Here is a 144179-nt window from a genome sequence, read left to right on the forward strand (position 1 = left end):
GTGGACTTGGCAGAAGCCGGGGAGGACTTCTGCTCCTGGGAACTGGCCACGGCCGGTGATCGTTTGCCTTTTCTGTATTTATTGGGCCGAAAGGACTGCATCTGATAGTGGTGTGCTTTCTTTTGTGGTGCAGGCACATAAGGTAAAAATTATGATTTACCCGCGGTAGCCGTAGATACCAAATCAGCGAAGCCGTCACCAAACAACACACCACCATTATACGGTGGAGACTCCATAGCTTTCTTAGAGTCAGCATCAGCATTCCATTGATGAATCCACAATGCTCTCCTAGCTGAGACTGCCATGGCATTGGCTCGTGATCCCAAGAGGCCAATATCTCTCGCAGCTTCTTTTAGGTAGACTGCAGCGTCCCTGATATGACCTAGTGTCAAAAGAATGCTATTCCTATCTAGGGTATCCAATTCAGACGACAGGTTATCTGCCCATTTTTCGATAGCACTGCTCACCCACGCAGATGCAATGGCTGGTCTGAGTAGCGTACCCGTGGTGACATAAATGGATTTCAATGTATTTTCCTGCCTACGATCCGCAGGATCCTTTAGGGCTGCCGTGTCAGGGGACGGGAGAGCCACCTTTTTGGACAGCCGTGACAGAGCTTTGTCCACAATGGGGGGTGACTCCCATTTTTCCCTATCCCCAGAGGGAAACGGATACGCCATTACAATCCTTTTGCGAATCTGAAACTTTCTGTCAGGACTTTTCCAAACCTTTTCACAAAGCGTGTTCAGTTCATGAGAGGAAATGTTACCTCAGGTTTCTTCCCTTTATACATACAGACCCTAGCATCAGGAACAGTAGGGTCCTCAGTGATATGTAACACGTCTTTTATTGCCACAATCATGTACTGAATGCTCTTTGCCAGTTTTGGTTCTAATCTGGCATCACTATAGTCGACACTTGAATCAGTGTCCGTGTCGGTATCCCTGTCTGTCAGCTGGGCAAATGAACGTTTTTGTGACCCCGAGGGGGTCTGGATTTGACACAACACATCCTCTACGGATTTCTTCCAAGCCTGGTTCTGGGACTCAGATTTATCCAATCTTTTATTTATCATTTAAAGCACTCAAAACATTCACCCAATCAGGTGTCGGCGGCGCCGATAGGGTCACTCCCACAGCCGTTTGTGTCCCTAACATAGTCTCCTCCTGGGAAGAGCACTCCGCCTCAGACATACCGACACACGTGCACCCACCACCCACAGACACACCGGGCATATAGGGGACAGACCCACAGTAAAGCCTGTCAGAGAGCCACAGAGGGAGATATTGGCAACTCACACCCGAGCGCCCAAACCCGGTCTGAAAATACTACAGAAAATGTCACAGGCCTGCAGCGCTTTTATAACTTACATACAATGCATCAAAATCACTGTGCCCCCCCCCCCCTCCCAGTTTTGAACCCTGTTACTTGTACAGCAGTGTGCGGAAGGACCAACGTCTCTGCAGCCTGTGTAGAGAAAATGGTGCTGGGCTGTGTGCTGTGAGGGCTAAGCCCCGCCCCCATAATGGCGCGCTTTAGACCCGCTCTTTTTTAAACTTTTTTATACTGGCCGGGGTCCGGACAGTGCCCTGGCACTATGTCCGCTCCTGCCAGTCAGTTATTTTGTGGTTAAATTGCTGCCTCCCCCCCCCCGCGTCCTGTAGCTTGCAGTGCCTCTGAGTGTGGGAGCATGGCGCGCAGCGCGGCCGCTGTGCGCTACCTCAAAGCCGTCACTGAAGTCTTCTGATCTTCTTCTACTCGCCTGTCTTCTGAATTCTGGCTCTGCAAGGGGGGTGACGGCAGGCTCTGGGAACGAGCATCTAGGCGTACCTAGCGATCAGACCCTCAGGAGCTAATGGTGTCCTGTAGCCAAAGAAGCAGAGCCTTTAAACTCACAGAAGTAGATCTGACTTCTCTCCCCTCAGTCCCACGAAGCAGGGAGACTGTTGCCAGCAGTGCTCCCTGAAAATAAACAACATAACATAAAGTATTTTCAGAAAAACTCAGTAGAGCTCCTCAGTGTGCATCCAGTCTGCCTGGGTACAGATTCTAAACTGGAGTCTGGAGGAGAGGCATAGAGGGAGGAGCCAGTTCACACACCTTTGAAAGTCTTAAAGTGCCCATGTTTCCTGTGGATCCCGTCTATACCCCAAGGTTCTTGATGTGACCCCAGCATCCTCTAGGACGTATGAGAAAATAATACAATGGCATTTGCATAGTGTTAGCTTAAACTAAGGGTGAAACAGTATAATATCAGTGTATAAAACACACAGCTGCTCTAAAGATCATATAGTGACAGTCACTTTGGTATATTGGGGAGACCCTAAATCCCACCTACCTGATCCTCCTGTGGGATCCTGTGATTCTCCTCTGTACAATCCTGGGAATACAGAGGACGGGGACATCTCTCTGGGGTATCTCTGTTACTGGGCACATCTGTAGGAGACACACAGTGACTGAGTACAGTATATATATGTGATTATCAGGTGATGTGTGTATATAGGGGCCCCCATACCTGCTCTCCCCTGTACAATACATGACAGTCTCCTCTTACCCAGTGATGTGAGGGGCCGGTGATTCTCCATCATCACGTCCTTGTACAGACCCCTGTGTTCCTCTATATACTCCCCCTCCTGCATGGAGACATAGACAGTGACATCCTGACACCTTATAGGAACCTGACACACACAGTGATACAGTCATCACCCAGACATATCCCCCGGTGTTACTGTATAATGTCCCATTCCCAGCAGTCACCTCTCCAGTCATCGCCCAGACACATCCCCCGGTGTTACTGTATAATGTCCCATTCCCAGCAGTCACCACCCAGACACATCCCCTGGTGTTACTATATAATGCCCCATTCCCAGCAGTCACCTTTCCAGTCATTACCCAGACACATCACCCGGTGTTACTGTATAATGTCCCATTCCCAGCAGTCACCTCTCCAGTCATCACCCAGACACATCCCCTGGTGTTACTGTATAATGCTCCATTCCCAGCAGTCACCTCTCCAGTCATCACCCAGACACGTCCCCTGGTGTTACTGTATAATGTCCCATTCCCAGCAGTCACCTTTCCAGTCATTACCCAGACACATCCCCCGGTGTTACTGTATAATGTCCCATTCCCAGCAGTCACCTCTCCAGTCATCACCCAGACACATCCCCTGGTGTTACTGTATAATGCCCCATTCCCAGCAGTCACCTTTCCAGTCATTACCCAGACACATCCCCTGGTGTTACTGTATAATGCCCCATTCCCAGCAGTCACCTCTCCAGTCATCACCCAGACACGTCCCCTGGTGTTACTGTATAATGTCCCATTCCCAGCAGTCACCTCTCCAGTCATCACCCAGACACATCCCCTGGTGTTACTGTATAATGTCCCATTCCCAGCAGTCACCTCTCCAGTCATCACCCAGACACATCCCCTGGTGTTACTGTATAATGTCCCATTCCCAGCAGTCACCTCTCTAGTCATCACCCAGACACATCCCCTGGTGTTACTGTATAATGTCCCATTCCCAGCAGTCACCTCTCTAGTCATCACCCAGACACATCCCCTGGTGTTACTGTATAATGTCCCATTCCCAGCAATCACCTCTCCAGTCATCACCCAGACACGTCCCTGGTGTTACTGTATAATGCCCCATTCCCGGCAGTCACATCTCCAGTCATCACCCAGACACATCCCCTGGTGTTACTGTATAATGCCCCATTCCCAGCAGTCACCTCTTCTGTCATCACCCAGACATGTTCCCTGGTGTTACTGTATAATGCCCCATTCCCAGCAGTCACCTCTCCAGTCATCACCCAGACACATCCCCTGATGTTACTGTATAATGCTCCATTCCCAGCAGTCACCTCTCCAGTCATCACCCAGACACATCCCCTGATGTTACTGTATAATGCTCCATTCCCAGCAGTCACCTCTCCAGTCATCACCCAGACACGTACCCTGGTGTTACTGTATAATGCCCCATTCCCAGCAGTCACCTCTCCAGTCATCACCCAGACACATCCCCTGATGTTACTGTATAGTGTCCCATTCCCAGCAGTCACCTCTCCAGTCATCACCCAGACACGACCCCGGTGTTACTGTATAATGCCCCATTCCCAGCAGTCATCTCTCCAGTCATCACCCAGACACATCCCCTGGTGTCACTGTGTAATGTCAAGGGGTCAGCTTTCTGGGGGTAGCTTGCGTGGAATTTAATAAGTGTGTTATCCGAACAGTTAAATAAACAGTTGAACAAACATTGAGCACCATCAAGGAAAGGTAATTTACTTAAAGAACTTTTATCTCACAAACGACCACAGCATGTTCATCAAACTACTGTTTCTTATTTCAATTCATGGAATTCTCACCAAATGTAACACATTCTACACTCACCCTAAAACTCACCCCTCTGTGCACATTACAGCTTCTATTCTCCACTCCCCTCTTCTAACCATTCATGAGCTTTGGCCCTCATTCTGAGTTGATCGCAGCAGCAAGAAAGTTAGCAATTGGGCAAAACCATGTGCACTGCAGGAGGGGTAGATATAACATGTGTAGTGAGAGTTAGATTTGGGTGGGGTGTGTTCAATCTGCAATCTAATTTGCAGTGTAAAAATAAAGCAGCCAGTATTTACCCTGCACAGAAACAAAATAACCCACCCAAATCTAACTCTCTCTGCACATGATATATCTGCTTCCCCTGCAGTGCACATGGTTTTGCCCAATTGCTAACTTTCTTGCTGCTGCGATCAACTCAGAATGAGGGCCTTTATACTTACTTCTCTGCAAGTACTTTGACAACCACAATTGGCCACCAGAATAAACACTCGCAAACATCCACCAATATTTATCTCACTCTTCTGCTTTTATTAGCTGGTGCCATATCACCAAATCCAGGCCCCAAACCACCTGTCCCTCTCACACTCAGCTATCTCAAAACAACATAGAAATCCATCTAACCTCATAAATATCACGTGTCTTCCATCCCCCTCCAAGTCACTAAAATGTGGCTTATGGAACGCAAGCTCTGTTTGTAACAAATTGCCATCCATCCATGACCTCTTTATCTCTCACAACTTTAATCTGCTGGCTATAACAGAAACATGGCTCACACAATCAGACACAGCCTCCCCTGCAGCACTGTCACACGGTGGTTTCCACTTCACACACACACCCCCAGGCCTGGTAATAGTAAAGGTGGAGGGGTTGGAATCTTACTGTTCCAATTTTTCACATACACTGTTCTACCTCAGGTTCCATCACTCGCACTCACATCATTTGAAGTTCACTCTATCAGGATTTTCACCTCTTTTCTCTGCATTTTGCAGCTATCTATCGCCCTCCTGGGCAACTCGAACAACAATTTCTAGAAGATTTTTCTGCCTGGCTTCTACGCATCTTATCCTCTGACATCTCCACCATCATTATGGGCGATTTCAATATAGCTCTTGACAGTCCACAATCTGTTCATGCCTCCAAACTCTTTTCTCTAACCTCCTCTCTTGGCCTCACCCAATGGTCTGACTCCTCTACTCACCAGGAGGGCCACTACCTTGATGTTGTGTTCACCAGGCACTGCTCAGTTTCTGAATTCATTAACACTCCTTTCCCTCTCTCTGATCACAACCTGATCACCTTCACAATCTCTTCTATTACTCTAACTTCTATGACACTAAAACCAAGCAAGCCTCCTCTAACCCGCAGAAATACTAACAATATACATTTTCAACAACTTTCCACTTCTCTGCAACAACTGCTCTCACCAATCCCTACATTTACCACACCTGACACTGCTGTATCCCACCTGCACAAGACCCTAGAGAGGCTCCAGCTACCCATCATACTCTTGATGAAGTGGCTCCAGCTACCCATCACACTATACGTAGGCTTAGATGCCAACCATGGAACTCTAAATCAACAAGACACCTACAAAAACTGTCATGTAAAGTAGAACGTCAGTGGCGTAAATCTCAGAATCCTCAGATATAAGACCACCTACCACTCCTATCATCAGGCCCTGGACACTGCCAAACATATTTCCAGTCTCTCATCTCTTCTCATGCCACCAACCCCAAGCAACTTTTTAATACATTTAAATCACTTCTTTACCCTCCCTCACCTCCCCCACTAGCTACTTTCAGTGCCTACAACAGCACAAACCAGTCCAGGTGGTTACTCCATATACCGGCCCTGTTTGAACATTACCGATCAATCCATCTCAAGCCCTGCACGGGAGTCGGGAAGCTAATCCCCCTCCAGCTTGAACAATTGACTGCAGCTTATATCATCCAGCACGGGACTCTCACCATACAACCTTATACAGCGGCCTTATCGATCTCGCCGTAACAGTGGTTCACATGCCGACAATACCAACAGCGCCCATATCCCAGGGCCAATCAGCCCAATGATAAAGCTGTAGCGGCAGCACAAACAAGGTACGAGTCACCTCAAGTCCCATATAAGAGACGGGAATCCAAACTGCCCCAGTCTGAAAAATTGACTGTGGTTTATATATCCACCACGGGATCTTCACTATTTAGCAGCAATACCATCCCCGCTGTGGACACGGTCCACACGCCGCTTCTATCAACAGTGTTAACATCTTGGGACCGTTACCCATACAATCCAGCTATAGTGGAAGAGGTGATGTAATCCTGGAGGAGAATATACATCAAGCGCATAACGGATTTTCCACCAATGGACTTGACGGTTCTCTTCTCATCAGTTCCGCGCCGGCACCCACCTGGCCTTGGCATATAAACGTTTTTTTTATCTTCCAGCAGTTGTTTTTAAGCCACAACCAATATTTTCTTTCCGGGGACGCCCGGTTGGATATATTGGTCATATTACCACTGAACAATTACATTAATATATGTATTTGGTTTCTAGCTGCTTTTTATATGAGTCTGTAACATAGAAACATAGAATTTGTCGGCAGATAAGAACCACTTGGCCCATCTAGTCTGCCCCTTTTTTTTTTTATATATTATTTTTTTTTTTATCACTAACCTTATTTGTTCCTTATTTCTTTGTAAGGATATCCTTATGTCTATCCCATGCATGTTTAAATTGCTCTACTGTCTTAGCCTCTACCACCTCTGATGGGAGGCTATTCCACTTGTCCACTACCCTTTCTGTGAAATAATTTTTCCGCAAATTTCCCCTGAACCTCCCCCCCTCCAGTCTCAGTGCATGTCCTCGTGTCCTATTGCTTCTCTTCATTTGGAGAATGTTTCCCTCCTGGACTTTGTTAAAACCCTTCATATATTTGAAAGTTTCTATCATGTCCCCCCTTTCTCTTCTCTGCTCCAAACTATACATATTGAGATTTCTTAGTCTTTCTGGGTATGTTTTGTGATGTAGGCCATGCACCATTTTAGTTGCCCTCCTTTGTACAGTTTCTAATGTATTAATGTCCTTTTGAAGATATGGCCTCCAGAACTGAATACAGTATTCTAGATGAGGCCGTACCAATGACCTATACAGTGGCATTATTACTTCTTTCTTTCTGCTGCTGATTCCTCTCCCAATGCAGCCAAGCATCTGACTAGCCTTCCTCATTGCCTTGTTACATTGCTTACCTGCCTTTAAGTCATCTGAAATAGTGACTCCTAGATCCCTTTCCTCCTCAGTAGTTTCCAGTATAGTGCCATTAATACTGTATTTAGCTTTAGGATTTTTGAGACCCAAGTGCATGATTTTGCATTTTTTGGCATTAAACTGTAATTGCCAGACTCTTGACCATTCCTCTAGTCTACCTAGATCCTCAATCATTTGTTTTACCCCACCTGGTGTGTCTACCCTGTTGCATACCTTTGTGTCATCTGCAAAAAGGCATACTTTCCCTTTAATCCCATTTGCAATGTCACCAATAAAGATATTGAAAAGCACTGGTCCAAGTACAGATCCCTGGGGTACTCCACTGGTAACATTTCCCTCCTGTGAATGCACTCCATTTACCACAACTCTCTGTTTTCTATCCTTCAACCAAGATCTTATCCATTCAATAATCCTAATATCCAATCCCAAACTTTCAAGTTTATTTAGCAGTCTGCGATGTGGAACTGTGTCAAAAGCCTTACTAAAGTCAAGATAAGCTATATCCATGGCTCCACCTTTATCGATCACTTTAGTCACACAATCAAAAAAGTCAATAAGATTTGTTTGACATGATCTTCCCCCAGTGAATCCATGCTGTTTGGGATCCAGTAAATTGCCGGATTTGAGATGATCTACAACTCTTTCTTTTAAGAGTGTTTCCATCAATTTCCCTACTACTGATGTAAGACTCACTGGTCTGTAGTTGTTTGCCTCTTCCTTGCTTCCACTTTTGTGCAGTGGGACTACGTTTGCTCTTTTCCAGTCCCCTGGAATTTCTCCTGTAGCTAATGACTGGTTGAATAATTCTGTCAATGGTGCTACCAGCACCTCTTTAAGTTCTTTTAGTATCCTTGGATGTATCCCATCTGGCCCCATAGATTTGTCCACTTTCAGCTTTGAGAGTTCTGTTAGGACCTTCTCCTCTGTAAATGTACTTGTTTCATTTTCCTGAATATCCCTGCAACTTAACTGTGGCCCCTTCCCCTCTCTTTCAGTAGTAAATACTGAGCAAAAATAATCATTAAGATGATCTGCTATTAAATTGTCTCCCTCAACAAGATTCCCAGTGTCCGTCTTTAGTTTTATAATTCCGCCTTTTGTTTTTCTTTTTTCGCTTATATACCTAAAAAAAGTTTTGCCTCCTTTACCCACTGACTGGGCCATTTTCTCCTCAGCTTGTGCCTTTGCACATCTGATTACCTTCTTTGTCTCCTTCTGTCTAACAAGATATATCTTTTTGTCTTCATTATTTTGTGTCTGCTTATATTTCCTAAAAGCCATCTTTTTTGCTCTCACAATATTTGCTACTTCTTTTGCAAACCACACTGGCTTCCTTTTCCTTGTGTTTTTCCTAACAGTTTTGATACAAAGGTCTGTTGCCTTCAATATTGCACATTTGAATGTTTTCCACCTCTCCTGCACTGTTTCCAAGTTCCTCCACTCTGCCAAAGAATCGCTTACACATTTTCCCATCCCTACAAAATCAGCCTTCCTAAAATCCAACACCTTTGTTTTTGTATGGGACGAGTCAGTCTCTGTCTTAATGCTGAACCATACTGCTTGATGATCACTGGATCCGAGGTTTTCACCCACTTTTACGTCTGATAATCTGTCTCCATTTGTAAGTATTAAGTCTAATATTGCGTCTTTCCGAGTGGGCTCCCTCACCAATTGGTGGAGGGATGCTCCCTGAAGGGAATTTAAAATGTTCCTACTTCTAGTGGAACTAGCAACAGACACCTCCCAGTTTACATCAGGAAGATTAAAGTCTCCCATGATTATTACCTCTCCTTTTAATGCCATTTTAGTTATGTCCTGCAATAGGTTCTTGTCAAGTTCCTCTTCCTGACCTGGTGGCCTGTATATCACGCCAATACGAATAATCAACTTTTCCCCTGTTTCTATGGTCACCCAAGGGGCCTCAGTTTTTTCTTCAATACTTTGTATTAATGTAGTCTTTATGGCATTTTTTACATACATTGCTACCCCTCCCCCGATTTTTCCAATTCTGTCCTTCCTAAACAAAGTATATCCCGGTATAGCTATGTCCCAGTCATGATTTTCATTGTACCATGACTCTGTAATTGCCACAATGTCTAGATCATCCCTTGTCATTATTGCAGTTAGTTCTGGGATTTTATTTCCTAAGCTCCTAGCATTTGCACACATAGCTTTTAGAGTTTTGTTTGTGCTTTTTCTGTTCCTAGCTATGTTCTTCTCTCTGCCTATTTTTATTTGGTTTTGATCTGAATTATCTTCTGTTGCTGTGGATATGCTTCCTATTCCCTTTGCCTGCAGAAACAATACCTCTGTGTTGGGGGAGCAGATTTCTTTATTCCTATTTGGTTCACTGCCCCCCTTTGTAAGTACTGTTAATTAATTATACAAGTGTTATGAAATTGCTACACAATTGTACAAGAATAGTTCATATTTAATAGCAATATATACAGATACAAAAGTATTTGTTATTTATAATAAAATAATTTTAACAACTATTGGGACTCCATGGCTGTTATCTTGTTGGGTGTTTTGATGGGTGGTCTTCTGTATACCGGCGGTCGGGCTCCCGGCGCTCAGTATACAGGCGCCGGAAGCCCGACCGCTGGCATACCGACACTTATTTTCCCTCGTGGGGGTCCACAACCCCCATAGAGGGAGAATAAAATAGTGTGGCGCGCGTAGCGCGCCACCGTGCCCGTAGCGTGGCGAGCGCAGCGAGCCCGCAAGGGGCTCATTTGCGCTCGCTACACTGTCGGTCAGCCGGCGGTCGGGCTCCCGGCGCCGGTATGCTGGGCCCCGGGAGCCCGACCGCCGGCCAGCCGTAGTGAACCTGTTTTGATATATGAGCGCCCCTATCATATTTCTTTTGTCTAGTTATTCCTAATAGGAGCAATACACAACTCCTATATATTGGTGAACGTATACCAAGCATTGTCCCCACCATTTCATTTTTTTTAAATATTTTTTCTGATTTTATTTAATTGATGCAGGCGCTGCAAATAATAGTGTTTTGTGTATCAGTGCCTCCTACTTCAAGGATAAGAGTGATAAAATCCGAGATGAAATGGTATGCTCTTCCTCAGCCAGTGACCTGCTCAATTCCCTACCTGAACCCTCTGGCACTTTCTCTTCATTTGATCCCACAAGTGAAGATGAAGTATCAACACTCTTTCCATCCTCCTACTCCACTACCTCTCCTCTTGATCCTATACCCTCACAGGTCAGTAAAACTTTGTCTCCTGTGCTTATCCCAACCTTAACTAACATCTGTAATCTCTCTCTCTACTGGTATCTTTCCTTCTCTGTATAAGCATGCAGTGATTACTCCCAGTCTAAACAAACACAACTCTGACCCAAACACACTCTCTAACTACCGTCCCATTTCTCAGCTACCATATCCCTCCAAGCTACTTGAGAGACTTGCCTACACTCGCCTCACACACTTTCTTAACTCCCACAACTTATTGGACCCACTTCAGTCAGGCTTTCATGCCCAACACTCCACAGACACTGCACTGACCAAAGTAGTGAATGATCTAGTCACTGCTAGATCTAAAGGCCATTACTCACTACTCATTCTTCTAGATCTCTCTGCTGCTTATGACATCATTGACCACTCTCTTCTCAAACAAATACTACAATCTCTAGGTCTTCAGGACACGGTCCTCTCCTGGTTCTCATCCTACCTATCTAATCGCTCTTTCAGTGTTCACTTCTCTGATTCTACCTCTTCTTCTCTACCTCTATCAGTTGGAGTACCGCAAGTCCTCTGCTGTTCTCAATCTATACCTCATCTCATCGCTGGGTGATCATATCATACAACCCATTAAGAACCTAGCAATCTGGTGGACCATTATGCAACAGGTAGCATCAATCCTTCTGTATCAATGCCTATTCCCCCATAGATTGTAACCTTGCGAGCAGGGCCTTCCTACCTCTATGTCTGTCTGTTTTTACCCTGTTTTGTTCTATTACTGTTGTTCTAATTGTAAAGCGCAACTGAATATGCTGCGCTATATAAGAAACTGCTAATAAATAATAAATACAACACAGGCCGCTCCCCCTGCATACTATGACAGCACAGAAAGCTACCCCTGTATATTATGACAACATATGCTGCTCCCCCTGTATACTATGACAGGACAGGAAGCTACCCCTGTATATTATGACAACACAGGCCACTGCCCCTGTATATTATGACAACACATGCTGCTCCCCCTGTATACTATGACAGCACAGGAAGCTACCCCTGTATATTATGACAACACAGGCCACGCCTTCTGTATAGAAAGAAAATACATTCCGCTCACCCTATATAATACAAGTAACAAGACACCACAGGTCCCTCCACTTGTATATTATGACAACACAGGCCGCTCCCCCTGTATACTATGACAGTACAGGATGCTACCCCTGTAATATGACAACACAGGCCACTCCTTCTGTATAGAAAGACAATACATGTCGCTCACCCTATATAATAAAAGTAACAAGACACCACAGGCCACTTACCCTGTATAAAAGGGCAACACAGGCTGCTCCCCCTGTATAGTAGGATGTCATAATCCACTACCCCTGTATAGGAGGATGCCCCAGGTCGCTCCCCCTGTACAGTAGGACAACACATGCCACTCCCCTGTATTTTAATACAGCTCCCCTGAATATTAATACAACATATGCCGCTCCACCTGTATAGTACAATGCCACAGGATACAACACCTGTAATGTCCCGTTTATAGAATTACAGTAACGGCAGGGGTCTGCGCCACCTGTATCACGGTAACGACGGGGTGTGCGCCCTCTGTATTATGGTAAGGGTGGGGACTGCGCCACCTGTATTACGGTAACGGCGGGGTCTGAGCCACCTGTATTACGGTAAGGGTGGGGACTGCGCCACCTGTATCACAGTAACGGCGGTGTCTGCGCCCTCTGTATTACGGTAACTGCGGGGTCTGCGCCACATGTACTACGGTAACGGCGGGATCTGCACCAGCTGTATTACGGTAACGGCGGGGTCTGCTCCACCTGTATTACAGTAATGGCGGGGTCTGCGCCACATGTATTACAGTAATAGGACACTAGAGTGTCAGCCACCTGCACAGGGATAATGCAGCACCAGAGGCTGCTCCAGCTGCACTATAACAAGGCACCAGAGGCTGCTCCCCCTGTAGTACAGAACCTGACACCAGAGCTACTCAGCCTATAGAATAATAATAATAATAATATCATTACCTGCTGCCAGACACAGCAATGGCTGCTCTCTGCTCCTGCTGCCTTGTGGGAATGATAGAAGGAAGGCGGAGCTCAGACCAGGAGAAAATGGCCGCCGCTCCTGACGTCACTACACGGCCAGGGAACCTATTGCTGCTGCCGGACTGGTCTACAAGAAAATGGCCGCCGGCCTCCTGCACTGAGGACATGTGTGGTAATAGTCATTACAGAGGGCGGGGTGTAGGAGGGGAGGAACCAGTCACTAGGAATCAGCTTGTGCCAATCACTCTTTACTTCCTGCCTGTGCGTTGCACCTTACTTCCGGACTGTGCGTTCCACATACAGGAAGTGAGTTTTCATCGACTGCTGCAGCCTCGCATTGTCCGTGGAGATCAGGTAATGGCGTCTGACTATACAGGGGGAGCAGCCTGTGGTGTCCTGTTATTATTACTATACAGGGGGAGCAGCCTGTGGTGTCCTGTTATTATTATACAGAGGGAGCAGCCTGTGGTGTCCTGTTATTATTATTATACAGGGGGAGCAGCCTGTGGTGTCCTGTTATTATTATTATACAGGGGGAGCAGCCTGTGGTGTCCTGATATTATTACTATACAGGGGGAGCAGCCTGTGGTGTCCTGTTATTATTACTATACATGGGGAGCAGCCTGTGGTGTCCTGTTGTTGTTGTTGTTGTTGTTATTATTATTATTTATTATTATTATTAATATTATTATTATTATGTCAGCTGCAGAGCATTACTACACCACTGGCAGTGTGACAGCTGCAGAGCATTACTACACCACTGGCAATGTGACAGCTGCAGAGCATTACTACACCACTGGCAGTGTGACTGCTGCAGGCTGAGCCCCTCATTGCCGTCCCGGGTGTGGTTCGTTTTATCGACAGTGCCTAGGTCGACAATGTTTAGGTCGACCACTATTGGTCGACAGTCACTAGGTCGACATGGATGGAAGGTCGACAGGGTTGCTAGGTCGACAGGTCTAAAGGTCGACATGAGTTTTTTTTTTTTTTGTGTCGTTTTCTTCGTAAAGTGACCGGGATCCCAAATTAGCGCACCGCGTCCCCTCGCATGGCTCGCTTCGCTCGCCATGCTTCGGGCATGGTGCCTTCGCTCCGCTACCGCTTCGCTCGGCACACTTTACCGTTCCAATCGTAGTCGACATGGATCGTTAAGTATGAAAAAATAAAAAAAATGAAAAAAAAATAAAAAACTCATGTCGACCTTTAGACCTGTCGACCTAGTACATGTCGACCTAGAAACCCTGTCGACCTTCCATCCATGTCGACCTAGTGACTGTCGACCAATAGTGGTCGACCTAAACATTGTCGATCTAGGCACTGTCGATCTTCAGACCGGATCCCTGCCGTCCCCCCCAGCAGTCACGTCACTATAATGGTGTAAAATGTGAAATGCCCGCTAGGAGGGCGCCACACGTATAACGACGGCCATCTGCTGTAGAGACACCGGGTTGTATTATATAATGCCAGTATCAGAAGAGACTGACGTCATGTATGTAACAAGAGTTTCTGCAGCAGCTATGCCTGGCGTTTACTATTATTCTATAGGCAACCTATTATTTTGTATACGTGCCGGCAGCCGGGCTGTTACTGTGCCCCGTGCTGTGTGCAAATGTGGGGAATACCAGGGAGGCGCTCTATCCAAATGATGCAACCAAAACATAAAAACAATATAAACAGTAATATAGAGCAAAACATATACTGATGGGTGTTACCCTGAGGTATATGATATCTCTGGTATATATAATATACACAATGAGTATACACAAAGGTATTACTGATAAAATCAATGTAAAAGGAAAACGCTGATCCTTCTACATAGGAGACTCTCAGAGGATTTGTCAGTCTCTTATAGTAAATGAGCAGCGCACAGTGTGAGGGAGAAGAAATCCTCCAGCTCTTGAAAAAGCTGCCCGGTGTGCGGAGAAACGCGTTGAGGGCACAGAGAGAGGGATCGCTGATACCTGTAGTGCCCACAGAAGAAGATACAACCTCCAGTAGCTGATGGCTCACCAATTGCCGGCAAATGTGAAATGAACATCGTGGAGAGACTGCACCATGTGTTCATCCCTATTCCGGGTAAGTCCAGACACTGTACTGCTGATACAAACCTTACCCGTGCTGGGAGTACGAGACAGCGGCTCTGCGCATCCACATTGCACCGCACGACAGCGAACAGCTTATAGCAGACCGCGCCGCCCACAGCTTCTTCACCCGGGCAAAGGGCGATACGGAGCGGGTCTGCAGTATCAACTTTGTGCCGCAAGGACTACCAACACTGGTGCAGTGACTACTGACTACCATCACATCTATACACATGTAACTCACTTTGTTGTTACACCGGAACTAAGCGGATGGACAATTACCATATAAAGGTCACTCTGGTTCAGGGCACATTCCTGTATGAACCATATCAGCTGGAGGATTTCTTCTCACTCACACTGTGCGCTGCTAATTTACTATAAGAGACTGACAAATCCTCTGAGAGTCTCCTATGTAGAAGGATCAGCGTTTTCCTTTTACATTGATTTTATCAGTGATACCTTTGTTTATACTCATTGTGTATATTATATATACCAGAGATATCATACACCTCAGGGTAACACCCATTAGTATATGTTTTGGTCTATATTACTGTTTATATCGTTTTTATTTTCTTGTGTGTAATAAACTGTGTTTTTCATTATTTTTTGGCTGCATATTTGGATAGAGCGCTACCTGGTATCCCCACATTTGTCTCTGTTTGAGGAGGCCGGCTACCCCTCTCCAGGTGGCTGCTAATCCTAAGGTGTATTCCATCACAGACCTGCCCAGCGCCAACAAACCTTGTGTTTTCATGCTGTGTGCGCTGCCAACATCTGCACCCATGCAGCAAGTAGGGGAGGGCAGCATCTAGAAGCAGGCACAGAGAGCGGCACTTACTCCTCCAGGGGGCTTCCTCGCTCATCCGCCTCAGGGGGCTCCCAGCAGCTCATCCTTCCTAGGCTGCAGAGGGTGTGGGTAGGAGGCAGGGGGCTGCGGGTCTAGCATTGCAGGAGCATCTGGTATGGGAGGGCCGGGTTATAGCCTGCAGGCAGCTGGCACTGTACCCCGCTCGTGGCTGCTGCTGCTGCTGACCCCGTCCGAGCCCCATCTCATGTTACTCCATGCAGCTGCTCCTCTGTCTGTCTCCTGCCGCCTTTCCCCTACCTGTCTCCTGCCGCCTTTCCCCTGTCTGTCTCCGGCCGCCTTCCCCCTGCCTGTCTCCAGCCGCCTTCCCCCTGCCTGTCTCCAGCCGCCTTCCCCCTGCCTGTCTCCAGCCGCCTTCCCCCTGCCTGTCTCCAGCCGCCTTCCCCCTGCCTGTCTCCAGCCGCCTTTCCCCTGCCTGTCTCCAGCCGCCTTCCCCCTGCTTGTCTCCAGCCGCCTTCCCCCTGCCTGTCTCCAGCCGCCTTCCCCCTGCCTGTCTCCAGCCGCCTTCCCCCTGCCTGTCTCCAGCCGCCTTCCCCCTGCCTGTCTCCTGCCGCCTTCCCCCTGCCTGTCTCCTGCCACCCTCTGTCTCCTGCCGCCTTTTCCCTGCCTGTCTCCTGCCGCCTTTCCCCTGTCTGTCTCCGGCCGCCTTCCCCCTGCCTGTCTCCAGTCGCCTTCCCCCTGCCTGTCTCCAGCCGCCTTCCCCCTGCCTGTCTCCAGCCGCCTTCCCCCTGCCTGTCTCCAGCCGCCTTCCCCCTGCCTGTCTCCAGCCGCCTTCCCCCTGCCTGTCTCCAGCCGCCTTTCCCCTGCTTGTCTCCAGCCGCCTTCCCCCTGCTTGTCTTCTGCCGCCTTCCCCCTGCCTGTCTCCAGCCGCCTTCCCCCTGCCTGTCTCCAGCCGCCTTCCCCCTGCCTGTCTCCTGCCGCCTTCCCCCTGCCTGTCTCCTGCCACCCTCTGTCTCCTGCCGCCTTTTCCCTGCCTGTCTCCTGCCGCCTTTCCCCTGCCTGTCTCCTGCCGCCTTTCCCCTGTCTGTCTCCTGCCGCCTTTCCCCTGTCTGTCTCCTGCCGCCTTTCCCCTGTCTGTCTCCTGCCGCCTTTCCCCTGTCTGTCTCCTGCCGCCTTTCCCCTGTCTGTCTCCTGCCGCCTTTCCCCTGCCTGTCTCCTGTCGCCTTTCCCCTGCCTGTCTCCTGCCACCCCCTGCCTGTCTCCTGCAACCACCCACCCTACAGCCCCACGCCTGTCTACTGCCACCCTCACCCTGCCGCCCCCGTGCCTGTCTCCAGCCGCCTTTCCCCTGCCTGTCTCCGGCCGCCTGTCTTCTGCCACCCCCTGCCTGTGTCCTGCCACCCCATGCCTGTGTCCTGGTACCTTTCCCCTGCCTGTATCCTGTCACCTTTCCCCTGCCTGCATTCAGCCACCCCTTGCCTGTCTCCTGCCGCCTTTTCCCTGCCTGTCTCCTGCCGCCTTTCCCCTGTCTGTCTCCGGCCGCCTTCCCCCTGCCTGTCTCCAGCCGCCTTCCCCCTGCCTGTCTCCAGCCGCCTTCCCCCTGCCTGTCTCCAGCCGCCTTCCCCCTGCCTGTCTCCAGCCGCCTTCCCCCTGCCTGTCTCCAGCCGCCTTCCCCCTGCCTGTCTCCAGCCGCCTTCCCCCTGCTTGTCTTTTGCCGCCTTCCCCCTGCTTGTCTTTTGCCGCCTTCCCCCTGCCTGTCTCCAGCCGCCTTCCCCCTGCCTGTCTCCTGCCGCCTTCCCCCTGCCTGTCTCCTGCCGCCTTTTCCCTGCCTGTCTCCTGCCGCCTTTCCCCTGCCTGTCTCCTGCCGCCTTTCCCCTGCCTGTCTCCTGCCGCCTTTCCCCTGCCTGTCTCCTGCCGCCTTTCCCCTGCCTGTCTCCTGCCGCCTTTCCCCTGCCTGTCTCCTGCCGCCTTTCCCCTGCCTGTCTCCTGCCGCCTTTCCCCTGCCTGTCTCCTGCAACCACCCACCCTACAGCCCCACGCCTGTCTACTGCCACCCTCACCCTGCCGCCCCCGTGCCTGTCTCCAGCCGCCTTTCCCCTGCCTGTCTCCGGCCGCCTGTCTTCTGCCACCCCTTGCCTGTGTCCTGCCACCCCATGCCTGTGTCCTGGTACCTTTCCCCTGCCTGTCTCCTGTCACCTTTCCCCTGCCTGCATTCAGCCACCCCTTGCCTGTCTCCTGCCGCCTTTCCCCTGCCTGTCTCCTGCCACCCCCTTACCTGTCTCCTGCCACCTTTGCTACACCATCGGCTGGATGTGTGAAACCTGAGGTCACGGAGACTGTACGCCGCAGCTCCATGAATGAGGCCATGAAATTTCCCTCAGGAGACCCTGTCCCTTCACAACCAATTCTCACCCTTACACCACTTCATGGCTGCAGCCATACTCGTCTGACAACTCAGGACACATAGAGCACATGCTCCGTATGGGTCCTGCACATGAGCGGAGTACCGAACATCAGCTCATTGTGACTCCACCCACAATAGCGCTACAGTCTAGATCAGGCCCACTATGCAGTACAGCCTTATGGGGCTGGGTCACAGGAACCTCGGAGACACTGACCAGGACTCTATGGCTGTGGGGAAATAGGAGACTTAATGGCCACTCATTTCCAAATTTACTATGTTACATGTGCAATATGTTTTATGTATTATATTTATTACAAGGAACTCCAGCTGTGAGGAACGGAGTCTTTATTACACATCACACGTTCTGTATTCTCTCTGATTCACAAAGGATGGACAAGGACAGAAGTCACAGGACTGAGAGGATAATAAATATCACCCTGGAGATCATCTACCTGCTGACTGGGGAGGTGAGTGGATCTGGGAGCGTCACAGTGACCTTATATCTATAATAATACAGGGACATGACTGGGGAGGTGAGAGGATCTGAGAGCATCACTGTGACCTTATATCTATAGTAATAATACAGGGACATGACTGGGGAGGTGAGAGGATCTGGGAATGTCACAGTGATATCACTTATATCTATAGTAATAATACAGGGACGTGACTGGGGAGGTGTGGGGATCTGGGAGCATCACTGTGACATCACTTATATTTATAGTGATAATACAGGGACATGCCTGGGGAGGTGAGGGGATCTGGGAGAGTCACAGTGACCTTATATCTATAGTAATAATACAGGGACATGATTGGGAAATTGAGGGGATCTGAAAGTGTCACAGTGACATCACATCTATCTATAGTAATAATACAGGGACATTACTGGGGAGGTGAGTGGATCTGGGAACATCACAGTGACTTCACTTATATCTATAGTAGTAATACAGGGATGTGACTGGATAGGTGAGGGGATCTGGGAGCCTCACTGTGACATCACCTATATCTATAGTAATAATACAGGTATATTACTGGGGAGGTGATGGAATCTGGGAGCGTCACAGTTACCTCACTTATATCTATAGTAATAATACAGGGACGTGACTGGGAAGGTGAGGGGATCTGGGAGCGTCACAGTGACATCAGTTAAATCTATAGTAATAATACAGGGACATGACTGGGGAGGTGAGGGGATCTGGAATCGCCACTGTGACGTCCCTTATATCTATAATGATACAGGGACATGACTGGGGAGGTAAGGGGATCTGGGACCGGCACAGTGACATCCGTTAAATCTATAGAAATAATACAGGAACATGACTGGGGAGGTGAGGGGATCTGGAAGAGTCACTGTGATGTCACTTATATCTATAGTAATGATACAGGGACATGACTGGGGACATAAGGGTATCTGGTAGAGTCACTGTGATGTCACTTATATCTATAGTAATGATACAGGGACATGACTGGGGAGGTGAGGGGATCTGGGAGCATCACTTTGACATAAAATATCTATAGTAATAATACAGGGACATGACTGGGGAGGTGAGGGGATCTGAGAGTGTCACAATAGCATCACTTATAGCTATAGTAATAATACAGGGACATGACTGAGGAGGTGAGGGATCTGGGAGTGTTAAAATGACATCACATATCTATAGTAATAATACAGGGACAGGAATGGGGAGGTGAAAGGATCTGAGAGCCTCACTGTGACGTCACTTATATTTATAATAATAATACAGGGACATGACTGGGAAGGTGAGGGAATATGGTAGCGTCACAGTGACATCACATATATCTATAGGACTAATACAGGGACATGACTGGGGAAGTGAGGGGATCTGGGAGCATCACAGTAACATCACTAATATCTGTAGTTATAATACAGGGACAAGACTGGGGAGGTGATGGAATCTAGGAGTGTCACAGTGACCTCTCTTATATCTATAGAAATGATACAGAGACATGACTGGGGAGGTAAGGGGATCTGGCAGCGGCACAGTGATGTCACTTAAATCTATAGAAATAAAACAGGGACATGACTGGGGAGGTGAGGGGATTTTGGGAGCGTCACAGTGATGTCACTTATATCTATAGTAATAATACAGGGACATGACTGGGGAGGTGAGGGGACCTGGGAGTGTCACAGTGACATCACTTATATCCATAGTAATAATACAGAGACATGACTGGGAAGGTATAGGGATCTGGGAGCGGAATAGTGACATCACTTATATCTATAGTAATAATACAAGGATATGACTGGGGAGGTGAGGGAATCTGGGTGCGGCACAGTGACGTTTCTCATATCTATACTAATAATACAGGGGCATGACTGGGCAGTAGAGGGGATCTGGGAGCTGCGCAATGATGTCACATATCTATAGTAATAATACAAGGACATGACTGGGGAGGTAAGGGGATCTGGGAGTGTCACAGTGACATCACTTATATCCATAGTAATAATACAGGTACATGACTGGGGAGGTGAGGGAATCTGGGAGCGACATTGTGAAGTCACATATCTATAGTTATAATAATATGACATGACTGGGGAGGTAAGGGGATCTGGGAGCGTCACAGTGACCTCACTTATATCTATAGTAATAATACAAGGATATGACTGGGAGGTAAGGGTATCTAGGAGCGGCACAGTGACGTCACTCATATCTATAGTAATAAACAGGGACATGACTGGGGAGGTGAGGGGATCTGGAAGCGACATTGTGAAGTCACGTATCTATAGAAATAATAATATGACATGACTGGGGAGGTAAGGGGACCTGGGAGCGTCACAGTGACCTCACTTAGATCTATAGTAATAATTCAGAGACATGACTGGGGAGGTGAGGTTATCTGGGAGCGTCACAGTGATATCACTTATATCTATTGTTTTAATACCGGGACATAACTGGGGAGGTGAGGGGATCTGGGAGTGTCACAGTGACATCACTTATATCCATAGTAATAATACATGGACATGACTGGGGAGGTGAGGGAATCGGAGGGTCACAGTGACATCACTCATAGCAATAATAATAATACAGGGACATGACTGGGGACATGAGGGTATCTGGGAGCATCACAGTGACATCACATATCTATAGTAATAATACAGGGACATGACTGGGGAGGTGAGGGGATCTGGGAGTGTCACAGTAACATCACTTATATCTATTGTAATAATACAGGGACATGACTGGGGAGGTAAGTGGGTCTGGGAGTGTATATATTGATATTTGATGTCTCCTCCATTACACAGGATTACACAGTAGTGAAGAAGTCATCCAATGAGTGTGAGAAACTCAGCAGCCATCCCTGTGTGTCAGGAGGACTGAGTAGAACCCAGAGCCCCATCCCAGTGCCTCCACCTCACTTACTGACACATGAGAGACACAATGACCAGAAGATCCTGGAACTCACCAACAAGATCATTCAGCTACTGACTGGAGAGGTGACTGCTGGGAATGGGACATTATACAGTAACACCAGGGGCTGTGTCTGGGTGATGACTGGAGAGGTGACTGCTGGGAATGGGACATTATATACAGTAACACCAGGGGACGTGTCTCGGTGGTGACTGGAGAGGTGACTGCTGGGAATGGGGCATTATACAGTAACATCGGGGGATGTGTCTGGGTGATGACTGGAGAGGTGACTGCTGGGAATGGGGCATTATACAGTAACACCAGGGGACGTGTCTCGGTGGTGACTGGAGAGGTGACTGCTTGGAATAGGGCATTAAATAGTAACACCTGGGGATGTGTCTGGTGATAACTGGAGAGGTGACTGCTGGGAAAGGGAAATTATATAGTAACACCAGGGGACGTGTCTGGGTGATGACTGGAGAGGTGACTGCTGGGAAAGGGAAATTATACAGTAACACCAGGGGACGTGTCTGGGTGATGACTGGAGAGGTGACTGCTGGGAATGGGACATTATACAGTAACACCAGGGGACGTGTCTGGGTGATGACTGGAGAGGTGACTGCTGGGAATGGGACATTATACAGTAACACCAGGGGATGTGTCTGGGTGATGACTGGAGAGGTGACTGCTGGGAATGGAGCATTATACAGTAACACCAGGGGACGTGTCTGGCTGATGACTGTATCACTGTGTGTGTCAGGTGCCTATAAGGTGTCAGGATGTCACTGTCTATGTCTCCATGCAGGAGGGGGAGTATATAGAGGAACACAGGGGTCTGTACAAGGACGTGATGATGGAGAATTACCGGCCCCTCACATCACTGGGTAAGAGGAGACTGTCATGTATTGTACAGGGGAGAGCAGGTATGGGGGCCCCTATATACACACATCACCTGATAATCACATATATACACTGTACTCAGTCACTGTGTGTCTCCTACAGATGGGCCCAGTAACAGAGATACCCCAGAGAGATGTCCCCGTCCTATGTATTCCCAGGATTGTACAGAGGAGAATCACAGGACCCCACAGGAGGATCAGGTAGGTGGGATTTAGGGTCTCCCCAATATACCAAAGTGACTGTCACTATATAATGTGTAGAGGAGCTGTGTGTGTGTCATTATATTTGTCTTGTTTACATAGGGTGAAGCCCAATTAAATAATATTAAACTCAAAGATACAGAGGGAGAAGAAGAGACGTATGTGACTGATATGAAGGCAGAAGATATAGAGGGAGAAGAAGAGACGTATGTGACTTGTATAAAGGCAGAAGATATAGAGGGAGAAGAAGAGACGTATGTGACTGATATAAAGGCAGAAGATATAGAGGGAGAAGAAGAGACGTATGTGACTGATATAAAGGCAGAAGATATAGAGGGAGAAGAAGAGACGTATGTGACTGATATAAAGGCAGAAGATACAGAGAGAGAAGAAGAGACGTATGTGACTGATATAATGGCAGAAGATATAGAGGGAGAAGAAGAGACGTATGTGAGGGGTGATCAGCAGTGTAAGGAGGAGGAGATCCCTACAGATATCAGCACAGGTGAGTAATAAACACTTATTACAGAACAGAGTTACATATTCTCCTTCCTCAGTCACTACAACAATCTCTTATCCTACACCCTCCTCTGTCAGTACAGACTAATGAGGAATATGTATTTTCACAGTGTGGAGTCAGGAGCCATCACCTCTATTATACTCCTGCTCTCGCCCTCACATCATGTCACTGTGTTACCAGCCCAGAGATCTGACCAGTCTCCTCCCCACACTCTCTGGTGTATCTCATACATCATGAGCCATCAGCCTCTATTATACTCCTGCTCTCCCCCACACATCATGTCACTGTGTGTTACCAGCCCAGAGATATGACCAGTCTCCTCCCCACACACTCTGGTGTATCTCATACATCAGGAGCCATCAGCCCCTATTCTACTCCTGCTCTCCTCCTCACATCATGTCACTGTGTGTTACCAGCCCAGAGATCTGACCAGTCTCCTCCCCACACTCTCTGGTGTATCTCATACATCAGGAGCCATCAGCCCCTATTATACTCCTGCTCACCCCTCACATCATGTCACTGTGTGTTACCAGCCCAGAGATCTGACCAGTCTCCTCCCCACACTCTCTGGTGTATCTCATACATCAGGAGCCATCAGCCCCTGTTATACTCCTGCTCTCCCCCTCACATCATGTCACTGTGTGTTACCAGCCCAGATATCTGACCAGTCTCCCCACACTCTTTGGTGTATCTCATACATCAGCCATCAGCCCCTATTATACTCCTGCTCTCCCCCACACATCATGTCACTGTGTGTTACCAGCGTAGAGATCTGACCAGTCTCCTCCTCACACTCTCTGGTGTATCTCATACATCAGGAGCCATCAGCCCCTATTATACTCCTGCTCTCCCCCTCACATCATGTCACTGTGTGTTACCAGCGTAGAGATCTGACTCTATAGGGTCTCCCTATACCTGTGATGCGCTGTGTGTAGGTTGGCTCCAATCTCTGTGTCTCTCTGCCATTCTGCCTGTGTGTGTGTGGGGTGTACAAGCAAACATGTCTAGAGACTCTGTCTCATATGCTGCAGAGGATATATCTTCACAGGAAGATCCCATCCCATGTAATCGGGATTGCCCTGTTGTAGTGCAGATCCCGGCTAGGGGACCGGAGTGGTCAGCCTATCTTAGGGGGGTTATTTCTCAGATTTCTGACTGTGTTGCTAGGACTGAAACTGCCTCTCAGGCGATGTTATATTACTGCACAGCCCATGTCATCTCTAGTAATCCCACATGATCTCTCAGTGTTACCTAAATGTATGCACAGGCGATGTTATATTACTGCACAGCCCATGTCACCTCTAGTAATCCCACATGATCTCTCAGTGTTACATAAATGTATGCACAGGCGATGTTATATTACTGCACAGCCCATATCACCTCTAGTAATCCCACATGATCTCAGTGTTACCTAAATGTATGCACAGGCGATGTTATATTACTGCACAGCCCATGTCACCTATAGTAATCCCACATGATCTCAGTGTTACCTAAATGTATGCACAGGCGATGTTATATTACTGCACAGCCCATGTCATCTCTAGTAATCCCACATGATCTCTCAGTGTTACCTAAATGTATGCACAGGCGATGTTATATTACTGCACAGCCCATGTCATCTCTAGTAATCCCACATGATCTCAGTGTTACCTAAATGTATGCACAGGCGATGTTATATTACTGCACAACCCAGGTCACCTCCAGTAATCCCACATGATCTCAATGTTACCTAAATGTATGCACAGGTGATGTTATATTACTACACAGCCCGTGTCACCTCTAGTAATCCCACATGACCTCAGTGTTACCTAAATGTATGCACAGGCGATGTTATATTACTGCACAGCCCATGTCACCTCAAGTAATCCCATATGATCTCTCAGTGTTACCTAAATGTATGCACAGGCGATGTTATATTACTGCACAACCCAGGTCACCTCCAGTAATCCCACATGATCTCAATGTTACCTAAATGTATGCACAGGCGATGTTATATTACTACACAGCCCGTGTCACCTCTAGTAATCCCACATGACCTCAGTGTTATCTAAATGTATGCACAGGCGATGTTATATTACTGCACAGCCCATGTCACCTCTAGTAATCCCACATGATCTCAGTGTTACCTAAATGTATGCACAGGCGATGTTATATTACTACACAGCCCGTGTCACCTCTAGTAATTCCACATGACCTCAGTGTTATCTAAATGTATGCACAGGCGATGTTATATTACTGCACAGCCCATGTCATCTCTAGTAATCCCACATGATATCAGTGTTACCTAAATGTATGCACAGGCGATGTTATATTACTGCACAGCCCATGTCATCTCTAGTAATCCCACATGATCTCAGTGTTACCTAAATGTATGCACAGGCGATGTTATATTACTGCACAGCCCATGTCATCTCTAGTAATCCCACATGATCTCAGTGTTACCTAAATGTATGCACAGGCGATGTTATATTACTGCACAACCCAGGTCACCTCCAGTAATCCCACATGATCTCAATGTTACCTAAATGTATGCACAGGTGATGTTATATTACTACACAGCCCGTGTCACCTCTAGTAATCCCACATGACCTCAGTGTTACCTAAATGTATGCACAGGCGATGTTATATTACTGCACAGCCCATGTCACCTCAAGTAATCCCATATGATCTCTCAGTGTTACCTAAATGTATGCACAGGCGATGTTATATTACTGCACAACCCAGGTCACCTCCAGTAATCCCACATGATCTCAATGTTACCTAAATGTATGCACAGGCGATGTTATATTACTACACAGCCCGTGTCACCTCTAGTAATCCCACATGACCTCAGTGTTATCTAAATGTATGCACAGGCGATGTTATATTACTGCACAGCCCATGTCACCTCTAGTAATCCCACATGATCTCAGTGTTACCTAAATGTATGCACAGGCGATGTTATATTACTACACAGCCCGTGTCACCTCTAGTAATTCCACATGACCTCAGTGTTATCTAAATGTATGCACAGGCGATGTTATATTACTGCACAGCCCATGTCATCTCTAGTAATCCCACATGATATCAGTGTTACCTAAATGTATGCACAGGCGATGTTATATTACTGCACAGCCCATGTCATCTCTAGTAATCCCACATGATCTCAGTGTTACCTAAATGTATGCACAGGCGATGTTATATTACTGCACAGCCCATGTCATCTCTAGTAATCCCACATGATCTCAGTGTTACCTAAATGTATGCACAGGCGATGTTATATTACTGCACAGCCCATGTCATCTCTAGTAATCCCACATGATCTCAGTGTTACCTAAATGTATGCACAGGCGATGTTATATTACTGCACAACCCAGGTCACCTCCAGTAATCCCACATGATCTCAATGTTACCTAAATGTATGCACAGGTGATGTTATATTACTACACAGCCCGTGTCACCTCTAGTAATCCCACATGACCTCAGTGTTACCTAAATGTATGCACAGGCGATGTTATATTACTGCACAGCCCATGTCACCTCAAGTAATCCCATATGATCTCTCAGTGTTACCTAAATGTATGCACAGGCGATGTTATATTACTGCACAACCCAGGTCACCTCCAGTAATCCCACATGATCTCAATGTTACCTAAATGTATGCACAGGCGATGTTATATTACTACACAGCCCGTGTCACCTCTAGTAATCCCACATGACCTCAGTGTTATCTAAATGTATGCACAGGCGATGTTATATTACTGCACAGCCCATGTCACCTCTAGTAATCCCACATGATCTCAGTGTTACCTAAATGTATGCACAGGCGATGTTATATTACTGCACATCCCAGGTCACCTCCAGTAATCCCACATGATCTCAATGTTACCTAAATGTATGCAGAGGTGATGTTATATTACTACACAGCCCGTGTCACCTCTAGTAATCCCACATGACCTCAGTGTTACCTAAATGTATGCACAGGCGATGTTATATTACTGCACAGCCCATGTCACCTCTAGTAATCCCACATGATCTCAGTGTTACCTCAATGTATGCACAGGTGATGTTATATTACTGCACAACCCATGTCACCTCTAGTAATCCCACATGATCTCTGTGTTACCTAAATGTATGCACAGGCGATGTTATATTACTGCACAGCCCATGTCACCTCTAGTAATCCCACATGATATCTCAGTGTTACCTAAATGTATGCACAGGCGATGTTATATTACTACACAGCCCATGTCACCTCTAGTAATCCCACATGATCTCAGTGTTACCTAAGTGTATGCCCAGGCGATGTTATATTACTGCACAGCCATGTCACCTCTAGTGACCCCACATGATCTCAGTGTTACCTAAATGTATGCACAGGCGATGTTATATTACTGCACAGTCCATGTCACCTCTAGTAACCCACATGATCTCAGTGTTACCTAAATGTATGCACAGGCGATGTTATATTACTGCACAGCCCATGTCACCTCTAGTAATCCCACATGATATCTCAGTGTTACCTAAATGTATGCACAGGAGAAGTTATATTACTGCACAGCCCATGTCACCTCTAGTAATCCCACATGATCTCTGTGTTACCTAAATGTATGCACAGGTAATGTTATATTACTGCACAGCCCATGTCACCTCCAGTAATCCCACATATTCTCAGTGTTACCTACATGTATGCACAGGCGATGTTATATTACTGCACAGCCCATGTCACCTCTAGTAATCCCACATGATCTCAGTGTTACCTAAATGTATGCACAGGAGATGTTATATTACTGCACAGCCCATGTCATCTCTTGTAATCCCACATGATCTCTGTGTTACCTAAATGTATGCACAGGTAATGTTATATTACTGCACAGCCCATGTCACCTCTAGTAATCCCACATGTTCTCAGTGTTACCTACATGTATGCACAGGCGATGTTATATTACTGCACATGCAATGTCACCTCTAGTAATCCCACATGATCTCTCAGTGTTACCTAAATGTATGCACAGGAGATGTTATATTACTGCACAGCCCATGTCACCTCTAGTAATCCCACATGATCTCTCAGTGTTACCTAAATGTATGCACAGGCGATGTTATATTACTGCACAGCCCATGTCACCTCTAGTAATCCCACATGATCTCAGTGTTACCTAAATGTATGCACAGGCGATGTTATATTACTGCACATCCCAGGTCACCTCTAGTAATCCCACATGATCTCTCAGTGTTACCTAAATGTATGCACAGGCGATGTTATATTACTGCACAGCCCATGTCACCTCTAGTAATCCCACATGATCTCTCCGTGTTACCTAAATGTATGCACAGGCGATGTTATATTACTGCACAGCCCATGTCACCTCTAGTAATCCCACATGATCTCAGTGTTACCTAAATGTATGCACATGCGATGTTATATTACTGCACAGCCCATGTCACCTCTAGTAATCCCACATGATCTCTCAGTGTTACCTACATGTATGCACAGGCGATGTTATATTACTGCACAGCCCATGTCACCTCAAGTAATCCCACATGATCTCTCAGTGTTACCTAAATGTATGCACAGGCAATGTTATATTACTACACAGCCCATGTCACCTCTAGTAATCCCACATGATCTCTCAGTGTTACCTAAATGTATGCACAGGAGATGTTATATTACTGCACAGCCCATGTCATCTCTAGTAATCCCACATGATCTCAGTGTTACCTAAATGTATGCACAGGAGATGTTATATTACTGCACAGCCCATGTCATCTCTAGTAATCCCACATGATCTCAGTGTTACCTAAATGTATGCACAGGCGATGTTATATTACTGCACAGCCCATGTCATCTCTAGTAATCCCACATGTTCTCAGTGTTACCTAAATGTATGCACAGGAGATGTTATATTACTGCACAGCCCATGTCACCTCTAGTAATCCCACATGATCTCAGTGTTACCTAAATGTATGCACAGGCGATGTTATATTACTGCACAGCCCATGTCATCTCTAGTAATCCCACATGTTCTCAGTGTTACCTAAATGTATGCACAGGAGATGTTATATTACTGCACAGCCCATGTCATCTCTAGTAATCCCACATGATCTCAGTGTTACCTAAATGTATGCACAGGCGATGTTATATTACTGCACAGCCCATGTCACCTCTAGTAATCCCACATGATCTCAGTGTTACCTAAATGTATGCACAGGCGATGTTATATTACTGCACAGTCCATGTCACCTCTAGTAATCCCACATGATCTCTCTGTGTTACCTAAATGTATGCACAGGCGATGTTATATTACTGCACAGCCCATGTCACCTCTAGTAATCCCACATGATCTCTCAGTGTTACCTAAATGTACGCACAGGCGATGTTATATTACTGCACAGCCCATGTCACCTCTAGTAATCCCACATGATCTCTCAGTGTTACCTACATGTATGCACAGGCGATGTTATATTACTGCACAGCCCATGTCACCTCTAGTAATCCCACATGATCTCTCAGTGTTACCTACATGTATGCACATGCGATGTTATATTACTGCACAGCCCATGTCACCTCTAGGAATCCCACATGATCTCAGTGTTACCTAAATGTATGCACAGGCGATGTTATATTACTACACAGCCCATGTCATCTCTAGTAATCCCACATGATCTCTCAGTGTTACCTAAATGTATGCACAGGCGATGTTATATTACTGCACAGCCCATGTCATCTCTAGTAATCCCACATGATCTCTCAGGGTTACCTAAATGTATGCACAGGCGATGTTATATTACTGCACAGCACATGTCACCTCTAGTAATCCCACATGATCTCAGTGTTACCTAAATGTATGCACAGGAGATGTTATATTACTGCACAGCCCATGTCATCTCTTGTAATCCCACATGATCTCAGTGTTACCTAAATGTATGCACAGGCGATGTTATATTACTGCACAGCCCATGTCATCTCTTGTAATCCCACATGATCTCAGTGTTACCTAAATGTATGCACAGGCGATGTTATATTACTGCACAACCCAGGTCACCTCCAGTAATCCCACATGATCTCAATGTTACCTAAATGTATGCACAGGCGATGTTATATTACTACACAGCCCGTGTCACCTCTAGTAATCCCACATGATCTCAATGTTACCTAAATGTATGCACAGGCGATGTTATATTACTACACAGCCCGTGTCACCTCTAGTAATCCCACATGACCTCAGTTTTATCTAAATGTATGGACAGGCGATGTTATATTACTGCACAGCCCATGTCATCTCTAGTAATCCCACATGATCTCAGTGTTACCTAAATGTATGCACAGGCGATGTTATATTACTGCACATCCCAGGTCACCTCCAGTAATCCCACATGATCTCAATGTTACCTAAATGTATGCACAGGTGATGTTCTATTACTACACAGCCCGTGTCACCTCTAGTAATCCCACATGACCTCAGTGTTACCTAAATGTATGCACAGGCGATGTTATATTACTACACAGCCTGTGTCACCTCTAGTAATTCCACATGACCTCAGTGTTATCTAAATGTATGCACAGGCGATGTTATATTACTGCACAGCCCATGTCATCTCTAGTAATCCCACATGATCTCAGTGTTACCTAAATGTATGCCCAGGCGATGTTATATTACTGCACAGCCCATGTCATCTCTAGTAATCCCACATGATCTCAGTGTTACCTAAATGTATGCACAGGCGATGTTATATTACTGCACAACCCAGGTCACCTCCAGTAATCCCACATGATCTCAATGTTACCTAAATGTATGCACAGGCGATGTTATATTACTACACAGCCCGTGTCACCTCTAGTAATCCCACATGACCTCAGTGTTATCTAAATGTATGCACAGGCGATGTTATATTACTGCACAGCCCATGTCACCTCTAGTAATCCCACATGATCTCAGTATTACCTACATGTATGCACAGGCGATGTTATATTACTGCACAGCCCATGTCATCTCTAGTAATCCCACATGATCTCAGTGTTACCTAAATGTATGCACAGGCGATGTTATATTACTGCACAACCCAGGTCACCTCCAGTAATCCCACATGATCTCAATGTTACCTAAATGTATGCACAGGCGATGTTATATTACTACACAGCCCGTGTCACCTCTAGTAATCCCACATGACCTCAGTGTTATCTAAATGTATGCACAGGCGATGTTATATTACTGCACAGCCCATGTCACCTCTAGTAATCCCACATGATCTCAGTGTTACCTAAATGTATGCACAGGCGATGTTATATTACTGCACATCCCAGGTCACCTCCAGTAATCCCACATGATCTCAATGTTACCTAAATGTATGCAGAGGTGATGTTATATTACTACACAGCCCGTGTCACCTCTAGTAATCCCACATGACCTCAGTGTTACCTAAATGTATGCACAGGCGATGTTATATTACTGCACAGCCCATGTCACCTCTAGTAATCCCACATGATCTCAGTGTTACCTCAATGTATGCACAGGTGATGTTATATTACTGCACAACCCATGTCACCTCTAGTAATCCCACATGATCTCTGTGTTACCTAAATGTATGCACTGGCGATGTTATATTACTGCACAGCCCATGTCACCTCTAGTAATCCCACATGATATCTCAGTGTTACCTAAATGTATGCACAGGCGATGTTATATTACTACACAGCCCATGTCACCTCTAGTAATCCCACATGATCTCAGTGTTACCTAAATGTATGCACAGGCGATGTTATATTACTGCACAGTCCATGTCACCTCTAGTAACCCACATGATCTCAGTGTTACCTAAATGTATGCACAGGCGATGTTATATTACTGCACAGCCCATGTCACCTCTAGTAATCCCACATGATATCTCAGTGTTACCTAAATGTATGCACAGGAGAAGTTATATTACTGCACAGCCCATGTCACCTCTAGTAATCCCACATGATCTCTGTGTTACCTAAATGTATGCACAGGTAATGTTATATTACTGCACAGCCCATGTCACCTCTAGTAATCCCACATGTTCTCAGTGTTACCTACATGTATGCACAGGCGATGTTATATTACTGCACATGCAATGTCACCTCTAGTAATCCCACATGATCTCAGTGTTACCTAAATGTATGCACAGGCGATGTTATATTACTGCACAGCCCATGTCACCTCTAGTAATCCCACATGATCTCAGTGTTACCTCAATGTATGCACAGGTGATGTTATATTACTGCACAACCCATGTCACCTCTAGTAATCCCACATGATCTCTGTGTTACCTAAATGTATGCACTGGCGATGTTATATTACTGCACAGCCCATGTCACCTCTAGTAATCCCACATGATATCTCAGTGTTACCTAAATGTATGCACAGGCGATGTTATATTACTACACAGCCCATGTCACCTCTAGTAATCCCACATGATCTCAGTGTTACCTAAATGTATGCACAGGCGATGTTATATTACTGCACAGTCCATGTCACCTCTAGTAACCCACATGATCTCAGTGTTACCTAAATGTATGCACAGGCGATGTTATATTACTGCACAGCCCATGTCACCTCTAGTAATCCCACATGATATCTCAGTGTTACCTAAATGTATGCACAGGAGAAGTTATATTACTGCACAGCCCATGTCACCTCTAGTAATCCCACATGATCTCTGTGTTACCTAAATGTATGCACAGGTAATGTTATATTACTGCACAGCCCAAGTCACCTCTAGTAATCCCACATGTTCTCAGTGTTACCTACATGTATGCACAGGCGATGTTATATTACTGCACATGCAATGTCACCTCTAGTAATCCCACATGATCTCAGTGTTACCTAAATGTATGCACAGGAGATGTTATATTACTGCACAGCCCATGTCACCTCTAGTAATCCCACATGATCTCTCAGTGTTACCTAAATGTATGCACAGGCGATGTTATATTACTGCACAGCCCATGTCACCTCTAGTAATCCCACATGATCTCAGTGTTACCTAAATGTATGCACAGGCGATGTTATATTACTGCACATCCCAGGTCACCTCTAGTAATCCCACATGATCTCTCAGTGTTACCTAAATGTATGCACAGGCGATGTTATATTACTGCACAGCCCATGTCACCTCTAGTAATCCCACATGATCTCTCCGTGTTACCTAAATGTATGCACAGGCGATGTTATATTACTGCACAGCCCATGTCACCTCTAGTAATCCCACATGATCTCAGTGTTACCTAAATGTATGCACATGCGATGTTATATTACTGCACAGCCCATGTCACCTCTAGTAATCCCACATGATCTCTCAGTGTTACCTACATGTATGCACAGGCGATGTTATATTACTGCACAGCCCATGTCACCTCTAGTAATCCCACATGATCTCAGTGTTACCTAAATGTATGCACAGGCGATGTTATATTACTGCACAGCCCATGTCACCTCAAGTAATCCCACATGATCTCAGTGTTACCTAAATGTATGCACAGGCAATGTTATATTACTACACAGCCCATGTCACCTCTAGTAATCCCACATGATCTCTCAGTGTTACCTAAATGTATGCACAGGAGATGTTATATTACTGCACAGCCCATGTCATCTCTAGTAATCCCACATTGTCTCAGTGTTACCTAAATGTATGCACAGGAGATGTTATATTACTACACAGCCCATGTCACCTCTAGTAATACCACATGATCTCAGTGTTACCTAAATGTATGCACAGGAGATGTTATATTACTGCACAGCCCATGTCACCTCTAGTAATCCCACATGATCTCTCAGTGTTAACTAAATGTATGCACAGGAGATGTTATATTACTGCACAGCCCATGTCACCTCTAGTAATCCCACATGTTCTCAGTGTTACCTAAATGTATGCACAGGCGATGTTATATTACTGCACAGCCCATGTCATCTCTAGTAATCCCACATGATCTCAGTGTTACCTAAACGTATGCACAGGCGATGTTATATTACTGCACAGCCCATGTCACCTCTAGTAATCCCACATGGTCTCTCAGTGTTACCTAAATGTATGCACAGGCGATGTTATATTACTGCACAGCCCATGTCACCTCTAGTAATCCCACATGATCTCTGTGTTACCTAAATGTATGCACAGGCGATGTTATATTACTGCACAGCCCATGTCACCTCTAGTAATCCCACATGGTCTCAGTGTTACCTAAATGTATGCCCAGGCGATGTTATATTACTGCACAGCCCATGTCACCTCTAGTAATCTCACATGATCTCTCAGTGTTACCTACATGTATGCACATGCGATGTTATATTACTGCACAGCCCATGTCATCTCTAGTAATCCCACATGTTCTCTCAGTGTTACCTAAATGTATGCCCAGGCGATGTTATATTACTGCACAGCCCATGTCACCTCTAGTAATCTCACATGATCTCTCAGTGTTACCTACATGTATGCACATGCGATGTTATATTACTGCACAGCCCATGTCACCTCTAGTAATCCCACATGATCTCTCAGTGTTACCTACATGTATGCACAGGCGATGTTATATTACTGCACAGCCCATGTCACCTCTAGTAATCCCACATGATCTCTCAGTGTTACCTACATGTATGCACATGCGATGTTATATTACTGCACAGCCCATGTCACCTCTAGTAATCCCACATGATCTCAGTGTTACCTAAATGTATGCACAGGCGATGTTATATTACTGCACATCCCATGTCACCTCTAGTAATCCCACATGATTTCTCAGTGTTACCTAAATGTATGCACATGCGATGTTATATTACTGCACAGCCCATGTCACCTCTAGTAATCCCACATGATCTCTCAGTGTTACCTACATGTATGCACATGCGATGTTATATTACTGCACAGCCCATGTCACCTCTAGTAATCCCACATGATCTCTCAGTGTTACCTAAATGTATGCACAGGCGATGTTATATTACTGCACAGCCCATGTCACCTCTAGTAATCCCACATGATCTCTCAGTGTTACCTAAATGTATGCACAGGCGATGTTATATTACTGCACAGCCCATGTCACCTCTAGTAATCCCACATGATCTCTCAGTGTTACCTACATGTATGCACAGGCGATGTTATATTACTGCACAGCCCATGTCACCTCTAGTAATCCCACATGATCTCTCAGTGTTACCTACATGTATGCACATGCGATGTTATATTACTGCACAGCCCATGTCACCTCTAGGAATCCCACATGATCTCAGTGTTACCTAAATGTATGCACAGGCGATGTTATATTACTACACAGCCCATGTCATCGCTAGTAATCCCACATGATCTCTCAGTGTTACCTAAATGTATGCACAGGCGATGTTATATTACTGCACAGCCCATGTCATCTCTAGTAATCCCACATGATCTCTCAGGGTTACCTAAATGTATGCACAGGCGATGTTATATTACTGCACAGCACATGTCACCTCTAGTAATCCCACATGATCTCAGTGTTACCTAAATGTATGCACAGGAGATGTTATATTACTGCACAGCCCATGTCATCTCTTGTAATCCCACATGATCTCAGTGTTACCTAAATGTATGCACAGGCGATGTTATATTACTGCACAGCCCATGTCATCTCTAGTAATCCCACATGATCTCAGTGTTACCTAAATGTATGCACAGGCGATGTTATATTACTGCACAACCCAGGTCACCTCCAGTAATCCCACATGATCTCAATGTTACCTAAATGTATGCACAGGCGATGTTATATTACTACACAGCCCGTGTCACCTCTAGTAATCCCACATGACCTCAGTGTTATCTAAATGTATGCACAGGCGATGTTATATTACTGCACAGCCCATGTCATCTCTAGTAATCCCACATGATCTCAGTGTTACCTAAATGTATGCACAGGCGATGTTATATTACTGCACATCCCAGGTCACCTCCAGTAATCCCACATGATCTCAATGTTACCTAAATGTATGCACAGGTGATGTTATATTACTACACAGCCCGTGTCACCTCTAGTAATCCCACATGACCTCAGTGTTACCTAAATGTATGCACAGGCGATGTTATATTACTGCACAACCCATGTCACCTCTAGTAATCCCACATGATCTCAGTGTTACCTAAATGTATGCACAGGTGATGTTATATTACTGCACAACCCATGTCACCTCTAGTAATCCCACATGATCTCTGTGTTACCTAAATGTATGCACAGGCGATGTTATATTACTGCACAGCCCATGTCACATCTAGTAATCCCACATGATATCTCAGTGTTACCTAAATGTATGCACAGGCGATGTTATATTACTACACAGCCCATGTCACCTCTAGTAATCCCACATGATCTCAGTGTTACCTAAATGTATGCCCAGGCGATGTTATATTACTGCACAGCCCATGTCACCTCTAGTGACCCCACATGATCTCAGTGTTACCTAAATGTATGCACAGGCGATGTTATATTACTGCACAGTCCATGTCACCTCTAGTAACCCACATGTTCTCAGTGTTACCTAAATGTATGCACAGGCGATGTTATATTACTGCACAGCCCATGTCACCTCTAGTAATCCCACATGATCTCTGTGTTACCTAAATGTATGCACAGGTAATGTTATATTACTGCACAGCCCATGTCACCTCTAGTAATCCCACATGATCTCTCAGTGTTACCTAAATGTATGCACAGGCGATGTTATATTACTGCACAGCCCATGTCATCTCTAATAATCCCACATGATCTCAGTGTTACCTAAATGTATGCCCAGGCGATGTTATATTACTGCACAGCCCATGTCACCTCTAGTAATCTCACATGATCTCTCAGTGTTACCTATATGTATGCACATGCGATGTTATATTACTGCACAGCCCATGTCACCTCTAGTAATCCCACATGATCTCTCAGTGTTACCTACATGTATGCACAGGCGATGTTATATTACTGCACAGCCCATGTCACCTCTAGTAATCCCACATGATCTCTCAGTGTTACCTACATGTATGCACAGGCGATGTTATATTACTGCACAGCCCATGTCACCTCTAGTAATCCCACATGATCTCAGTGTTACCTAAATGTATGCACAGGCGATGTTATATTACTGCACAGCCCATGTCATCTCTAGTAATCCCACATGATCTCTCAGTGTTACCTAAATGTATGCACAGGCGATGTTATTTTACTGCACAGCTCATGTCACCTCTAGTAATCCCACATGATCTCTCAGTGTTACCTAAATGTATGCACAGGAGATGTTATATTACTGCACAGCCCATGTCACCTCTAGTAATCTCACATGATCTCAGTGTTACCTAAATGTATGCACAGGCGATGTTATATTACTACACAGCCCATGTCACCTCTAGTAATCCCACATGATCTCTCAGTGTTACCTAAATGTATGCACAGGAGATGTTATATTACTGCACAGCTCATGTCACCTCTAGTAATCCCACATGATCTCTCAGTGTTACCTAAATGTATGCACAGGAGATGTTTTATTACTGCACAGCCCATGTCACCTCTAGTAATCTCACATGATCTCAGTGTTACCTAAATGTATGCACAGGCGATGTTATATTACTACACAGCCCATGTCACCTCTAGTAATCCCACATAATCTCTCAGTGTTACCTAAATGTATGCACAGGCGATGTTATATTACTGCACAGCCCATGTCATCTCTAGTAATCCCACATGATCTCTCAGTGTTACCTAAATGTATGCACAGGAGATGTTATATTACTGCACAGCTCATGTCACCTCTAGTAATCTCACATGATCTCAGTGTTACCTAAATGTATGCACAGGCGATGTTATATTACTACACAGCCCATGTCATCTCTAGTAATCCCACATGATCTCAGTGTTACCTAAATGTATGCACAGGCGATGTTATATTACTACACAGCCCATGTCACCTCTAGTAATCCCACATGATCTCTCAGTGTTACCTAAATGTATGCACAGGCGATGTTATATTACTACACAGCCCATGTCACCTCTAGTAATCCCACATGATCTCTCAGTGTTACCTAAATGTATGCACAGGCGATGTTATATTACTGCACAGCCCATGTCATCTCTAGTAATCCCACATGATCTCTCAGTGTTACCGAAATGTATGCACAGGAGATGTTATATTACTGCACAGCCCATGTCACCTCTAGTAATCCCACATAATCTCAATGTTACCTAAATGTACGCACAGGTGATGTTATATTACTGCACAGCCCATGTCACCTCTAGTAATCCCACATGATCTCAGTGTTACCTAAATGTATGCACAGGCGATGTTATATTACTGCACATCCCATGTCACCTCTAGTAATCCCACATGATATCTCAGTGTTACCTACATGTATGCACAGGTGATGTCATATTACTGCACAGCCCATGTCACCTCTAGTAATCCCACATGATCTCAGTGTTACCTAAATGTATGCACAGGTGATGTTATATTACTGCACAGCCCATGTCACCTCTAGTAATCCCACATGATCTCTCAGTGTTACCTACATGTATGCACATGCGATGTTATATTACTGCACAGCCCATGTCACCTCTAGTAATCCCACATGATCTCAGTGTTACCTAAATGTATGCATAGGAGATGTTATATTACTGCACTGCCCATGTCACCTCTAGTAATCCCACATGATCTCTCAGTGTTACCTACATGTATGCACAGGCGATGTTATATTACTGCACAGCCCATGTCACCTCTAGTAATCCCACATGATCTCTCAGTGTTACCTAAATGTATGCACAGGCGATGTTATATTACTGCACATCCCATGTCACCTCTAGTAATCCCACATGATCTCTCAGTGTTACCTAAATGTATGCACAGCTGATGTTATATTACTGCACAGCCCATGTCACCTCTAGTAATACCACATGATCTCTCAGTGTTACCTAAATGTATGCACAGGTGATGTTATATTACTGCACAGCCCATGTCACCTCTAGTAATCCCACAGGATCTCTCAGTGTTACCTAAATGTATGCACAGGCAATGTTATATTACTGCACAGCCCATGTCACCTCTAGTAATCCCACATGATCTCTCAGTGTTACCTAAATGTATGCACAGCTGATGTTATATTACTGCACAGCCCATGTCACCTCTAGTAATACCACATGATCTCTCAGTGTTACCTAAATGTATGCACAGGTGATGTTATATTACTGCACAGCCCATGTCACCTCTAGTAATCCCACAGGATCTCTCAGTGTTACCTAAATGTATGCACAGGCAATGTTATATTACTGCACAGCCCATGTCACCTCTAGTAATCCCACATGATCTCTCAGTGTTACCTAAATGTATGCACAGGCGATGTTATATTACTGCACAGCCCATGTCATCTCTAGTAATCCCACATGATCTCTCAGTGTTACCTAAATGTATGCACAGGTGATGTTATATTACTACACAGCCCATGTCACCTCTAGTAATCCCACATGATCTCAATGTTACCTAAATGTATGCACAGGTGATGTTATATTACTGCACAGCCCATGTCATCTCTAGTAATCCCACAGGATCTCTCAGTGTTACCTAAATGTATGCACAGGCAATGTTATATTACTGCACAGCCCATGTCACCTCTAGTAATCCCACATGATCTCTCAGTGTTACCTAAATGTATGCACAGGCGATGTTAAATTACTGCACAGCTCATGTCACCTCTAGTAATCCCACACGATCTCAGTGTTACCTAAATGTATGCACAGGTAATGTTATATTACTGCACAGCTCATGTCACCTCTAGTAATCCCACATGATCTCAGTGTTACCTAAATGTATGCCCAGGCGATGTTATATTACTGCACAGCCCATGTCACCTCTAGTAATCCCACATGATCTCTCAGTGTTACCTAAATCTATGCACAGGCAATGTTATATTACTGCACAGCCCATGTCACCTCTAGCAATACCACATGATCTCTCAGTGTTACCTAAATGTATGCACAGGCGATGTTATATTACTGCACAGCCCATGTCACCTCTAGTAATCCCACATGATCTCTCAGTGTTACCTAAATGTATGCACAGGTAATGTTATATTACTGCACAGCTCATGTCACCTCTAGTAATCCCACATGATCTCTCAGTGTTACCTAAATGTATGCACAGGTGATGTTATATTACTGCACAGCCCATGTCACCTCTAGTAATCCCACATGATCTCTCAGTGTTACCTAAATGTATGCACAGGTGATGTTATATTACTGCACAGCCCATGTCACCTCTAGTAATCCCACATGACCTCTGTGTTACCTAAATGTATGCACAGGCGATGTTATATTACTGCACAGCCCATGTCACCTCTAGTAATACCACATGATCTCTCAGTGTTACCTAAATGTATGCACAGGTGATGTTATATTACTGCACAGCCCATGTCACCTCTAGTAATCCCAAATGATCTCTGTGTTACCTAAATGTATGCACAGGCGATGTTATATTACTGCACAGCCCATATCACCTCTAGTAATCCCACATGATCTCAGTGTTACCTAAATGTATGCACAGGAGATGTTATATTACTGCACAGCCCATGTCACCTCTAGTAATCCCACATGATCTCTGTGTTACCTAAATGTATGCACAGGAGATGTTATATTACTGCACAGCCCATGTCATCACTAGTAATCCCACATGATCTCAGTGTTACCTAAATGTATGCACAGGCGATGTTATATTACTGCACAGCCCATTTCACCTCTAGTAATCCCACATGATCTCTCAGTGCTACCTAAATGTATGCACAGGCGATGTTATATTACTGCACAGCCCATGTCATCTCTAGTAATCCCACATGATCTCTCAGTGTTACCTAAATGTATGCACATGTGATGTCATATTACTGCACAGCCCATGTCACCTCTAGTAATACCACATGATCTCTCAGTGTTACCTAAATGTATGCTCAGGTAATGTTATATTACTGCACAGCCCATGTCACCTCTAGTAATCCCACATGATCTCTCAGTGTTACCTAAATGTATGCACAGGCGATGTTATATTACTGCACAGCCCATGTCACCTCTAGTAATCCCACATGATCTCAATGTTACCTAAATGTATGCACAGGTAATGTTATATTACTGCACAGCCCATGTCACCTCTAGTAAACCAAATGATCTCTGTGTTACCTAAATGTATGCACAGGCGATGTTATATTACTGCACAGCCCATGTCACCTCTAGTAATACCACATGATCTCTCAGTGTTACCTAAATGTATGCACAGGTGATGTTATATTACTGCACAGCCCATGTCACCTCTAGTAATCCCAAATGATCTCTGTGTTACCTAAATGTATGCACAGGCGATGTTATATTACTGCACAGCCCATGTCACCTCTAGTAATCCCACATGATCTCTCAGTGTTACCTAAATGTATGCACAGGCGATGTTATATTACTGCACAGCCCATGTCACCTCTAGTAATCCCACATGATCTCAGTGTTACCTAAATGTATGCACAGGCGATGTTATATTACTGCACAGCCCATGTCATCTCTAGTAATCCCACATGATCTCAGTGTTACCTAAATGTATGCACAGGCGATGTTATATTACTGCACAGCCCATGTCATCTCCAGTAATCCCACATGATCTCTCAGTGTTACCTAAATGTATGCACAGGTGATGTTATATTACTGCACAGCCCATGTCATCTCTAGTAATCCCACATGATCTCTCAGTGTTACCTACATGTATGCACAGGCGATGTTATATTACTGCACATCCCATATCACCTCTAGTAATCCCACATGATCTCAGTGTTACCTAAATGTATGCACAGGAGATGTTATATTACTGCACAGCCCATGTCACCTCTAGTAATCCCACATGATCTCAGTGTTACCTAAATGTATGCACAGGAGATGTTATATTACTGCACAGCCCATGTCATCACTAGTAATCCCACATGATCTCAGTGTTACCTAAATGTATGCACAGGCGATGTTATATTACTGCACAGCCCATTTCACCTCTAGTAATCCCACATGATCTCTCAGTGCTACCTAAATGTATGCACAGGCGATGTTATATTACTGCACAGCCCATGTCATCTCTAGTAATCCCACATGATCTCTCAGTGTTACCTAAATGTATGCACAGGTGATGTTATATTACTGCACAGCCCATGTCACCTCTAGTAATCCCAAATGATCTCTGTGTTACCTAAATGTATGCACAGGCGATGTTATATTACTGCACAGCCCATGTCACCTCTAGTAATCCCACATGATCTCTCAGTGTTACCTAAATGTATGCACAGGCGATGTTATATTACTGCACAGCCCATGTCACCTCTAGTAATCCCACATGATCTCAGTGTTACCTAAATGTATGCACAGGCGATGTTATATTACTGCACAGCCCATGTCATCTCTAGTAATCCCACATGATCTCTCAGTGTTACCTAAATGTATGCACAGGTGATGTTATATTACTGCACAGCCCATGTCACCTCTAGTAATCCCACAGGATCTCTCAGTGTTACCTAAATGTATGCACAGGCAATGTTATATTACTGCACAGCCCATGTCACCTCTAGTAATCCCACATGATCTCTCAGTGTTACCTAAATGTATGCACAGGTGATGTTATATTACTGCACAGCCCATGTCACCTCTAGTAATCCCAAATGATCTCTGTGTTACCTAAATGTATGCACAGGCGATGTTATATTACTGCACAGCCCATGTCACCTCTAGTAATCCCACATGATCTCTCAGTGTTACCTAAATGTATGCACAGGCGATGTTATATTACTGCACAGCCCATGTCACCTCTAGTAATCCCACATGATCTCAATGTTATCTAAATGTATGCACAGGTAATGTTATATTACTGCACAGCTCATGTCACCTCTAGTAATCCCACATGATCTCAGTGTTACCTAAATGTATGCCCAGGCGATGTTATATTACTGCACAGCCCATGTCACCTCTAGTAATCCCACATGATCTCTCAGTGTTACCTAAATGTATGCACAGGCGATGTTATATTACTGCACAGCCCATGTCACCTCTAGTAATCCCACATGATCTCAGTGTTACCTAAATGTATGCACATGGCGCTGTTATATTACTGCACAGCTCATGTCACCTCTAGTAATCCCACATGATCTCAGCGTTACCTAAATGTATGCACAGGCAATGTTATATTACTAGAAAACCAGCAATTTGAAACACTGTCATACACCACAAGCGCTAAGACAGAATATCACCATAACGTCCCTTTTAGGCTGAGTGACGGATCCTTTCCTCTCAGGTGTATCTCCCATTCAAGTTAACAACCGTAGGATTCGCAGGTATAGGTATCATAAAAAGAGATAAAATGCAGAAATAAACAATATGTAGTACGTAATGTCAAGTCCTATTGATATATATATGATATCTTTGGGTGATTTGAGCTGAATTCAGAGCGTACCCCACTCACACTAAAAATGGAAATATGAAACACATCAAGGTTTCTTTTATAGAGACGGCTTTCATTTGTTCATATGGCGGCCGACGTATCAGAAATAGGGTATCACTCAAATTCACAGATAAATTTTAATCATTCCCTGGAGCAGGCAAAAAGATGCATACCCCAAAACTCACACTCTATAAATGGGCTGTAAACATATAAAGGTATCTTTCTCTCCTTCAAAGGTAATCCAAGATCGCGTACCCCAACTCACAATTTGGAGAACTGTATGACTCCTATCAAGGTATCTTTCAGTTTTCATATGAGGATGACGGCTGGGAATTTCTAGTATAGTCTCCCGGCGTAAGTCATAAAGAAATAGAAAAAAAACAATGTATAGCAAATCACATATATCAGACACCTTAAGTGTATGGCAATTTTTTAATAGGGGAATTGAATGTGTCCGGGGTTTCAACGCCCTTCAGAAGGTGTGAACTGATGCGTACCCCAACACTCACACTCTAGAGGTGGGTGATACACTCATAAAGGTATCTTTTACTTCTCCCAGAGAAATAGATGATAATTCAATGTTGCGTACCCCAACTCACAGTTTGAAGTGTTAGAAGACTACTATCAAGGTATCTTTGGACTTCAGGTGACCGATACAACTTATGTGTTTAAATTTCGTATTTTTCCGTTAACCCCAAAAGAGAAAAAAATGGCAATGCTCATACCAAAGTAGGTAGAAAAGGGGGTTACAAATTTTATTTAACAATACATGCCATTAAAATACACGCATGGAAGACCATGTATAGTAGTGTACAAAATAAATGAATACAAATGAATAAAAATGGCAAGGAGGGATGGTAAACTCTTGCAGAAAAAACGGAAAAAATATAAAAAAATGGGGAAGCAAAGTACAGTGTTAAAATCCGGATAAAATGGCTACTCACACTCCTGTTAATCGACGCGTTTCAGCCCACATCTGGGCCTTTATCAAGATGTATTGGAGTGTGTTTGTAGCCTGATATTTAAAGGACAAAGCGCCAATAGGGAGCGAGCAGGAAATGACATCATAATTAGGGAGATTTTTATCTAAACATTTTTTCTTTGCCATTTTTATACAATGAGAGTCAACTGATTCATTATTAAAAATACATAGTATTAATCTATGGACAAAATCGGGAGACTTCAAGTGGAAACTAAGAAAAACAATAGAAAACAAATGGAGAGATTGCGTTTTTTAACTTCCGGCGGAAGTGACGTTGCGGCACAGAAATGTTCATGGGAAATGTAGTTTATTCCTACATATCCTGCCGCTCGTCGCTCGTAACCCAGCCGGACAGGAAGCAGTATGCATGTATCTTGGGAAGTGTAGTTTATCCTGCTGATGCGGCCAGGCCGTCACCGGAAGTGGTATTTTTGTAGTTCAGCCTTCATGCATCTTGGGAAATGAAGTCCATTTAGTATCAAAACGTCCGGGGCTTTAATGACGTAATATTCTGCAATTTAGACAAATGTTTAAACTCAAGATAGATTCTTTAAGTGACGTCATGGTATGTTAGATGGATTAGGTTCTAAAAAACAAGATTGCAATCTGCATACAACTGTATGAAAATACATCTCCCGTGATTCCAAACATATACAAATAATATTATTAATCGAGAGAGAATAGTGCATTGTTTAGTATAATTATAAAGTGCCATCAGTGCCATTATGTATTAAACATGTGACAAATTCCCCTTATCGGGGTTATCTGCATTAAATATACTATATACAAGTGTCTAACCGTTATTCTGTAGTACAGTTTATACTGTCTACCTGGAGTATATTGTGTACCCCTCTTTGTGATCTCAGTTTGATGAAGAAAACTATGTGGGATAAATTATTTAAAGTGATAAGTGCACAATATATAAAGTGACAAAATTCCATTTTTTTTATAAATAAATAAAGGATATTATACCTTTTTTACAAGTGTCTAGTGTTTGTTTTGTGTAAAGCCTTCTGCAGCTGAAAGTATCATAGATACCCCTAAATGGGGTCTATAATTAATATATTATATATTTATTAGTCTCTATTAAACATTGAACTGGGAGAGACAAAAAGGAAAAAGAGAAAAAACTACATGAACCATTTGATCTCAAAGTCACTATTAAGGCCCATAGGGTCTAGTGTGTTATAATTGAAAATAAGGCTCATTTCTGTTTTTGCTAACAGAGTTGCTGTATTGCTGGTGCGTATATTCCCCTTTATATGTCTTAGTCCGTAAAACTCGGAGACCTCAGAAATACGGCAACCGTGTTTTTGCTTAAAATGGGCTGATAGAGAGTGGGTTTCAAGACCTTTTTTAATGTTTCGGACATGCTCTCCCAATCTGGTTTTCAATGGTCGAGATGTTCGTCCGATATAGGTCAAATTACATTTACATGTGACAGCATAGATCACATTGCTTGTGTCACACGTAATGAAATCTCTTATTTCAACTGTTTTCTCATTGATAGTTACTCTCTCAATTTTGTTGCATCCCCTACTTTTGATGCTTCGACAGCCCATACAATTGCCGCATCTAAAGAAGCCCTTGGATCTTATTTTAGATGAAGGCAATTGAGTATGCAACGTACTGGAGACTAGTTTTGATTTGAGATTCGGGGCCCTACGATAAATATGGACCGGTCTATCTGGTACCAAGGGGCCAATGATTGGATCATTCTTAACAAGATTCCAATGTTTTTTTATGATCTTCTCAATTGATCTGTGCTGTGAAGTGAAATCTGTAATGAAAGCCCATTCGTATTTTTTATCTTTGGCTTTCCTCACGTTGTTGGTACTGAGTAGGTCCTTACGGTCTATTCCATTCACATCTTCCAGGACCTTATTAATCTTGTCACTTTTATAGCCACAGGCCTCAAACTTTCGTTATAATGTGGATGCCTGTTGTTGAAACATGATATTTTCGCTACAGTTTCTTTTAAGTCTTTTAAGTTGGCCGACTGGAATAGAATTAAGCCAACTTTCGTGATGGCAACTATTCGTGGAAATATACGTCCCAGAGTCTGTGGGTTTTGAGAAAGTTTTGGTGTTGATTATACCATCCTTGATGTAAACTGTTATATCAAGAAAGTTGACTGTGGCTTGATCAATTTGAAAAGTTAAATTTATGTTCTTATCGTTGGAATTAAGATGATTGCAAAAGGCATTAAGAGTGTCAATATTGCCCCGCCAAACGAAAAAAACATCGTCAATATATCGGACATAGGACACCAGGCTCGACCCGAGTACGTTGGAGGACCATATGGTTTTGGCCTCCTACAATCCCAAAAAAAGGTTGGCGTAACTCGGGGCGAACCTGGTGCCCATTGCCGTGCCAGTCTTCTGAAGGTAGTATTGGTCCTTGAAAAGAAAAAAATTATTTTCAAGGATGAACTGGACCCCCTCAACAATAAACTCTCTGATATCCTCGGAGAGATCTGAAGCATCGAGGAAGTACTTTACTGCCTCTATACCCAATTCATGTTTTATAATGGTATAGAGGGAGGTAACGTCGGCCGTCACCAGAAAACTACCCTCCTCCCATTTGATGGTGGCCAGGGCTCCTAGAAAATCTTTGGTGTCCTTCAGGTGGGATTTGTTAGATAACACCAGGGGCTGGAGAACATAATCTATCACCTGCGATAGATTTGCAGTAAGAGAATCCACCCCCGAAATTATAGGCCTCCCCGGTGGGTCCACCAAGCTTTTGTGGACCTTTGGGAGGATGTATAATACGGGGGTGGTTGGATTCTCCACTAGAATGAAGTTAGATTCTTTGTTGCTTAGAGTTCCTATTTTCTCATATTTCTCAATCATAAGTTTTAATTTGGTTTTAACCTGTTCAGTGGGATTATTCCTGAGTTTCTTATATACAGATGAGTCATTGAGTTGTCTAAAAACTTCATTTTCATATTTTATGGTGTCCAGCAGGACAATACCTCCCCCCTTATCTGCTGGTTTGATAATAAAAGACCCTGGCTTTTTCAATTCGCCTAATGCCTTCCTTTCCTTTGCTGTTAGATTTTGGGTTCTTTTTGGGCGTTCTTGCAGTTTTGAATTGAAAAAGCCAGGGTCTTTTATTATCAAACCAGCAGATAAGGGGGGAGGTATTGTCCTGCTGGACACCATAAAATATGAAAATGAAGTTTTTAGACAACTCAATGACTCATCTGTATATAAGAAACTCAGGAATAATCCCACTGAACAGGTTAAAACCAAATTAAAACTTATGATTGAGAAATATGAGAAAATAGGAACTCTAAGCAACAAAGAATCTAACTTCATTCTAGTGGAGAATCCAACCACCCCCGTATTATACATCCTCCCAAAGGTCCACAAAAGCTTGGTGGACCCACCGGGGAGGCCTATAATTTCGGGGGTGGATTCTCTTACTGCAAATCTATCGCAGGTGATAGATTATGTTCTCCAGCCCCTGGTTTTATCTAACAAATCCCACCTGAAGGACACCAAAGATTTTCTAGGAGCCCTGGCCACCATCAAATGGGAGGAGGGTAGTTTTCTGGTGACGGCCGACGTTACCTCCCTCTATACCATTATAAAACATGAATTGGGTATAGAGGCAGTAAAGTACTTCCTCGATGCTTCAGATCTCTCCGAGGATATCAGAGAGTTTATTGTTGAGGGGGTCCAGTTCATGTCATCTCTAGTAATCCCACATGATCTCAGTATTACCTACATGTATGCACAGGCGATGTTATATTACTGCACAGCCCATGTCATCTCTAGTAATCCCAAATGATCTCAGTGTTACCTAAATGTATGCACAGGCGATGTTATATTACTGCACAGCCCATGTCATCTCTAGTAATCCCACATGATCTCTCAGTGTTACCTACATGTATGCACAGGCGATGTTATATTACTGCACAGCCCATATCACCTCTAGTAATCCCACATAATCTCAATGTTACCTAAATGTATGCACAGGTGATGTTATATTACTGCACAGCCCATGTCATCTCTAGTAATCCCACATGATCTCAGTATTACCTACATGTATGCACAGGCGATGTTATATTACTGCACAGCCCATATCACCTCTATTAAATCCACATAATCTCTCAGTGTTATCTAAATGTATGCACAGGAGATGTTATATTACTGCACAGCCCATGTCGCCTCTAGTAATCCCACATGATCTCTCAGTGTTACCTAAATGTATGCACAGGCGATGTTATATTACTGCACAGCCCATGTCACCTCTAGTAATACCACATGATCTCTCAGTGTTACCTAAATGTATGCACAGGCGATGTTATATTACTGCACAGCCCATGTCACCTCTAGTAATACCACATGATCTCTCAGTGTTTCCTAAATGTATGCACAGGTGATGTTATATTACTGTATAGCCCATGTCACCTCTAGTAATCCCACATAATCTCTCAGTGTTATCTAAATGTATGCACAGGTAATGTTATATTACTGCACAGCTCATGTCACCTCTAGTAATCCCACATGATCTCAGTGTTACCTAAATGTATGCACAGGCAATGTTATATTACTGTACAGCCCATGTCATCTCTAGTAATCCCACATGATCTCAGTATTACCTACATGTATGCACAGGCAATGTTATATTACTGCACAGCCCATGTCACCTCTAGTAATCCCACATGATCTCTCAGTGTTACCTAAATGTATGCACAGGTGAAGTTATATTACTGCACAGCCCATGTCACCTCTAGTAATCCCACATGTTCTCAGTGTTACCTAAATGTATGCACAGGTGATGTTATATTACTGCACAGCCCATGTCACCTCTAGTAATCCCACATGATCTCAGTGTTACCTAAATGTATGCACAGGCGATGTTATATTACTGCACAGCCCATGTCACCTCTAGTAATACCACATGATCTCTCAGTGTTAACTAAATGTATGCACAGGCGATGTTATATTACTGCACAGCCCATGTCACCTCTAGTAATACCACATGATCTCTCAGTGTTTCCTAAATGTATGCACAGGTGATGTTATATTACTGCACAGCCCATGTCACCTCTAGTAATCCCACATAATCTCTCAGTGTTATCTAAATGTATGCACAGGTAATGTTATATTACTGCACAGTTTATGTCACCTCTAGTAATCCCACATGATCTCAGTGTTACCTAAATGTATGCACAGGCAATGTTATATTACTGTACAGCCCATGTCATCTCTAGTAATCCCACATGATCTCAGTATTACCTACATGTATGCACAGGCGATGTTATATTATTGCACAGCCCATGTCATCTCTAGTAATCCCACATGATCTCTTAGTGTTACCTAAATGTATGCACAGGCGATGTTATATTACTGCACAGCCCATGTCACCTCTAGTAATCCCACATGATCTCAGTGTTACCTAAATGTATGCACAGGCGATATTATATTACTGCACAGCCCATGTCATCTCTAGTAATCCCACATGATCTCAGTGTTACCTAAATGTATGCACAGGCGATGTTATATTACTGCACAGCCCATGTCACCTCTAGTAATCCCACATGATCTCTCAGTGTTACCTAAATGTATGCACAGGCGATGTTATATTACTGCACAGCCCATGTCACCTCTAGTAATCCCACATGATCTCTCAGTGTTACCTAAATGTATGCACAGGCGATGTTATATTACTGCACAGCCCATGTCACCTCTAGTAATCCCACATGATCTCTCAGTGTTACCTAAATATATGCACAGGCAATGTTATATTACTGCACAGCCCATGCCACCTCTAGTAATCCCACATGAGCTCTCAGTGTTACCTAAATGTATGCCCAGGCGATGTTATATTACTGCTCAGCCCGTATCACCTCTAGTAATCCCACATGATCTCTCAGTGTTACCTACATGTATGCACAGGCGATGTTATATTACTGCACAGCCCATGTCATCTCTAGTAATCCCACATGATCTCAGTATTACCTACATGTATGCACAGGCGATGTTATATTACTGCACAGCCCATGTCATCTCTAGTAATCCCAAATGATCTCAGTGTTACCTAAATGTATGCACAGGCGATGTTATATTACTGCACAGCCCATGTCATCTCTAGTAATCCCACATGATCTCTCAGTGTTACCTACATGTATGCACAGGCGATGTTATATTACTGCACAGCCCATATCACCTCTAGTAATCCCACATAATCTCAATGTTACCTAAATGTATGCACAGGTGATGTTATATTACTGCACAGCCCATGTCATCTCTAGTAATCCCACATGATCTCAGTATTACCTACATGTATGCACAGGCGATGTTATATTACTGCACAGCCCATATCACCTCTATTAAATCCACATAATCTCTCAGTGTTATCTAAATGTATGCACAGGAGATGTTATATTACTGCACAGCCCATGTCGCCTCTAGTAATCCCACACATGATCTCTCAGTGTTACCTAAATGTATGCACAGGCGATGTTATATTACTGCACAGCCCATGTCACCTCTAGTAATACCACATGATCTCTCAGTGTTACCTAAATGTATGCACAGGCGATGTTATATTACTGCACAGCCCATGTCACCTCTAGTAATACCACATGATCTCTCAGTGTTTCCTAAATGTATGCACAGGTGATGTTATATTACTGTATAGCCCATGTCACCTCTAGTAATCCCACATAATCTCTCAGTGTTATCTAAATGTATGCACAGGTAATGTTATATTACTGCACAGCTCATGTCACCTCTAGTAATCCCACATGATCTCAGTGTTACCTAAATGTATGCACAGGCAATGTTATATTACTGTACAGCCCATGTCATCTCTAGTAATCCCACATGATCTCAGTATTACCTACATGTATGCACAGGCAATGTTATATTACTGCACAGCCCATGTCACCTCTAGTAATCCCACATGATCTCTCAGTGTTACCTAAATGTATGCACAGGTGAAGTTATATTACTGCACAGCCCATGTCACCTCTAGTAATCCCACATGTTCTCAGTGTTACCTAAATGTATGCACAGGTGATGTTATATTACTGCACAGCCCATGTCACCTCTAGTAATCCCACATGATCTCAGTGTTACCTAAATGTATGCACAGGCGATGTTATATTACTGCACAGCCCATGTCACCTCTAGTAATACCACATGATCTCTCAGTGTTACCTAAATGTATGCACAGGCGATGTTATATTACTGCACAGCCCATGTCACCTCTAGTAATACCACATGATCTCTCAGTGTTTCCTAAATGTATGCACAGGTGATGTTATATTACTGCACAGCCCATGTCACCTCTAGTAATCCCACATAATCTCTCAGTGTTATCTAAATGTATGCACAGGTAATGTTATATTACTGCACAGCTTATGTCACCTCTAGTAATCCCACATGATCTCAGTGTTACCTAAATGTATGCACAGGCAATGTTATATTACTGTACAGCCCATGTCATCTCTAGTAATCCCACATGATCTCAGTATTACCTACATGTATGCACAGGCGATGTTATATTATTGCACAGCCCATGTCATCTCTAGTAATCCCACATGATCTCTTAGTGTTACCTAAATGTATGCACAGGCGATGTTATATTACTGCACAGCCCATGTCATCTCTAGTAATCCCACATGATCTCAGTGTTACCTAAATGTATGCACAGGCGATGTTATATTACTGCACAGCCCATGTCACCTCTAGTAATCCCACATGATCTCTCAGTGTTACCTAAATGTATGCACAGGCGATGTTATATTACTGCACAGCCCATGTCACCTCTAGTAATCCCACATGATCTCTCAGTGTTACCTAAATGTATGCACAGGCGATGTTATATTACTGCACAGCCCATGTCACCTCTAGTAATCCCACATGATCTCTCAGTGTTACCTAAATATATGCACAGGCAATGTTATATTACTGCACAGCCCATGCCACCTCTAGTAATCCCACATGAGCTCTCAGTGTTACCTAAATGTATGCCCAGGCGATGTTATATTACTGCTCAGCCCGTATCACCTCTAGTAATCCCACATGATCTCTCAGTGTTACCTAAATGTATGCACAGGCGATGTTATATCACTGCACAGCCCATGTCACCTCTAGTAATCCCACATGATCTCTCAGTGTTACCTAAATGTATGCACAGGTGAAGTTATATTACTGCACAGCCCATGTCACCTCTAGTAATCCCACATGTTCTCAGTGTTACCTAAATGTATGCACAGGTGATGTTATATTACTGCACAGCCCATGTCACCTCTAGTAATCGCACATGATCTCAGTGTTATCTAAATGTATGCACAGGCGATGTTATATTACTGCACAGCCCATGTCACCTCTAGTAATCCCACTAATCTCTCAGTGTTACCTAAATGTATGCCCAGGCGATGTTATATTACTGCACAGCCCATGTCACCTCTAGTAATCCCACATGATCTCTCAGTGTTACCTAAATGTATGCACAGGCGATGTTATATTACTGCACAGCCCATGTCACCTCTAGTAATCCCACATGATCTCTCAGTGTTACCTAAATGTATGCACAGGCAATGTTATATTACTGCACAGCCCATGCCACCTCTAGTATTCCCACATGATCTCTCAGTGTTACCTAAATGTATGCCCAGGCGATGTTATATTACTGCACAGCCCGTATCACCTCTAGTAATCCCACATGATCTCTCAGTGTTACCTAAATGTATGCACAGGCGATGTTATATTACTGCACAGCCCATGTCACCTCTAGTAATCCCACATGATCTCTCAGTGTTACCTTAATGTATGCACAGGTGAAGTTATATTACTGCACAGCCCATGTCACCTCTAGTAATCCCACATGTTCTCAGTGTTACCTAAATGTATGCACAGGTGATGTTATATTACTGCACAGCCCATGTCACCTCTAGTAATCCCACATAATCTCTCAGTGTTACCTAAATGTATGGCCAGGCGATGTTATATTACTGCACAGCCCATGTCACCTCTAGTAATCCCACATGATCTCTGTGTTAGTAACACTCCTGTCCAAGCTTCCTAGTATTATTTTCAAGATAAACATAAAAGCAATATTAGAAATACAGTACTGGATACAGTGGGGTAAATTTACTAACATTCGTAATTTTCGGAAAAAGGTCAAAGTTCAATCACGAATGACATCTAAAGTGTAAAACTGCAACTTTTTGAATTGATTACGACTAATTTACTAAGCTGTCGTATTCGGGTTTTTCTTTTGTTCCGATGTTGATGTCATTCGTGTTTTTTTTTTCTATTTTTACGGCAGTGATTAGCAAAACACTGCCGACTTTTTAAAAATTAATCTCGGCCGGATCTGTGTGATCCGTGCTGGGGTTCATTTTTTTTTTTTTTTTTTAAATTAAACAGTGTAAAAATTTTAAAAAAATTGCGTGGGGTCCCCCCTCCTAAGCATAACCAGCCTCGGGCTCTTTGAGCCGATCCTGGTTGCAGAAATATGGGGAAAAAAATGACAGGGGTTCCCCCATATTTAAGCAACCAGCATCGGGCTCTGCGCCTGGTCCTGGTTCCAAAAATACGGGGGACAAAAAGAGTAGGGGTCCCCCGTATTTTTAAAACCAGCACCTGGCTCCACTAGCTGGACAGATAATGCCACAGCCGGGGGTCACTTTTATATAGTGCCCTGCGGCCGTGGCATCAAAAATCCAACTAGTCACCCCTGGCCGGGGTACCCTGGGGGAGTGGGGACCCCTTCAATCAAGGGGTCCCCCCCCAGCCACCCAAGGGCCAGGGGTGAAGCCCGAGGCTGTCCCCCCCCCATCCAATGGGCTGCGGATGAGGGGGCTGATAGCCTTTGTTGTAAATGAAAAGATATTGTTTTTAGTAGCAGTACTACAAGTCCCAGCAAGCCTCCCCCGCATGCTGGTACTTGGAGAACCACAAGTACCAGCATGCGGCGGAAAAACGGGCCCGCTGGTACCTGTAGTACTATTACTAAAAAAATACCCAAATAAACACAAGACACACACACCTTGAAAGTAAAGATTTATTACATACACGCACACAAACATACATACATACTTACCTTATGTTCCCACGCAGGTCGGTCCTCTTGTCCAGTAGAATCCATGGGGTACCTGTAGAAAAAATTATACTCACAAAATCCAGTGTAGATCGGTCCTCTTCAAATCCATTTGTAATCCACGTACTTGTGAAAATAAAAAAACGGTGTCCCGACCACGAACTGAAAGGGGCCCCATGTTTTCACATGGGACTCCTTTCCCCGAATGCCAGAAACCCACTCTGACTTCTGTCTAAGTGGGTTTCTTCAGCCAATCAGGGAGCGCCACGTTGTAGCACTCTCCTGATCTGCTGTGTGCTCCTGTACTGAGTGACAGGCGGCACACGGCAGTGTTACAATGTAGCGCCTATGCGCTCCATTGTAACCAATGCTGGGAACTTTCTGCTCAGCGGTGACGTCACTTTAGGTCAACCGCAGGGCAGAAAGTTCCCAGCATTGGAGATTTGCACTTTTTAGTAAATGACCGAGTTCTACTAATTTGCTGGCGTATTTTGACCGATGGTGTATTCATTCGTATTTTTTTACAACTACTCCAAAAAAAATAAGAATGCCCTCATCTCTGCCGTGATTTGAGTTTAGTAAATGACCGAGATGACACTTTGAAGAAAAAACGGCATCTCGGCCAAAATCGGGACCTTTAGTAAATTTACCCCACTGTCTGTTACAGAATTATATATTGTACCATGTAACACCCTGGGTCTTGTCTACTCATTTTATAGTAATTTTCCAGTTTTGATCATGATCTTTACCAGATTTTAATTGTTTAATGAAAATTCACATTTCCAAAATGTATTTTATTTCCGGCAGATGGACACACAAGCAGGAATATCTCAGAAGGACATCTAATATCATCCCCGGATTGTGAAATAAAAGATAATGACAGTAGACCGGATTCTCCAGGAGATAACCCCATTACCCCAATTATACATCCAGCTCTATCAGCTGATCCCTCTGATCCTGGGAAATGTTCTCCTGATCCCTCTGATATTGGTGCATCTGTTACAGCTCTAAGAGTAGATACAGTGTTTCCCTGTTCTATAGGTGCACCATGTTTTACACAGAACACAAAGCTTATTACACATCAGCCAGCTAAGGCAAGTGAGAGGCCACTGATATGTTCTGAGTGTGGAAAATGTTTTGCACGGAAATCATTTCTTGTTATACATGAGAGAAGTCACACCGGAGAGAAGCTATTTTCATGTTCTGAGTGTGGGAAATGTTTTACATCCAAATCAAATTTTGTCATACATCAGAAAACTCACATAGGTGAGAGTCCATTTACATGTTCTGAGTGTGGGAAATGTTTTACACGGAAATCACATCTTGTTATACATGAGAGAAGTCACACCGGAGAGAAGCCATTTACATGTTCTGAGTGTGGGAAATGTTTTTCACTGAAATCGAATCTTGTTCAACATGAGAGAAGTCACACTGGAGAGAAGCCATTTTCTTGTTCTGAGTGTGGAAAAGGTTTTTCACACAAATCATGTCTTGTTCAACATGAGAGAAGTCACACTGGAGAGAAGCCATTTACATGTTTTGAGTGTGGGAAATGTTTTACACGGAAATTACATCTTGTTCAACATGAGAGAAGTCACACCGGAGAGAAGCCATTTTCATGTTCTGAGTGTGGAAAATGTTTTGCACTGAAATCAACTCTTATCAGACATGAGAGAAGTCACACCGGAGAGAAGCCATTATCATGTTCTGAGTGTGGGAAATGTTTTGCACTGAAATCAACTCTTATTAGACATGAGAGAAGTCACACCGGAGAGAAGCCATTTACATGTTCTGAGTGTGGGAAATGTTTTTCACTGAAATCAAATCTTGTTCAACATGAGAGAAGTCACACTGGAGAGAAGCCATTTTCTTGTTCTGAGTGTGGAAAAGGTTTTTCACACAAATCATGTCTTGTTCAACATGAGAGAAGTCACACTGGAGAGAAGCCATTTTCTTGTTCTGAGTGTGGAAAAGGTTTTTCACACAAGTCACATCTTGTTACACATGAGAGAAGTCACACCGGAGTGAAGCCATTTACATGTTCTGAGTGTGGGAAATGTTTTTTACTGAAATCGAATCTTGTTCAACATGAGAGAAGTCACACTGGAGAGAAGCCATTTTCTTGTTCTGAGTGTGGAAAAGGTTTTTCACACAAGTCATATCTTGTTATACATGAGAGAAGTCACACTGGAGTGAAGCCATTTACATGTTCTGAGTGTGGGAAATGTTTTTCACTGAAATCGAATCTTGTTCAACATGAGAGAAGTCACACTGGAGAGAAGCCATTTTCATGTCCTGAGTGTGGGAAAGGGTTTATACAGAAATCACATCTTGTTAGACATGAGAGAAGTCACACAGGTGAGAGGCCATTTTAATGTTCTGAGTGTGGGAAAGGGTTTACACAGAAATCACAAATTGTTCAACATGAGAGAACTCACAGAGGTGTAAAGTCATTTGCATGCTCTGAGTGATTAATAAATCAGCTCTTGTTGGACACAGTAGACATCACAGCTGGGGAACCATTTTAATCTTCTGGAGTATACTCATCTTCACCATTTCCCTGCATTGTTCCTTCAGGCTTTATCCTATGTCCTGTGTTTTGTTTTTTTTACAATATACATGCTGCTACTGGGTGAAATAATAAGACGTCATGTCCTCCTTTACCTCTACTATGCATATAACCTGTCTTTGCTCCGGGTACTGAAAAAAATACCAATACTAAATGTCTAGCTGAGCTCCAGGTGTGGGTGATGCCAGTTGGCCGTGACTCAGTCCTAGCGAAACAGGTCCATATGCTAATGCACGCCGACTCACTGTCTTCTGATTACTTCCTCCCACTCCTATCCAAGATTTTTCACGTGCTGCTCCCTTTCTCTGGAATTCCCTACCTCTCCCCCTCAGACTGTTACCAGCAGTACCAAGAATCTGCTGTATTTCATTTGTGGTTGATCTGTTAGCTATGCAGCCCTGACCATGGAACCTGCTGCCTCGCACAGTCCAAGAGACCTCCACCCTGGAGACCACAAACAGACTGATGACTGTTACTCACATGTTTCATTAATGTTCCTTCACTTCCTAAATATACATCCCACATGCTGAGGTCTTTATTCTGTTCTACTTATTGCGTATCTTGTGCTCTGTGTAAATGTGAATGTAAAGTTCTGTGAGTGCTATTGGGAGCAAAGTGATGTATAAGTAACATTATTACTGGTGAGACTGACAGGAGTCAGATCTAGTTACACCATACATTACATATACAGAAGGGGAAATGTATGAGTAACATTATTACTGGTGAGAATAACAGGAGTCAGATCTAGTTACACCATACGTTACATATACAGAAGGGGAAATGTATAAGTATCATTATTACTGGTGATAATGACAGGAGTCAGATTTAGTTACACCATACATTACATATACAGAAGGGGAAATGTATAAGTAACGTGAGAATGACAGGAGTCAGATCTAGTTACACCATACTTTGCATATGCAGGAGGGGAAATGTATAAGTAACATTATTACTGGTGATAATGACAGAAGTCAGATCTAGTTACACCATACATTACATATACAGAAGGGGAAATGTATAAGTAACATTATTACCGGTGAGAATAACAGGAGTCAAATCTAGTTACACCATACATTACATATAGAAAAGGGGAAATATATAAGTAACATTATTACTGGTGAGAGTTACAGGAGTCAGATCTAGTTACACCATACGTTCCATATACAGAAGGGGAAATGTATAAGTAACATTATTACTGGTGAGAATGACAGGAGTCAGATCTAGTTACACCATACGTTACATATACATAAGGGGAAATGTATAAGTAACATTATTATTGGTGAGAATGACAGGAGTCAGATCTAGTTACACCATGCGTTACATATACAGAAGGGGAAATGTATAAGTAACATTATTACTGGTGAGAATGACAGGAGTAAGATCTAGTTACACCATACATCACATATACAGAAGGGGAAATGTATAAGTATCATTATTACTGGTGAGAATGACAGGAGTCAGATGTAGTTACACCATACGTTACATATACAGAAGGGGAAATGTATAAGTAACATTATTACTGGTGAGGATGACAGGAGTCAGATCTAGTTACACCATACGTTACATATACAGAAGGGGAAATGTATAAGTAACATTATTACTGGTGAGAGTGACAGAAGTCAGATCTAGTTACACCATACGTTACATATACAGAAGGGGAAATGTATAAGTATCGTTATTACTGGTGATAATGACAGGAGTCAGATTTAGTTACACCATACATTACATATACAGAAGGGGAAATGTATAAGTAACGTGAGAATGACAGGAGTCAGATCTAGTTACACCATACTTTGCATATGCAGGAGGGGAAATGTATAAGTAACATTATTACTGGTGATAATGACAGAAGTCAGATCTAGTTACACCATACATTACATATACAGAAGGGGAAATGTATAAGTAACATTATTACCGGTGAGAATGACAGGAGTCAAATCTAGTTACACCATACATTACATATAGAAAAGGGGAAATATATAAGTAACATTATTACTGGTGAGAGTTACAGGAGTCAGATCTAGTTACACCATACGTTCCATATACAGAAGGGGAAATGTATAAGTAACATTATTACTGGTGAGAATGACAGGAGTCAGATCTAGTTACACCATACGTTACATATACATAAGGGGAAATGTATAAGTAACATTATTATTGGTGAGAATGACAGGAGTCAGATCTAGTTACACCATGCGTTACATATACAGAAGGGGAAATGTATAAGTAACATTATTACTGGTGAGAATGACAGGAGTCAGATCTAGTTACACCATACATCACATATACAGAAGGGGAAATGTATAAGTATCATTATTACTGTTGAGAATGACAGGAGTCAGATGTAGTTACACCATACGTTACATATACAGAAGGGGAAATGTATAAGTAACATTATTACTGGTGAGGATGACAGGAGTCAGATCTAGTTACACCATACGTTACATATACAGAAGGGGAAATGTATAAGTAACATTATTACTGGTAAGAGTGACAGGAGTCAGATCTAGTTACACCATATGTTACATATACAGAAGGGGAAATGTATAAGTAACATTATTACTGGTGAGAATGACAGGAGTCAGATCTAGTTATACCATACGTTACATATACAGAAGGGGAAATGTATAAGTAACATTATTACTGATGAGAATGACAGGAGTCAGATCTAGTTACACCATACATTACATATACAGAAGGGAAAATGTATAAGTAACATTATTACTGGTGAGAATTACAGGAGTCAGATCTAGTTACACCATACGTTACATATACAGAAGGGGAAATGTATAAGTAACATTATTACTGGTGAGAGTTACAGGAGTCAGATCTAGTTACACCATACGTTACATATACAGAAGGAGAAATGTATAAGTAACATTATTACTGGTGAGAATGACAGGAGTCAGATCTAGTTACACCATATATTCCATATACAGAAGGGGAAATGTATAAGTAACATTATTACTGGTGAGAGTGACAGGAGTCAGATCTAGTTACACCATACGTTACATATACAGAAGGGGAAATGTATAAGTAACATTATTACTGGTGAGAATGACAGGAGTCAGATCTAGTTACACCATACATTACATATACAGAAGGGGAAATGTATAAGTATCATTATTACTGGTGAGAATGACAGGAGTCAGATGTAGTTACACCATACATTACATATACAGAAGGGGAAATGTATAAGTAACATTATTACTGGTGAGGATGACAGGAGTCAGATCTAGTTACACCATACGTTACATATACAGAAGGGGAAATGTATAAGTAACATTATTACTGGTGAGAATGACAGAAGTCAGATCTAGTTACACCATACGTTACATATACAGAAGGGGAAATGTATAAGTAACATTATTACTGGTAAGAATGACAGGAGTCAGATGTAGTTACACCATACGTTACATATACAGAAGGGGAAATGTATAAGTAACATTATTACTGGTGAGGATGACAGGAGTCAGATCTAGTTACACCATACGTTACATATACAGAAGGGGAAATGTATAAGTAACATTATTACTGGTGAGAATGACAGAAGTCAGATCTAGTTACACCATACGTTACATATACAGAAGGGGAAATGTATAAGTAACATTATTACTGGTAAGAGTGACAGGAGTCAGATCTAGTTACACCATACGTTACATATACAGAAGGGGAAATGTATAAGTAACATTACTGGTGAGAATGACAGGAGTCAGACCTAGTTACACCTTATGTTCCATATACAGAAGGGGAAATGTATAAGTAACATTATTACTGGTGAGAATGACAGGAGTCAGATCTAGTTACACCATACGTTACATATACAGAAGAGGAAATGTATAAGTAACATTATTACTGATGAGAATGACAGGAGTCAGATCTAGTTACACCATATGTTACATATACAGAAGGAGAAATGTATAAGTAACATTATTACTGGTGAGAATGACAGGAATCAGATCTAGTTACACCATACATTACATATACAGAAGGGGAAATGTATAAGTATCATTATTACTGGTGAGAATGACAGGAGTCAGATCTAGTTGCACCATACGTTACATATACAGAAGGGGAAATGTATAAGTAACATTATTACTGTTGAGAATGACAGGAGTCAGAACTAGTTACACCATACGTTACATATACAGAAGGGGAAATGTATAAGTAACATTATTACTGGTGAGAATGACAGGAGTCAGATCTAGTTACACCATACGTTACATATACATATGTCTGCATGGGGAAAGCTTTCTGTCTGACCTCCCCATATACATCGTATCCTGATCCCGGTTCTATGTGACCATCTATTACTTGTGTTACATTACATCTTATACCTGCAGTTTTATGTTTTTGTTGTTTACCTGTTTCCTGTTCTGTAAGATCACCTGCTCTGATTATGTGGATGGGGTGGAGGAGGGCATTTTTCAGCTGCCATCTTAGTCCATTAACCACTCCCCCTGCCACCATGGCAATGCATAAGCTACTCTTCTTACTGGTTCAGGAATTTTGAATCTCCGATGGGCTGAACTTTTGGCTCCTCCCCAACCAGCCCTCCCAATTAACTGAACATATGCCTCATGTGGTATAAATAGGAGCACTAGGCCCTCTCACACTTACCTTGGTGAACAAGCCTTATTCTTGCGGCGAAACGTGCGTCCAACCACAACCCATCTGGGTACCTATGGTCCTTGTGCCCAGGACCATGTCCCGGCACTGACAGCTTGATAAGTCCAGTCCCTCCCTTTTTTTCCTCTATATTTGTGTATATATTGTACACTTGAATGTAAGGTTCCTTCACTTTGGTATTGGCACCCCTCCCATCTACCTTCAGGTGTTTTAATTAGCGCAGGTTCCTACATTGCTGACCACACATTAATAAGGGCTTTATTTGAAGATAAGACCTATATAAATGTATATAATGTGATAGTATTAGAGATGTTAGGGACCCATGTGATGAAATCATCTGGTCGCGGTGCATGTACCCGCATATTTGCTTAAATGTGTGCTAATAAGTTGTCTTAGTGCTTAGAGTGTGCATCAGCATTTCTCTTCCCCCGGCTTGAGAAGTATTATTTCTCTTACTAACTATGTTTTTCTTTCAGTAGTTCCCTTTGCTCGCCACAAGGTTACTAAAGGAAATAGTTTGTGACGTGTATAGTAAATGGAAAAAAAGTAAAAGCATGAAAAAAACATGTTGACCTTTTGACCCTGTTGGACTTTTGACTGTTTTAACTCTACCGACCGCCTCCCCATTGTGTGGTGCCCCCCTCACTCCCCGGCTGAGGTGAAGGTTTCAGTACAACAGATCTCTCATCTCTGGCCTAACCCAGTGTACTCTCATCCCCTTGTCCACTGTCCAAAGGGCACACAAAGGGCAGCAGATGCAAAGGAAACCCAGTGTACTCTCATCCCCTTGTCCACTGTCCAAAGGGCACACAAAGGGCAGCAGATGCAAAGGAAACCCAGTGTACTCTCATCCCCTTGTCCACTGTCCAAAGGGCACACAAAGGGCAGCAGATGCAAAGGAAACCCAGTGCACTCTCATCCCCTTGTCCACTGTCCAAAGGGCACACAAAGGGCAGCAGATGCAAAGGAAACCCAGTGCACTCTCATCCCCTTGTCCACTGTCCAAAGGGCACACAAAGGGCAGCAGATGCAAAGGAAACCCAGTGCACTCTCATCCCCTTGTCCACTGTCCAAAGGGCACACAAAGGGCAGCAGATGCAAAGGAAACCCAGTGCACTCTCATCCCCTTGTCCACTGTCCAAAGGGCACACAAAGGGCAGCAGATGCAAAGGAAACCCAGTGTACTCTCATCCCCTTGTCCACTGTCCAAAGGGCACACAAAGGGCAGCAGATGCAAAGGAAACCCAGTGTACTCTCATCCCCTTGTCCACTGTCCAAAGGGCACACAAAGGGCAGCAGATGCAAAGGAAACCCAGTGCACTCTCATCCCCTTGTCCACTGTCCAAAGGGCACACAAAGGGCAGCAGATGCAAAGGAAACCCAGTGTACTCTCATCCCCTTGTCCACTGTCCAAAGGGCACACAAAGGGCAGCAGATGCAAAGGAAACCCAGTGCACTCTCATCCCCTTGTCCACTGTCCAAAGGGCAGCAGATGCAAAGGAAACCCAGTGCACTCTCATCCCCTTGTCCACTGTCCAAAGGGCACACAAAGGGCAGCAGATGCAAAGGGGAGGTCAAGTGAGACTGGTCTGACCTCTGCCCAATAGACTTCTCTTATTGTATGCAAAATGAAAGAAGCACCTGAATCTGTGCGCACTGTGCAGCTGATGATACCATATCTAAAAAAATAGGTTTTTCCAGCCCTCCACCAATGATTCAAGTGCAAAGAGTAGATAAACCGTTCCACCAGCGCATAAACAAACTCAAAGATACTTATTCCAATGATTGGGAAGATGGTGTCATCTTTTCTCTCAGTCAAATAACATGTCAATTATTAGGGGAAAACAGAACGTGCATATTATAATACTGTTTTAATAAATAACATACATGACACAATGTTAAAAAAATCCCAACAAGGATAATGTTAAAAAACATGAAATGGAATTTTATACAAGATTTAACACTAAACATGTATCCATATGTAGCTGGATAATAAATGCAATTACCAATGTGTTAGGAGAACTGTTTTACTAGTTCTCAAATGCGCATGCACCAGAAATATCCCACGTATGGTAGCAGCATATGAAACACATTTAAATGATGGGGAATCCTGAACAGACTCGTGGGATGGATAATTACCAATTCGTTGTAAAGAACTGGCAACGCTCAGTTCTTAAAAACATGTGAGTAGGAAAAAGGTCCCTGGCTGCAGCTCCAAGTATTTCCGTCATGTCCACCTCAGTGATCGTCCGGTGCCCCAATAGTGGCACCCATGCATTCCGACCCTCGCCGGGGTCTTTCTCAAGGTATGTCTTAAAAGGTGAATGAGTCCGTGTACATCCGGAGGTATTTAAAAACCTCCTGCTAGGCTCTGATTGGTCCCAGCGCGCAAGTCTCTATACATCAGAAACTACAAGTCCCATGACTCTTTGTGCGGGGACCGTCATATCCGTTTCCTTTAGATCGCGTCCCTTTGTCATAGTGACGCATGGATAACAAATTTGGCTGTTTCAATGATAACAAAACAAAATAACACATTTTATTAATATTGCAAATACGGCATAGGTAAATATAACTCAAAAGTGTATGTTCATAGCATAAACATCAATCTCCCTTCACCACTTTGAGATAATACACACGCACAGTAGTAGAAAAGGGGAATGCTGATAACAAAAGATAATCGATTTAAAGAAACCATTTCACCTCGAAGTCAGTGTTAAGACCGCCTGGTTTCAATGTTCCTAAGTCATATATTCTTTTCATTTCTGCCTTTGCCAATTGGGCACCTATGTCTCTTTTTCTCCAATGCCCCCTTACCCACTGAATAACAATGAAATGTTTCATGGCTGTAGGGGAGCAATCATGACATTTTCAGAAATGGTTAGATAATGCATGACTGTCCAAACCATTTCTGATGTTTCTAAGATGCTCCCCTATGCGGACCTTAAGGGGTCTCGATGTCCTGCCTATAAATGATAGGCCACAGATACATTCAATGTTGTAGATTACATTTTTCGTATAACATGTAATGAATTCAAGATTTAATATGTGATTAACACAGTAACCTAATTATCCGATATATGAATCATAAATATCACTGTCTGATACGTTTCTCAATGTCACTGATTTACTTGTTTACCTTCTTTTTACTTATATATAAAAAATGTTCTTGGATTTACAATAAACCTTTATCTTTCTGTGCATTTATTGTATTATTATGTCCATTCTTTATGAGAACTCAGTAAAGGCATTGTACTATTATAATGTATATCAATCAGGCTTACACATTGTAAACTACAAGGAGATTATGATGGGACAGCTTTCTATTGAAATTTGTGTCTCCTGATGACGGTCTGTGTATGACCGAAAACGTTTGAGGACCTGGGAATTTATGCTGGACTGCAGTGAACAGTCATGCTGTGCTGTCTGGTTAATAAACTCCTGTTGATACTTAATTAAGAAAAGACTGGTGAGTGCTCCATTGTTTGTTTATATATCAGGGACGTGCAGTCAGGGGAGGCAGTGCCTCCCCTGTCGTTAATGATTAAAATAATATAAAGAAGATACTTATGACACATATTCTGTGTCATAAGTATCTCCTTTATATTATTGTAACCACTATCCCTGTCTAAATGGGGTTGGGAGGCACCGATCGCGGTGCCTCCCGGTCAGATAGGGAAAATTATGGGGGGCGGGAGCGGGCGGGTCCTAGCAATGGGCATTAAAAGCCCATTGAAATAGTATAGGAAAGCGGCACCATTAGTGGTGCCGCTTTCACACAGGGACGTGCTTTCAACCTATGAAAGCACGTCCCGTCAGTCAGGCCACAGTGATTGGCCAGCGGATCCGTCACTGGATCCGCTGTCAATCACTGTTGTGGGCGCGGCGGGTGTCGGCGGAGGTGCTGGCGGCGGAGGTGCAGGTGTCGGCGGAGGTCCTGGCGGCAGAGGTGCGGGCGGCGGTGGTGTAGGCGGCGGAGGGCGGGTGACGGCGGAGGTGCTGGCGGCGGCAATACGGAGTTTGGCAGCGGAGCAGTAACCCATTTCAAAAATGGCGCCTCAACGTCATTTTTGAAATTGAAGATGGCCGCCGCGAGCCAATCACGGCTCGCTGCGTCATCGCTCCGCCCCCTCTGGCTGACTTATATAAGTCAGCGCGAGGGAGCGGATGTCAGTCCGACGGCGGAGGAGGAGCGGAGAAGAGCTCCTGAAGGCTGAAGACGCCGGAAGTCCTGGATGGGCGGCGGCTATGCAAAAGAGCTTAGCATGCAAAAGAGCTTAATGGCCGCCACCTCCCAGGTGAAGACGCCGGAGGAAGCTGCTGGAAGCCCTGGGGGGGTGGCACCCCCCAGGTGAAGACGCCGGAAGCCCTGGGGAGGCGGCGGCCATGCAAAAGAGCTTAAAGGCCGCCGCCCCCAGGTGAAGACCCTGTCAAATAAACTTTTTTTTTTTAAAGAGACTGGTGTTTTTATTTTAATATTTTCTTTACAGGTGGAGAAGAGGTGCCAGCAGGCCATTTATGTCCAGGCATGCTGGCACTTGTGGTTCTCCATGTGCCAGCATGCTGGGGCAGGCTTGCTGGGACCTGTTGGCCACCTGTAAAGAACAATATTACTGTTCTTTACAGGTGGGCCGCAGGTGCCAGCGGGCCATTTATGTCCGGGCATGCTGGCACTTGTGGTTCTCCAAGTGCCAGCATGCTGGGCAGGCTTGCTGGGACCTGTAGGCCACCTGTCAAGAACAATATTAACTATGAACCCTGCACCCACCGCCACCAGGGGTGCGGGGCATAGCACTGTGCTATCAGCCCAGTGCTGGTTATTGCTCGGGAGGGGGACCCCATGTTTATTTTTTGGGGTCCCCACTTCCGAGGAATTCCAGCCCTGGGCTGACTGGTTTGGGGGGGCAGATTAATGTTATGGCAGGGGGACCCCATACCGAGTGTCTCCCCTGCTATGGCATTACCCCCCCTAGCTGGTTCTGCTCGGTGCTGGTTTTACGAATGTGGGGGGGGGGCTACACTTTTTTTATTTACCCCACTCTATTGGGGGGAGGGGGGGTGGAAGGCTGCTTGTGCCTCCCCAACCACCGACCTCACCGCACGCCACTGTTTTATATATATATATATATATATATATATATATATACACAACCACTAAACGCGGCACTCCTGGAGTCTTGTGAAATAAATCTCGTCAGCAGGCAGTTTGATGAAACAACGTTTCAATGCCAATTTTTATTTAGGCATTTTCCTCAGGTTACAAACATATACAAAAAACGTCTTACCTATAAAAGCTACTAATCACCCTGTGCTCCTGCCGCGTGTGGCGTGCGGGACACCGCCCGCTCCGTCCGGCGCGGCTGCAGTGACGTCACCCTACGTCACTTCCAATGTGTGCATACCATCACCATAGTTACGTACACAGAACAAACAGGTTGCCTAGGGACAGGATGCAGCGCTAGCGGTTTTAGCCGCTTATTACAAATACCATATTTAAATCGTGCTCAATGTATGTCCATAGATATACTATGTCAGTATATAAGGCAGATGAACACCCGGAGTCCATTGTAATATTTGGCCTAGAAACAAACTGTGCACAGTGCAACATATTAGCAAAAAAACAGGACAAAGTGCTGTCACTGCCATATACTTAAAAACTGTACTGTGTATCATAAGATCCAAACAACATTACTACGATCTATATTGCTGATCATATATATGGGGGCCTATATGCTCATACTGTTACCTATAGCTCCATATTATCCAAAAAGAGAGAAATATTTAATTTGTATTTTAGTGTTAATATATACTCCCTGAATGCTGCTAATAAAACTAGCGTGTAGAAACACCTAGTCAAGGGATGTCAATCAAAATGACAAAAACAGGTACATGTGTGAGAGAACAATGGTGACTGCCTATAGTGTCAACTTATATATAAGAACGGAAGCTAAGATGACTATGTAGTTTATAAAAAACAATTAAAGCCCTGGGACTCATTAAGTCCTTTTGGATGGATGGTACCCAGCCGATAGATCCAGCGTGCTTCTAATCTCAAGAAGTTGCCACCCCCGTCGCCGCCTCTAATAGAGGCCGGTACGTGGTCGATCCTAGGCAACCTGTTTGTTCTGTGTACGTAACTATGGTGATGGTATGCACACATGGGAAGTGACGTAGGGTGACGTCACTGCAGCCGCGCCGGACGGAGCGGGCGGTGTCCCGCACGCCACACGCGGCAGGAGCACAGGGTGATTAGTAGCATTTATAGGTAAGACGTTTTTTGTATCTGTTTGTAACCTGAGGAAAATGCCTAAAAAAAATTGGCATTGAAACGTTGTTTCATCAAACTGCCTGCTGACGAGATTTATTTCACAAGACTCCAGGAGTGCAGCGTCTAGTGGTTGTGTATGTAATTGTTTTACGAAGGCACCCGGTGCAGGAATTCTTTTTTAATGGAGAGCCGGAATACATGGACTATATATATATATATATATATATATCTGTCCTGTGTGTGACGGCCGGCCTATATGCCGTATATAATTATGTGTCCTGCCCCGTATATATAATTATGTGTCCTGCCCCGTGTATATAATTATGTGTCCTGCCCCGTGTATATAATTATGTGCCCTGCCCCGTGTATATAATTAGGTGTCCTGCCCCGTGTATATAATTATGCGTCCTGCCCCGTATATATAATTATGCGTCCTGCCCCGTGTATATAATTATGCGTCCTGCCCCGTGTATATACTAATGCGTCCTGCCCTGTGTATATACTAATGCGTCCTGCCCCGTGTATATAATTATGTGTCCTGCCCCGTGTATATAATTATGTGCCCTGCCCCGTGTATATAATTATGTGTCCTGCCCCGTGTATATAATTATGTGTCCTGCCCCGTGTATATAATTATGTGTCCTGCCCCGTATATATAATTATGCGTCCTGCCCCGTGTATATAATTATGCGTCCTGCCCCGTGTATATACTAATGCGTCCTGCCCCGTGTATATACTAATGCGTCCTGCCCCGTGTATATAATTATGTGTCCTGCCCCGTGTATATAATTATGTGCCCTGCCCCGTGTATATAATTATGTGTCCTGCCCCGTGTATATAATTATGCGCCCTGCCCCGTGTATATAATTATGTGTCCTGCCCCGTGTATATAATTATGTGTCCTGCCCCGTGTATATAATTATGCGTCCTGCCCCGTGTATATAATTATGTGTCCTGCCCGTGTATATAATTATGTGTCCTGCCCGTGTATATAACTATGTGTCCTGCCCCGTGTATATAACTATGTGTCCTGCCCCGTGTATATAATTATGTGTCCTGCCCGTGTATATAATTATGTGTCCTGCCCCGTGTATATAATTGTGTCCTGCCCGTGTATATAATTATGTGTCCTGCCCCGTGTATATAATTATGTGTCCTGCCCCGTGTATATAATCATGTGTCCTGCCCCGTGTATATAATCATGTGTCCTGCCCCGTGTATATATTTATGCGTCCTGCCCCGTGTATATAATCATGTGTCCTGCCCCGTGTATATAATCATGTGTCCTGCCCCGTGTATATAATTATGTGTCCTGCCCCGTGTATATAATTATGCGTCCTGCCCCGTGTATATAATTATGTGCCCTGCCCCGTGTATATAATTATGCGTCCTGCCCCGTGTATATAATTATGCGTCCTGCCCCGTGTATATAATTATGTGCCTGCCCCGTGTATATAACTATGTGTCCTGCCCCGTGTATATAATTATGTGTCCTGCCCTGTGTGTATAATTATGTGTCCTGCCCCGTGTATATAATTATGTGTCCTGCCCCGTGTGTATAATTATGTGTCCTGCCCCGTGTGTATAATTATGTGTCCTGCCCCGTGTATATAATTATGTGTCCTGCCCCGTGTATATAATCATGTGTCCTGCCCCGTGTACATAATCATGTGTCCTGCCCCGTGTATATAATTATGTGTCCTGCCCCGTGTAATAATTATGTGTCCTGCCCCGTGTATATAATTATGTGTCCTGCCCCGTGTATATAATTATGTGTCCTGCCCCGTGTATATAATTATGGGTCCTGCCCCGTGTATATAATTATGGGTCCTGCCCCGTGTATATAATTATGTGTCCTGCCCCGTGTATATAATTATGTGTCCTGCCCCGTGTATATAATTATGCGCCCTGCCCCGTGTATATAATTATGCGCCCTGCCCCGTGTATATATTTATGCGTCCTGCCCTGTGTATATAATTATGTGTCCTGCCCTGTGTATATAATTATGCGCCCTGCCCCGTGTATATAATTATGTGTCCTGCCCCGTGTATATAATCATGTGTCCTGCCCCGTGTATATAATTATGCGCCCTGCCCCGTGTATATAATTATGCGCCCTGCCCCGTGTATATAATTATGTGTCCTGCCCCGTGTATATAATCATGTGTCCTGCCCCGTGTATATAATTATGCGCCCTGCCCCGTGTATATAATTATGCGCCCTGCCCCGTGTATATATTTATGCGTCCTGCCCACGTCTAGTGCGCACTTCTACATTTCTATACCAGTGATGGGTGTCACATGCAGATGACGTATCTGTAGCAGATAGTCACTGGGCGACAATATACTCTGGGTGAAATTTGTTACAGCATGTCTTCAGGAATGCTGGGTTTAGCCTCCCTGTATATCTTTCCTAAGGGCCAGGTTATACAGCTCTGACTCCTACCTACCCCTGTGGTGCTGAGGAGTTGAGTAAGTGCCCATTGCAGTTGTGTCATTTATCGCATTGTTTGTGACTTGTGCTTAGTTCTGCTGTCTGACTTTAATACTATGTTGTTATATATACGTATTATATCTCTTTTCTGTCCCTCTCAAACCTTTGGATTGTTATGTTCCTAAACTAAATCAAGCTGACCAACTTGCTTCTCGCCTAGAACCGGCACAAGTACAACAACCACCTTGGGTGGCTTCTTTTGCGCAGGTTTTGACGCGTATAGCGGATCACTTGGCTACACCTGCTATACCTCCAGCTACAGGGTTTCCTCCACAGCCTCCATGGGGAGATGTGTCCTCACATTCAGCCCAGGATTTGGCTCAGACCTCTGCGGCCTTTCAGCAGATGTTACAGGATGACAAGTCTGTGGAAGGGAAAGCACGCAGACGTCTGACACCGTCCTCACAGTCTACACAGCTTTCAGGACGTGAGATGTCATCAGAAGATGAGGCTGACTCCTCTCTCCCTGAGTCCCCCTCAGGTGAAGAAGATTGTCTCAGTGGATGTGCCCGCATTGATTCACGTGGTAAAGTCCATATTGACAATAGAAGAACAGGAGCCACCATCAAAGTCTAAGACTCCAGTCTTAGCTGAATACCCGCAATCAGATCAGCTTACTGAAATCATGCAGGAAGCATGGGGTACACCAAATAAGAGGTTTACACTGCCAAAGAAAATGGCTTCTTTTTACCCTCTTCCACCGGTAGAATGTGCTTAATGGGAACTACCTCCCACAGTTGATGCTCATGTGGCACGTCTAGTGCGCACTTCCACATTTCTATACCATTGATGGGGAATCTTTGGCACTCCAGCTGTTGTTGAACTACACATCCCAGCATGCCCTACTACAGTGTTAGCATGACCAAATAGCAAAACTGTAGCAAGGCATGCTGGGATGTGTAGTTCAACAACAGCTAGAGTGCCAAAGGTTACCCATCACTGGCCTATTCCATAAAAGTCTTCTTTGAAAGACCTGACAGACAGAAAAGTTGAAACCTGTCTTAAATCCATTTTTCCCTTACGGGGGCAATTACAAGACCAGCTATGGCCTCAGCATGGGTGGCCAAGGCTGTTGCAGGCTGGGTGGATGCATTTAGAGGATAGTCTCTCGGTGAACGCCACAAGAGAACAGTTATCCTATATAACAAATATAAGGCAAGCAGCTGCCGAGTTGGAATAAGTGGCCTTAGGTACAGGCCTACAAGCTTCAGCTCCCTCAGTAGTAGCCAGCCGAGCAGTGTGGCTACGGCCCTGGAAGAGGGCTTCAGAATCCAAGAAGACGTTGGAATCCCTCCCTTTGCTGAATATATTCTGTTTGTAATGGATTTGGAGGAAAATAGTGGCCATTTTAGCAGCCTCTAAATCAGCGTTTCTGCTCCCAACATCAACTTCTAAACCAAAATCCTCTGCTTTCCGGTCCTTTCAGACCCAGGTCAAAGCAAAAGGACAAGCTTATTCCAGACAGTGTCAATCAACCGTTTCAATCAAAACTGTTACAGGCCTGGGCAGCCAGACGTCCGATTTCCAAATCAGAAGACATACCCTCCACCTGACCACGCGGGCCTCCACCTGTGGGACACCAGGGTGGGAGGCAGACTTCTGCAGTTTGCACAGGTATGGTGTCAGTCCACCACAGATACCGGGGTGCAAGAAGTGGTTTCTTAGAGATCTTAGCGGTAAAATGGAAGTGTATTTCATATATGCAGCAGCTGTGTAGTGTGTGACTCACGTTACGCGTATCACTGCAACTGGCACCTTCATGGGAGGATGTCAGAGAAGTAGTCTCACCTTGTCAGAGTAATGAGTAAGGGGTATATTTACTAAGGTACGGCTTTTTAGAAGTAGAGATGTTGCCCATAGCAACCATTCAGATTCTACTTACCATTTATCTAGCACCTATTAGAGCAGGCATTCCCACGGTCCTCAAGGCACACCAACAGTGCAGGTTTTAGTGATATCCAGGCTGCAGCACAGATGATTACATCAAAATAACTGAGCTACTCATTAAGTCACCTGTGTTCAAGCCTGGATATCACTAAAACCAGGACTGTTAGTGTGCCTTGAGGACCGTGGTTGGGAATGCCTGTATTAGAGGATAAAAGCTAGACCCCGGTTTGGTTGCTATGTGCCATGAGGTGAGTACTCACTGCCGCCGAGTCTGGGGTCTGGCCGCTGTGTGACCGCAGGGGGACATGGCGCGGGAACTCACCACCACGAGGTCTGGGGTCCGGCCACTGTCGTTATGGCTGCTGTGGTGCTAGTGTGGCAGCAGGGAGGGGGCGGGGCGGTCAGCAGTGAGGATGTTGTGACTTCTGGGAGACCAGGAATATTGAGAATCAGGTAGGCTGCAGTGCTTCTGTGTGTTTGCAGCACAGGAGGCGGCCATGTTGGAGACCAGTTTATTCTGTACCACTGGGGTAAGTGGTTAGCCAATACCGTGGCTTCACTTCCTATAAATAAGCTGAGCATTAGACACTCTCTTCCAGTGCTTTGTTGTTACTAGACAGCCAATACAAGGGCCAATATAGCTACATTCCCCCCATGGGCCTCTGTCACCACATCCCCCCCCCCCCCCTCATCGGCCCCTGTCACCACATTCCCCCCACTGGGCCCATCACCCCCCAGTCCCACACTGGCTCTCCACCATGGCTGGCACTGTGTGTGCTGGGATATGAAGACTAGGTGGCTGCAGCCCGGTCAGTAACACAGCAGCTGTGACCACACATCACCCATTATTATTATACACACATCACAGCATTAGGACGGGGCAGGCGCCATGTTCCCGGCTCCCTATGGGCGCCGCCATGTTGGCATAGTCTGAGCAAGCTCTGATAAAGATGTATACAGGGAGCCGGGGCTAGAGAGTAGGCGGGGCTAATGATGGCTGAGTGACGGAAGCTGCGTTCTGTGGGCGGAGCTGGAGGTAGTTGAGTGACGAGGCATTGCGGCCTATGAGAGGGAGAGAGGGCGGGGCTGTGTGTGTGACTGACTGAAAGAGTAGGCTTGGCCTCTGTGAATAGTCAGGAGAGTGATAGGATACGGAAGCCAATGGGCGGGGCAGTGTGATTCTATGACGAGACGATGCGTCCTATGGGCAGTGAGAGGGCGGGGATGGAGGTAAATGAGTGACGGAGTGTTGCAGCCTATGAGAATGAGAGAGGGCGTGGCTGAGTGTGATAGTGACTGGAGGCGCCCAATGGGTAGTGAGTGGGCGGGACTGCTTCTGGTTGCTGAGTTACCGTGGAAGTCACTACCCATAATCCCATGCGCTAGGATGGCGAGCCCACGGAAATACGGCCCCGCCCACTTCCGGTACACATTCTTCTGTCCACGGTGTTATCTCTCCTGCCGCCTCATCCTCCAGGTAATGTCCCCTCATCCCACCTGTCTCCTGCCCCCACCTCTCCTAATACCCCCTCTCCTGCCCCCATCCTCTCCTAATACCCCCTCTCCTGCCCCCAACCTCTCCTAATACCCCCTCTCCTGCCCCCATCCTCTCCTAATCCCCCCTTTCCTGCCCCCATCCTCTCCTAATACCCCCTCTCCAGCCCCCATCCTCTCCTAATACCCCCTCTCCTGCCCCCATCCTCTCCTAATACCCCCTCTCCTGCCCCCAACCTCTTCTAATACCCCCACTCCTGCCCCCATCCTCTCCTAATACCCCTCTCCTGCCCCCAACCTCTCCTAATACCCCTCTCCTGCCCCAACCTCTCCTAATACCCCCTCTTCTGCCCCATCCTCTCCTAATACCCCCTCTCCTGCCCCATCCTCTCCTAATACCCCCTCTCCTGCCCCATCCTCTCCTAATACCCCCTCTCCTGCCCCCATCCTCTCCTAATACCCCCTCTCCTGCCCCCATCCTCTCCTAATACCCCCTCTCCTGCCCCATCCTCTCCTAATACCCCCTCTCCTGCCCCCAACCTCTTATAATATCCCCACTCCTGCCCCCATCCTCTCCTAATACCCCCTCTCCTGCCCCACCTCTCCTAATACCCCCTCTCCTGCCCCCATCCTCTCCAAATACCCCCTCTCCTGCCCCATCCTCTCCTAATACCCCCTCTCCTGCCCCCATCCTCTCCTAATACCCCCTCTCCTGCCCCCAACCTCTCCTAATACCCCCTCTCCTGCCCCCATCCTCTCCCAATACCCCCTCTCCTGCCCCAACCTCTCCTAATACCCCTCTCCTGCCCCCATCCTCTCCTAATACCCCCTCTCCTGCCCCCATCCTCTCCTAATACCCCCTCTCCTGCCCCCATCCTCTCCTAATACCCCCTCTCCTGCCCCCATCCCCTTCTAATACCCCCTCCTGCCCCCATCCTCTCCTAATACCCCCTCTCCTGCCCCCAACCTCAACCTAATACCCCCTCTCCTGCCCACAACCTCTCCTAATACCCCCTCTCCTGCCCCCAACCTCAACCTAATACCCCCTCTCCTGCCCACAACCTCTCCTAATCCCCCCTTTCCTGCCCCCAACCTCACCTAATACCCCCTTTCCTGCCCCTAACCTTTCCTAATCCCCCCTCTCCTTCCCCTGACAGTCTCCTAATGCCCCTTCACCTACCCCTGACATTCTCCTAATACCCCCTCATCTGCTGCCCTTTCCTTCTCCTAATACCCCCTCTCCTGCTAGTCCGGACATTCTCCTAATGCCCCCTCACTTGCTGCCCCTGACATTCTCCTAATACCCCCACACCTGCTCCTGTATTCTCCTAATGGCCCCTCACCTGCTGCCCCTGCATTCTCCTAATGGCCCCTCACCTGCTGCCCCTGTATTCTCCTAATGGCCCCTCACCTGCTGCCCCTGACATTCTCCTAATGCCCCCTCACCTGCTGCCCCTGATGTCCTAATACCCCCTCACCTGCTGCCCCTCTATTCTGATACCCCCACTCCTACCCCTGACATTTTCTTTATACACCCTCACCTGCTGCCCCTTAAATTCTCCTAATAACCCCTCTCCTGCCACTTACATACTCCCCCTCTCCTGCCCTCAACCTTTCCTAATGCCCCCTCCCCAACCCCTATATTCTCCTAATGCCCCCTCACCTGCTGCCCCTATATTCTCCTAATGCCCCCTCACCTGCTGCCCCTATATTCTCCTAATGCCCCCTCACCTGCTGCCCCTATATTCTCCTAATGCCCCCTCACCTGCTGCCCCTATATTCTCCTAATGCCTCCTCACCTGCTGCCCCTATATTCTCCTGCTGCCCCCTCACCTGCTGCCCCTATATTCTCCTAATGCCCCCTCACCTGCTGCCCCTATATTCTCCTAATGCCCCCTCACCTGCTGCCCCTATATTCTCCTAATGCCCCCTCACCTGCTGCCCCTATATTCTCCTAATGCCCTCTCACCTGCTGCCCCTATATTCTCCTAATGCCCCCTCACATGCCCATTAATTCTCCTAATGCCCTCTCACCTGTCCCTGACACTCTCCTAATGCCCCCTCACCTACTGTTCCTATATTCTTCTATTGCCCCCTCTCCTGCCACTGACATTCTCCTAATAACCCCTCACCTGCCCCTACAGTCTCCTAATACCCCCTCACCTGCTGCCCTTATATTCTCCTAATGCCCCCTCACTTGCTGCCCCTGACATTCTCCTAATAACCCCTCTCCTGCTAGCCCTGATATGCTCCTAATGCCCCCTCACCTGCGGCCCCTGACATTCTCCTAATACCCCCTCACCTGCTGCCCCTGACATTCTCCTAATGCCCTCTCACCTGCTGCCCCGGACATTCTCCTAATGCCCTCTCGTCTGCTGCCCCGGACATTCTCCTAATGCCCCCTCGTCTGCTGCCCCGGACATTCTCCTAATGCCCCCTCGTCTGCTGCCCCGGACATTCTCCTAATACCCCCTCACCTGTTGCCCCTGACATTCTCCTAATGCCCTCTCACCTGCTGCCCCGGGCATTCTCCTAATGCCCCCTCACCTGCTGCCCCTGACATTCTCCTAATGCCCCCTGCTCATCACCTGCCGCCCCCTGCCTGTATCCTTCCACCCGCTGTCTGTCACCCACCTCTCATGCCATCCCCTGCAAGTCATCTGCCACTCCCTGTATGTCACCCGCCTCTCCTGCCACCCGCTGCCTGTACCCTGTCACCCACCTCTCTTGCCACCACCTGCCGCCCCCAGTCTGTATCCTACCACCCAGTCCTGTACCCAGCCGCCCCCACCCTGTTTCCTGCCGCCCTCTCCCTGTACCCTATCAATCACCTGCAGCTCCCTGCCTCTCCTACCACCCCCGTCTATCACCTGCCACCACCTGCCTCTTCTAACACCCCCTGCTATCATCTTCCACCACCTGCATCTCCTACCACCCCCCTGCCCGTCACCTGGCTCTCCTGCTTGCACCCTGCCTCACCTGCAGCCCCCTACCCATCTCTTGCCACTCCCTGGCTGTACCCTGACACATCTCCCTCTCCGGCCACCTCCTTTTCATCACCTACCGACCCCCACCTGGCCATTACCTGCGCCCCCCCCTCAGCCGTCACCTGCCGTCCCCCCCCTGCATTTTCTACAAACCCCTGCCTGTCATCTGCCTCTCCTGCTTCTCCAACCACCGCCTGTCCATAACCTGACATCCGCTTACTCTCCTACGACCCGCTGCATGGTTCCCGACTGGGGAGGGGTGTGTGACCGGTGGCTGCATGGCGGAGGGGTGTGTGACCGGTGGCTGCATGGGGGAGGGGTGCGTGTCAGGTGGCTACATGGGTGCGGGGTAGGTGACCAGTAGGCACATCAGTGAGGGTAGAATGCGCACACATCACAGTTAGGTTGTGGTGGGATAAGTGTGCACAGCAGAAGTGAGGGTAGAACGCTCCGCACACATGGGGTTGGGTGTTCCTATGTATCAGTGACGTGCGGGGAGACGGAGCTGTTCCTGTCATACTAACGTATACACCACAGTTTTCACTACATACAGTATATGTAAAATACAAAGAACATATAAATATCATCTTTGAATTATTCTAATAATTTCTGTAGTCAGAAGTAAAAATGATATGGTAGGTGAGGCAGTGCCCCCCCCCACCCCCCCTCCACCAACCTTACCCGCACTCACCAAATTTATACTACTCCTTCTGTGTATAGTGCCCAGATGTGTATACCGCTGCACCTGTGTATAATGTCCACATGTATATACCGCTGAACATGTGTATAATGCCCACATGTGTATACCGCTGCCCCTGTGTGTAATGCCCACATGTGTATACCGCTGCCCCTGTGTGTAATGCCCACATGTGTATACCGCTACCCCTGTGTGTAATGCCCACATGTGTATACCGCTGCACCTATGTATAATCCTTGGGCTCATATATTGTGTGTAAATCTGGCTCTGGTACTAGCCAGTGCCTCTTTAGAAATGTACTTCACTGCACGTCCCTGGTGTGTATGTCTAGTAAGTACACGGAGTAGAAAGGAGGTAACCATAATGCAGAGGTAAGTGTGCCCATTACAGGACAGGTGCACTGTATGTTTGGGTTGGGATGAGCGTGTCTATTGGCACGATAGTAATAATACAGGGACATGACTGGGGAGGTGAGGGGATCTGGAAGCGTCACAGTGACATCACATATCTATAGTAATAATACAGGGACTTAACTGGGGAGGTGAGGAGGTCTGGGAGCGTCACAGTGACATCACTTATATCCATTGTAATCATACAGGGACATGACTGGGGAGGTTAGGGGATCTGGGAGTATTTACAGTGATGTCTCCCCCATTTCTCTAACGTCCTAGTGGATGCTGGGGACTCCGTAAGGACCATGGGGAATAGACGGGCTCCGCAGGAGACAAGGGCACTTTAAGAAAGCTTTGGATTCTGGGTGTGCACTGGCTCCTCCCTCTATGTCCCTCCTCCAGACCTCAGTTAGAATCTGTGCCCGGACAGAGCAGGGTGCATTTTAGTGAGCTCTCCTGAGCTTGCTAATAAGAAAGTATTTTGTTAGGTTTTTTTATTTTCAGAGAGCTTCTGCTGGCAACAGACTCTCTGTTACGTGGGACTGAGGGGAGAGAAGCAGCCCTACTAACTGCGGTTAGGTTGCGCTTCTTAGGCTACTAGACACCATTAGCTCCAGAGAGATCGAACACAGGAACTCACCCTTGGTCGTCCGTCCCCCTCGCAGAGCCAGAAGACCGAAGCCGGCGAGTGAAGCAAGAAGACATCAAAATCGGCGGCAGAAGACTCCTGTCTTCAGATGAGGTAGCGCACAGCACTGCAGCTGTCCGCCATTGCTCCCACATAAACCCACACACTCCGGTCACTGTCGGGCGCAGGGGGGGGGGGGGGGCGCCCTGGGTAGCAATTAAGTACCTCCTGGCAAAGTGGGCATATATACAGTTGGGCACTGTATATATGCATGAGCCCCCGCCATTATTTACACAAAATCGCGGGACAGAAGCCCGCCGCTGAGGGGGCGGGGCTTCTTCCTCAGCACTCGCCAGCGCCATGTTTTTTCTCCACAGCACCGCTGAGAGGAAGCTCCCCAGTCTCTCCCCTGCAGTTACACGGTAGAAGAGGGTAAAAAGAGAGGGGGGGGGCACATAATTAGGCGCAAAAATCAGTATAAACAGCAGCTACTGGGTTAACATTAAGTTACTGTGTTATTCCTGGGTTAATAGCGCTGGGGTGTGTGCTGGCATACTCTCTCTCTGTCTCTCCAAAGGGCCTTATGGGGGTATTGTCTTCAGATGAGCATTCCCTGAGTGTGTGTTGTGTCTGTACGTGTGTGTCGACATGTCTGAGGCAAGAGGCTCCCCTAAGGAGGAGATGGAGCAAATATGTGTGTGTGAGAGGGTGTCTCCGTCGACAATGCCGACACCTGTTGGATATGTGTAATTAAGTGCTACGGTGAATTTATTGCACAAAAGATTAGAGAACAAACAGGGAATCTACCCATGTCTGTCCCTATGTCGCAGAGACCTTCAGAGTCTCTCAATGATCACTATCCAAAATAATAGACACTGATACCGACACGGAGTTTGACTCCAGTGTCGACTACGATAATGCAAAGTTACAGCCAGAATGGCAGAAAAGTATTCAATATATGTTTATTGTAATAAAAGATGATTTGCATATCACTGATGACTCATCTGTCCCTGACACAAGGGTACACATGTTTAAGGGGAAGAAAGCTGAGGTAAATTTCCCTCCTCTCATGATAAAAAAGAGCGGGAATCTCCAGACGTGAGACTGCAGCTTCCCACAAAGAATTCTCTGACAGTATCCTTTCCCCACTAGGGCCAGGATACGATGGGAATCTTCCCCTAGGGTGTCACAAAAGGCAGCCCTGAGGTTACAGCTATTCTCAGGGATCCTGCAGATAGCGTGCACATTCTGGTATACTACTCAGACCGGCGATTGTGTCGGCATGGGTTTATAGCGCTGTGGAAGCGTGGACAGGTACCTTATCAGCAGAGATTGAGACCCTAGTATGTATATAGATATATATATTAAAGATGCTGTCTTAAGAGATATGTATATATAAAGCATGCCCATAGAGACATGAGTATACTGGGTCCTAGAGTCAAAGCTATGTCGATTTCTGCTTGACGTGTCCTGCACAATATGCAATGGACAAGATGATGCCGACTTAAGAGGCATATGGAAGGCTGAGGATTGTGTGGAGAAGGGTTCTCGGACCTGGTCTCCACAGCTATAGCTGATAATTCTGATATTTTGCCTTATATCCCTGCACAGCCTAGAAAAGCACGACATTATCAAATGCAGCCTTTCGAATAGAGACAAGAAAGTCCGAGGTGCGTCCTTTCTTGCCAGAGGCGGGGGAAGAGAAAAGAAGCTGCACAACACAGCTAGCTCCCAGGAACAGAAGTCCTCCCCGGCCTCTACAAAACTCCACCGCATGTCGCTGGGGCTCCACAGGCGGAGCTAGGCCCGATGGGGGCACGCCTTCGGAAGTTCAGCCACAAGTGGGTTCACTCCCTGTTAGATCCCTGGGCAATAGATATTGTGTCTCAGGGATACAAGCTGGACTTTGAGAGGATGCCCCCTCACCGACGGCCCTGCCGGCTTCCCCCCACGAGAGGGAAACAGTGTTAACTGCAATTCACAAATAGTATCTTCAGCAGATGGTGGTCAAGGTTCCCCTCCTTCAACAAGGAGGGGGTTATTATTTGACCATGTTGTAGTCCCAAAACCAGACGGTTCGGTCAGACCCATATTGAATTTAAAATCCCTGAACATATACCTGAAAAGGTGCAAGTTCAAGATGGAATCGCTAAGAGCGGTCGTTGTAAGCCTGAAAGGTGACTCGGGACATAAAGAATGCATACCTTCAGGTCCCTATTTATCTACCTCATCAGGCGTACCTCCTCAGAATTGCGGTACGGGATTGTCATTACCAATTTCAGACGTTGCCGTTTGGTCGCTCCACGGCCTGGAGAATATTCACCAAGGTAATGGCGGAAATGATGGTGCTTCTGCGGAAGCAAGGTGTCACTATTATCACGTACTTGGTCGATCTCCTCATAAAAGCGAGATCAAGAGAGCAGTTGCTGAACAGCGTATCACTTTCTCTGGAAGTATAACGGCAACACGGCTGGAGTCTATATATTCCAAAGTCGCAGTTGGTTTCTACAGCTCATCTGCCTCTCCTAGGCATGATCCTAGACACAGACCAGAAAAGGGTTTATCTTCCGATAGAGGGAGCTCAGGAGCTCATGACACTGGTCAGGAATCTATTAAAACTGAAACAGGTGTTAGTGCATCACTGCACTCGAGTCCTGGGAAAGATGGTGGCATCATAAGAGGCCATTCCCTTCGGCAGGTTCCATGCGAGGACCTTCCAGTGGGACTTACTGGACAAGTGGTCCGGATCACATCTTCAGATGCATCGGTTAATCACCCTATCCCCCAGGGCCAGGGTCTCTCTCCTGTGGTGGCTGTAGAGTGCAGATTCGGCATTCAGGACTGGGTCATGGTGACCACGGATGCAAACCTCCGAGTGGGGGGGGGGGGGGGGGGGGGCAGTCACACAGGTAAGATATTTCCAAGGGCTGTGGTCAAGTCAGGAGACTTGCCTTCACATCAATATCCTGGATCTAAGGGCCATATACAACGCCCTACATCAAGCGGAGTCCCTGCTTCGCGACCAACCGGTTATGATTCAGTCAGACAATATCACCGCAGTGGCTCATGTAAACCGCCAAGGCGGCACAAGGAGCAGGGTGGCGATGGTAGAAGCCACCAGAATTCTTCGCTGGGTGGAGAATCACGTACGCGCACTGTCAGCAGTGTTCATTCCGGGAGTGGACAACTGGGAAGCAGACTTCATCGGCAGGCACGACGTCCACGCGGGAGAGTGGGGACTACATCAAGAAGTCTTCACGCTGATTGCAAGTCGGTGGGAACTGCCACAGGTGGACATGATGACATCCCGCCTCAACAAAAAGCTGCAGAGATATTGCGCCAGGTCAAGAGACCCTCAGTCGATAGCTGTGGTCGCACTGGTGACACTGTGGGTGTTCCCGTCGGTCTATGTATTTCCTCCTCTTCCTCTCATACCCAAGGTGCTGAGAATTATAAGGAAAAGTGGAGTGAGAACAATACTCTTTGTTCCGGATGGGCCAAGAAGGACTTGGTATCCAGATCTGCAAGAGATGCTCACAGAGGACCCATGGCCTCTGCCTCTAAGACAGGACTTGTTGCAACAGGGGCCCTGTCTGTTCCAAGACTTACCGCGGCTGCGTTTGACGGCATGGCGGTTGAACGCCGGCTCCTAACAGAAAAAGGCATTCCGGATAAAGTCATTCCTACGCTGATCAAGGCTAGGAAGGACGTGACAGCGAAACATTATCACCGTATATGGCGAAAATATGTTGCTTGGTGTGAGGCTAGGAAGGCCCCCGCGGAGGAATTCCAGCTGGGCCGTTTCCTTCACTTCCTGCAGTCAGGAGTGTCTTGGGCCTGAAATTGGGTTCCATTAAGGTCCAGTTTTCGGCCCTGTCTATTTTCTTTAAAAAAAGAACTGGCTTCTCTACCTGAAGTTCAGACATTTGTAAAGGGAGTGCTGCATATTCAGCCACCTTTTGTGCCACCAGTGGCACCTTGGGATCTTAACGTGGTGTTGAGTTTCCTAAAGTTACATTGGTTTGAACCACTTAAAACCGTGGAGTTAAAATATCTCACGTGGAAGGTGGTCTTGCTATTAGCCTTGGCTTCGGCTAGGCGTGTGTCAGAATTAGCGGCTTTGTCACATAAAAGCCCCTATCTGGGTTTCCATATGGACAGAGCGGAATTGCAGACACGTTCACAATTCCTGCCAAAAGTGGTGTCATCTTTTTATATAAACCAACCTATTGTGGTGCCTGTGGCTACTCGTGACTTGGAGGATTCTGAGTTACTTGACGTAGTCCGGGCTTTGAAGGTTTATGTAGCCAGAACGGCTAGAGTCAGGAAAACTGAGTCGCTGTTTATCCTGTATGCATCCAACAAGCTGGGTGCTCCTGCTTCAAAGCAAACTATTGCTCACTGGATCTGTAACACGATTCAGCAGGCTCATTCTGCGGCTGGATTGCCGCTGCCAAAATCGGTAAAAGCCCATTCCACAAGGAAGGTCGGCTCTTCTTGGGCGGCTGCCCGAGGGGTCTCGGCATTACAGCTGTGCCGAGCGGCTACTTGGTCAGGGGCAAACACTTTTGCAAAGTTCTACAAGTTTGATACCCTGGCTGAGGAGGACCTGGAGTTCTCTCATTCGGTGCTGCAGAGTCATCCGCACTCTCCCGCCTGTTTGGGAGCTTTGGTATAATCCCCATGGTCCTTACGGAGTCCCCAGCATCCACTAGGACGTTAGAGAAAATAAGATTTTACTTACCGCTAAATCTATTTCTTGTAGTCCGTAGTGGATGCTGGGCGCCCGTCCCAAGTGCGGACTTCTTCTGCAATGCTTGCATATTGTTATTGCTTACATAAGGGTTATGTTATAGTTGCATCAGGGTTGATCTGATGCTCTATTGTTGTTCATACTGTTAACTGAGTAAGTTTTTATCACAAGTGATACGGTATGATTGGTGTGGCTGGATGAGTCTTGCCCTGGATTCCAAAATCCTTTCCTTGTACTGTCAGTTCTTCCGGGCACAGTTTCTCTAACTGAGGTCTGGAGGAGGGACATAGAGGGAGGAGCCAGTGCACACTCAGAATCCAAAGCTTTCTTAAAGTGCCCATGTCTCCTGCGGAGGCCGTCTATTCCCCATGGTCCTCACGGAGTCCCCAGCATCCACTACGGACTACGAGAAATAGATTTACCGGTAAGTAAAATCTTATTTTCGCAAGGCTACACAGTAGTGAAGAAGATATCCGGTGAGTGTGAGACACCGAGCAGCCATCCCCGTGTGTCAGGAAGAAGAAGGACCCAGAGCCTCATCTCGGTGCCTCCACCTCACTCACTGACACATGACACATTGACCAGAAGATCCTGGAACTCACCAACAAGATCATTCAGCTGCTGACTGGAGAGGTGACTGCTGGGAATGGGGCATTATACAGTAACACCAGGGGACGTGTCTGGGTGACTACTGGAGAGGTGACTGCTGGGAATGGGACATTATATACAGTAACACCAGGGGATGTGTCTGGGTGATGACTGGAGAGGTGACTGCTGGGAATGGGACATTATACAGTAACACCAGGGGACGTGTCTGGGTGATGACTGGAGAGGTGACTGCTGGGAATGGGACATTATACAGTAACACCAGGGGACGTGTCTGGGTGATGACTGGAGAGGTGACTGCTGGGAATGGGGCATTATACAGTAACACCAGGGGACGTATCTGGGTGATGACTGGAGAGGTGACTGCTGGGAATGGGGCATTATACAGTAACACCAGAGGATGTGTTTGGGTGATGACTGTATCACTGTGTGTGTCAGGTTCCTATAAGGTGTCAGGATGTCACTGTCTATGTCTCCATGCAGGAGGGGGAGTATATAGAGGAACACAGGGGTCTGTACAAGGACGTGATGATGGAGAATCACTGGCCCCTCACATCACTGGGTAAGAGGAGACTGTCATGTATTGTACAGGGGAGAGCAGGTATGGGGGCCCTATATACACACATCACCTGATAATCACATCTATACACTGTACTCAGTCACTGTGTGTCTCCTACAGATGGGCCCAGTAACAGAGATACCCCAGAGAGATGTCCCCGTCTTCTGTATTCCCAGGACTGTACAGAGGAGAATCACAGGATCCCACAGGAGGATCAGGTAGGTGGGATTTAGGGTCTCACCCAATATACCTCAGTGACTGTCACTATATAATCTGTAGAGGAGATGTGTGTCTTATGCACTGATATTATACTGTTTCACCTCAGTTTAATCTGACTGTATGCAAATGTCATTAGAGTGTTTGTTTTTTAGGCACAACGTCTGTCTGATATTAAAATAGAAGGTACAGAGGTAGAAGAAGAGACGTATGTGACTGATATGAAGGCAGAAGATACAGAGGGAGAAGAAGAGACGTATGTGACTGATATAAAGGCAGAAGATACAGAGGGAGAAGAAGAGACGTATTTGACTGATATGAAGGCAGAAGATATAGAGGGAGAAGAAGAGACACATGTGACTGATATAAAGGCAGAAGATATAGAGGGAGAAGGAGAGACGTATGTGACTGATATAAAGGCAGAAGATATAGAGGGAGAAGAAGAGACGTATGTGACTGATATAAAGGCAGAAGATATAGAGGGAGAAGAAGAGACGTATGTGACTGATATAAAGGCAGAAGATATAGAGGGAGAAGAAGAGACGTATGTGAGAGGTGATCAGCAGTGTAAGGAGGAGGAGATCCCTACAGATATCAGCACAGGTGAGTAATAAACACTTATTACAGAAGTCATATATTCTCATTGCTCAGTCACTACAGCAATCTCTTATCCTACACCCTCCTCCGCCATCAGCCTTGTTCTCAGTTGGGTGTTTCTAACACAAGGCTATCCATGACAAATATCACATGTAGAGAGTTTTCTCATACGTCCTAGAGGATGCTGACGGGATCCGCAGGAGACATGGGCACTTTAAGACTTTAAAAGGGGTATGAACTAGCTCCTCCCTCTATGCCCCTCCTCCAGACTCCAGTTAGATTCTGTGCCCAGCGAGACTGGATACACTTAGGAGCTCTCCACAGTTTCTCAGAAAAAAGACTTTATTTAGGTTTATAATTTTCAGGGAGACCTGCTGGCTACAGGCTCTCTGCATCGTGGGAGTGAGGGGGGAGAAGCAGGACCTACTTCTGTGCGTTTAAGGGCTCTGCTTCTTAGGCTACTGGACACCATTAGCTCCAGAGGTTCAGATCACTTGGTGCGCCTAGCTGCTTGTTCCCGGAGCCGCACCGTCACCCCCCTCACAGAGCCAGAAGACAGAAGCCGGGTGAGTAAAGGAAGATCAGAAGACTTTAGTGATGGCAGAAGACGGCAGTGGGATCCGACGACACGCCTGTCGTTCCTGGGTATGATTCTGGATACAGAATTACGGAGAGTTTTTCTTCCAGTGGAAAAAGCTCTGGAAATACAGAACATGGTAAAACAGATTCTGAAACCGGCAAAAGTGTCAGTTCTTCAATGCACTCGATTGCTGGGCAAGATGGTGGCGGCCTACGAAGCCATTCTGTATGGCAGGTTCCATGCCAGGGGTGCTTCAGTGGGACCTGCTGGACAAGTGGTCCGGGTCTCACCTGGACATGCACCGGAAAATACTCCTATCTTCCAGGACCAGGATCTTCTTTCTGTGGTGGCTGCACAGTTCTCACCTTCTGGAGGGACGCAGGTTCGGGATTCAGGATTGGATCCTGGTGACCACAGATGCAAGTTTCCGAGGCTGGGGAGCAGTCACACAGGGGTGAAACTTTCAGGGAAAAAATAGGATTTTAATACCTACCGGTTACAGACCTAGTCTCTACAGCTACTGCTGGAAAATTGTAATTTTTACCTTATGTTCCCCCAAAACATAAGAAAACGCATCATCAAATGCAGTCCTTTCGGCCCAATAGATACCGAAGAGGAAGAGGCTCTGCCTTCCTTGCTGCTAGAGGCAGGGAAAGAGGTAAAAGAAACCCAGGCTTCTCTGCCTCCCAAGAACAGAAGTCCTCCCCGGCTTCTGCCAAGTCCACCGCATGACGCTGGGGTTTCCCTGCGGGAGTCCTCGCCGGTTGGGGCACGTCTCAAGCTCTTTAGCCAGGTCTGGGTTTGCTCGGGCCTGGAACCTTGGATTTTAAAAATTGTGTCACAAGGGTACAAACTAAAATTTTAAGACGTTCCCCCTCGCCGATTATTAAAATCAGCCTTGCCAGCTTCTCTGACTGGCAGAGAGGTAGTGTGCGACGCAATACAAAAATTGTGTCAGAACCAGGTCATTATCACGGTTCCCCCTGCGCAACAGGGACAAGGCTTTTATTCCAGTTTATTCGTGGTTCCGAAGCCGGACGGCTCGGTCAGACCGATCCTCAACCTTAACCTAAATTACTTTCTGCAGAAATTCAAGATGGAGTCTCTCAGAGCAGTGATCTCCAGTCTGGAGGAAGGGGACTTTATGGTCTCCTTAGACATAAAGGATGCCTACCTACATGTTCCCATTTATCCTCCTCATCAGGCCTTCCTGCGCTTTGTGGTTCAGGATTGTCATTACCAATTTCAGACGTTGCCATTTGGGCTGTCCATGGCTCCGAGGATTTTTACCCAAGTGATGGCGGAGATGATGATTCTTCTTCGCATGCAAGGTGTCATGATTATCCCATACTTGGACGATCTCCTGATGAAAGCCAGATGCAGGGACAAGTTGTTACAGAACATTGCACTGTCCCTGAAGGTGTTGCAACAACATGGCTGGCTCCTCAACCTGCTGAAATCTCAGTTGATCCCTACGACCCACCTGTCGTTTCTGGGGATGAATCTGGACACAGAACTACAGAGAGTTTTTCTTCCGGAAGAAAAAGCTCTGGAACAAATCTTAAAATCAACCAGAGTGTCGATCCATCAATGCACTCGCTTGCTGGGAAAGATGGTGGCGGCCTACGAGGCCATTCAGTTTGGCAGATTCCATGCCAGAGTATTCCAGTGGGACCTGTTGGACAAGTGGTCCGGTTCCCACCTACACATGCAACGGACGATAGTCCTGTCCTCAAAGACAAGAATATCACTGCTGTGGTGGCTGCACAGTTCTCACCTCCTCGAGGGACGCAGGTTCGGTATTCAGGATTGGATTCTAGTGACCACGGATGCAAGTCCCCGGGGTTGGGGTGCAAGGAAGATGGTCAAGTCAGGAGACTTGTCTCCACATAAAGGTTCTGGAATTAAGGGCCATTTACAACGGCCTTCTACAAACTGAACGCCTTTTTCAAAGTCGACCCTTCCTCATCCAGTCGGAGAATGTAACAGCAGTAGCTTACATCAACAGCCAGGGCGGAACAAAAAGCAGAGCAGCAATGACAGAAGCCACAAGGATTCTCCGCTGGGCGGAGAAACATCTAAGCGCTCTGTCAGTTATCTTCATTCCAGGAGTGGACAACTGGGGAAGCAGACTTCCTCAGCAGACACGATCTCCATCCAGGAGTCTTCACAGAAGTGACAAGTCGCTGGGGTACTCCCCAAGTAGACATGATGGCGTCTCGTCTCAACAAGAAACTCCAAAATGATTGCGCCAGGTCAAGGTACCCTCAAGCCATAGCGGTGGGCGCTCTGGTGACACCGTGGGTGTTTCAGTCGGTATGTGTTCCCTCCACTTCCTCTCATTCCGAGAGTGTTAAAAATTATAAGAAGAAGAAAGGTTCCAACGATCCTCATTGTTCCAGATTGGCCAAGGAGGGCTTGGTATCCCGATCTTCAGGATTTACGCATAGGAAATCCCTGGCTGCTTCCTCTACGAGAGGACCTGTTACAGCAGGGGCCGTGTCAGTATCAAGATTTACTGCGGCTACGTTTGACGGCATGGCGGTTGAACGCCAGATTCTAGCCCAGAAGGGTATTCCCAGTGAAGTCATTCCCACTCTTATTCAGGATAGAAAGGATGTTACGGCAAAACACGATCACCACATTTGGAGGAAATATATTTCCTGGTGCGAGTCCAAGAAGGCTTATGCGGAAAAATTTTTACTTGGACATTTTCTCCACTTTTTACAAGCTGGAGTGGATGCGGGCCTTAAATTAGGATCCATTAAAGTACAAATTTCTGCATTGTCAGTTTTCTTTCAGAAACAATTGGCCTCACTTCCTGAGGTGCAAACGTTTGTAAAGGGGGTGTTACACATCCAACCACCTTTTGTGCCTCCTGTGGCACCTTGGGACCTTAACGTGATGTTACAGTTCCTTCAATCTCACTGTTTGAACCTTTTTCAAAAGGTGGATTTGAAATTCCTCACTTGGAAAGTGGTCATTTTATTGGCCTTGGCATCTGCACGGCGGGTGTCCGAATTGGCGGCCTAGTCTCACAAGAGCCCTTATTTGATCTTCCATGAAGATAGAGCAGAGTTGAGAACTCGTCAACAGTTTCTGCAGAAGGTGGTTTCTTCTTTTCATATAAACCAACCTAATGTCCGTCTCCCTCAGCACAGTTCCTATAACTGAGGTCTGGAGGAGGGGCATAGAGGGAGGAGCCAGTTCACGCCCTTATTAAAGTCTTAAAGTGCCCATTTCTCCTGCGGATCCTGTCTATACCCCATGGTTCTATTGATGACCCCAGCATCCTCTACGAACTCAGAGAAAAGGATTTACCGGCAGGTATTAAAATCCTATTATTTATAAGTGCGCAAGCAGGACAGCATTTTCTCTTCTTTGGTGTTTTATTATTACAACCATGTCTAGTAATCCCACATGAGCGTCCATGTCACCTCCAGTAATCCCACACGAGCGTCCATGTCTTCTCCAGTAATCCCACATGAGCATCCATGTCACCTCTAGTAATCCCACATGAGCGGCCATGTCTCCTCCAGTAATCCCACATGAGCGGCCATGTCACCTCTAGTAATCCCACATGAGCGTCCATGTCACCTCTAGTAATCCCACGAGCATCAGTGTCACCTCCAGTAATCCCCCATGAGCGTCCATGCCACCTCTAGTAATCCCCCATGAGCGTCCATGTCACCTCTAGTAATCCCCCATGAGCGTCCATGTCACCTCTAGTAATCCCCCATGAGCGTCCATGTCACCTCTAGTAATCCCACATGAGCATCCATGTCACCTCTAGTAATCCCACATGAGCGGCCATGTCTCCTCCAGTAATCCCACATGAGCGGCCATGTCACCTCTAGTAATCCCACATGAGCGTCCATGTCACCTCTAGTAATCCCCCATGAGCGTCCATGTCACCTCTAGTAATCCCCCATGAGCGTCCATGTCACCTCTAGTAATCCCCCATGAGCGTCCATGTCACCTCTAGTGATCCCCCATGAGCGTCCATGTCACCTCTAGTGATCCCCCATGAGCGTCCATGTCACCTCTAGTAATCCCCCATGAGCGTCCATGTCGCCTCTAGTAATCCCACGTGAGCGTCCATGTCGCCTCTAGTAATCCCACGTGAGCGTCCATGTCACCTCTAGTAATCCCACGTGAGCGTCCATGTCACCTCTAGTAATCCCAGGTGAGCGTTCAGTGTTGATCAAGCTCCAGTCTAAGCATCCTATCTTTTTTTTTTTTTTAATACACATAAAAATGATTACAGGTAAAACATGTCAGTTATAGAATTATATATTGTATCCTGTAACACCCTGGGTCTTGTCTACTTATTTTATATTTCTCTGACGTCCTAGTGGATGCTGGGAACTCCGTAAGGACCATGGGGAATAGCGGGCTCCGCAGGAGACTGGGCACAACTAAAAGAAAGCTTTAGGACTAACTGGTGTGCACTGGCTCCTCCCCCTATGACCCTCCTCCAGACCTCAGTTAGATCTTTGTGCCCGGCCGAGCTGGATGCACACTAGGGGCTCTCCTGAGCCTCCTAGAAAAGAGAGTATAGTTTAGGTTTTTTATTTTCAGTGAGACCTGCTGGCAACAGGCTCACTGCATCGAGGGACTAAGGGGAGAAGAAGCGAACCTGCCTGCTTGCAGCCAGTTCGGGCTTCTTAGGCTACTGGACACCATTAGCTCCAGAGGGATTGAACGCAGGACTCGACCTCGATGTCCGTTCCCGGAGCCGCGCCGCCGTCCCCCTTACAGAGCCAGAAGCAAGAAGATGGTCCGGAAAATCGGCGGCTGAAGACTTCTGTCTTCTCCAAGGTAGCGCACAGCACTGCAGCTGTGCGCCATTGCTCCTCATGCACACCTCACACTGCGGTCACTGATGGGTGCAGGGCGCTGGGGGGGGGGGGGGGGGGCGCCCTGAGCAGCAATAAAGAACACCTTGGCTGGCAAATATACACCATATATAGCCCCAGGGGCTATATAGGTGTAAATTAACCCCTGCCAGATTTCCTAAAGTCTGCTGAAAAAGGGGCGGAGCTATCTCCCTCAGCATACCGGCACCATTTTCCCTCACAGCTCCGCTGGAAGGAAGGCTCCTTGGCTCTCCCCTGCAGTCCTGCACTACAGAAAAGGGTAAAAAAGAGAGGGGGGCACATATTTTAGGCGCATTATAGTTATTCTATGCAGCTATAGGGGAAAACACTCTGTATAGGTGTCACCCCAGTGTATATAGTGCTCTGGTGTGTGCTGGCATACTCTCCCTCTGTCTCTCCAAAGGGCTTTGTGGGGTCCTGTCCTCTTTTAGAGCATTCCCTGTGTGTGTGCTGTGTGTCGGTACGGCTGTGTCGACATGTATGAGGAGGAAAATTATGTGGAGGCGGAGCAAATGCCGGTAAATGTGATGTCACCCCCTGCGGGGTCGACACCTGTGTGGATGGACTTATGGAAGGAATTACGGGAAAGTGTCAACTCCTTACATAAAAGGCTTGACGACATGGGACAGCCGGCAACTCAGCTTGTGCCTGTCCAGGCGTCTCAAAGGCCATCAGGGGCTGTAAAACGCCAGTTACCTCAGATGGCAGACACAGACGTTGACACGGATACCGACTCCAGTGTCGACGATGAGGAGACGACTGTAACTTCCAATAGGGCCACACGTTACATGATTGAGGCAATGAAAAATGTATTACACATTACTGATATTACCCCAGGTACCACAAAAAAGGGTATTATGTTTGGTGAGAAAAAACTACCAGTAATTTTTCTGCATCTGAGGAATTAAATGAAGTTTGTGAAGAAGCATGGACTTCCCCCGATAAGAAATTAGTAATTTCTAAACGGCTATTGGCAGCGTACCCTTTCCCGCCAGAGGATAGGTCACGTTGGGAAACACCCCCTAGGGTTGATAAAGCGCTCACACGTTTGTCAAAGAAGGTGGCACTACCGTCTCCGGATACGGCCGCCCTTAAAGAGCCTGCTGACAGAAAGCAGGAGACTATCCTAAAGTCTATATACACACACACTGGTGTTATACTACGACCAGCTATAGCCTCAGCATGGATGTGTAGTGCTGCGGTTGCGTGGTCGGATTCCCTGACAGAGAATATTGAGACCCTGGATAGGGACAATATTTTACTGACTTTAGAGCATATAAAAGATGCTCTCTTATACATGCGTGATGCACAGAGGGATATTTGCTGACTGGCATCAAAAGTAAGTGCAATGTCCATTTCCGCTAGACTGGATTATGGACTCGGCAGTGGTCAGGGGATGCCGATTCAAAAAGGCACATGGAGATTTTGCCTTATAAAGGGGTGGAGTTGTTTGGGGAAGGTCTGTCAGACCTCGTTTCCACGGCAACAGCTGGAAAATCAACTTTTCTGCCCCAGGTTACCTCGCAGCAAAAGAAAGCACCGTATTATCAAGCACAGTCCTTTCGGCCCCATAAGGGCAAGAGGCGCCTCTTTTTTGCCAAAAGGCAGAGGTAAGGGAAAAAAGCTGCAGCATACAGCCAGTTCCCAGGACCAGGAGTCCTCCCCCGCTTCCGCCAAGTCCACAGCATGACGATGGGGCTTCACAGGCGGATCTAGGTACGGTGGGGGCACGTCTCAGGAATTTCAGCACACAGTGGGCTCGCTCACAGGTGGATCCCTGGATCCTTCAGGTAGTATCTCAGGGGTACATGCTGGAATTCGAGACGCCTCCCCCACGCCGTTTCCTAAAATCTGCCTTACCAACAACACTCTCTGACAGAGAGGCGGTGTTACAGGCAATTCACAAGCTGTATTCCCAGCAAGTGATAAACAGGGTACCTCTTCTTCAACAAGGAAAGGGTTATTATTCCACAATGTTTGTGGTACCGAAACCGGACGGTTCGGTGAGACCCATTTTAAATTTAAAATCCTTGAACAAGTATATCAAAAAGTTCAAGTTCAAGATGGAATCGCTCAGAGCGGTTATCTCCAGCCTGGAGGAGGGGGATTACATGGTATCTCTGGACATCAAGATGCTTACCTGCATGTCCCCATTTACCCTCCTCACCAGGAGTACCTCAGGTTTGTGGTACAGGACTGTCACTACCAGTTCCAGACGCTGCCGTTTGGGTTATCCCGGCACCGAGGGTCTTTACCAAGGTAATGGCCGAAATTATGATTCTCCTTCGAAAGAAAGGGGTTTCAATTATCCCGTACTTGGACGATCTCCTGATAAAGGCGAGGTCCAGGGAGCAGTTGCTGGTGGGGGTAGCACTTTCTCAGGAAGTGCTACAACAGCATGGTTGGATTCTCAACATCCCAAAGTCACAGCTGGTCCCCACGACACGTCTTCTGTTCCTGGGGATATTCTGGATACAGACCAGAAAAGTGTTTCTTCCAGAGGAAAAAAAAAAAGGGGTTGTCATCTCTAGTAAGAAACCTTCTAAAGCCAGGACAGGTGTCAGTGCATCAATGCACGAAAGTCCTGGGAAAGATGGTAGCTTCGTACGAAGCAATTCCATTTGGCAGATTCCACGCAAGAACCTTCCAGTGGGACCTGTTGGACAAGTGGTCCGGATCGCATCTTCAGATGCATCGGCGGATAACCCTGTCGCCAAGGACCAGGGTGTCGCTACTGTGGTGGCTGCAGAGTGCTCATCTTCTAGAGGGCCGCAGATTTGGGGTACAGGACTGGGTCCTGGTAACTACGGATGCCAGCCTTCGAGGCTGGGGGGCAGTCACACAGGGACGAAATTTCCAGGGACTGTGGTCAAACCAGGAAATTTCACTTCACATAAATATCCTGGAACTAAGGGCCATCTACAACGCCCTAAGCCAGGCAAGACCTCTGCTTCAAAACCAGCCGGTACTGATACAATCAGACAACATCACGGCGGTCGCCCATGTAAACAGACAGGGCGGCACAAGAAGCAGGAGCGCGATGGCAGAAGCCACAAAGATTCTCCGATGGGCGGAAAATCACGTGTCAGCACTGACAGCAGTGTTCATCCCGGGAGTAGACAACTGGGAAGAAGACTTCCTAAGCAGACACGACCTCCACCCGGGAGAATGGGGACTTCATCCGGAAGTTTTCCAAATGATTGTAAACCGTTGGGAACGACCAAAGGTGGACATGATGGTGTCCCGCCTCAACAAAAAACTAGAAAGGTATTGCGCCAGGTCAAGGGACCCTCAGGCGATAGCTGTGGACGCTCTAGTGACACCGTGGGTGTACCAGTCGGTTTATGTGTTCCCTCCTCTGCCTCTAATTCCAAAGGTACTGAGAATTGTGTGAAGGAGCGGAGTAAGAACGATGCTCGTGGTTCCAGAGTGGCCAAGAAGAGCTTGGTACCCGGAACTTCAAGAGATGCTCACAGAGGACCCATGGCCTCTTCCGCTAAGACGGGACCTGCTCCAGCAGGGGCCCTGTCTATTCCAAGACTTACCGCGGCTGCGTTTGACGGCATGGCGGTTGAACACCGGATCCTGAAGGAAAAGGGTATTCCGGAGGAAGTCATCCCTACCCTGATCAAAGCCAGGAAGGATGTCACGGCAAAACATTATCACTGCATTTGGCGAAAATATGTTGCTTGGTGTGAGGCCAAAAAGGCCCCAACGGAGGAGTTTCAACTGGGTCGTTTTCTGCATTTCCTGCAAGCAGGAGTGAATATGGGCCTAAAATTAGGGTCCATTAAGGTACAGATTTCGTCTCTGTCAATTTTCTTCCAAAAAGAATTGGCTTCACTGCCTGAAGTTCAGACATTTGCGAAGTGCGTGCTGCATATTCAGCCCCCTTTTGTGCCTCCAGTGGCACCTTGGGATCTCAATGTGGTTTTGGGGTTCTTGAAATCACATTGGTTCGAGCCACTTAAAACCGTGGATTTGAAATATCTCACGTGGAAAGTGGTCATGCTGTTGGCCCTGGCTTCGGCCAGGCGTGTGTCAGAATTGGCGGCCTTATCTTGTAAAAGCCCTTATCTGATTTTCCATACGGATAGGGCAGAGTTGAGGACTCGTCCTCATTTTCTCCTGAAGGTGGTATCAGCTTTTCACTTGAACCAGCCTATTGTAGTGCCTGTGGCTACTAGGGACTTGGAGGATTCCAAGTTACTGGACGTGGTCAGGGCCCTGAGAATTTATGTTTCCAGGACGGCTGGAGTCAGGAAGACTGACTCGCTGTTTATCCTGTATGCATCCAACAAGCTGGGTGCTCCTGCTTCAAAGCAGACTATTGCTCTCTGGATTTGTAGCACTATTCAGCTTGTGCATTCTGCGGTAGGACTGCCGCATCCTAAATCAGTGAAAGCCCATTCCACAAGGAAGGTGGGCTCATCTTGGGCGGCCGCCCGAGGGGTCTCGGCTTTACAACTTTGCCGAGCCGCGACTTGGTCAGGGTCAAATACTTTTGCAAAGTTTTACAAGTTTGACACCCTGGCTGACGAGGACCTGGAGTTCTCTCATTCGGTGTTGCAGAGTCATCCGCACTCTCCCCCCCCCCGTTTGGGAGCTTTGGTATAATCCCCATGGTCCTTACGGAGTTCCCAGCATCCACTAGGATGTCAGAGAAAATAAGATTTTACTCACCGGTAAATCTATTTCTCGTAGTCCGTAGTGGATGCTGGGCGCCCATCCCAAGTGCGGATTGTCTGCATTACTTGTACATAGTTACTGTTAACTAAAACGGGTTATTGTTGAGAGCCATCTGTTCAGAGGCTCCATTGTTATCATACTGTTAACTGGGTTTAAAATCACGAGTTGTACGGTGTGATTGGTGTGGCTGGTATGAGTCTTACCCGGGATTCAAAAATCCTTCCTTATTGTGTCAGCTCTTCCGGGCACAGTATCCTAACTGAGGTCTGGAGGAGGGTCATAGGGGGAGGAGCCAGTGTACACCAGTTAGTCCTAAAGCTTTCTTTTAGTTGTGCCCAGTCTCCTGCGGAGCCGCTATTCCCCATGGTCCTTACGGAGTTCCCAGCATCCACTACGGACTAGGAGAAATAGATTTACCGGTGAGTAAAAATAAGAATTTACTTACCGATAATTCTATTTCTCGTAGTCCGTAGTGGATGCTGGGGACTCCATAAGGACCATGGGGAATAGCGGCTCCGCAGGAGACTGGGCACAAAAGTAAAGCTTTAGAACTACCTGGTGTGCACTGGCTCCTCCCCCTATGACCCTCCTCCAAGCCTCAGTTAGGATAATGTGCCCGGACGAGCGTACACAATAAGGAAGGATTTTGAATCCCGGGTAAGACTCATACCAGCCACACCAATCACACCGTATAACTTGTGATCTAAACCCAGTTAACAGCATGATAACAGAGGAGCCTCTAGAAAAGATTGCTCACTACAGCAATAACCCGATTTTTTGGTAACAATAACTATGTACCAGTATTGCAGACAATCCGCACTTGGGATGGGCGCCCAGCATCCACTACGGACTACGAGAAATAGAATTATCGGTAAGTAAATTCTTATTTTCTCTGACGTCCTAGTGGATGCTGGGGACTCCGTAAGGACCATGGGGATTATACCAAAGCTCCCAAACGGGCGGGAGAGTGCGGATGACTCTGCAGCACCAAATGAGAGAACTCCAGGTCCTCCTCAGCCAGGGTATCAAATTTGTAGAATTTTACAAACGTATTTGCTCCTGACCAAGTAGCTGCTCGGCAAAGTTGTAAGGCCGAGACCCCTTGGGCAGCCGCCCAAGATGAGCCCACCTTCCTTGTGAAGTGGGCATTTACAGATTTTTGGCTGTGGCAGGCCTGCCACAGAATGTGCCAGCTGAATTGTACTACAAATCCAACGAGCAATAGTCTGCTTAGAAGCAGGAGCACCCAGCTTGTTGGGTGCATACAGAATAAACAACGAGTCAGATTTTCTGACTCCATCCGTCCTGGAAACCTATATTTCCAGGGCCCTGACAACGTCTAGCAACTTGGAATCCTCCAAGTCCCTCGTAGCCGCAGGCACCACCATAGGTTGATTCAGGTGAAACGCTGAAAACCACCTTAGGGAGAAACTGAGGACGAGTCCTCAATTCCGCCCTGTCCGAATGGAAAATCAGATGAGAGCTTTTACAGGATAAAGCCGCCAATTCTGACACGCGCCTGGCCCAGGCCAGGGCCAACAGCATGACCACTTTTCATGTGAGATATTTTAACTCCACATATTTAAGTGGTTCAAACCAATGTGAGTTTTGGAACCCAAAAACTACATTGAGATCCCAAGGTGCCACTGGAGGCACAAAAGGAGGTTGTATATACAGTACCCCTTTTACAAACGTCTGAACTTCAGGGACTGAAGCCAGTTCTTTCTGGAAGAAAATCGACAGGGCCGAAATCTGAACCTTAATGGATCCTAATTTTAGGCCCATAGACACTCCTGTTTGCAGGAAATGCAGGAATCGACCCAGTTGAAATTCCTCCGTTGGGGCCTTAATGGCCTCGCACCACGCAACATATTTTCGCCAAATGCGGTGATAATGTTTTGCGGTTATATCCTTCCTGGCTTTGATCAGGATAGGAATGACTTCATCCGGAATGCCTTTCTCCTTCAGGATCCGGCGTTCAAACACTCTGCCGTCAAAAGCAGCCGCGGTAAGTCTTGGAACAGACAGGGTCCTTGCTAAAGCAGGTCCCTTCTTAGAGGTAGAGGCCACGGATCCTCCGTGAGCATCTCTTGAAGTTCCGGTTACCAAGTCCTTCTTGGCCAATCCGGAGCCACGAATATAGTGCTTACTCCTCTCCATCTTATAATTCTCGGTACCTTGGGTATGAGAGGCAGAGGAGGGAACACATACACTGACTGGTACACCCACGGTGTTACCAGAGCGTCTACAGCTATTGCCTGAGGGTCCCTTGACCTGGCGCAATACCCGTCGAGTTTTATAATCATGTGGAAGACTTCTGGGTGAAGTCCCCACTCTTCCGGGTGGAGGTCGTGTCTGCTGAGGAAGTCTGCTTCCCAGTTGTCCACTCCCGGAATGAATATTGCTGACAGTGCTATCACATGATTTTCCGCCCAGCGAAGAATCCTTGCAGCTTCCGCCATTGCCCTCCTGCTTCTTGTGCCACCCTGTCTGTTTACGTGGGTGACTGCAGTGATGTCCGAATGGATCAACACCAGATGACCTTGAAGCAGAGGTCTTGCTGAGCTTAGAGCATTGTAAATGGCCCTTAGCTTCAGGATATTTATGTGAAGTGATGTCTCCAGGCTTGACCATAAGCCCTGGAAATTCCTTCCCTGTGTGACTGCTCCCCAGCCTCGCAGGCTGGCATCCGTGATCACCAGGACCCAGTCCTGAATGTCGAATCTGCGGCCCTCTAGAAGATGAGCACTCTGCAACCACCACAGGAGAGACACCCTTGTCCTTGGTGACAGGGTTATCCGCTGATGCATCTGAGGATGCGACCCGGACCATTTATCCAGCAGGTCCCACTGGAAAGTTCTTGAGTGGAAACTGCCGAATGGGATTGCTTCGTAAGAAGCCACCATTTTTCCCAGAACCCTTTCATTGATGTACTGAGACTTGGCTCGGTTATAGGAGGTTCCCGACTAGCTTGGATAACTCCCTGACTTTCTCCTCCGGGAGAAACACCTTTTTCTGGACTGTGTCCAGGATCATCCCTAGGAACAGAAGACGAGTCGTCGGAATCAGCTGTGATTTTGGAATATTGAGAATCCAATCGTGCTGCCGCAACACTACCTGAGATAGTGCTACACCGACCTCCAACTGTTCCTTGGATCATACCCTTATCAGGGGATCGTCCAAGTAAGGGATAACTAAAATTCCCTTCCTTCGAAGGAGTATCATCATTTCGGCCATTACCTTGGTAAAGACCCGGGGTGCCGTGGAACATCCATACGGCAGTGTCTGAAACTGATAGTGACAGTTCTGTACCACAAACCTGAGGTACCCTTGGTGAGAAGAGTAATTTGGGACATGAAGGTAAGCATCCTTGATGTCCCGAGACATCATGTAGTCCCCTTCTTCCAGGTTCGCAATCACTGCTCTGAGTGACTCAATCTTGAATTTGAACCTCCGTATGTAAGTGTTCAAGATTTTAGATTTAGAATCGGTCTCACCGAGCCGTCCGGCTTCGGTACCACAACAGTGTGGAATAATACCCCGTTCCCTGTTGCAGGAGGGGTACCTTGATTATCACCTGCTGGGAATACAGCTTGTGAATGGCTTCCAAACTGCCTCCCTGTCAGAGGGAGACGTCGGTAAAGGCGACTTTAGGAAACGGCGAGGGGGAGACGTCTCGAATTCCAATTTGTACCCCTGAGATATCACCTGAAGGATCCAGGGGTCTACTTGCGAGTGAGCCCACTGCGCGCTGAAATTCATTGAGATGGGCCCCCACCGTGCCTGAGTCTGCTTGTAAAGCCCCAGCGTCATACTGAGGGCTTGGCAGAGGCGGGAGAGGGCTTCTGTTCCTGGGAACTGGCTGATTTCTGCAGCCTTTTTCCTCTCCCTCTGTCACGGGGCAGAAATGAGGAACACTTTTCCCGCTTGCCAACGAAAGGACTGCGTCTGATAATACGGCGTCTTCTTATGTTGAGAGGCGACCTGGGGTACAAACGTGGATTTCCCAGCTGTTGCCGTGGCCACCAGGTCTGAAAGACCGACCCCAAATGACTCCTCCCCTTTATAAGGCAATACTTCCAAATGCCGTTTGGAATTCGCCTCACCTGACCACTGTCGTGTCCATAACCCTCTACTGGCAGAAATGGACAACGCACTTAGACTTGATGCCAGTCGGCAAATATTCCGCTGTGCATCACGCATATATAGAAAAGCATCTTTTAAATGCTCTATAGGCAATAATATACTGTCCTTATCTAGGGTATCAATATTTTCAGTCAGGGAATCCGACCACGCCAACCCAGCACTGCACATCCAGGCTGAGGCGATTGCTGGTCGTAGTATAACACCAGTATGTGTGTAAATACATTTTAGGATACCCTCCTGCTTTCTATCAGCAGGATCCTTAAGGGCGGCCATCTCAGGAGAGGGTAGAGCCCTTGTTCTTACAAGTGTGTGAGCGCCTTATCCCCCCTAGGGGTTTTTTACCAACGCACCCTAACCTCTGGCGGGAAAGGGTACACTGCCAATAACATTTTAGAAATTATCAGTTGTTATCGGGGGAAAACCACGCATTCACACACCTCATTTAATTTCTCAGATTCAGGAAAACTACAGGTAGTTTTTCCTCACCGAACATAATACCCCTTTTTGGTGGTACTCGTATTATCAGAAATGTGTAAAACATTTTTCATTGCCTCAATCATGTAACGTGTGGCCCTACTGGAAGTCACATTTGTCTCTTCACCGTCGACACAGGAGTCAGTATCCGTGCCGGCGTCTGTATCTGCCATCTGAGGTAACGGGCGCTTTAGAGCCCCTGACGGCCCATGAGACGTCTGGACAGGCACAAGCTGAGTAGCCGGCTGTCTCATGTCAACCACTGTCTTTTATACAGAGCTGACACTGTCACGTAATTCCTTCCAACAGTTCATCCACTCAGGTGTCGACCCCCTAGGGGGTGACATCACTATTCCAGGCAATCTGCTCCGTCTCCACATCATTTTTCTCCTCATACATGTCGACACAAACGTACCGACACACAGCACACACACAGGGAATGCTCTGATAGTGGACAGGACCCCACTAGCCCTTTGGGGAGAAGAGGGAGAGTTTGCCAGCACACACCAGAGCGCTATATATATACAGGGATAACCTTATATAAGTGTTTTCCCCTTTATAGCTGCTGTATTTTTAATACTGCGCCTAATTAGTGCCCCCCACTCTTTTTTAACCCTTTCTGTAGTGTAGTGACTGCAGGGGAGAGCCAGGGAGCTTCCCTCCAACGGAGCTGTGAGGGAAAATGGCGCCAGTGTGCTGAGGAGATAGGCTCCGCCCCCCTCTCGGCGGCCTTATCTCCCGTTTTTCTGTGTATTCTGGCAGGGGTTAAATTCATCCATATAGCCCAGGAGCAATATGTGATGCATTTTTTGCCATCCAAGGTGTTTTTATTGCTGCTCAGGGCGCCCCAGCGCCCTGCACCCAGTAGCGGATCTTGCCACGGGCAAGCAGGACTTTTGCCCGGGGCGCCGCCTTCCGGAGGGCGCTGGCGCCTTCCGGAGGGCGCCGCACCGTGGCAAGATCCGCCACTGCTGCCCGCTGTGTCCCCCGCCGCCTCTGCCCGCTGTCGTCCCCGTCCGCCAGTGTGAAGGGAACTAGACGCTATGCGTCTAGTTTCCCTTCGTGGAGAGTAACTGCTGAGCGGTGCGCGATGACGTCATCGCGCACCGCACAGCAAAGGTCCTCTCCATGAAGGGAACTAGACGCTTTCCCTTCGTGAAGAGGACCTTTTGCTGTGCGGTGCGCGATGACGTCATCGCGCACCGCTCAGCATTCAAACGGCCCTAGCAATGTACAGGGGGCGTAAATGACCACGCCCCCTGTATTAGGCCACGCCCCCATACCCTGCCCGGGGCGCAGGGCGCCCTTGAACCGGCCCTGCCTGCACCCTCAGTGACCGGAGTGTGAAGTGTGCTGAGAGCAGTGGCGCACAGCTGCAGTGCTGTGCGCTACCTTGTTGAAGACAGGACGTCTTCTGCCGCCGATTTTCCGGACCTCTTCTGTCTTCTGGCTCTGTAAGGGGGCTGGCGGCGCGGCTCTGGGACCTATCCATGGCTGGGCCTGTGATCGATCCCTCTGGAGCTAATGTCCAGTAGCCTAAGAAGCCCAATCCACTCTGCACGCAGGTGAGTTCGCTTCTTCTCCCCTTAGTCCCTCGATGCAGTGAGCCTGTTGCCAGCAGGTCTCACTGAACATAAAAAACTTTTCACTAAGCAGCTCAGGATAGCCACCTAGTGTGCACCCTTCTCGTTCGGCACAAAAATCTAACTGAGGCTTGGAGGAGGGTCATAGGGGGAGGAAGTCATTGAAATCTCTGTACGGGGTGACGGTAACCCTATCTTTCCCTATACTACGGGGTTACCGTCACCCCGTACAGAGATTTCAATGGGATAAGGAGCCGGTTTTACAGAAAAATCCGGCAGGGCTGAAAATAAACACAAAAGGAGCTGTAAACATTACTAATCCTTTTCTTTTTTACAGGTATTGCACTACAGTATTGTAACATTTAAATTGTTGCAAAATAGAATACATATTGTCACAAGCGCCTTGTTTTAGTATCTATTTGAATTGTTTATTTTTATTCAGGGCAGCTAAAACACTTAAATCCCGGCAACAGCGCGGTTATTCTCATTTCTAATCATAGGGGGAGGAGCCAGTGCACACCAGGTAGTTCTAAAGCTTTACTTTTGTGCCCAGTCTCCTGCGGAGCCGCTATTCCCCATGGTCCTTACGGAGTCCCCAGCATCCACTAGGACGTCAGAGAAATCTTATTTTCCATAATGTATTTTATTTCCAGCAGATGGACACACAAGCAGGAATATCTCAGAAGGACATCTAATGTTATCCCCGGATTGTGACATAAAAGATGATGACAGTAGACAGGATTCTCCAGGAGATAACTCCATTACCCCAATTATACATCCAGCTCTATCAGCTGATCCCTCTGATCCTGGGGAATGTTCTCCTGATCCTGGGGAATGTTCTCCTGATCACCCTGATATTGGTGCATCTGTTACAGCTCTGACAGTAGATACAGTGTTTCCTTGTTCTATAGATGCCAAATGTTTTACACAGAACACAAACCGTATTACTCATCAGACAGCTAAGGCAGGTGAGAGGCCACTGATATGTTCTGAGTGTGGGAAATGTTTTACAAAGAAATCATATCTTGTTATACATCAGAGAAGTCACACAGGTGAGAAGCCGTTTTCCTGTTCTGAGTGTGGGAAATGTTTTACACAGAAATCAGCTCTTGTTACACATCAGAGAAGTCACACAGGTGTGAAGCCGTTTTCCTGTTCTGAGTGTGGGAAATGTTTTGCATTGAAATCAGTTCTTGTTAAACATCAGAATAGTCACTCAGGTGAGAAGCCGTATTCCTGTTATGAGTGTGGGAAATGTTTTGCATGCAACTCAAATCTTGCTACACATCAGAGAAGTCACACAGGTGAGAAGCCGTTTTCCTGTTCTGAGTGTGGGAAATGTTTTGCACGCAACTCAAATCTTGCTACACATCAGAGAAATCACACAGGTGAGAAGCCGTTTTCCTGTTCTGAGTGTGGGAAATGTTTTGCATGGAAATCAGATCTTGTTACACATCAGAGAAGTCACACAGGTGAGAAGCCGTTTTCCTGTTCTGAGTGTGGGAAATGTTTTACAAAGAAATCAGCTCTTGTTACACATCAGAGAAGTCACACAGGTGAGAAGCCGTTTTCCTGTTCTGAGTGTGGGAAATGTTTTACAAAGAAATCAGCTCTTGTTACACATCAGAGAAGTCACACAGGTGAGAAGCCGTTTTCCTGTTCTGAGTGTGGGAAATGTTTTACACAGAAATCAGCTCTTGTTACACATCAGAGAAGTCACACAGGTGAGAAGCCGTTTTCCTGTTCTGAGTGTGGGAAATGTTTTACACAGAAATCATCTCTTGTTACACATCAGAGAAGTCACATAGGTGAGAAGCCGTATTCCTGTTCTGAGTGTGGGAAATGTTTCACACAGAAATCACATCTTGTTACACATCAGAGATGTCACACAGGTGAGAAGCCATTTTCATGCTGTGAGAGAAATAAATCCGCTCTTGTTGAACACATTAGACATTACCCAAGTACGGAACCATTTAAATCTTCTGGAGTATAATCATCACTGTCGTCCAATGTTCCTCAAGGGTGAATCCGATCTCCTATGCTTTATAAAATATACATGCTAGCACTGGGTGATATAATCAGACGTCATGGCCTGGTCTACCACTGCTATGCAGATGACCTGCTTTTTGCTCCATGTACTGAGAACCTAATACCAATAAATGGTTGTCTAGCTGAGCGCCAGGGGTGGATGATGCCAGTTGGCTATGACTCAGTCTTTGTGAAACATAATAGAAGCTCCCCAACAAAGGACAAGACTACAGCTTTACCAACCATCTGGATTTATGCTTTGGTGTTCAGAATTGCAAAATACTGAACATGTGCTGAATCTTTGTGTTGTCCTGGTATGTAGCTGACACAGATATCAGGTATCCGCCACATACAAATCCTCGTTCTTCCATCTGTGGACCATAGCCAGAATCAAGCTCTTGATTCCCTCAGAAGTTCATAGACTACTGCAATGCCATCTACCTGGGTCACCCAGCAAAAGAATTACAGAGCTTGCAGCTAGTACAGAATGCAGCAGCCAAGCTGTTACCTAACCCGCCCGTTCCTGCCTCATAACACCCATTCTCTACTCCCTTCACCGGCTACCTGTAAGATGACAAATCTATTTCATAATTGGCTAACTGACCTTCCCAGCCCAACATTACATGGTCCAAGGTACTAGAAGCAGCTTCTGCCTCCTTACTGCCCTGCTTGCTTGCTTCTACAGATGAAGGACTGTTACCAGCAGTACCAAGAATCTCCTGTCATTCATTTATGGGTCAAGCTTTTAGCTTTGCAGTCCTGACCATGGAACTCACTGCCTTGCACAGTCCAAGAGGCCTCCACTGTAGAGACCTTCACAAGCAGGCTGATGACTGTTACTCACACTTTTCATTAATGTACCTCTATTTACTTCCTAAATAATATATCCCAAATGCTTAGGTCTTTTTTCTGCTGTTTATTTTGTATCTTGTGCTTTGTGTAAATGTGAATGTCTAATACCAGTTTGCACAATCTGTATTGCTGCACGACAGTATGGCGGCCATTGGAACGTGTTTTCACTTCTAGTTTACCTAACTTGTTGCAGACACTCATCTTGATAAGGAGTGCCGAGTGTTTTCTGATACAAGATCCTATCCATATATACCCTGTACATTATCATGTGCATTAGAGTCACCCGGGTTCCATCTGCGGTGGTTTGTTGTATGTTACATCTATATGGTGCGGATACTCCCCTGTATTTCATAATAAAAGCTTTTGTTTGCATCTAATTATTACATTAAAGCTTTTATTTTTTTTATCTGTTTTATATTCCCGTCTGAGTAATTACGCCATAATGTCTAATCTCGGAGTGGACACCAGAAGAAACCTTCTGGTGTTCCATCATTTTGTTTTGTGTAAGCATACAGGTAAGTGATGGCACGGTGGTCACTGACCGTCACATTCCGGTGGTATAATGGAAGTGGGACTGTCTGGGTTTATTCTAGTCTACTGCAGAAATAAAAAACTCAGCCTTTATCCTGCTTATAAAAATGACAAAGCCCATAAATCAAGCTTGGTCGGACAAGACAGAAGCCACATTAATCGTGGCACATCATATAGGCTGAGGACCCATGCTTCTGGTATATATGGCATAACTCCCTCTTCACCCACAAAAACCTTCCCTTCACCATTCACAATGTCCACCATTGCCCCTTCAGAAGGGACACAACTTTCCTTTGCTTTTTCCACCTCCTCCTTCACATAGCCCAGGACCACCTTCATGACCATTTCATGTTTATCTGGAGGCCTGGCATCTGGGAGGTTCATGGCCTGAGATGACCACAGACCCACCAGGTAGTGGGCAAGAAGAATCCACAGCCTCCTGAGGAACTGGAGAGTCCAAGGATCCACCCCGCATGAGGCAGAGAAGGGTCAACCACAGGGTCTGGCTCATCTATTTCCTTCCTAAAAGCTGCTCTTTACCCAGTTTGGTACCTGTGGGATCCCACTCCAATTTCCCTTGAGAGTCCTTACTAATCCCCTCTGAACCTACTAGTTCCTTCCTCTTCCAACCACTCCTCCTTTTTAAGCTTTTCACCACCTGCTGTGTGAGTCCCATCCAACCACTCCTCCATGCCTTGACTCATTGGTGTAGCAACCCCCTTCTCCCCACCCCACCACACTGCTACATTGCAGTTAAGCTGTGAGACTTGCTGCTAGCAGTACTCACTACTCAGCACACACTCACATCCTGATTACACAGCTGTGCCAGAGACACTGTCTCACTGACAAATAATAAATAAATAAAATAAAGGAATAAGGGACAATAAACAAATAAAAACAAATATATATAAATAAATGGATAGGATAAGGATAAATTTAGTACAAAGACAGGGACTCAACAATAAAATACAGTAATGGACAAAGGAAGACAATCAGTTATACAACACAGTGGGAAAAGCTAATAGGGAAAGTTACTACTTATCTGCTCCCTGCTCCATTGATCTGTGCACAGAAGTTGTTCTCCCCGGCTGCAGGCTCCCTTCCCCACCGGCTGCTGGCTCCCTCCGGCCACTGCTTCCTCCTGACTATTGTCTCTCCCCGGCCGCTGGCTTCCCCCTTGCTGCCGGCTTCTGGCTCCCCCGGCTCACGGCTCTAGCACCTTGTCGCTCCATCCTCGTGTGCGTCCTTGTGTGTGCGTGCCCAATGTCACTTCCGGTTCCAGTCGCTTGATGCTCTATCAGTAATAGGTTTCTCCAACATACTTGAAATGTATTTGTAGTTGGTTGATTATGTGCTCCTATTGCTGATTATACTAATCTATAACCTGTGACTCCTGAATTTACTATAATTCTGTCAGTTTTTTCTGACTATTCCGATCTTCAATGCTTGTGCAAAGCAAGGTAGGGTCGGATTTTATGTCACTTTAACAAAATTTTAAGTGATTACAGTCACAAATTGTGTAGTACACTGTGCAAGTGTCTGATTATTTATCATGTCTAAGAGCGGCAAGGGTGAGGAAAATACACTCACAGCAGCACCAATACTCATCATGTTTGTCAAAGCTGGGCTAACCTCTCAGGATCTGGTTCAGAAACATAGTTTTAGCTTTCATCAAAGTCTTGACAAATCCAAGGAGGACACAGGTGCAAGTTGAACCCCCATGGGCTACCTTTTTATAGACAATATCCAGTGTAGCTGAGCGGATAATTCCAACTTCTGTACCAGGGTTAGGTTACACTATTAACCCTTACATGCAGCATTCCACCTGGGGTTTCTCACATCCAGCAGGGGAAGCAGCAGCCTCACAACAAAAACAGGCTGAAAGGACAGTGGTAAGTAAATCACATAGACATGAAACAATATCTTTACAGTCTACACATGCTTCAGATGAGGATTCGTTGGAGAATGAAGACTCATTACACTCTGGTTCTGCATACGAAGCTGAGGCGGAAGGTCTCAGCTCAGTGGACGTATCTGAGTTAATTAATGCGATGAAAGCTATTCTATCCTTAGAATAATCAGCAGAGCTTGTGTTAAAATCCAAGTCACCTGTGTTTAAATGTCCCAAAACAGTCAGGACTGAGTTTCCTGGGTCAGGACAGCTGAAGGAAATTTATAGAAGAGGCTTGGGTTACAACCAGTAAGAAATTTATAATTCCAAGGAAATGGAATTCCAGTTATCCTCTTCTGGCTGAGGACTGTTTAAACAGGGAGGTGGCCCCCAAAGTAGATACGCATGTAATTCTATTAGTGGGAATATCCACATTACCTCTTCCTTCAACATCATTAAATGGTGTCATGGATAGGAGAGTTGATGGTTTTTGGCAAAAAAAATATTTTGCCCCGTCTGGGGCAATCATAAGATCAATCAAAGCTTCAGCCTGGCTGGCAAAAGCAGTGGCTGCCTGGGCTGATGCATTGGAAATGGTTCTTTCAATTGCATATAGAGAGCAAAAATTTCATGTAGCACATATCAAACAGGTTGCAATGTTTTTGAAAGAAGCAGTCTTGAATATGGGTAATATTGCCTCTCAGGCATCAGCTTCAGCAGTAGCCGCTCGCAGAGCAGTTTGGCTACGTACATGGAAAGCTGATTCAGAATCCAAAAATGTTTTGGAGTGTTTACCTTTTACTGGAGATATTCTTTTTGGTAAAGAATTAACCAGTATCTTGGAGTCAGAAGCAGACTCCAAAAAAGTAAAGTTTCCTTCCACATGCAAATTCAAGCCTAAAGTTCCGGCTTTTCAGCCCTTTCTGTCTCAAGGGAAAACAAAAAGAAAAGGAGATGGTAAACAGTCCCAATACAACAAGTCTGGTGTTAAAGCCGAATTATAATAATAATAATAGAGAGTTCTCCGTTGTGATGATATTCAGCATATAGAATTTATTATCAAAGAGGGAACCACTCCCAATATTCTGCACAGAGGAGCCTGGACCAAGACAGAATTCATCAATGAGCCTGTGTCTTTAGAACACTGACTTTACATTATTTATACCATAACATTATACAATTGTTCAGAACTTATTTACAAACAAGGTGTACATATAGATTAAATCATGGAGATACATTGGTTGATGAACAATAAGGGGAAATGCCAAATATGGTCAGATTAGCTAATTATAGAGAGTGGTTTTATCCATAAGATGGCAGACTTGTCCATGAATCTTGAATCTCCTATATATAACTATTAGGTTCTCTAATAGGCTTCGTTGTCATAAAGGTCATTCTTGTTCATAATACCGTGTTGTCTAAAGTGAAGGTCCATCAGATATTCCATGATATGTTCTTGTTCTGCCACAAAGTCTCATACAATATCATTGAGCTCTCGTTATCTACACAAAGGCCTTGCTGCTAGCCACGTAAACACCTAATCAAATGATGCTCAAGGGTTGTGGGAGAATATTACTCTGTGCATAGTAACTCTATACTAAAAGAAAACACTGTTTAAGGGAACATTATAATATCAAGACTCATAGCACAATTAATGAGACAATACAGGATATTTGATGTTACTTCAACATTCCACTGTTTTGTTTAATCTCTAAACAATTATCATATAATAAATCAAATACTCACCATGTGTAAATGATTTGTCTGGTGATGAGTGGAGTAGTGTGAGATGTGAGATAGAATAAGGAAAACCCGTTCTCTGGATACAATCGCTGGCACTAGTCCACTGAGTATCGATGCGAAAAGCCTCAACCCTCCCGAAAACTTGTGTAGATAAGAGAAATGGAAGAGGTAGCGACAGAACATGTGGTTTCTTTACCCTGGCTATAGGTTGAGGTTCTTCTTGCTAAATTGTTCCCATCCGCTACCTTCTCTGAGCAGTAACTAATGGATGGCTACTTGATATTGAATCATACATTCTCTAATGTCTCTCAGTTCTTCATTAATGAGTCCTATAGAGGTGCTTGTAGCCTTTATATTTTTAGCTAGTCCATAAAAGTAAAACTTCCTAGGTCTATCACAAGTCTATATAGTAAGCCAAAAGGCATATCAGTAAGGGTATTTTTTTACAGTAAATTAATTGTAAATCATAGTATTTTAGCTCTATAACCACGGGATATAAATAGATACTTTTGGTAGGCATGTCTCAATTGATAAGTGATATATTTCTTCTTCTGCTCAAGTACATATTCATCAGTATCTTATCAAAACATCATTTTGTACATATTCCTAGTGTCATTATATCTTCATATGCCATGGTCAGTGTGGGGAACATACTATATGTTTACGTTATTTTCCTTAAGCCATTATGGCTCATGGTGTAGGGAAAGGAAAGAAAGAGAAGATTGTCTCTATGTTGGCGCACTAAGATTATTAATTTGTATAAAATTGTTAGGGTCTCCTGCCCTGTGCTGCCACGTCGTCATGGCAACCGGGAGACAAGTGTTAGCAGAGTAACCTGAACGCAGCTGATACTCCGGTTCGGTCTTTTGCTGTGCAGTGGTTACAGGGTCTGTGCACGGCAGGGGATCCGGTGCTGGTTTTTGTGCTCACAGTCTGTGAGGTCTAAGTGGGGCGTGGACAGCACCTGCTTTATAAACCCTCTTCTCAGGTTAAGCAGATGCTGCTGAATCTTTGTTGGTTAGTCAGTTCCTGAAAGTTAGCCAGTACTGTGTAGCTTTGTATTTGTTGTTGCTTACTGCAAATAGGCCTGGGGATTTGGTACTGCACTCTGCCAATCCAGACCTAGCAGTAAGACTGGAGTCAGTCGTTTAGCTTGCTGGGGTTCTGTTACTACTCTGTGAACTTAGCAAGTTTGCGGCTGTATTCTAAGACTTGCCTGTCTAATCCTGTCTCACTGTGCTAGGTGTCAGGGGTCAGTTTAGTGGCAGTAAGCTGAACCTGTGCACTGCAAGTGAGAATTAGGATTGTGGAGACTCTCCTTGTGTCTATCATTCCATCTCTGACCAAGGAGTTTACTGCCACACCCGTTGGTAACCCTTTAGGGTTTTGCTGTTGCCCTTAGCAACAGCATTTCGGGTTCTCTACGTATTAAAACACAACATCTTGCTTTTTCCATCTGAGCATTCCTAATACTAGGGAGACACCCAGTTTCTTAGCCTCTGGGCTTCTCTGTTCACTTTGTGTTTATTTTGTTACCCTATCACCTTCTGTGTACGTAATGTCATATTTCCCAGTCTGTCTGTGAGTTCATTTGTTTTGCATCCCTCTCTGTTCAAACACCAGTACATTCCTGCAGGCAGTGGTGTGCATAACATATTCAGCAGCCCAATACTCCTGTTGAAATTTTGTGGGAATATGGAGCATACCCCTCAAAATACGTTGCAACAGGTGGTCGATCAGGTGCAGGTCCTGACTCGACAATTTAATGATTTGTCCATTAAAATGCACACCTCCCAGGCCGCTGGCGGAGCTCCCGCAGCAGCAGCACATTCAGGGGTTAAGGAGCCGAAAGTAAATCTTCTGGATCGTTTTTCTGGAGATCGCTCGCAGTTCTTTTGTTTCAAGGAGAGCTGCAAGCTATATTTCCAGCTTAGGCCTCAGTCTTCTGGGTCGGAGATTCAGCGGGTGGGCATAGTGATTTCCTTGCTACAAGGAGACCCACAGGTCTGGGCATATGGGTTGCAGCCTGACTGTCCATCGCTTAAAAGTGTTGATGCTTTTTTTACGGCACTGGGCATGTTGTATGATGACCCTGACAAGACGGCCTCAGCCGAGGCTCAGATTTCGATCCTTAAGCAAGGGCGAAGGCCAGTTGAGGTTTACTGTATGGAGTTTCGGAGGTTGGCCCATGATACCCAGTGGAATGACCCAGCCCTGAGACACCAGTACCGAAGAGGTCTTTCTAACCAGATAAAAGACCAACTGGTACAATATCCCTTGCCTGATAGCTTGGATCAGCTCATGTTATCCATCCGGGTGGATAGACGGCTGAGAGAGCGTAGGCTTGAAAGGGAGACCGAGGTTTCCTTCTTTCCCAAGGGAACCTCAGACTCTGAGGAATTTTCCGAGGAGCCTATGCAGATTGGGGCTACCCGCCTCTCCTCGCGTGAGAAGACGCAGAGGAGACAGCAGGGGTTGTGTTTGTACTGTGGGAATAAGGGTCATGTGGTAGTATCATGCCCAGAAAAGCCGGAAAACTTCAGGGCCTGAGGGTGATGGGAAATATCCTGTCAGGCCAGAAGTCAGAATTTTCCAAGAAGACTTTTATCATTCCGTTGACCTTGAAGATCCTCGGTCAAACTGTCAAGACTGAGGCCTTTGTGGACAGTGGGGCCGACGGGGTTTTTATGGACCGCCAATTCGCCCTGAAACACTCTGTTCCCTTAGTACCCTTCGCGTCGGAAATTGAGATTTGTGGGTTAAACGGGGAACCATTATCCCAGGGTAAAATTACCTCTTGCACTAGCCAGATTTCTTTGTTTATTGGAGCAACACACTCTGAAAAATTGTCCTTTTATGTGACTGTCTGTACTTTTGCCCCATTGGTGTTGGGGTTACCCAGGTTAAGGGCCCACAATCCTCAATTTGACTGGGTCTCTGGGGAGATTCTTAGTTGGGGTACTGATTGTTTCAGGAGTTGCTTGAGCCTTCCAGTCAGGCTCTCGCAGCTAAGTTTGCCAGGATTGCCAGGGTGTTATGCAGATTTTGCGGACGTGTTCTCAAAAAAAGTTGCAGAGGTACTACCTCCCCATCGCCCCTATGACTGTGTCATTGATTTGTTGCCGAATGCTAAGCTTCCCAAGAGCAGGCTGTACTCCCTGTCACATCCTGAGACTCAGGCTATGGCAGAGTACATTCAGGAGAACTTGGCTAAGGGATTTATCAGACCTTCACAGTCTCCAGTTGGGTCGGGGTTCTTCTTTGTGGGTAAAAAGGACGGTTCGTTGCGACCCTGCATCGACTTCAGGGAATTGAACCGTATCACAATTAAAAACTCATACCCACTGCCTCTCATTTCGGTCTTGTTTGACCAGCTTCGTACTGCCACCATTTTTTCTAAGATTGACCTACGCGGTGCGTACAATCTAATCCGAATAAGAGAGGGGGATGAATGGAAGACTGCCTTTAATACCCACTCAGGGCATTATGAATATTTGGTGATGCCTTTTGGGCTCTGTAATGCCCCGGCAGTCTTCCAGGATTTCATGAACGATGTGCTCAGGGAATATATGGATAGATTCTTAGTTCTATACTTAGATGACATCCTAATCTTCTCCCATTCCCTGGAGGAACATCGGAAGCATGTACGCTTAGTCCTCCAGAAACTCAGAGACCACCGGCTTGGGGCGAAGCTGGAGAAGTGCGAATTTGAAGTTCAGCAAATCGCATTTCTAGGATATATTATCTCCCCAGAAGGTTTCCAAATGGAGGGTTCCAAGGTACAGGCAGTCCTGGGTTGGGTGCAGCCCACTAGTTTGAAGGCGCTTCAGCGTTTCCTGGGCTTTGCGAATTTTTATAGACGATTTATCGCTGGATTTCCGTCTATAGTGGCGCCCTTGGTGGCACTCACTAAGAAAGGGGCGGATGTTGCTCACTGGTCTCGTGAGGCCAAAGCGGCTTTTGCCCGTCTCAAAAGGGCATTTGTCTTGGCCAAGGTGCTGCGACACCCAGATCGAGAGCGTTTTTTTGTGGTGGAGGTGGATGCCTCTGAGATGGGTATTGGGGCAGTGCTCTCTCAGATGGGAGTGTCTGATAATCGCCTTCATCCCTGTGCTTACTTTTCCCGTAAATTTTCGCCTGCCGAGATGAATTATGACGTGGGTAACCGGGAATTGTTGGCTATTAAGGATGCACTCGAAGAGTGGAGACACTGGCTTGAGGGGGCTAAGTTTGTGGTCTCAATTCTCACCGACCATAAGAATTTGGCATATTTAAAGTCAGCGAAGCGTCTCAATGCCAGGCAGGCACGATGGGCTTTGTTTTTTGCTCGCTTTAATTTTTTGATAACATATCGCCCTGGGTCAAAAAACATCAAGGCTGATGCGCTCTCGTGGAGTTTTGCTCCAATCCAGGAGACTACCGAGGAGCCGTTGCCCATTGTGTCCCCATCATGTACTAAAGTGGGCATTACCCAGGACCTCTTGTCATTAGTCCTTAGAGCACAGGAGCAGGCTCCTCCAGACCTTCCAGTAGGTCTTTTGTTTGTACCTCCTAGGTTAAGACAGTGAGTGTTCCTGGAATTCCATGCAAAGAAGTCGGCAGGTCACCCGGGTATTGCCAGAACTCGGGAGTTGCTATCTAGGGCGGTGTGGTGGCCCTCGGTGGCTAAGGATGTGGATCAGTGGGTTCGGGCATGTGACATCTGTGCCCGAAATAAGGCTCCCAGAGGGGTTCCTGTTGGCCCATTACATCCACTCTCTATTCCATCTAAGCCATGGACCCACATTTCAATGGATTTTGTGGTGGACTTACCCAAATCCTCGGGGATGACAGCCATCTGGGTTGTCGTTGACAGGTTTTCGAAGATGGCGCACTTCGTTCCACTGGTTGGGCTGCCATCGGCCAGACGCCTGTCTGAATTATTTATGCTGCATGTTGTGCGTCTCCATGGGTTGGCACTTGATGTGGTCTCTGACCGCGGATCCCAGTTTGTGGCCAAATTCTGGAGGGCATTTTGTTTCGATCTCCAGATTTCTGTCAGCTTGTCGTCAGGCTACCATCCGCAGTCTAATGGGCAGACTGAAAGGGTGAACCAGTCCTTGGAGCAGTTCCTCAGGTGTTATGTCTCCAAGTGTCAGACTGACTGGGTTGCTCATCTGTCCATGGCGGAGTTTGCCTATAACAACGCGGCTCACTCTGCTACAGAGATCTCTCCCTTCCTTTGTGTGTATGGGCATCATCCTAAGGCCAATTCTTTTGACCCCCTGGACTCCACGCCTGGTGGTTCCTCTGTGGTTTCGGTCCTTAGAGGTATTTGGAGGAAAGTGAAGAAAGCCCTTGTGTCTGTGTCAATAGTGACCAAAAGGGTTTTTGATAAGCGGAAAAGACGCTGCAGCTTCAAATTAGGAGACTTCGTCTGGTTGTCTACCAAGAATTTGAAGTTGAGACAGCCATCTCATAAGTTAGGCCCCCGGTTCATTGGCCCTTATAAGATCACCAGGATTATCAATCCGGTGGCATTTCAGTTAGATCTGCCCCGTTCTTTGGGTATCAATAAAACATTTCATTGTTCCCTTTTAAAACGGGCGATTAGTAATCCTTCTTCCAGTGGAAGACCTTCCCCTCTTCTGATACGTGGCCAGAGGGAGTTTGTTGTTGAAAGGATTCTTGAATCCAAGATGGTTCGGGGTTGGCTGTAATTTTTGGTGCACTGGAAGGGGTATGGCCCGAGGGAGTTGTGATCTTCATACCCCCAGACTGATACGCTCTTTCTTCTCGCAGTTCCCCGATAAACCCGGTGGTAGGGGTTCTTTGACCCCTCGTCAGAGGGGGGGTACTGTTAGGGTCTCCTGCCCTGTGCTGCCACGTCGTCATGGCAACCGGGAGACAAGTGCTAGCGGAGTAACCTGAGCGCAGCTGATACTCCGGTTCGGGTCTTTTGCTGTGCAGTGGTTACAGGCTCTGTGCACGGCAGGGGATCCGGTGCTGGTTTTTGTGATCACAGTCTGTGAGGTCTGAGTGGGGCGTGGACAGCACCTGCTTTATAAACCCTCTTCTCAGGTTAAGCAGATGCTGCTGAATCTTTGTTGGTTAGTCAGTTCCTGAAAGTTAGCCAGTACTGTGTAGCTTTGTATTTGTTGTTGCTTACTGCAAATAGGCCTGGGGATTTGGTACTACACTCTGCCAATCCAGACCTAGCAGTAAGGCTGGAGTCAGTCGTTTAGCCTGCTGAGGTTCTTTTGCTATTCTGTGAACCCAGCAGGTTTGCGGCTGTACTCTCAGACCTGCCTGCTTAATCCTCTCTCACTGTGCAGGGCGTCCATATGTCAGTTTAGTGGCAGTAAGCTGAACCTGTGCCCTGCAAGTGAGGATTAGGATTGTGGAGACTCTCTTTGTGTCTATTATTCCATCCCTGACCAAGGAATTTACTGCCACACCCGTTGGTAACCCTTTAGGGTTTTGCTGTTGCCCTTAGCAACAGCATTTCGGGTTCTCTACGTATTAAAACACAACATCTTGCTTTTTCCATCTGAGCATTCCTAATACTAGGGAGACACCCAGTTTCTTTGCCTCTGGGCTTCTCTGTTCACTTTGTGTTTATTTTGTTACCCTATCACCTTCTGTGTACGTAATGTCATATTTCCCAGTCTGTCTGTGAGTTCATTTGTTTTGCATCCCTCTCTGTTCAAACACCAGTACATTCCTGCAGGCACTGGTGTGCATAACAAAAATATAACTTTTAATGTTAATCATCCCCAATCGTAGTATATCAACTATCTCAGGTAATAGCACCTATACAATTCTAGGTCCAACACATTACTGTGGGATAGATCACAATATTGAGCAAGTTATTTGGATCCCACAATATGTCCTAAATCCCTTACAGTATGTCTGTAATCATTGTTATATAACCTCTAGTCGTATTAATGTACTGTAAGTCCAAACCCCTTGAGTAATGATCCCACAATCCCACACTTAATATATGAATTGACACAAGTAATACCACCTATGCAGTTCTATGTTCAATAGAATATTGTGGGATGTGTCACAATATTACATTTACTGTTATATCTCTTCCCTTAGGATTGGATTATAATATATCATTAGTCCCTTGTGGTATACCTGTGGTATACCATTTTTTTATATATACCAAGGGGTGACTGTCACATTCATGTATGGTGTTTTACAGTATTGAGTGATTAATCCAGCCAAGGAGTTATCTATAGTCTCCTACTATTGGGGTATATTACCATTTCTCATTATGGGGTTCTCAACCTAATTTGTTGTCTGAACTGTTTAAATAAACAGCTCATAAGTCATCCTTAACATATCATTTCATTTGTGGATGACTCAAATCGTGAGATAGTTTAAATATAAATGAATTAAAATTTAAATATAAATGTTATTGAAAGGTGGATTGAAAAGAACCTCACTGTAGCCGATTTATACATACATTGGTGCTTATCCAATTGCTACATACTCTGACATTGATTGTAGCTGATACGTCTTAAATCTTTCCCTTCACAGGAAGAGCAGGCTGCGGTGTAACACATTTGTTACAGTGTTGCTATGCAGTTCTCCTGCTGGCAGTACTGTAATGATGGGGTATATGTAATTGTGGTCAAATTGCCGCAAATGTCAAAAAACGGGGCATTTTAAATTCGACAATGCAATACAGTACTTTTCGACAAAAAAAAACGGACGTTTCAGATTCGACTTTTTGAAATTCGACAGTTGTCAAATTCGACATGTCTTCAGTGGTAAAAATGCGGCTTTTCAACAAAAGTATATTCAATTGAAGAATGTCGATTTGACAACAGTGCTTTTCGACAGTCATTTCGTCAATTTCATTCCGCCTCACTTTGCTGGCGGAATCTAATAAAAAATGTAAAAACATGTTTTTTTTTTTGTGTTTTTTTATTGCTAATAGCATATCTATTTATATTAGAAGGGATTATGTACCTGGTTTGTCTATTAGGAGCCACAAGTATTATTTATATATTTTTTAAAAGAATATTTTTTTTTTTAACTGACTAAAATAGAGAGCATGGTTTTCAGTGAGAAGGGGTGGGAATGGGTTAAAATCAAGAAAAAAATGCGTGGGGTCCCCCCTCCTAAGCATAACCAGCCTCGGGCTCTTTGAGCCGGTCCTGGTTGTAAAAATACGGGGGAAAAATTGACAGGGGATCCCCCGTATTTTTAGATCCAGCACAGGGCTCTGCATCGGGTCCTGGTGCAAAAAATATGGGGGACAAAAGATGTAGGGGTCCCCCGTATTTTTACCGGGCTCCACTAGCTGGAGAGATAATGCCACATCCGGGGGCCACTTTTATATAGGTCCCTGCGACCGTGGCATTAAATCCCCAACTAGTCACCCCTGGCCGGGGTACCCCGGAGGAGTGGGGACCCCTTAAATCAAGCGGTCCCCCCTCCAGCCAACCAAGGGCCAGGGGTGAAGCCCGAGGCTGTCCCCCCATCCATGGGCTGTGGATGGGAGGCTGATAGCCAACTGACACAAAGAAAGAATATTGTTTTTTGTAGCAGAACTACAAGTCCCAGCAAGCCTCCCCTCGTAAGCTGGTACTTGGAGAACCACAATTACCAGCATGCGATGGGGAAATGGGCCCGCTGGTACCTGTAGTTCTACTACAAAAAAAATACCCAAATAAAAACAGTACACACACACTGTGAAAGTAAAACTTTATTACATACATGCACACCGACATACACACATACTTACCTATGTTCACACGAGGCTCGGTCCACTTCTCCAAGTAGAATCCATGGTGTACCTGAAAATAAAATTATACTCACCAAAATCCAGTGTAGCATCTGGTCTCTTCTTTTTTGTAATCCATGTACTTGGCAAAAAAAAAAACGCATTTACCCGGACCACGCACTGAAAGGGGTCCCATGTTTACACATGGGACCCCTTTCCCCGAATTCTGAGACCCCTGTGACTCCTGTCACAGAGGGTCCTTTCAGCCAATCAGGGAGCGCCACGTCGTGGCACTCTCCTGATTGGCTGTGCGCGTCTGAGCTGTCAGACGCGCATAGCACATAGCCGCTCCATTATCTTTAATGGTGGGAACTTTGCGGTCAGCGGTGAGGTTACTTGTGAGTAGGTGGATGTATCCGGCAGGTAATCATTTACGCAAAAGGAAAAACTCCTGGATACACACTGGATCTCATAATGGTATACAACAGGATTATGTTTTCTCCTGATGTACGTTCAATCTCACAAAAAAGGTAAGTAACTGTTGTTTTCATTCAGACCTCTTGGATGTTGACATCCCATTAGGAATATCATTTGGCTCTCAAACCTAAGGAGACTGCCATCTATATCCCCACCTCGAATATTCGTCTCAAAGTGTCTCATATCAAAGACTTGAAGGCCCTTTGGGATCCCATTGTGATGTTGCAGAAAGTGGTTGTAGGGGAAGAGGATAATTGGAATTCCATTTCCTTGGAATTCTAAATTTCTTACTGGGAGTAGCCCAAGCCTCTTACATAATTTCCTTCTGCTGTTCTGACCCAGGAAACTCAGTCCTGACTGTATTGGGACATTTAAACACAGGTGACTTGGATTTTAACACAGGCTCTGCTGATTCTTCTAAGGATAGAATGTCTTTCATTGCCTTAATTAACTCAGATATGTCCCCTGAGCCGAGACCTTCCTCCTCAGCTTTGTATGCAGAAACGGAGTGTAATGAGTCTTCATTCTCCAACGAATCCTCATCTGAAGCATGTGTAGACTGTGAAGATATTGTTTCATGTCTATGTGCTTTACTTACCACTGTCCTTTCAGCCTGTTTTTGTTGAGAGGCTGCTGCTTCCCCTGCTGATAAACCTCAGGTGGAATGCTGCATGTAAGGGTTAATAGTGTAACCTATCCCTGGTACAGAAGTTGGAATTATCCGCTTAGCTATACTGGATAATGTCTGTACAAAACAATTTTTCTGAACCAGATCCTGAGAGGTTAACCCAGCTTTGACAGACATGATATGAGTGTTGGTGCTGCTGTGAGTGTATTTTCCTCACCCTTGCCACTCTTAGACATGATAAATAATCAGACACTTGCACAGTGTACTACACAATTTGTGACTGTAATCACTTTAAATTTTGTTAGAGTGACATAAAATCCGACCCTACCCTGCTTTGTACAAGCATTGAAGATCGGAATAGACAGAAAAACTGACAGAATTATAATAAATTCAGCAATCACAGGTTATACATTAGTATAATAAGCAATATGAGCACATAATCAACTACAAATACATTTCAAGTAAGTAGGAGAAACATATTACTGATAGAGCATTGAGCGACTGGAACCGGAAGTGACATTGGGTGCGCACACGAGGATGAAGCAGCAAGGGGGAAGCCAGCGGCCGGGGAGAGACAGTGGCCAGGAGGAAGCAGCGGCCAGAGGGAGCCAGCAGCCGGTGGGGAAGGGAGCCTGCAGCCAGAGAGAAAAACTTCTGTGCACAGATCAGCGGAGCAGGGAGCAGATAGGTATTAACTTTCCCTATTAGCTTTTCTCACTGTGTTGTATAACTGATTGTCTTCATTTGTCCATTACTGCATTTTATTGTTGAGTCCCTGTATTTGTACCAAATTTATCCTTATCCTATCCATTTATTTATATTTTTATTTATTGTCCCTTATTCCTTTATTTTAGTTATTGTTCCTTATATATTCCTTATGTAGTGATTGTCCCCCTCTTTTTGATTTTCTGAAGGTAACAGGGAGTTACCACTAATTGGTAATCTCATTTAATGCATGTCGTGCATCATGTATGCGCACCTGACACAACAGTCCGAGTGTGGGTACATCTGTGCGAGATGTGAGCGTACGGCCGCCCTGGAAGCCCAGGTAACTGATCTAGAGCGGACTGTTATGCGACTAAGGAGCATTCACAATCTCGAGCAAAGTTTAGATAGAATGGTGGAGGAGTTGCAGGGGGATCACTGGTAGATGAGGAAGATCAGGTAGACAGCTGGGTCACAGTTAGAAGGAAGAAAGAGAGGGAGGGGAAGACAGGACATCTCCGATCTGCCAAACCCCAATAAATTCACCTGATTGGATGAAGATTCTGAGGATGGCAGTGAGGAAATGACGGAACCGGAGGAGACAGTTTCCTCTAGCATCCAGAGGAGCGGTCCCCCCGGTACAGATGGGAAAAAGATAGTGAGGTATCTAGTCAGATTGTGGTGTTAGGGGATTCTATTATCAGGAAGACAGGGCAATCTGCTACTGGGACCATGATCGCCGTACAGTCTGTTGTCTTCCGGGTGCTTGGGTACGGCACATTGCAGACAGGATAGATAGATTGTTGGGAAGGGCTGGTAAAGACCCGGTGGTCTTGGTGCATGTTGGCACCAATGACAAAGTTAGTGGTAGGTGTGATGTCCTTAAGAAAGACTATAGGGACTTAGGCAAGAAACTTAAGGCAAGGACATCTAGGGTAATCTCCAAAATATTACCAGTGCCACGCGCTAGCCCAGGGAGGCAGAGGGAGATTAGGGAGGTAAATGTGTGACTTAGAGACTGGTGTAGGAAGGAGGGGTTTATGTTCCTGGAACACTGGGCGGACTTCTCAGTCAGGCGCCAACTTTGTCGCTATGGATTGCACATGAATGAGGAGGGGGCAGCGGTGCTGGATGGTTAGAAGGTTGGAGGAGCTTTTAGACTAGGAGCCTAGGGGGAGGGTTTAGTTAGAAGCTACGGGTTAATTAGGGAGAGCAGTAAGGATGGGGGTAGTGAACAATTTGGGGGTGGAGAAGGGGGGAATGTAAGATCAGATGGCAAGGGTATTTGCATGGGTATTGACACCGGAAATACTGTCACAGGTATTGCCCAAGATATTCCCAATTTATTACCTAATAACAAATATGGCTCAGCAATACGATATATAGAAAATAATATGTATAGCATAAGGGAGGATACTAACATCAGGGAGGGGGGATTAGAAAGTCTTAATAGGTCAGATAGAGATAGTAGTGAGGAAGGCTGTATTAAGCACGATGGGGGTGGAAAGGGAGGAAGTAGAATAACAGTCAGTAAGGGTATGTCTAGAAAGGCTCTTGTAAATATAGATAAGATACCACTAAAACAAACGGGCAATGGAGAGGCTAAGCTAAGATGTATGCTTGTGAATGCAAGAAGCCTATCGGGTAAAATGGGGGAATTGGAATGGCTTGTATCAAAGTCTCAGTATGATATTATAGGTATTACGGAAACATGGTGGGACGACTCTCACGACTGGGTTGTGAATTTGGAGGGATATTCTCTTTTCATGAGGGATAGGGCTACCAAAAGGGGAGGGGGGTATGTCTCTTTGTTACACCATCTCTAAAACCAAACTTAATAGAGGGTATTTTCAGGGAGGCTGGAGATAACGTGGAGTCGCTATGGGGTGAGATCACAAGTGGGGGCACAGAGGCAAAGAAACTAGTCATTGGCACGTGCTACAAGTAACCGGATATTAGTGTACATGACGAGGAACAACTCTTACACCAAACTGAAAAAGCTGCGGGAATGGGGGACATCCTAGTGTTAGGGGATTTTAACTATCCTGATATAAATTGGAGTAACGATTCATGTGTAAAAACTAGGAGCAGCAGGTTCTTAAATACATTAAAGGATCAATACTTAACTCAATTAGTCGAGGACCCAACTAGAGGTAAAACTATTCTGGACCTTTTTATTACCAATAATGTGGACATTATATCAAACACTAAAGTTGGGGAGACCTTGGGAAACAGTGACCACTATATGATAACATTCAACATCAGTTTCAAGAAACAGCTATAAGGGAACAACTAAAACATTTAACTTTAGAAAAGCTAATTTCAATATGCTGAGACAAGCACTAAACGAGATTGATTGGGAAGTTTTGTTTCATGGTAAAGACACAACGGAAATGTGGGATGCTTTGAAAGGGTTGCTTGATAGCAATATTCACAAATTCATTCCCCTGAGCATATTCACAAATTCATTCCTATGAACAGTAAACGCAGGAGTACTAAAAACAAACCAATGTGGCTTAATAAGGAGGTCAAAGAAGCAATGGCTAAAAATAGGCGTGCTTTCAAAACATTTAAATCTATTGGAGGAGTCATTCCAGCATTACAAGGAATGCAATAAAAAATGCAAAAAAGTAATAATTGCAGCAAAAGTTGTAAACGAAAAGAAAATCGCTATAGAGAGTAAAAGCAATCCTAAACAGTTTTAGAAAAACATAAACAGTAAAAGGTTGAAGAAGGAGAATGTAGGCCCATTAAAAGATGAAATGGGAGCTTTGATTAACGATGATAAAATAAAAGTGGAAATACTGAACAATTTTTTTCCTCAGTATTCACCAGGGAGGATCAGTCGGAGAAAGTAGTGTCTAAAGATAGTGAGGTAATGACTTTTGGCTGGATACTTGTTGTCCTTGAGAGACTAAGCAAAATAAAGATTAATAAATCACCAGGCCCAGATGGTTTTCATCCGTGGGTTATTACGGAGCTTAGGTCATAGCTAGCAAAACCCTTATACTTGATTTTCCAAAGTTCAATTAGATCAGGAAAGGTACCTAAGGATTGGCGCATAGTGGAGGTAGTGCCTTTAATTAAAAAGGGAACTAAAAATAATCCTGGTAATTATAGACCAGTTAGCTTAACCTCTATAGTGGGCAAATTATTGGAAGGTATCTTGAGGGATAGCATAGAGGATTATCTGCAGGTTAATAAGATTATTAGCAAAAGTCAGCATGGGTTTGTAAGGGACAGATCATGTCAAACTAACTTAATTAGCTTCTACGAGGAAGTGAGCGAGAATCTTGATCAGGGAAAAGCAGTGGATGTGGTGTATTTAGATTTTGCAAAAGCCTTCGATACACTGCCTCACAGGAGACTGATCATCAAATTAAGGGAACTTGGTCTAGGATATACTATTTGTACATGGATAGGTAATTGGCTGAATAACATAGCACAATGAGTAGGGGTCAACAGGATGTTCTCGAGCTGGGCACCAGTAGTTAGCGGAATACCACAAGGGTCCATACTTGGCCCGCTACTGTTCAATATATTTATCAACAATCTAGGAATAGTCCTGGAAAGCACAGTGTCAATCTTTGTGGATGATTCTAAGCTGTGTAAGGTAATTAATTCAGATAGTGATGTGGAGTCTCCACAAAATGACTTATTTAGACTTGAAGCCTGGGCGTCTAAATGGGGAATGAGGTTCAATATAGAAAAATGCAAAATTATGCATTTTGGGACAAAAACACAATATTGTGTTCAATTTTGGTCACCATATTATAAAAAAGATATGAGAACTAGAAAGGGTTCAAAGGCGGGCTACTAAATTGATTAAAGGGTTAGAGTCTCTGGAGTACGCAGACACTAAGAGGTGACATTAATATCTTCAGATATGTAAAGATTCAGCACAAGGAGCTAGCAGCGGATTCGTGTATTAAAAGAACTCTGTATAGTACACGTAAGCTCTCGCTGAGGCTAGAGGAGAGAAAATTCCATATACAACGTAGGAAAAGGTTCTTCACGGTAAGGGCAATAAAAATTTGGAAATTCCTGCCGGAGAAGATAGTAATGGCAGACTCTGTAAATGTATTTAAAAACTGATTAGACAAATTTCTAACTGGAAAGGGTATCCAGGGTTATAGCATTTACCACAGTGACATTAAACTGGGAGTGGTAAGAATCATTGGGGGTAATTCCAAGTAGATTGCAGCAGGAAATTTTTTAGCAGTTGGGCAAAACCATGTGCACTGCAGGGGGGGCAGATATAACGTGCAGAGAGAGTTAGATTTGGGTGTGGTGAGTTCAATCTGCAATCTAAATTCCAGTGTAAAAATAAAGCAGCCAGTATTTACCCTGCACAGAAACAAAATAACCCACCGAAATCTAACTCTCTCTGCAGATGTTATATCTGCCCCCCCCTGCAGTGCACATGGTTTTGCCCAACTGCTAAAGAATTTCCTGCTGCGATCAACTTGGAATTACCCCCATTGTTGTCAATTGGTACTAAGCATTACATCAGCAGGTACATTATAATATGATCAGCTGATCACAGAATACAGGTTGAACCCGATGGGCATTTTGCCTCTTTTCAACCTCACAAATTATGTAACCATGTAACTATTACCTTATATAGGAGTTTAACCGTATTCAGACGCATAGCAAAAGAAACAAAAGTAATATTTATTAGACTCATATGCATCCGGCACTTATCTGTTAGGGTCTCCTGCCCTGTGCTGCCACGTCGTCATGGCAACCGGGAGACAAGTGCTAGTGGAGTAACCTGAGCGCAGCTGATACTCCGGTTCGGGTCTTTTGCTGTGCAGTGGTTATAGGCTCTGTGCACGGCAGGGGATCCGGTGCTGGTTTTTGTGCTCACAGTCTGTGAGGTCTGAGTGGGGCGTGGACAGCACCTGCTTTATAAGGCCTCTTTTCAGGGTAAGCAGATGCTGCTGAATCTTTGTTGGTTAGTCAGTTCATGAAAGTTAGCCAGTACTGTGTAGCTTTGTATTTGTTTGTTGCTTACTGCAAATAGGCCTGGGGATTTGGTATTACACTCTGCCAATCCAGACCTAGCAGTAAGACTGGAGTCAGTCGTTTAGCTTGCTGGGGTTCTGTTACTACTCTGTGAACTTAGCAAGTTTGCGGCTGTATTCTAAGACTTGCCTGTCTAATCCTGTCTCACTGTGCTAGGTGTCAGGGGTCAGTTTAGTGGCAGTAAGCTAAAACCTGTGCACTGCAAGTGAGAAATAGGATTGTGGAGACTCTCCTTGTGTCTATCATTCCATCTCTGACCAAGGAGTTTACTGCCACACCCGTTGGTAACCCTTTAGGGTTTTGCTGTTGCCCTTAGCAACAGCATTTCGGGTTCTCTACGTATTAAAACACAACATCTTGCTTTTTCCATCTGTGCAGTTCTAATACAAGGGAGATACCCAGTTCCTTAGCCTCTGGGCTTCTCTGTTCACTTTGTGTGTATTTTGTTACCCTATTACCTTCTGTGTACGTTATGTCATATTCCCCAGTTTGTCTGTGAGTCCATTTGTTTTGCATAACAGTTCAAACACCAGTACATTCCTGCAGACACTGGAGTGCATAACAGTCCTGACACCAGTACATTCCTGCAGGCACTGGAGTGCATAACAGTTCTGACACCAGTACTTTCCTGCAGGCACTGGAGTGCATAACAGTTCTGACACCAGTACTTTCCTGCAGGCACTGGAGTGCATAACAGTTCTGACACCAGTACTTTCCTGCAGGCACTGGTGTGCATAACATTATCCAACTATTCATACTCAAAAGGTAGATAGAGACATAGTGCTGTATTACCCGTGCTCAGTAGAATGTGATACAGGGAGACTCGCCCCACATCCAGGACTGATCAATACGTTAGCGAATGCTGAGTGGATCCAGACGCTAATAGTGTACACACTCCCCCCAGTGAATCTACAGTGAACACAGACGCCCAAGAGAACACTGACGCACCAGTCACACAGCCGCCTATGCTGCGACTGGGTCCTTTTAGATACACAGCGTCTCAGACGGAAGCCGGAAAACTGTTCATGGCGGGAGACTCGGAGGAAACTGGTCATGAACCGGGGGGAGGGGCGACCAGGGGAGAGTCTGACTCTCCACTGCTGACATCAATCCCAGGGATCGTGGCCTCATACTACCTCTGGAGCCTATGATCCCGAAGGCCTAGTACTGGTGCACCCTAGGTGGCAGCCACGTCAGTGACTGTTTGGTAGTCTCCTCCAAAACAGTGCGGCTGTGTCCGTGTTCCCCTCTAAGCAGAGCCGATGCCTTACCTTCTCCCCGTGCTCCGGCCACAGCCTGGTAACTTCTGCTGGACTTGCTAGTATATATCCGACACAGACGCCCGCCAAAAAGGCACTGTGTACACGTGGGTAAGCATTGTCACGACTCAGCGGGGATTTGTTGGAGCGACTCTTTCTAAGGTACGTATAAGACGCTTTTTAGAAAGATCACTCAAGAAAAAGACTATAAAAATAAAATAAGAAAGCTTATGGCTGCTAAACACCAGCAGCCCTCTGACCATGGTCTGGCTCCTGTCACACCAAACAAAAAACTGATTTGCCTGAGCCAGGAGGTGGGGATACATGGACGGCCCACTGCATGCTGGGAGGCCAAAAGCTTTGACCGTTTGGTGCAAATCTGCTGTCGCGTCATCATATCCCAATGTTATTCTGTGGATAACCTGTGGACCCTGCAGGAGAAAAAACTGTTACAGCAGCTGGGAGAGTTACATGAAATGAGGAGCTGGTGCAGCTGGTTAATGAGCTGGAGGAAATCACAGGAACTATACAGCAGCTGCAGCAAATAAAGAGTCAAAAGTTATATTAATGCTGATTCCATGGACCTGTGTGTGGCTGGCCAGGATGCTGATGCAAAGGAGTTCAAAGCTGGTGGTGAAGGAAACCTGCAGAGTTCCAGCTTAGATGTGGAAAAGTGGCTGTCTAGGGGAAGGTAGATCTGATGGCGGGTAACAAAGTGCCAGATGTGGCAGCTTCTAGATACACATTGTGGATCTGGTGGTGGCTGTGGTCTCTCAGGGTCTGGTCTAGGATTGGCTATCAACCATTGATGATCAGGAATCATTGATGGTCTATACCTGATGATAACTGGTTTTACCGTCAAAGGAAGAGAGCCAGGTAGTTACCCACCATCGATAGTAGCAGTGAAGATACTAGGTTCCAAATCACTCAGGCACAGTGGTAGATGAAAATCCAACAGTGGTTTATTGAACAGAATGGGTTATAAACAGCTCAGCACACCTCTGTAATCCAATTCCACATGACAATTCCCACCACAAACTCCTGACAGAACATTTATTTTTAGTCAAGGAGCATAGAATCTCTTTCAGCTCTCTGGTTAGCTCTACTTATACACCCAGAAGCTTCATATTACATGGGGTGTGTGTGACTTCTTTGTCTAAGGATCTTACAGCATTGGAATACAATACATATTCTAATCAAGGTGATTACATCAGCCAGAGAGCAACCATGTCTGGTCAGCTCACTGTTGAACAATAGGGAGTAAACAAAAAGGGACAATGGTACCTTATATGACTCACCCTTTGAGTGTCCACTGTGGTGGTAGTAAACAATAGAAAACTAGGTCTAACATGAATACATTATCCAAAGGGTAACAGATAACGTAACACAATTGGATATATTAACAATATTAAGGTTGATTTAAACACAATATTGGGTGAGTAGTAATGGATATGTTATGGAGAATGAGGAAACAGATGAATGTATAGGGATATGGGGATAAAAAGTACATATCTGACATGAGAAATGAGGCATAGCTATATTGTCACAGACCTCTCATTTCCTCACAGTAGCCACGGGCCTGATGTTATTTCCCATCATTTAGAAACATAGAATTTGTCGGCAGATAAGAACCACTTGGCCCATCTAGTCTGCCCCCTTTTTTTTTTTTATATATTATTTTTTTTATCACTAACCTTATTTGATCCTTATTTCTTTGTAAGGATATCCTTATGTCTATCCCATGCATGTTTAAATTGCTCTACTGTCTTAGCCTCTACCACCTCTGATGGGAGGCTATTCCACTTGTCCACTACCCTTTCTGTGAAATAATTTTTCCGCAAATTTCCCCTGAACCTCCCCCCCTCCAGTCTCAGGGCATGTCCTCGTGTCCTATTGCTTCTCTTCATTTGGAGAATGTTTCCCTCCTGGACTTTGTTAAAACCCTTCATATATTTGAAAGTTTCTATCATGTCCCCCCTTTCTCTTCTCTGCTCCAAACTATACATATTGAGATTTCTTAGTCTTTCTGGGTATGTTTTGTGATGTAGGCCATGCACCATTTTAGTTGCCCTCCAGACTTCTGTCGCTGCACCGAGATGCTAGGCTGTCAGCCAGTAGCCCTGCACCGCTCCGGCTCTTACATATAGTGTGCTGTTCCTGCTGGGAATGGGATGCCCCATCCACCTCACTGACTATCATAATTCTTATCATATAGAACTAAAGAATACTTCGATATAGTGGGCAATATAATCTGCCAGACAACATTTGTGGTTTATGTAATCTCCTGCATTTGCGGTTGCCAATATGTCGGTAGAACAATACGCTCTCTAGGTTTTTAGAACATAGAAGATTCATTCTTAAAAAGTCAACTAAACACAGTGTACCTGGACATGTTTCCATCACTCCATGGAGGTGATTGTGGGGTTCTGTCCATACAGGGAGTTGAACATATAAAACAGACATTCCCAGGTGGGGATAGATATAACCTCCTCTGTAAGAGGGAAGCATACTGGATTTGTATGATAGATACTTTGTTCCCTCTAGGGCTCAACGAAAACATTGAGCTGAATAATATATGAATCTATATCTGTACGTTATTCTATTTTATCCTATAGCTTCCTTTTTTTTCTTCTTTCCTCCCCCTCTTTTCCCCCCTGGCTGTTTTCTTATCCTTCTGTTAAGAAACTTAGTCTATACATACATATATATCCTCTGCGATATCTACGGAGTATATTATACACATGGTACTTTGTATCTATCTCTGGATTATTCTTTGTCTAGTGTGATATGAGCAACAATAGACTCATATATATATATATATATATATATATATATATATTCACCATTTTACACTGAATATGACGATGCACATGGCTAACTCAGATGGTCTCTGTCACAACGACTGATGATTCAGAAAAGATTTTTCTGTTTAATTATTATTATCTGTATATCTTAGGAACTTCTATTTGAATATTTTCTCTCCTACTATTTTGAATACAGTGGTTTGGTCCGATATGCTTTGGGTGGGTTATAAATACTTTATACAGCTGTAGGTATTTCCTCCACCTTAATCTTGCCACAACTTGTGATTTATTTGTTGCCTCTTCTCAATATACATACCTAATAGATGAAACCTATAATATAAATGTATTCCCCAATAACAACTATTGGGGTGTCCTTCAACTGTTCTAAATGGCAGTAAACATTAAAACATATGAACAATATAGAATTCTATATAAAGTAATTGAGTCTAGGTTGGATTTGAACCGATGTCATCTCTCACTGTAGCTCAGTCACTTACTCACTGAGCTATTTTAGCTGTCTGGTTATTATAAGTGATGAGCGGGTACGGTCTCGGAAACCGAACCCCCCCCCCCCCCCCGAACTTCACCCATTTTACACGGGTACGAGGCAGGTTCGAACCTTCCCGCCTTGCTCGGCTAACCCAAGCGCGCCCGAACATCATCATCCCGCTGTCGGATTCTCGCGAGATTCGGATTCTATATAAGCAGCCGCGCGTCGCCGCCATTTTCACTCCTGCATTGGAGATGATAGGGAGAGGACGTGGCTGGCGTCCTCTCCGTTTATTCACTTTATTGTTGAACTTGATTGCTTAATTGTGGACTGGGAGCAGCTGTATAATATAGGAGGAGTACAGTGCAGAGTTTTGCTGATCGGTGACCACCAGTCCGTTCTCTGCCTGAAAAAAACGCTCTATATCTGTGCTCAGTGTGCTGCATAATATATCTGTGCTCACACTGCTTAATTGTGGGGACTGGGGAGCAGCTGTATTATATAGCAGGAGTACAGTGCAGAGTTTTGCTGACAGTGACCACCAGCATACGTTGTCGGTCTGAAAAACACTCCATATCTGTGCTCAGTGTGCTGCTTTATTGTGGGGACTGGGGACCACCAGTATAATTAATATTATATAGGAGTACAGTGCAGAGTGACCACCAGTATACTATATATAGCAGTACGATACGGAAGGCCACTGCTGTGCCTACCTCTGTGTCGTCATTAAGTATACTATCCATCTAGATTCTATACCTGTGGTGCATTTTAGTTTTGCAGTTTGCCGACACAGTGACCACCAGTATACTATATATAGCAGTACGATACGGAAGGCCACTGCTGTGCCTACCTCTGTGTCATCATTAAGTATACTATCCATCTACATTCTATACCTGTGGTGCATTTTAGTTTTGCAGTTTGCCGACAGTGTCCACCAGTATACTATATATAGCAGTACGATACGGAAGGCCACTGCTGTGCCTACCTCTGTGTCATCATTAAGTATACTATCCATCTACATTCTATACCTGTGGTGCATTTTAGTTTTGCAGTTTGCCGATACAGTGACCACCAGTATACTATATATAGCAGTACGATACGGAAGGCCACTGCTGTGCCTACCTCTGTGTCATTATTAAGTATATTATCCATCTACATTCTATACCTGTGGTGCATTTTAGTTTTGCAGTTTGCTGACACAGTGACCACCAGTATACTATATATAGCAGTACGGTACGGAAGGCCACTGCTGTGCCTACCTCTGTGTCGTCATTAAGTATACTATCCATCTACATTCTATACCTGTGGTGCATTTTAGTTTTGCAGTTTGCCGACACAGTGACCACCAGTATACTATATATAGCAGTACGATACGGAAGGCCACTGCTGTGCCTACCTCTGTGTCGTCATTAAGTATACTATCCATCTACATTCTATACCTGTGGTGCATTTTAATTTTGCAGTTTGCCGACACAGTGTCCACCAGTATACTATATATAGCAGTACGATACGGAAGGCCACTGCTGTGCCTACCTCTGTGTCGTCATTAAGTATACTATCCATCTAGATTCTATACCTGTGGTGCATTTTAGTTTTGCAGTTTGCCGACACAGTGACCACCAGTATACTATATATAGCAGTACGATACGGAAGGCCACTTGCTGTGCCTACCTCTGTGTCGTCATTAAGTATACTATCCATCTACATTCTATACCTGTGGTGCATTTTAATTTTGCAGTTTGCCGACACAGTGTCCACCAGTATACTATATATAGCAGTACGATACGAAAGGCCACTGCTGTGCCTACCTCTGTGTCATTATTAAGTATACTATCCATCTACATTCTATACCTGTGGTGCATTTTAGTTTTGCAGTTTGCCGACACAGAGTCCACCAGTATACTATATATAGCAGTACAATACGAAAGGCCACTGCTGTGCCTACCTCTGTGTCATTATTAAGTATACTATCCATCTACATTCTATACCTGTGGTGCATTTTAGTTTTGCAGTTTGCTGACACAGTGACCACCAGTATACTATATATAGCAGTACGATACGGAAGGCCACTGCTGTACCTACCTCTGTGTCGTCATTAAGTATACTATCCATCTAGATTCTATACCTGTGGTGCATTTTAGTTTTGCAGTTTGCTGACACAGTGACCACCAGTATACTATATATAGCAGTACGATACGGAAGGCCACTTGCTGTGCCTACCTCTGTGTCGTCATTAAGTATACTATCCACCTACATTCTATACCTGTGGTGCATTTTAATTTTGCAGTTTGCTGACAGTGACCACCAGTATATATATATATATATATATATATATATATATATATATACACACACACACACACACACACACATACACACATACACACACACACACACAGCGACCTTGGTGCGCCTCTTTTTTTCTTTGCATCAGGTGCTGTTTGGGGACAATTTTTTTTGAAGTGCCATCCTGTCTGACACTGCAGTGCCACTCCTAGATGGGCCAGGTGTTTGTGTCAGCCACTTGTGTCACTTAGCTTAGTCACACAGCGACCTTGGTGTGCCTCTTTTTTTCTTTGCATCATGTGCTGTTTGGGGACAATTTCTCTGACGTCCTAGTGGATGCTGGGGACTAGACTGGCTCCGCAGGAGACTGGGCACTCTAAAGAAAGATTCAGGACTATCTGGTGTGCACTGGCTCCTCCCCCTATGACCCTCCTCCAGACCTCAGTTAGATTTCTGTGCCCGGCCGAGCTGGATGCACACTAGGGGCTCTCCTGAGCTCCTAGAAAGAAAGTTTAGTTTAGGTTTTTTATTTTACAGTGAGACCTGCTGGCAACAGGCTCACTGCAACGAGGGACTAAGGGGAGAAGAAGCGAACCTACCTAACTGGTGGTAGCTTGGGCTTCTTAGGCTACTGGACACCATTAGCTCCAGAGGGATCGCACACAGGACGCGACCTCGTCGTCCATTCCCGGAGCCGCACCGCCGTCCCCCTTACAGAGCCAGAAGCAAGAAGGTCCGGAAAATCGGCGGCTGAAGACTTCTGTCTTCTCCAAGTAGCACACAGCACTGCAACTGTGCGCCATTGCTCCTCATGCACACCACACACTCCGGTCACTGATGGGTGCAGGGCGCTGGGGGGGCGCCCTGAGCAGCAATATTTACACCCTGGCTGGCCAAACTGACACCATATATAGCCCCAGGGGCTATATAGGTGTAAATTACCCCTGCCAGAGTTACACAAACAGCGGGAGAAAGCCCACCAAAAAAGGGGCGGAGCCATCTCCCTCAGCACACTGCCGCCATTTTCCCTCTCAGCTCCGCTAAAAGGATCGCTCCCTGGCTCTCCCCTGCAGTCCTGCACTACAGAAAGGGTAAAAAAGAGAGGGGGGCAATAAATTTAGGCGCAGTATATTATTATAAGCAGCTATAAGGGAAAACACTCTCTATAGGTGATATCCCTGTGGTATATAGCGCTCTGGTGTGTGCTGGCATACTCTCCCTCTGTCTCCCCAAAGGGCTTTGTGGGGTACTGTCCTCTGTCAGAGCATTCCCTGTGTGTGTGCTGTGTGTCGGTACTGCTGTGTCGACATGTATGATGAGGATAATGATGTGGAGGCAGAGCAAATGCCTGTGAATGTGATGTCACCCCCTGCGGGGTCGACACCTGTGTGCATGGACTTATGGAAGGAATTATGTGACAGTGTCAGCTCCTTACATAAAAGGTTTGACGACATAGGACAGCCGGCTACTCAGCTTGTGCCTGTCCAAGCGTCTCAAATGTCATCAGGGGCTTTAAAACGCCCGCTACCTCAGGTGACAGACACAGATGTTGACACGGATACCGACTCCAGTGTCGACGACGATGAGACTAGTGTACCTACAAATAGGGCCACCCGTTACATGATTGAGGCAATGAAAAATGTTTTACACATTTCGGATAGTACCCCAGGTACCACAAAAAAGGGTATTATGTTGGTGAGAAAAAACTACCAGTAGTTTTTCCTGCATCTGAGGAATTAAATGAGGTGTGTGAGGAAGCGTGGACTTCCCCCAATAAGAAATTGATAATTTCTAAACGGCTATTGGCAGTGTACCCTTTCCCGCCAGAGGATAGGTCACGTTGGGAAACACCTCCTAGGGTAGATAAAGCGCTTACACGTTTATCAAAAAAGGTAGCACTACCGTCTCCGGATACGGCCGCCCTAAAGGACCCTGCTGATAGAAAGCAGGAGGCTACCCTTAAAGCTATATACACGCACACGGGCATTATACTGCGACCAGCTATTGCATATTGCATCGGCATGGATGTGCAGTGCTGCAGCTGCGTGGTCAGATTCCCTGTCGGATAATATTGATACTCTGGATAGGGACAATATTTTGCTGACAATAGAGCATATAAAAGACGCAGTCTTATAAATGCGTGATGCACAGAGGGATATTTGCCGGCTGGCATCAAAAATAAGCGCAATGTCCATTACCGCCAGGAGGGGGTTATGGACTCGGCAGTGGTCAGGCGATGCCGATTCAAAAAGGCACATGGAAGTTTTGCCTTATAAGGGGGTGGAACTGTTTGGGGATGGTCTTTCAGACCTTGTTTCCACAGCTACGGCTGGGAAATCGACATTTTGCCACAGGCTACCCCACAGCAAAAGAAAGCACCGTATTATCAGGTACAGTCCTTTCGGCCCCATAAAAACAAGAGGGCTAGAGGCGCATCCTTTCTGCCGAGAGGCAAAGGTAGAGGGAAAAAGCTGCAGCATACAGCTAGTTCCCAAGAGCAGAAGTCCTCCCCCGCGTCCGGTAAGTCCACAGCATGACGCTGGGGCTTCACAGGTGGACCCGGGTACGGTGGGGGCCCGTCTCAGAAATTTCAGCGCACAGTGGGCTTTCTCACAGGTGGATCCCTGGATCCTTCAAGTAGGATCTCAGGGGTACAGGCTGGAATTCGAGACGTCTCCCCCCCGCCGTTTCCTAAAATCGGCCTTACCAGCAACTCCCTCTGCCAGGGAGGCAGTGTTGGTGGCTATCCAAAAGCTGTATGCACAGCAAGTGATTATCAAGGTACCCCTCCTTCAACAAGGACAGGGTTACTATTCCACAATGTTTGTGGTGCCGAAACCGGATGGTTCGGTGAGACCCATCTTAAATTTAAAATCCTTGAACACATATATCAAAAGATTCAAGTTCAAGATGGAATCGCTCAGGGCGGTTATTGCGACCCTGGACGAGGGGGATTACATGGTCTCCCTGGACATCAAGGATGCTTACCTGCATGTCCCCATTTACCCTCCTCACCAGGAGTACCTCAGGTTTGTGGTACAGGACTGTCACTATCAGTTCCAGACGCTGCCGTTTGGGTTATCCACGGCACCGAGGGTCTTTACCAAGGTAATGGCCGAAACGATGATACTCCTTCGGAAGAAGGGGGTTTTAATTATCCCGTACTTGGACGATCTCCTGATAAAGGCGAGATCCAAGGAGCAGTTGTTGGTGGGGGTAGCACTTTCTCGGGAAGTGCTGCAACAGCACGGCTGGATTCTCAATATCCCAAAGTCACAGCTGGTCCCGACGACACGTCTTCTGTTCCTGGGAATGATTCTGGACACAGAACAGAAAAAAGTGTTTCTTCCAGTGGAAAAAAGCAGAGGAGTTGTCATCTCTAGTCAGAAACCTCCTAAAACCAGGACAGGTGTCGGTACATCAATGCACGCAAGTCCTGGGAAAAATGGTAGCTTCGTACCAAGCAATCCCGTTCGGAAGGTTCCACGCAAGGATTTTCCAGTGGGACCTGTTGGACAAGTGGTCCGGGTCGCATCTCCAGATGCAGCAACGGATAACCCTATCAGCAAGGACCAGGGTGTCTCTACTGTGGTGGCTGCAGAGGCGTCATCTTCTAGAGGGCCGCAGATTTGGAATACAGGACTGGGTCCTGGTGACCATGGATGCCAGCCTTCGGGGCTGGGGAGCAGTCACACAGGGAAGAAATTTCCAAGGGCTGTGGTCTCCTCAGGAGATTTCACTACACATAAATATCCTGGAGCTAAGAGCCATTTACAATGCCCTAAGCCAAGCAAGATCCCTGCTTCAAAACAAACCGGTACTGATCCAATCAGACAACATCACGGCGGTCGTCCATGTAAACAGACAGGGCGGCACAAGAAGCAGGAGGGCAATGGCAGAAGCCACAAGGATTCTCCGATGGGCGGAAAATCACGTGCTAGCACTGTCAGCAGTGTTCATTCCGGGTGTGGACAACTGGGAAGCAGACTTCCTCAGCAGACACGACCTTCACCCGGGAGAGTGGGGACTTCATCCAGAAGTCTTCCAATTGATTGTAAACCGGTGGGAAAGACCACAGGTGGATATGATGGCGTCCCGCCTCAACAAAAAGCTAAAAAGATATTGCGCCAGGTCAAGGGACCCTCAAGGCGATAGCTGTGGATGCTCTAGTGACATTGTGGGTGTACCAGTCGGTTTACGTGTTTCCCCCTCTGCCCCTTATTCCCAAGGTGCTGAGAATAATACGAAGAGGAGGAGTGAGAACTATACTTGTGGTTCCGGATTGGCCAAGAAGAACTTGGTACCCGGAACTTCAAGAGATGCTCTCAGAGGACCCATGGCCTCTACCGCTACGAAGGGACCTGCTGCAGCAGGGGCCCTGCCTGTTCCAAGACTTACCGCGGCTGCGTTTGATGGCATGGCGGTAAACGCCGGATCCTGAAGGAAAAAGGTATTCCGGAGGAAGTCATCCTTACCTTGATCAAGGCCAGGAAGGATGTCACTGCAAACCACTATCACCGCATTTGGGGAAAATATGTGGCTTGGTGTGAGGCCAGGAAGGCCCCAACGGAGGAATTTCAACTGGGTCGATTCCTGCAAGCAGGAGTAACGATGGGCCTCAAATTGGGGTCCATTAAGGTCCAGATTTCGGCTCTGTCGATTTTCTTCCAGAAAGAACTGGCTTCACTGCCTGAAGTTCAGACATTTGTCAAGGGAGTTCTGCATATTCAGCCTCCCTACGTACCTTCAGTGGCACCTTGGGATCTCAATGTGGTTTTGGGATTCCTGAAGTCACACTGGTTTGAGCCACTTAAAACCGTGGATTTAAAATATCTCACGTGGAAGGTGGTCATGTTGTTGGCCCTGGCTTCGGCCAGGCGTGTATCAGAGTTGGCGGCTTTGTCGTGTAAAAGCCCTTATCTGATTTTCCATATGGATAGGGCAGAGTTGAGGACTCGTCCTCAGTTTCTCCCGAAGGTGGTATCAGCTTTTCACGTGAACCAACCTATTGTGGTGCCTGCGGCTACTAGGGACTTGGAGGATTCCAAGTTACTGGACATAGTCAGGGCCCTGAAAATGTATGTTTCCAGGACGGCTAGAGTCAGGAAAACTGACTCGCTATTTATCCTGTACGCACCCAACAAACTGGGTGCTCCTGCTTCTAAGCAGACTATTGCTCGCTGGATTTGTAGCACAATTCAGCTTGCGCATTCTGCGGCGGGACTGCCGCATCCTAAATCTGTAAAAGCCCATTCCACGAGGAAGGTGGGCTCGCCTTGGGCGGCTGCCCGAGGGGTCTCGGCTCTACAACTTTGCCGAGCTGCTACTTGGTCAGGGTCAAACACGTTTGCAAAATTCTACAAATTTGATACCCTGGCTGCGGAGGACCTTGAGTTCTCTCATTCGGTGCTGCAGAGTCATCCGCACTCTCCCGCCCGTTTGGGAGCTTTGGTATAATCCCCATGGTTCTTACGGAGTTCCCAGCATCCACTAGGACGTCAGAGAAAATAAGAATTTACTTACCGATAATTCTATTTCTCGTAGTCCGTAGTGGATGCTGGGCGCCCATCCCAAGTGCGGATTGTCTGCAATACTTGTAAATAGTTATTGTTAACAAATCGGGTTATTGTTGAGAGCCATCTGTTCAGAGGCTCCATTGTTATCATGCTGTTAACTGGGTATAGTATCACGAGTTATACGGTGTGATTGGTGAGGCTGGTATGAGTCTTACCCGGGATTCAAAATCCTTCCTTATTGTGTCAGCTCTTCCGGGCACAGTATCCTAACTGAGGCTTGGAGGAGGGTCATAGTGGGAGGAGCCAGTGCACACCAGGTAGTCTAAAAGCTTTCTTTTAGTTGTGCCCAGTCTCCTGCGGAGCCGCTATTCCCCATGGTCCTTACGGAGTTCCCAGCATCCACTACGGACTACGAGAAATAGATTTACCGGTGAGTAAAATCTTATTATATAAATACCAATACAGGCACCAGGCAATAACAGCTTGTTAATTCTTTTAGCCAGGCATTACCGTTGATGCAGACAGGGCATCGGCCGACCGCCGTGTCTCCCCTAGTGTGTTTACTTATTTTTTAAGCACACAAAAGTAACCTGTGAATACTTAGTTGTTTGAATCAAGTACCGGCAAGCGTCAGCGAAACCGTCAGTTATCCCCACAGGCGCCTTTGACAAAGCCCTCACACCTGTCGACACACGTCGACTAACCAATAGTGGGTAAATAAAACAGGGAAACAGTGTATTTATGTATTACAACAAGGATTCTGCGTCCATTATCAATCCTAATGCTGTATGACACCCATACAGCATTAAAACACTCTGTGCCCACCTTCCTTCTTAGTATACAGCAAGTACCGGTGGGGAACTTTGGAAAATGGCGCTGACCCCTCTGTGAGGTCTAAGCTCCGCCCCTTCCCGGCGCGCTTAAGCCCGCTCGACAAAAATAAATAAATATTATATATATATATATATATATATATATATATATATATATATATATTAGTGCTGGGCAGCGATTAAAATTTTTGATCGCGATTAATCGCAGGATTTCCTGCGATTAATAGCGATTAATCGTATTATTAACCGACTGAAGTCAAATGAATGAAAAAGTGGTGTATTGTGCACTTTTAGTACTTCTATATGAACAACAGTGCAATAACATTTGGTTTGCAGTTTTCCCTTTACACAGTAGCATTTAAAAACAGGAAAACAGAAAAGAAAATTGCGTGAGGTCCCCCCTCCTATGTATTACCAGCCTCGGGCTCTTTACCGGTAAACATACATATAACAAACACAGAAAAAACATATAGATGGGGATTTTTCAAAATAAATATTCACTATACCCCACGATGGTATAGTGGTCTCCAGTGCAAAAAATGAAATGCAACCAATTCTCATAGGTTGGATGCGCTGCTCTGCGGCTTACTTCTTCTATGTTAATATGGTAATGACCACAGATTTCCTCTTAAAGTAACAGTCCTTTTTTAAGGGGGGGGGGGGGGGCACACTCCCAGTTATACAACTGAATTTGTAGAGGTAGATGATTTTTCCAAACAGATTGTGCACATCCCTACAGGTATTGCTAGCAGCAAATGAAGTCCTGTTTAAAGAAGAAGTTACCTTCCAAGCGCATAAATGTTCTCTCAGGAGGAAGCTCTCTGGCTGGTCTGTCCTCCAAGATGATAAGCAGGGTCCGGAGTCCGCCGGCAGAAGTCCCGTGCACGCTGTGTGTAGCGCTACTCAGCGTTGTTCGGGATCGATGTTGGCTCAGAGGCTCATCTCAAGTCTCAAGAGGTGCTGGCGGCTTCCTCTTCCCCGGCTTCTCCATCCAGGGGGTCAGATGAATTACTGCTTCCGGCGCAGCAGCAGAAGCGTTAACTCGATTAAAAATATTAATCGCAGTTATTGTCTTATGGAGTTAACGCGTTATTAACGCGTTAACTTGCCCAGCACTAATATATATATATATATATATATATATATATACATACACACATACATACAACTCCAATTCAGTCGGCACTCACAGAAAAGAGAATAATTGCCCCAGTGTCCAGTTCACAGAAAATCCAAAGCTGTCCAAGAAAAACGGCACGCAGGGACTATCATATGTGCAAGAAATGTATTGTAGTCAGTCTGATCTTGGACAGCTATATATATAAATATATATATAAATATAAAAGCCTATATTGAGCCGGGGGACCCTATACACAGGGAGATTACACCTCTGGGAGGGCAACTGAGTCCAAACATTGCGTTCCCCACTGTTTGTTCTTGGCGGGGACAGCAGGGAAAAATGGCGCTGACTCAGTGTGTGAGGCTAAGCTCCGCCCCACTCGGCGCGCTATAGCCCCCCTGGATCTGAAAACCAAATAGCCGAGTACTAAATATGGTATATATATATAATAAGAATTTACTCACTGGTAATTCTATTTCTCGTAGTCCGTAGTGGATGCTGGGGACTCCGTAAGGACCATGGGGAATAGACGTGCTCCGCAGGAGACTGGGCACTCTAAGAAAGATTTAGGACTACCTGGTGTGCACTGGCTCCTCCCCTTATGACCCTCCTCCAAGCCCCAGTTAGATTTTTGTGCCCGGCCGAGAAGGGTGCATTCTAGGAGGCTCTCCTGAGTTTCTTAGAAAAAGTTTAGTTTTAGGTTTTTTATTTTCAGTGAGACCTGCTGGCAACAGGCTCACTGCATCGAGGGACTAAGGGGAGAAGAAGCAAACCTGCCTGCTTGCAGCCAGCTTGGGCTTCTTGGCTACTGGACACCATTAGCTCCAGAGGGACCGAACACAGGCCCAGCCTCGGAGTCCGGTCCCAGAGCCGCGCCGCCGGCCCCCTTACAGAGCCAGAAGCAAGAAGAGGTCCGGAAAATCGGCGGCAGAAGACATCAGTCTTCACCAAGGTAGCGCACAGCACTGCAGCTGTGTGCCATTGCTCCTCAGGCACACTTCACACTCCGGTCACTGAGGGTGCAGGGCGCTGGGGGGGGGGGGCGCCCTGAGCAGCAATAAAAACACCTTGGCTGGCGAAAATACATCACATATAACCCCCAGGGCTATATGGATGTATTTTAACCCCTGCCAGAATCCATAAAAAAGCAGGAGAAAAGTCTGCAAAAAAGGGGCAGAGCCTATCTCCTCATCACACTGGCGCCATTTTCCCTCACAGCTCCGTTGGAGGGAAGCTCCCTGGCTCTCCCCTGCAGTTACTACACTACAGAAAGGGTTAAAAAAGAGAGGGGGGCACTAATTAGGCGCAGTATTAATAAAACAGCAGCTATAAGGGGAAAAACACTTCCAAAAGGTTATCCCTGTATATATATAGCGCTCTGGTGTGTGCTGGTATACTCTCCCTCTGTCTCCCCAAAGGGCTAGTGGGGTCCTGTCCTCTATCAGAGCATTCCCTGTGTGTGTGCTGTGTGTCGGTACGATTGTGTCGACATGTATGAGGAGGAAAATGGTGTGGAGGCGGAGCAATTGCCTGTAATGGAGATGTCACCCCCTAGGGAGTCGACACCTGAGTGGCTGAGCTTATGGAAGGAATTACGTGACAGTGTCAGCTCTTTACAAAAGACGGTTGATGACATAAGACAGCCGGCTACTCAGCTTGTGCCTGTCCAGGCGTCTCAAAAGCCATCAGGGGCTCTAAAACGCCCATTACCTCAGATGGCAGATACAGACGCAGACACGGATACTGACTCATGTGTCGACATAGAAACATAGAAACATAGAAACATAGAATTTGTCGGCAGATAAGAACCACTTGGCCCATCTAGTCTGCCCCTTTTTTTTATTTATATTATTTTTTTTTTATCACTAACCTTATTTGATCGACGATGAAGAGACGAATGTGACTTCCAGTAGGGCCACACGTTACATGATTGAGGCTATAAAAAATGTTTTACATATTTCTGATAATACCAGTACCACTATAAAGGGTATTATGTTTGGTGAGAAAAAACTGCCTGTAGTTTTTCCTGCATCTGAGGAATTAAATGAAGTGTGTGATGAAGCGTGGGTTTCCCCCGATAAAAAACTGATAATTCCTAAAGGGTTAATAGCATCATACCCCTTCCCGCCAGAGGATAGGGCAAGTTGGGAAACACCCCCTAGGGTGGATAAAGCGCTCACACGTTTGTCTAAACAGGTGGCACTACCGTCTCCTGATACGGCCGCCCTTAAGGAACCTGCTGACAGAAAGCAGGAGAATATCCTAAAATGTATATACACTCACACGGGTGTTATACTGCGACCAGCAATCGCCTCAGCCTGGATGTGCAGTGCTGGGGTGGCTTGGTCGGATTCCCTGACTGAAAATATTGATATCCTAGATAGGGACAGTATATTACTGACTATAGAGCATTTAAAAGATGCATTTCTATATATGCGTGATGCACAGAGGGATATTTGCCGACTGGCATCAAGAGTAAGTGCGCTGTCCATTTCTGCCAGAAGAGGGTTATGGACGTGGCAGTGGTCAGGTGATGCGGATTCCAAAAGGCATATGGAAGTATTGCCTTATAAAGGGGAGGAGTTATTTGGGGTAGGTCTATCAGACCTGGTGGCCACGGCAACTGCTGGGAAATCCACATTTTTACCCCAGGTAGCCTCCCAACATAAGAAGACGCCGTATTATCAGGTGCAGTCCTTTCGGCCCCATAAGGGCAAGCGGGCAAAAGGCTCCTCATTTCTGCCCGTGGCAGAGGGAAAGGAAAAAGGCTGCAGCAAACAGCCAGTTCCCAGGAACAGAAGCCCTCTCCCGTTTCTGCAAAGTCCTCAGCATGACGCTGGGGCTTTACTAGCGGACTCAGGCACGGTGGGGGCCCATCTCAAGAATTTCAGCGTGCAGTGGGCTCACTCACAGGTGGACCCCTGGATCCTTCAGGTGGTATCTCAGGGGTACAAATTGGAATTCGAGACGTCTCCCTCTCGCCGTTTCCTAAAGTCTGCTTTACCGACGTCTCCCTCCGACAAGGAGGCGGTATTGGAAGCCATTCACAAGCTGTATTCCCAGCAGGTGATAATCAAGGTACCCCTCCTGCAACAGGGAAAGGGGTATTATTCCACGCTGTTTGTGGTACCGAAGCCGGACGGCTCGGTGAGACCTATTTTAAATCTGAAATCCTTGAACACTTACATAAAAAGGTTCAAATTCAAGATGGAGTCACTCAGAGCGGTGATTGCGAACCTGGAAGAAGGGGATTATTTGGTGTCTTTGGACATCAAGGATGCTTACCTCCATGTCCCAATTTACCCTTCTCACCAAGGGTACCTCAGGTTTGTGGTACAGAACTGTCACTATCAGTTTCAGACGCTGCCGTTTGGTTTGTCCACGGCACCCTGGGACTTTACCAAAGTAATGGCCGAAATGATGATACTCCTTCGAAGGAAGGGAGTTTTAGTTATCCCTTACTTGGACAATCTCCTGATAAGGGCAAGATCCAGGGAACAGTTGGTAGTCGGGGGAGCACTATCTCAAGTAGTGTTGCGGCAGCACGGTTGGATTCTCAATATTCCAAAATCGCAGCTGATCCCGACGACACGTCTTCTATTCCTAGGGATGATCCTGGACACAGTCCAGAAAAGGTGTTTCTCCCGGAGGAGAATGCCAGGGAGTTATCCGAACTAGTCAGAAACCTCCTAAAACCAGGCCAAGTGTCAGTGCATCAATGCACAAGGGTCCTGGGAAAAATGGTGGCTTCCTACGAAGCAATCCCATTCGGCAGATTCCACGCAAGAACTTTCCAGTGGGACCTGCTGGACAAATGGTTCGGATCGCATCTTCAGATGCATCAGCGGATAACCCTGTCACCATAGACAAGGGTGTCTCTCCTGTGGTGGTTGCAGAGTGCTCATCTTCTAGAGGGCCGCAGATTCGGCATTCAGGACTGGGTCCTGGTGACCACGGATGCCAGCCTGCGAGGCTGGGGAGCAGTCACACAGGGAAGAAATTTCCAGGGCTTGTGGTCAAGCCTGGAGACATCACTTCACATAAATATCCTGGAGCTAAGGGCCATTTACAATGCCCTAAGCCAAGCAAGACCTCTGCTTCAAGGTCAGCCGGTGCTGATCCAGTCAGACAACATCACGGCAGTCGCCCACGTGAACAGACAGGGTGGCACAAGAAGCAGGAGGGCAATGGCAGAAGCTGCAAGGATTCTTCGCTGGGAGGAAAATCATGTGATAGCACTGTCAGCAGTGTTCATTCCGGGAGTGGTCAACTGGGAAGCAAAAAACTGGACAGGTATTGCGCCAGGTCAAGGGACCCTCAGGCAATAGCTGTGGACGCTCTGGTAACACCGTGGGTGTACCAGTCAGTGTATGTGTTCCTTCCTCTGCCTCTCATACCCAAGGTACTGAGAATTATAAGACGGAGAGGAGTAAGAACTATACTCGTGGCTCCGGATTGGCCAAGAAGGACTTGGTACCCGGAACTTCAAGAGATGCTCTCAGAGGACCCGTGGCCTCTACCTCTAAGAAGGGACCTGCTCCAGCAAGGACCCTGTCCGTTTCAAGACTTACCGCGGCTGCGTTTGACGGCATGGCGGTTGAACGCTGGATCCTGAAGGAAAAAGGCATTCCGGAAGAAGTCATTCCTACCCTGATCAAAGCCAGGAAGGATGTGACCGCAAAGCATTATCACCGCATTTGGCGAAAATATGTTGCGTGGTTTGAGGCCAGGAAGGCCCCAATGGAGGAATTTCAACTGAGTCGATTCCTGCATTTCCTGCAAACAGGAGTGTCTATGGGCCTAAAATTAGGATCCATTAAGGTTCAGATTTCGGCCCTGTCGATTTTCTTCCAGAAAGAACTGGCTTCAGTTCCTGAAGTTCAGACGTTTGTCAAGGGGGTGCTGCATATACAGCCTCCTTTTGTGCCTCCAGTGGCACCTTGGGATCTCAATGTAGTTTTGGGGTTCCTAAAATCACATTGGTTTGAACCGCTTAAATCTGTGGATTTTAAATATCTCACATGGAAAGTGGTCATGCTGTTGGCCCTGGCTTCAGCCAGGCGCGTGTCAGAATTGGCGGCTTTATCTTATAAAAGCCCTTACCTGATTTTTCATACGGACAGGGCAGAATTGAGGACTCGTCCTCAATTTCTCCCTAAGGTGGTTTCAGCGTTTCACCTGAACCAGCCTATTGTGGTACCTGCGGCTACTAGGGACTTGGAGGACTCCAAGTTGCTGGACGTTGTCAGGGCCCTGAAAATATATGTTTCCAGGACGGCTGGAGTCAGAAAATCTGACTCTCTGTTTATCCTGTATGCACCCAACAAGCTGGGTGCTCCTGCTTCTAAGCAGACTATTGCTCGTTGGATTTGTAGTACAATTCAGCTTGCACATTCTGTGGCAGGCCTGCCACAGCCAAAATCTGTAAATGCCCATTCCACAAGGAAGGTGGGCTCATCTTGGGCGGCTGCCTGAGGGGTCTCGGCTTTACAACTTTGCCAAGCAGCTACTTGGTCAGGGGC

General features: G+C 45.8%; 1 pseudogene; it reads left to right on the forward strand.

The window, feature by feature from the left end:
- The first annotated feature begins 46742 nt into the window (after positions 1 to 46742).
- Positions 46743 to 104084, forward strand: LOC134984522 (zinc finger protein 585A-like; annotated as a pseudogene).
- The last annotated feature ends 40095 nt before the right edge of the window (positions 104085 to 144179 follow it).

This window comes from Pseudophryne corroboree, assembly GCF_028390025.1.
Source record: "Pseudophryne corroboree isolate aPseCor3 chromosome 3 unlocalized genomic scaffold, aPseCor3.hap2 SUPER_3_unloc_6, whole genome shotgun sequence".
Classification (NCBI taxonomy): Eukaryota; Metazoa; Chordata; class Amphibia; order Anura; family Myobatrachidae; genus Pseudophryne; species Pseudophryne corroboree.